At 40.0% G+C, this 144179-nt stretch overlaps 1 protein-coding gene across 1 annotated transcript; it reads left to right on the top strand.

The window, feature by feature from the left end:
- LOC109228967 (non-specific phospholipase C1) lies at positions 117397–121158 on the top strand. Its single transcript, XM_019394246.1, has 3 exons — positions 117397–118711; positions 119364–119540; positions 120650–121158. The coding sequence occupies exons 1-3, from the start codon at positions 117580–117582 to the stop codon at positions 120970–120972; spliced, it is 1632 nt and encodes a 543-aa protein (XP_019249791.1). The 5' UTR covers positions 117397–117579; the 3' UTR covers positions 120973–121158.

Below are 144179 nucleotides of genomic sequence, written 5' to 3'. Positions count from 1 at the left end.
AATAAAATTTTCATTTTCCCCCGAAATTGGAAACTAGGGCAGAATTTTGAGGAGGACCCTCAAAATTTCGAAGTAATTTCGGCCAATCGCCGCACGAGCAACAGTCAGAAGTGTCAACCCATCAAACTGGGGCAGAATTTTGAGGATGACCCTCAAAATTCTGTATCAAGAGAGGTTGTAATGTCTCGAACCGAGTCACAGTCGTCGGTTCATCTAAAAACTATTTTAATTATACATTTATGTCATACTTTTACAAAATCGTGCATGTCTATTATTGAAACTGCTTTGTTCAGTGACACTACCCCAATGATATCGATGGTATCACCAGATCAAAGCCGCACGAGTCAAGTAGAGCCAGCGGGGATACGAACTAACCGTCCCCTTTACAAAACTCACGATTTTTCTTTGGATGCAGGAACCAGGATTACGAAATCATTAAACATGATGTATGCCCACAGAGCAAAACATTGTTCAAGAATACGATTCTCCAAACCATCGCACTTACCAATCTTTGCTATCAGCATGCACCCGTAGTGTTCCGCATGTCACAATGCTCCCAGTAATCACCACACCGCAATTTGCTATCAGCTAAGAAACTCCACCGTCGTTTGTTATTTTATCACTTGCATAAGGCTACTATTCTGCCTTCCAACTTGCATAAGGCTACTATTCTGCCTTCCAAACTGCATATGGCTGCCATTCTGCCTTCCGAGGTTAAGCTCTACCTCTATCTGCATTTGTATTGCATAAGGCTACCATTCTGCCTTCCGAGGTTAAGCTCTACCTCTATTTGCATTTGCATTGCATAATGCTACTATTCTGCCTTCCAACTTGCATAAGGCTACCATTATGCCTTTCGAGGTTAAGCTCTACCTCTATCTGCATCTGCATTGCATAAGGCTACCATTCTGCCTTCCGAGGTTAAACGCTATCTCCATCCACATTGCACGGCTGAAAGATCGCCACATTGCATGGCTAAAGGATTGCCACATTGCACGGCTAAAAGATCGCCACATTGCACGACTGAAAGATCGCCACATTGCACGGCTAAAAGATCGCCACATGCTATTGCATTTCATGGGCTGAAAGATTGCCAAATTATCCAAAGGCGTCATCGTTCGGAGGCACCATCCTCATAGCCCGAGAACACCATGTCATGGCCTGAGGATCCCTTTTCAATTTCTCGCATATCATTATTCAAAGGCATCATGGTTTGGAGGCACCATTTTCATAGCCAGAGAGCATCATTTCACAGCCTGCAAATCCTTTATTATACGCCTCATGGCCTAGGACACCATGGTCTAAAGACGTCATCCTAACCGTCCAAAGACAGCATTCATGGTCCGACGGGAATTTGCATCATGTCTAAATTTACGCACATTATATGCTTGTATTATTTATTTGCAGGTAAACAAGCAAGCAACAGCCGTCCCGGCAGGAGCATTCCCGCTCCAGTGTCCGCAGCCACATCAAACCTAACTATTACCGTAAGTTTTTCACTAACCCTAACCAAAACATTGCGTCCGTTCTTGGAAAGTACATGTCGGCATACTCCGCCAACGGATCCAGAACTACATATGGCCTGATTCCTGTAAAACCGGGGATATGTAGGCAGCTCAGAAGCAAGGGTGCCGCCTATCTTCTTCAAATCGTTTCGTTCGGTCAAAATTTGGCCATCATATCTTTACCCGACAACTCTTTCATCCTTCCGGGGTAAAGAGGGGCAGCTGTTAATACCCAATTTTTCCCTATGTATATTTTGATATGCAAGGTACCTTCAAAATGGCATATGTATACACATATAAGTATATCCAATTGTTCTATTATTTTTCCTTAATTTTAAAAGATCTTTAAATTAATTTATTCCCCTATTTTATCCATAAAAATCCAATAATTATTTCTAAAATTATCAGTTTTGGTGATTCACTTGTGGAACTTTTATATTTATACTAAAATATAGCTAAGGGAATTTTGGCATATTTTTGCAAAATTATGTAGTATTTTTAGGGCTAAAATTGTATAATTGCAACATTAGCCTCTTTTAGGATTAATTACGTTTATATTCATAAAGATTTCCTGATTTTTAAATGGTTAATTATATGTCATAAATCATTTTAGTACCTTTAATTTATTTCCAGAAATCAATTTGCTATTTTTTATAATTTTAAAAGGGGAATTTGGCTATCTAAATAATAGCCCAAATTCATTTCAATCATAGCCTAAATCCTACCCCAATTTTAACCAAATTCTCGACCCAATTGAACCCATCGGACCAGACCCAAACCCAGTTTCATAAACCGCCCACTTACCCGTTTTAATCCAGGACGTTGATCATTCAGATCAACGGCCAATAGTCACCCTTGCCTTAATTAATTCCAAACGACCCCAAAACCCTATCATTTCTCACAATCCACCGCCTTAGAACCCCTTTCCTCTCAAACACCCTCTGCAACACCAGCCAAACCCTAGCCGTCGCCACCCTAATCCACCCTAATCCATGGCCTTCCGAGGTCATCTGAGACCTGTACCAGCCTTTCATGGTTTCTATATATTTGGTTCGGTGGTCTCATGACCAGACTTTGAAGGGATTTGGTCCAGTCTTTGCTCGATGACCTTTCTCCGATCATCCCTGACCTTTCTCCGGCCAGCCATGGCCATTCGAGTCAGACCTTTGACTCTCCTGGTTAGATCGTTAACACTCAAGGCCTTTCTCGTTGCTTTTGGGTTTTTCTGAAACCCTAATCTCTAAGACTTTTTCGATTTCTTTTAGATCTACCTTAGATCTATGCTTTCCATGAACTTTTTAAGTACTTCTCGAAGTTTCCTTGACCTCTCTTTCAAAATGACTCTTCACTTTCCGATTAGGGTTTTCCTTCAAGTTTTTCTTTTCAAAATCTCTTCTCTGATTTTAATGTGTCTGTGATTTTACTATGTTTTGTTCATGTTGTTCTCCTATCAGAGTTAGCATGTTGAAAACCCTAGTTACTTTGTGGTCTCATTCGAATTATGAGGCTGTTTCTTAGATAAGTGCTTGTTTGGTTAAGTTCTTGTTCGATTTATTTGTTTATCATCTTTTAAGCTCGACTACTGTTGAAAAAAAACCTATGTCTTTGGGTTTGAAACTGTTCGTTTGAATACCTGACTCCATTTGAAGTTCCTTGTTTCAGAATCTCTTTTCTTTATGTGATTCCTCTGATTCTTGGTTTTTTCTATCTTTAAACCTCGACTATGCTTGAAATCCTAACTTCTCAAAAGGTTTTTCTCATCTGCTACAGTGAGACCCTTTTCATGCTTGTGGTACTCTATTTTTTCTTCACTATTGATTATATTTGACTTGACCTACTTGATTATTATGCTTCGAATGTTTGCTATCTACTGAACCCTGTGCTACTATTGTATGTTGTTTCTTTTGCTAATAGGTTTGGCCTCGCATGTCTAGTGTTTGTTCACTCTATTTATATGCTGAGGTTCCTTCTTTGATTGATCTTCAATCGTGTGACTAATTTCAAAGCCTTTCTTTTATGAACCATGATTTTACTCGCCTGTTTAGAATTGATTGATTCCATCCCCTTTATTGGAATATTTACCTTGTTGAATCTATTTCCAAAATAAGTATATTTCTGTATTTAGACTCGATCGCTTACTTAATGTCTTTACTACTTCTTTTATGGCAATAGTCAGGCTGTCTCTAAATTGATTTCCTTCCTTATTTGAATCCGTTAAACAGTGATTCCTTAATTAAAGGGAATCACTTGTATAATTGATTCTGACTAATTGATTGTTTCCATATTTGTAATAAAATTTTACTTATTATCTCTCCGTCACTCATTTTCAAAAGGATATAAATACCCGGCACCCCTCTACTTTCAAACACACGAACACAAGGAACAAAAGACTTGAGTTCAAAACACACACTCCACTAAAACTCTCTCTCTTTTCTCTGTTACTACTTGTGTTGCTGCCTTACCTAGCCGGCTGAAAGCCAAGGCTAGGCTGTGGGAAACTTGCTTACTTTTCTTTCTGGATTTGCTTCTTTACTGGTATGTTCTAACTAATTTCTAGCATCAAAAACAACATGTTTCTTTACTACTTCCTTCACTCTTGCCTATTTCCTGCTTGTGTTTAATCAAGTTCCATTACTAAGCATGCTGTAATCTGCCTCTTTCTATTATGAATTAATGTTTTCTTATGTATGAACTCTGTCAGTCACTTATTATGACTTATGAATTCTAAACCCTTATGTCCCATATGTGTTTGGTATTCCTTGGATGGTTTGGGGCATGTCAGCATTAGACGTTGCTGTGCATGACCCAAACCTGACCCCTCCCCCCCCCCCGCGGGTCATAACCTCCCCTCTATGTGTTGTGTTCTCTGGCTATTTTATGGGCATGCCAGCACTATCTATTGTTGTACATGCCCAAACCTGATCCCTGCCTAAGGACATATGCTCCTTGCAATGTATTCCCAAACCCATGACCCCTTTGTATGAAAATACTGATTTTGTGCTTTACTACTGCTATTTTTCCATCACCCCTACCCCTCTCTATTCTCCACTCAGTTTTAAATCTCTATTAGGCACTTCCACCATATTCTTAGACTTAGGTTCTGCCCCTCTTGTGTGAGCCTTGCCTTGGGACCCATGAGCTCCCTCTGAACTTGGACACATAAGGGTTGGTCCTTCCACACTGCACTCATCTCTATCTGGTTCTGCAAACTTGTGTGCAAGCACTGCCCGGGGCCCTTTGAGACCCTTAGGGAACTCTGACACACCCAGGTCTGACAAAGGCTTCGGAAACAAAATGGCATTTTGAGGTGGTTTATTCCCTAACTCAGAGAGGAAGTCAAGAATCAAGCTTCCTCTGGTTGTAGCTTCTTATTTTACATTTTTTGATGTAATTCAGCAAGTGGTCTGTAATAATCTATAAGAAACATTTGGGGTTGGCTAGTGGAAAAGGGATGGGTAATTATGCATGTTCAACTGTTAGAAGGGTAGAAAACGTGTCTATAGGACTTACTTTAAATTCTGCACGTTCAACTTTACATTTAGATAACTTGCCTATAGGAATTGTTTTAAATTCTCCATGTTCAATTCTGCATTTAGAGAACCTGTCTATTAGGACTTGATTTAAATTTTGCATCTAGATAACATGCCTGTAAGGTTTGTCTTCGATTCTGCATGTTCATTATTGCTCTTAGACACCATGCTCTTAGGTTTTAATTGATCATAAATCAGTATCCTTCTTAGAATCATGCCTATAAGAATTTCAAGCAAATCCTGCCTGTTTCCATTTCACGTTCAACTAGTTTTTTAAAACAACTTACTCTCCTCTTATTAACACGGTTTAGCAATCATGCCTATAGGATCTCAAACCGCTCATTTTAAATTTGTCACTACTTTGCCACACTCTAAATCAGTAATAGATACCATGTTCATAAGATCTCACCCAAACACTTAGGCAAGCCTTAGGTAATAATAACAAATAGAACTGAGCCCGCTTCTGTTAACAAGTAATTGCTACAACAAGCAGGCAGGCCTGATTCGGAATTCTTATCTGAGTTACGTAATAAATTGGTCTGCTTCAACAACTTAAAACCCCCTTGCCTTAGTATTTTTAGATTCAGACCTTGATTGTTGTTTGAATCATTCTATATATGTTCCTTGTTTGAGGAGGTATACATGAGCCTTCAGTGTTTATGTGCTCCCCCCCCCCCTCCCTTTTAATGTGCAGTCCTATGTGTTTTGTATGTCGCCTTAGCTTTTTCACCTTTGAAACCTCAAAGTCAGCCTAATATCCCTTCCCTTTAGGAATAGTAGTCCTAAGTGCCTCCGGGACTAATAGGAATGGGACGGGTAATAGCATGCAATAGTGGTCGAGACCAACCCGCGCTTTAGTACCTTAACGGGGTGGGAAGGGTAGATATAGATATGATGACCGGTGCGCTAATGCCACGTGTAGCCCCTCTTTAGAGGAGTGATTGCCGGGTATTGCATTGATGTGATCCATATTATAAATTAGCCTAGGACCCCCCCCCCCCCCCCTTCCTCTTTCTTTTCCTTTAAAGAATTATGACTTCTTTTCAAAAATCAGCCTTTTTAATGATTACTCTATTTTACTTTTTCCAAACATCTGTGTACTAAAATCCCCTCTTATTTGAACCTTATCTGTTTACATGTTAATTGCACCAAATTCACAAAGAACTGTCTGGCCGGGAACCACACTAGTGGATCCTGAGGGTGCCTAACACCTTTCCCTTAGAATAATTTCAAGCCCTTACCCTATCTCTGGTTACCAAACAAACTTAAAAGTAAACCTTATAGGTGTCCTAATGCACCTTAAATCATTAAGTGGCGACTTTTCAAATGCAAAACCCAGTTCCCAAAAGGAATAAGTTGTCCTATACCCAAAATGTCATAAACCCGATTTTCCCGATGCAAAGAGGGAAAAAGGGGACGCGACAGTTCTAATAGGGGCAGAGGTGTTTCAATTAATTTTTGATGAAATGTTTTGGTTGGTAGAGGTGTTAATTTGGGCATAACTAATGCAATATTGAATATTTCTTAACTTCACAATAACCCCAAATTAGTTTAGGAAAATCATTATATACTCGTAGCTTGCTTTAGGCGCGATTAATAATAAAATTATCATGGTTACGGGTACGGTTCCCGTGACGTAGTTGTGATACATAATTTCCAAATTCGGGGGTACGTTTATGTGACCTGGCCACAACAGCCAATAATGTTAATAAATTAAACATGTTGTAGATCGTGGGTACGGTTTCCGTGACACGATTCGCAATGTGTACCAAACAAACAAGTGGACAACAATCGTAACTTGTTCCAGATTAATTCCATAAATAATTAAAAGCGGTCAAAAGTTAAAAATGCACATAGGTTTTAAATATGTAATTAATCAGATAATTAGGTTAATAATAATAGTTGAGCGACCGTGCTAAAACCACAGAACCCGGGAATGCCTAACACCTTCTCCCGGGTTAACAGAATTCCTTACCCGGATTTCTGTGTTCACGGAGCATAAATAAGAGTCAACTTTCCTCGATTCGGGATTTTAAACCGGTGACTTGGGACACCATAAATTATCCCAAGTGGCGACTCTAAACTTATATAAATAATCCCGTTTCGATTATTGTCACTTTAATTGGAAAAACTCCCCTATACCCCCACACAGGGGTATAAAAAGGAGGTGTGACAGCTCTGGCGGCTCTGCTGGGGACAAAAATCCAGAAATTCCGGTTCAGGGTTCATAATTCGAGCTTAGAATAATTTTTATAGTTGTCTTTGTTTATTATTTGATTTTTATGTGTTTAGGCCTAATGTGCTAAATGCCGCTTTTTACCGCTTTGATACTATTTGAAATGAATATAAACTTCTACGAAACCCTTCTCTTCTCATCTTCGGGAAGTGCACGCTGGCGTGACTTCTTTTCTGTTAGTGTCATACCTTAATTTAGGAAGAGGCTCAGACAAGATACAAAGCCGGATGGCCTTTTGGTTCCCGGTACGTAGCCCCCGTCCCCCCCCCCTCCCCGGCTCGAGTTGTCCGCTCGGGTACACCAAGTCTAGAACAATATACCCAGGTTTTGAATCTAGAATAACTTAGCCACATGCCGGATCCCTAGTAGAACGTTTGTTTGTATCATGTGCATTTGACTTTGGGGACTCAACACAGGGGTTGGGTCCGTCTAGGACACGTGAACCCAAAAAAATAAAAGATCATCCTATGTGCTACATGTTGCAATTTTCAAGGGTAAAAGGGGTCATTTAGCGAACCAATGAGGTTTGAGGATAAATGAGAAAAAGAGGGTGAAATGTAAGAAAATTAAAGCAAGTAGGGCCGAGTTATGTTTTTCTTTCAAATTTTTTTTAAGAAAAAGAAGAAAAAAAACATGAAAAATCCAAAAAGATTTTGCACTTTCCCATCATTTTCAAAAAAAAAAAAAGAAAAAAAAATCCAAAAAAGAGTTTACATGTTTCATCATTTTTCAAAAAAAAAAGAAGACAAAAAAAAAATATTTTCTCTAAGTTATTTGTTAATTTTTGATTCTCGCCCGTATCCAATCTGCCCGAACTACGCGAACCTGATTCTCGTCTCTCGGGGCGGGATATGTAGGCAACCCACATAGGGTCCGGTCTTCCTAGTAAGTCTTAGGTTCTCGGCTTCGCGAGGTCTTAGCCAAATCTTGCATGTCTAGCCACTTTTGGCCACATCGGTCATTTTGCAAAATAGGGCTATTTTCGCAAAGTGGTTTGTTTGATTGTGTCTGGAGAGCCTTCAATCCATAATTAGGTGTCTCTTTACTTTAAGTGTCTATCCTTGTCAAAATAGCATATCCAGCCGCTTTTGGCCACATAGGCCGTTTTGCAAGATAGGGCTATTTTCGCAAAAGTGGTTCAATTAACACATGTCTTAGAGTCCTAGGCCCACAACTAGATGTTCTGTCTGTTTAAGGTCCATTGTGTTGAATTTGCATGCTTAGCCTTTTTTGGCCACATAGGCCTTTTCTACAAGTAATTTTTCCATGTCTTAAAGGTCACTTTTGTTGCGTTTGCACTTCTAGCCACCTTTTGGCCACATAAGACATTTTACAAAAATAGCCACAATCATGTCTTGCATGTGTCCAACATGAAGGGTTATTGTCTCACATAGCGTTCTAGGTCTTTAACTTTATTTGGTCTTAATTTTCTCATATAGGTGTGGACTTTCTTACCGGAGTTTGAACATGACAGACACCCCAGGACCATCCAGTCAGGGTCGCTCATTCAGGAGTTTGCGTAAGGAGATTTTTTTAGTTATTATGTTTTGAGTCTATTGTTCTTTTTTATGTAATCTTTTACCTTCTAGTTTTGTACAGTAATGTCGAGTCTTTTAGGTGATGTTAGAGTTTGTCATAGTCTATTTAAGTTTGCCGAATCTTTTGTTATTGCATTTCCTATTTTGTATTTGAAAAATATGTTATAAATCAAAAATCCAAAAAAAAAGAAAAAATTTTGCGTTTTTATATTTCCGTTAGAAGTTTTCTTTTTTTTTTTGGGGGGTAAGAAAGATAGGCAATATTATAACATAACAAACTTACATAAGGTTAGAGTGGTGGATGCCTACAAGGCATCATTTTTACAAAAGGATCCTTAGATGATAGATTTCCCCCTACTGGGGTAGCAAAACTAGATATGAGAGCAGAAGCTACTAAAGTAGGTTGTTTAGTACATACAGTAGAATTTACATAACTAGAACTACTAGACTGCCGAGTCTTCCGGAGATGGAGTATGCCCTGATGATCTTGATGGTAATAAGACTGTGCAAAAACTGGTGGTGATTCAAAAAGTAGGCATTGCTCCTGGACATGCAATGCACCATATTTAGCGAGTGTGTCTGCTACACCGTTCTGCTCTCTATAGATAACTTGAACAGATGCTCTATCCAGCTGTTGGTGTAATGACCTGGATCTGACAATGGATTTCCTGCGTGGTGTTTGCAACTCCATGCACATCCAAAGCACTGGTCATCCACAAAATAACAATTCCACCAGAATGGCCTTTGCCAGCCACCTCAATCATCCCATCGAAGTTAAAATCATCATTTATTAACCTTTACTATTTCTTCACATAAATATTCCTAACACATACTCCAACACTATTTACTCCAAGGGCAATGTAGAAAAAAAAAATAATTAATTCATTCTTGAAATCTGGAAAAATCGAGTATAGTTAAAAGATTAACTAAAGTAAAAATATATATTATTTAATTATATTTTGATAACAATATTGTATGTTGAGACATGTATCACATATTCGTTGAATTAGTATTAAAAAAAACTCATGCCATAATATTGTTACAAATATAATCGAGGTGGAATCCGAGCAGTAATGCCGCCACCATTTGCTACAGACTACAGTTATGCTAAAGAGATTGATTGCAGATGCACATTCACAAAACGCTGTTGAAGGCCACTTTTAACCTAACAAAGTTTCATAACACCTGTATGATTATTCAGTCAATTTAACCTAAATATATGCCAATAATAGTTTATCTAGAATTTGGCCTTTATATAGTTAGTAAAGCTTTACGTCTAAAATTATGATATAACATTAGAAAATTCAAGTTAGAATGTGAAATTTTGAAATTAGCGATTAAGGCTTGCAAAAATTTCATTTTACATTTGCAGTTTGCATTACCTGTATTAATGGTGCGTCCGAGTGTTTTCCTTTGTATTCCTTTATCTTCAATTTTTTAGTTTTGTTTCTAAAATTTCTTCTTTATTTATTTTCATTTTCTTTGCTTTTGGGAATTTTACTTTTTTGTAAGCTAGATAATGGTAGTCATACGGAGAAGCCAGTATCTTTTGACCACAAAAGCCACGTGGCTATATAACCATGAAGAAATCTGAGACTGGACGGCATCATGTAATTGATTTTCTGGCTCCTTTTCGTACAAAATTTTGTTTGATCTTTTGACGGGTAAGTGGATGAAACAAGTTTTGAGTCCAATGCAGGTGAAATATGTAGATGGGGTATGAAGAGCATTTGCTTTTATCAAATGAAAGGGTCATGTTTTCTGTTTCACTTGAGGAGATGAGTCGTTTGAAGTTGAGATGTTTCTTGAAGTTAGTATTAGCAGAACTTTTGGAAATAATCACGACATACATGTGCTGAAAAACTGCATACTTCTGCAGGCTTACTTTGTGCAAATTGAAAACACGACGAACAAGTTGATAACAGTAAGAAAATGCATAGAGCATGCAGGAACTTGCTGCCAATAAAGATACATAAAGATGAAATAATGAATTCATTTGGAACTAAATTGTGATACTGGTGTTTCTTTATCCGGTTGCAGGAATATATTGATGACATAGAGTACTAAATCAATATCCAGGTTACTCATTCCTGATTTAACTTCTTTATTAATACTAAGACTTTCTCGATTTTTGGAAATAAAAATCTAAACAGTAAGTTACCTTGTTGCAGCTGGATAATCATCGAAATCAGCTCAACCAGGTATGCTGAGACTTGCACCTTCTGAAACTGTGGAATTTCAAAATTCTTCTTAACCTATTAGCATACAAATTCTAGGAATAAAAAAATCATTTGAGGTGGTTTTCCTTTATTGAATTAATATCTAGAACTCAAAATAAAAAATTGCTTTTATATTTTCTTTTAGTACATTAAGACTAAAAATTCAAAAAAAAGGAATTTTCTTATAGTACCTCTTTAAAAGTTTTCGTTAAGATATTAATTCAAAAAATCCAAAAAGATTTTCTTTTGAGGTACTTCTTTTGAAAATTAATGAAAAATGAATAAAAAAATATTCTTTTTATTTTCACTAGAACTTTAGGATATTGTACATAGAAGAAAAAAACGTACTTTATATGTTGTTTATCTTTAGAGTTTCATCCTTAGGTAATCAAAAACTGAAATCCAGAAATATTTTTTTATCTTGCTCATTTCTCGTTTTGAAATTTTTTGTTCAGGGATATCACATGAAAATTCAAAATATTTTTCTTTGGTTTATTCTTTAGATTTCCTTCCTAAAAACAAAGAATCAAAAAATAATTTTTTTTCTTCTAGTATTTTTTCCTTAATAATTTCTCATAGAGTATTTGTTTCAAATAAAAAGATATATGCTCGTTTAAGCTTGAGTTTAGAATAGGTTATAGAATATTAAGTCTATACAATTCAAAAAAAAAAAATTTGCTTCTTTTATTTATCTTTATTCATAAGAGTAGTCATTAAGGTAATAAACAAAAAATAAAAAAAAAAGAAAAAGAAAATGAGAACGTTAGTTTGTTTACATTATTCCCAATCTTCTCGAACAACGCAAAGATCTGATTCATGTGGCGTCATGATACGTAGGCAACCTACATAGGGTTCGATCGAATCATTTTTTTATTATTAAAAGAAAGAAGAAAAAAAAACGGAAAAAAGAAAAGAAAAAAACGAGGTGAAATTATGGGATGTGAGAAATGAGAGGAAAGAAAAGAGTGATAATTAGAAGGAAAAAAAAGAGAGGAAGGAAAATGAGCAAGCCAAGAAGTGCTAGGAAAGAAAGAAAAGAGAAGATTGAAATGAACAAAATTTAGATGATGCCAAGTGACCTTGTGACCCTCGAAGTCTATCTAGAACCGTTAAATCTTGCTAGGTGCATTGCATGTAATGTGATATTTTTAACTGTTAAATGCCCTAATGCTAACAGGATGACCTCATTTTGTTCCTTTTGTTATCTTCATTGAGCAGAAGGGTGGTTGGTTTGTGGTTCTTAAGTAACTCATCCATACAACACAAGGTCAAAGAGCGAGGTAGCCATGGCTAGCAAAGACTTGGACACGGGTGTTATTGATCCGTCTAAGGAGATTGTTGAGTCGGAATCTGAGTTGAAAGAAGAGGTCTTAAGGTTGAAAGGACAAATGGCCGAAATATACAAAGACTAGATTAGAAGGCATCCTCCACCATTATTTCCCACTAATTACCCTGAAAGCCTTGTCACCATTCCGCCACTGTCACAAATCCAGATTCCCACTGCTGCTGATATCTCCCCACAACCTTTTCACACTCCACCTGCCAAAACCACCTCATATCCCGCTCCTTTGATCACTAATGTTTTTGTAGCTCATCCATCAGCTACCTTTCCTCGATCCTCTAGCGAGACTGTGTGCAAAATCCCCGATGACCAACATTGTGCTCTAGAACCAACTTTCAAGGTCTCGGATCCATGCTCTCACGCTCCTTATTTTGAGCCTCCCGGTGACACTGAAAAACCTGCTGAAACGGTGGAGCAAGATGAGATATCCAGGAAGGTAAAAATCTTAGAGCAGTCTTTAAGAAACATGCAAGGGATAGGGAGCCAGGTGAGCGTGCCTTACAAAGACTTGTGCTTGTTTCCTGACATCCAACTGCCTGCTGGGTTTAAGATGCCAAAGTTTGATTTGTATGATGGGCGTGGAGATCTAGTAGCCCATCTGAAAGGTTATTACAGTAAAATGAGAAGTGTTTGCGGGAATGATGAATTGTTGATGGCAAATTTCAGTGAGAGTTTGAGTGGGGAAGCCTTGGAGTGGTTTACTCGTCAAGATGTTAGTAACTGGCATGCATGGGGTGACATGACTCAACATTTTGTCGGCACTATCTGTACAATGTAGACATTATCCCAGACCGCTCCTCCCTATCTTAGACGGAAAAGAAACCCGAGGAAAGTTTTGGGTAGTTTTGTCTCAAATGGAACGAACAAGTTGCTCGGGTCAGTTCTGCGATTGATAGAAAAGATGTTGCTGAGTCCCGCCAACGACAGGATCCAGTGGGCATTCCTGCTAAACGCTTTCAGCCTCAATACCGACCCTATGAATATCCTCGTACTCCAAATAATCCATCCCAGTGCTACTTTCCTCCACAAAATCCCCAAGGTCATACCTCACCTTCCCAGCACTCTATCCACAATGCACCGCCATATGTTCCACACCCACGCGACCTGCAATGGCCTGCACCACCTCCACAAGTATCTTACCCGCCTCCTCAAGCATGTCAACCACCTGCCCGTAAGAGGTTCCAACCGAGGCCGGAGTACAAAATGAAAAGGCGGCAGCAAAGAGAAAAGTCTTTCACTCATATTGGAGAGTCATATGCTAGTTTGTTCCAAAGGTTGAGGCAATTGGACATGTTGAAACCGATTCAGATAAAAAGGCCGAACCACAGTCTCAAAGGTGCGCATATTGCTCTAATGCCCCGTAGCACAATATAGAAAAGTGTTGGCATCTGAAAATAGCAATCCAAAAAGCTTATTGATGCAGGTGACATTATCGTGCAAAATCCAGATGCGGCGGATCCTAGCCAAAGTCCATTGCATGCTCATAATGAGACATATATGGTGGGCATGATTTGTGTCGAAAATGAATATCAAAACTCTTCTGAGCTTCTTGGAGGTCCACTTGTCGCAAAGTTTTCAATGCTATCAGTCTCAGTTCCAAAAGTTGATCTTAAGAACGAGTTGGTAAAAGGGACCCAAAAGTTATTTGCTGAGGTCAATGTGATTGAAATTGGTAAGGGTATTGATGATATTGACGTGGAACTCAATGGCTACGATGTGAAGCTCGGTAATTGGAAAGACGCTCCTTTCTTGGCTAGCCAGGGGAGTCCTGGTGGTTTATTTTGTTGTCATTTCAGTTGTTCGGGTTATCTCAGGGTTGTAATCCGGATATTGTCTTGTGACTCAAACCCTTCTATCCTCTTATATTGCCTAGTTTGTTTAGTCGTAGTACCCCTTTAAGTGTTATTTAGGCTTTCTCCAAGGTTGTAACCCCAGTGTGTTTTGTTCGTTTTGTTGTTCAAACCCTTTCACCGTCTGTCTAATGCAATTTTCTGTTTTCTATTATTTCTAGTGATTTTTGTTTAGTTCTCTTTTCCTTTTATAGTTCTTTTCCTGCTGACTCTAGAGACATGGCATGTACGCATAATTCTTAGCCTGGTCTTAAAAGTTAGTCTAATCATGAAGCAATGATACAAGTTTTGAAGATGATAGGGACACTTGAGGGAAATAAGTATAGATTTGGACATTTTGAGATCATTTGAAGCCCGAACTGTGTGAAACTGGGGCAGATAATTTGGGAAGTTTATAGGATGACAAGAATTCATTAAAGGAGAGTGCATCCCAAACAATTTGACACGAGCAGTTTTGAGTTCAAGTGCACCTCAATTTACAAGATAAAGTCAAGAGAGTTTGCTCCGAATTAACAGAGGATATCCATTGTGAAGAGGGAATCACCCAACGAGAGTTTTGTACCTGACAAGGCACTAAAAATTGGAAGGCATATCAGTGATATCAATGCCGAAGCTGTAAAAGAAATGTTATGTGTGCTCTTCCTTTTCATTTCAAGTTGCATGTGTTGTACTTGGCATTTTCAGGGATTGGGAGGCCCTCTTTCAGCTACCCAAACACTTATACCATTCGATACCTTTTGAGCCTGTACTGATTTATTTGACATCCCCTCTTTTGGAATCAAGTTATAGTCATACGAAAAAAATAAAAATAAAAAGTTCATGACCCCAAAGGTTTATTTCAGAAAGTTCATTCCAAAAGGAAAATTTTAAAAAAAGAAAAAGAAAAATAGAGATAAAGAAAAAAAAGAAGGAAAAAAAAGAGAAAAAGAAAAAAAAGAAGGAAAAAGAAAAAAAGAAAAAGGCAAATAGTAACAAAAAGTAGTCTTGTGAACTACGTTTGACCGGATTCTTGTCGCCATAAGATACGTAGGCAGCCTTACGTTTCGGTCATACCAAATAAAACATTTCATAATCCCGCGAAATCGAGAGTGGGGCAGTCTTTCTTAGTAAATCCATCAAAAAAAAGGAGAGAATCAAGTTCTCTTGTTTTAGAAATTGGGGCAAAGTTTTGAAATGGATTCCAAAAGTTGTAAATAAATTAACCCTGTTATCTTAGTTATTTTGAGCCTTTATGGTGTCCTTTCTTTCTAACCCTGTCCAAAAGCCACATTACAGTCCAAAAAAGACCTCCCAGATAATCTTTGAGAGTGCTGAGTTTAGACATGCCAAGAGTATATGATGTTTTTACCATGGTTAATGCCTTGTCATCTGCAGAATCAGAGGAAATAAGAAGAAAAGAACAAAATGAGAGAGTCTAATTGGTGAAAACCTTCACAGGCACCATAAAGCGATGGTGAGTTGAGAGAAAGAACAAAATGAGAGAGGCTTGATGGTGAAAACCCTTCGGGCACTACAAGTCGAATACGGATCGTGAATCAGATTGGATAATCGGAGAATTGAAGCCCAGTTTCACGGTTTAGGGGTATAACAAGAGTTGAACATCAGACTTGCTTGACAGATTAGGCCTCTTAATCCAAAGGCTCATGTGATGGTCATTAGAGTTGGTATCCACATCTGGTAAGTTTCTACTTTATAGTTTTCTCGTTAGGAATCATCTCTTTCCATTGTCCTTTACTCTGTTCCTTTTGTCTTGTTTACTTTCTCTTCCTAAGTCTGTTTTGTCAGAACAAGTGAGAAATGACTTCAAAATTTGCCACCAGCTTTCCAACTACACAAAACGGGATCTGGCTAGCACAACAAAGTGGCATAAGTCAGGAAAGAACAGCATGCGCACTGAGTTGGTAACAATCAACATTCTTTGGGATTCATGTGAAATACAAAGGTTCGGTATATGTCAATTCATGAACAGTTCAACAGATATAGGGTGTTGGATTTGATCGGATCAAAGGTATTTTCTGTGATAAGGTTGACAGAGAAAGTGCTTAACCAATAACAAGCAAGGTCTTCCAAGTGGAAATCAAAGTTGTCATGGCAAGTGAAGGAGCAATAGACCTCAAGGCCAAGGCCAGTGGCAAACGTCAGGAAAGAACATAAAACGCACTGATTTGGTAATGATCAACGTGCTTTGGGATTCATGTGAAATACAAAGGTTCGGTATATGTCAATTCATGAACAATGCAACAGATAGAGGGTGTTGGGTTTGAACGGATCAAAGGTATTTTCTATGATAAGGTTGACAGAGAAAGTGGTTAACCAATAACAAGCAAGATCTTCCAAGTGGAAATCAAAGTTATCATGGCAAGTGAAGGAGAAATAGACCTCAAAGTCAAGGCCACAAACCAACCACCATGTTTAAATTCACAAGTTTTCTTTGTTTGAAACAGGGACGAAAGTTGTGTCCAAATCAAAGCTTGGAAGTTGATTTTCTTCAAGTGTCGTGCCCAAATTTTGTCAGCACAAAGGCGGTTTGAGAAGGGGATAGAAAAATTTGTTCGATTTGTAGGAACCCTCCATGAGGAAAAGCATGGTTCAGGGGCAAGGAATTTTGTTTCGTTCTGCAGAGATTCTCCAGGAAGAGAGCGTGGCTCAGGTAAGTTCATACTTGGCTTCTCAGGACACTCCTGGATAATGGGATTTAATTTCAAGTTTTCAGGACCCTCCTGGATAATGGGACTTAGTTTTAAGACCTTCATAGATAACAAGATTCAGCGTATGTTCTACCTTTAGAAAATATAATGTAGTTTTAAAGTTTTCACTCTTAATATGAGATTTAATTTGAAATTTTTAGGACCCTCCTGGATAATGGGATTTAGCTTTTAAATTCTTAGAACTCTTTTAGGTAACATGATTCGATTAACACTCACAGATGTGCCCAGATACCAAACTGGGGAGGAAAAGTTTCTTTTGTTTTGTCTGTTTGGTTGTAATGGAAGGCGCCCACCAGGAGAACAAGGGAATACATTTGAAATTGAAGCAAGCAGGCGCCTACCTGGATAACAAGGGAATACATTTCAAGTTGAAGCAAGCAGGCGCCCACCTAGATAAAAAGGGAATACAGTTCAAGTTTTGGCAATCAGATGCCCACCTGGAGAACAAGGGAAAACGGTTCAAGTTTTGGCAATCAGGCACTCACGTAGAGAACAAGGGAATACAGTTAAAGTTTTTGGCAATCAGGCGCCCACCTGGAGAACGAGGGAATACAATTCAAGTTTTGGCAATCAGGCGCCCACCGAGGGAATACAGTTCAAGTTTTGGCAATCAAGTGCCCACCTGGAGAACAAGGGAATACATTTGAAGTTTTTGCAATCAGGCGCCCACCTGGAGAATAAGGGAATACAGTTAAAGTTTTGGCAATCAGGCGTCCACCTGGAGAACAAGGGAATACAGTTCAAGTTTTGGCAATCAGCCGCCCACCTGGCGAACAAGGGAATACAGTTCAAGTTGAAGCAATCAGGCACCCAATTGGAAAACAAGGAAATACAGTTCAAGTTTGGCAATCAGGAGCCCACCTGGAGAATAAGGAAATACAGTTCAAGTTTTGGCAATCAGGCGCTCACCTGGAGAATAAGGGAATACATTTCAAATTGAAGCAAGCAGGCACCCACCTGGATAACAAGGGAATACATTTCAAGTTGAAGCAAGCAGGCATCCACCTGGATAACAAGGGAATATAGTTCAAGTTTTGGCAATCAGACGCCCACTTGGAGAACAAGGGAATACAGTTCAAGTTTTTGGCAATCAGGTGCCTGATCGCAGCCAACTCCACGCTACTAATAAGTAGGAGAAGAGGGTCGCAATAGCTTTTACCCGATATGAGGGTCAGGATCGAATCCACAGAGAGCTAGAAAGGGAGTGGGGTATCTACTTAGACTAGTATCGCGTGTATGCTCTTAATTGATCTTCTTAACATTTTTGGGTTTTTCAATTATAAACTACTATTATCAAACTACTAATTTAAACTAGATTATGCTATGAATTAATTGCTAAGGTTGTATCTAATGGGGAGAAAGGCACTAGGGTCGTGACATCACCTAGGTGGTTAATTGACGGGTAGATGTTACTAAGGTTCGATTGACATAATTGGGGCTTATGTTATAACCGTTGCACAATTTTACCCACTCTCACACCTCTCGGTAGAGAGAGTGATTTTTTCCAATTGACTCTCTCGAGACCAAATGAGTAGGCAAATTAGATCAAGCAACTAGGGTTAAAGTAGGATGATTACTCTCTCGAGGTTTAACCCGTTAATTGGGACTATCATTTCTTATGAGTCCATCCCAATTCCTTGTTGGGTCAACTTTTGAGACTTAAACTCTCTCTCTCAAGAAGAGTCAAATCAATAAAGCTCAAATCAGTGTTTGCAACCACCAATACATAGATTAAAACATAAAATCAACCCAAATAGCAAACACCCATAGTCAATCTAACCCTAGATGGCAACACCCATCAATTACCCACACTAGGGTTGAGCCACAACCCTAGCTAATGGGTTTAGCTACTCATGCTTGAAGGAGAAAATGAGGAAATAGATGAAGAACAAGACATATTAATTAAATACTAAATTAACGTGCAAGAATCTATCGTTAATTTGAAGCTAAGATGCCAAAAATGGCTACAAATGGTGTTCTCACGAGCGCAGCAGCTGAAACAAAATAACTGATGACCTAAAAATGGTAAAATGTTCTATTTATACTAGGCTGGAAAGACTGGACAAAAATACCTCTGTGGGGTCAGTGCGGGCCGCATGAAATGGACCGCGGCCGCACTAGGCTATTTGACTTCAATTCTGGGCTCTCTGAACTTGGGCTCCGCGGGCCGCGTAGAATGGACCGCGGCCGCGGAGGCAGCTGGCGCGGTCCGCACAATAACGACCGCGGATTGCATGGCTTGGACTTGGCATAATTCTATCTCTCTGAATCTCTTGTCCGCAGACCGCATAAAAATGTAGTGCGGCCGCGGAGCCTTCACCACGGACCGCGCTATGTGTACCGCGACCGCATTGCCTGAAGCCTGGTTTTGCCAACTCTCTGAACCATCTAGTGCGGCCGCATTCGACTTTGTGCGGTCCGCACTAGGCATGTTTGCCCTCAGTTTACTTGGTCTTTGATACTTGAGCAGGTTTCACTCCTTTTGAGCCGATCCTTGACATTTTGTCACTTTATCGATCAAACCTGCAATCAAGCACAACTTATGAGCCTTTTGGGACTATTTTGTAACAATTTATATTCAAAGAATAGGCAAGTAGGAGCATAAAACACGTCAAAATCCCTACTTATCAGTGCCCACCTGGAGAACGAGGGAATACAGCTCAAGATTTGGCAATCAGGCGCCCACCTGGAGAACAAGGGAATACAGTTCAAGTGTTGGCAATCAGGCGCCCACCTAGAGAACAAGGGAATACAGTTCAAGTTGAAGCAATCAGGCGCCCACCAGGCGAACAAGGGAATACATTTTAAGTTGAAGCAATCAGGCGCCCACCTGGAAAACAAGGGAATATAGTTCAAGTTTTGGCAATCAGGCGCCCACCTGGAGAACAAGGGAATACATTCCAAATTGAAGTAAGCAGGCGCGCACCTAGATAACAAGGGAATACAGTTCAAGTTTTGGTAATCAGGCGCCCACCTGGATAACAAGGGAATACAGTTCAAGTTTTGGCAATCAGGCGCCCACCTGGAGAACAAGGGAATACAGTTCAAGTTTTGGCAATCAGGCGCCCACCTGGAAAACAATGGAATACATTTCAAGTTGAAGCAAGCAGGCGACCACCTTGATAACAAGGGAATACAGTTCAAGTTTTGGCAATCAGGCGCCCACCTGGAGAACGAGGGAATACAGTTCAAGTTTTGGCAATCAGGCACCCACCTGGAGAACGAGGGAACAGTCAAATTTTGGCAATCAGGCGCCCACCTGGAGAACAAGGGAATACAGGTCAAGTGGAAGCAATCAGGCGCCCACCAGGCGAACAAGGGAATACAGGTCAAGTTGAAGCAATCAAGCGCCCATCTGAAAAACAAGGGAATACGGTTCATGTTTTGGCAATTAGGCGCCCACCTGGAGAATAAGAGCATACAGTTCAAGTTTTGGCAATCAGGCACCCACCTGGAGAACAAAGGAATACAGTTCAAGTTTTGGCAATCAGGCGCCCACCTGGAGAACAAGGGAATACAGTTCAAGTTTTGGCAATCAGGCGCCCACCTGGAGAACAAGGGAATACAATTCAAGTTTTGGCAATCAGGCGTCCACCTGGAGAATAAGGGAATATATTTCAAGTTTTAGCAATCAGGCGCGCACCTGGAGAACAAGGGAATACATGTCAAGTTTTGGCAATCAGGCGTCCACCTGGAGAACAAGGGAATACATTTCAAGTTTTGGCAATCGGGCAGCCACCTGGAAAACAAGGGAATACAGTTTAAGTTTTGGCAATCAGGCGCCCACCTGGAGAACAAGGGAATTCATTTCGAGTATTGACAGGAGACGCCCACCTGGAAAACAAGGGAATCCATTTCAAAGTATTCATCATCAGGCTCCCACCTGGAAAACAAGGGAATCCATTTCAAAGTATTCAGCGTCAGCCGCCCACCTGGAAAACAAGGGAAGTCATTTCAGAATTCAATTCAAGTTAGAAGTAGCAGAAGTTCGCGACAAGAATGTGAGTCATCAGTCCGAGATAATCAACAGAAGTTAGTCACAATCCAGAATTAAAAAAAAAGCAAGAAGTGAATCCAAATGCAAAATTTGATTAAAGATGTGAGCTTCTCAAGACATGGCTAAGGTCACAAGCACTGCATGTCCGGTCTTGATCCGAAAAAGCTGAAGAAGAATGAACTAGCACTTGCAGCTAGCAAGCGTCAAGGTTCAAATCTAAAGTCTGCATGAAGAACCATTCAAGACACAAGATCAATCTTCAGAAGACTTACAGATAGGAATCTTGTAATTCATAGTTGTTGGGCTTAGTTAGTCTTTTTCATTTTTTTATTTTTATGTAATAACAGGACCGCGGACTGGAATCTCGATAGAATGGCACCTCAACCGGCTCTCCACCTTAGCATACTCCATCACCTCATTCACTTATGAACTACACGTGGCCTGATTCCTTTATAGCCAAGGATATGTAGGCAGCTCAGATACCAGGGCTCGGTCACATTCTCCTTTCTCTTAGTTTTTAGTCCCTCTAAATAAAGGTCGGGTCAAAAAACCTATCTAGTCGTTCTTTGNGGAAAAGCAGTGCAAGTGTCAGCAATCAGGTGCCCACCTGGAGAACAAGGGAAAACAATTCAAGTTTCAAGGGAAAGGAAAAGCAGTGCAAGTGTCAGCAATCAGGCGCCCACCTGGAGAACAAAGGAAAACGGTTCAAGTTTCGAAGGAAGACAGTTCAAGTTTTGGCAATCAGGCACCCACCTGGAAAACAAGGGAATTCACTTCAGAATGCAATTCAACTCAGCAACAAAAGAAGCTCGCGGCAAGAGTACGAGTCAACAGTCCGAGATGATTAACAAAAGTAATCTCAATCCAGAATAAAAAAAGAAAAAAAGGAAGGGAAGTGAATCCAAAATACAGAAGCTGAGACAAGAGGTGGATTGCTCAAGACATGACTAAAGTCACAAGCACAGTGTGTCCGGTCTTGATCCGAAGAAGAATGAACTAGCACTTGCAGCTAGCAAGCGTCAAGGTTCAAATCTAAAGTCTGCATGAAGAACCATTCAAGACACAAGATCAATCTTCAGAAGACTTACAGATAGGAATCTTGTAATTCATAGTTGTTGGGCTTAGTTAGTCTTTTTCATTTTTTTATTTTTATGTAATAACAGGACCGCGGACTGGAATCTCGATAGAATGGCACCTCAACCGGCTCTCCACCTTAGCATACTCCATCACCTCATTCACTTATGAACTACACGTGGCCTGATTCCTTTATAGCCAAGGATATGTAGGCAGCTCAGATACCAGGGCTCGGTCACATTCTCCTTTCTCTTAGTTTTTAGTCCCTCTAAATAAAGGTCGGGTCAAAAAACCTATCTAGTCGTTCTTTGTTTGAAAATACTTCGTGTTTCCAGTCAAAGAGGGGCAGCTGTAGACATGTGATTTTTGACCTTCCCCGTGTTTTTGCACATTTTAGCGTAAAATATTTAGCTTAGGGCTAATATCGTTATTTCCACTAGTTTTAACTGTTTTATTTTTATTTTATAATAAAAATGAAAATTACAAAAATATTTAATCTTGTTACTTTCAGTTTACTTACCTTTCATAAAATTTAAAAATACAAAAAATAATTTTATTTGTTACCTCAATGTGTAATTTTAGTATTTTTGCATTATAATTATTTACTTAACTAGCATGAATTAGTAATAGTTGTATTTTAATTTGTTCTTTAGAAAAGAAGAAAAAACTAAATTAATGTTAAGATGGACATGGTCTTGATTTTAAAATCAAAAGAAGGTCCAAGAGATGGCCATTCTTATACAAAAGTTGGCCCAATATTTTGCCAAGCCCAATTTCTTTCTTCTTCAACCCATAAGCCCATACCCCCTAACCTAAAGACCCCTTCATCTACACATTAAAAGAAAACCTAGGAACCTAATAGACCCCTACCTAAAATATCCTTCGTTTCTAATTTTGAAGGAGAAGACTCTTCAGCTTCTCCATCTTCCTTGAAACAAGGAACTAACCTAAAACCCTAGACAGAAAAGGAGCCAACACTACAGACCTAAGAAACCAACACCGACCTTTATCTTCCTCTAAAAAAAGCACCATAGCCATCGACCCTTTGGGAAAAACCCTTCATCTTCACCAAGAGAGGAAGCAGAGAACGGACCTAAGAGCTCCAACCGTCTCCCTCACGCCGGAAAACACCCTTACCGGATCTCCATCTCCTCCAACCTTCAGCATACAGCAGCAACCCTAGAGACATAAGAGCTCCAACAAACAGCCACTGCTGCCTCCTCAACTCACTCGAAAATGACCCCTCACTACCGATCTTTCTTCTTCAACCTGACACAGCGACGCACACAGATAATAAGAGATGACAGCTCGCTGGAAAACAAGCTGAAACGACCACCAAAACCTCGCCTAGACACTATTGATTCATCTTTCTTTTGCCAGTTAAGCATTAGGACTTTGCTTTGATTTAAACAGTCCAGCGACCTGTAATAATACGTAGTTATCTGCGCTTGAAATCGCATCGAGATCCGTCGAGTTGAAGATTGTTGTTTGGAGCTTCGGTCAGAGGTTCCCGTTCGAGGTTTCCGATGAGGTTGATGTTGAGGGCTGGTCCATTGTCCTGTCCGTTTCTGCTTGTTCAAGTTGTTAAAAGTCATTGTTTTTTGGATGAGGAAAAGTTGAAGTTCAAAGAGGCAGTATAGAGATGGTTCATTGCAGCTTTGAGTGCTTATGTTTCACTTTTTATGCGTGCCAATATGCTTCAAGAATGGTAATTATCCTGCTTGATCGTGTCTTAATTTCATTTCTGATTCATTGGTTTTTGATCTGTTTTGCTCTTCTTCAATTTTACTAGTAGTATCAAATTTTTGGCAAAATTTCAGTTGGGTTTGGAATTGGTTGTTTGATGAAATTTTTTATTTCAATTAAATGGAACATTAGCCAAGAAGTAATATATCACGTGAGTTTGAATAAGAGTTCTAATAGGGGCAGAGGTGTTTCAATTAATTTTTGATGAAATGAATTTGGTTGGTAGAGGTGTTAATTTGGGCATAACTAATGCAATATTGAATATTTCTTGGCTTCACAATAACCCCAAATTAGTTTAGGAAAATCATTATATACTCGTAGCTTGCTTTAGGTGCGATTAATAATTATATTATCATGGCTACGGGTACGGTTCCCGTGACGTAGCCGTGATACATAATTTCCAAATCCGGGGGTACATTTATGTGACCTGGCCACAACAGCTAATAATGTTAATAAATTAAACATGTTGTAGATCGTGAGTACGGTTCCCCTGATACGATTCGCAATGTGTACCAAACAAACAAGTGTGCGACATTCGTAACTTGTTCCAGCATAATTTCATAAATAATTAAAAGCGGTCAAAAGTTAAAAACTGCACATAGGTTTTAAATATGTGATTAATCAGATAATTTGGCCAACAATAATAGTTGAGCACCGTGCTAAAACCACGGAACCCGGGAATGCCTAACACCTTCTCCAGGGTTAACAGAATTCCATACCTGGATTTCTGTGTTCGCGGACCATAAATAAGAGTCAACTTTCCTCGATTCGGGATTTTAAAACGGTGACTTGGGACACCATAAATTATCCCAAGTGGCGACTTTAAACTTAAATAAATAATCCCGTTTCGATTATTGTCACTTTAATTGGAAAAACACCCCTATTCCCCCACACAGGGCTAGAAAAAGGAGGTGTGACAGGGGTTTGAACTAAAACATCGAAAATTGACTTGGGAGCTCGGGGATTGGCGATTTTTGGAGAAATTTTCACCTGGGTGTTTTGGGTAAGTAATTCTTACTCGGTTTTGATTAATTTCTACGAATCTATGCTTAAATTCATCCTTTATATTCGAATTTGGGATGAAATTTTGGAGAAAAGTTTGGAAAAGTTCTTAGGCCTAATTTTGGGGTTTTGATCAAGATTTTGATGATGGATTGGAATAGTTTTTGTATGTATGAACTCGTGAGAGTGTGAGGATTCTGAATTTGTAAATTTTACCCTATTCCAAGACGTGGGCCCGGGGACTTTTTAGGCGATTTTCTTAATTTCGCGTGTTAGCTTTGAATTAATTAGTTGAATTAGTTACTTGAAGTTATATTTACTTTACGCAATTACTCTGAATAGATTTGGGCCATTTGGAGTTGGGTACTCATGGCAAGAACGTGGTTTCGAGTTGATTGAGCTGGTTCGAGGTAAGTGGCTTGCCTAACCTTGTGTGGGAGAACTCCGCTTCGGATTGGTATTGTTGTTATAAGAAATGCCTTGTACATGAGGTGACAAGTGCGTACATGTGCTAATTGTTGGAAATCCAGTTTTTCATAAGCAACTATAATTGTGTATTTCATCCCTGTTTACACTACTTGAAGACCTACTGTTAGCTAGGAAAGCATGTCTAAATGACTCAATTGTTTTACTTGCTCAAACTGCTTTATCTGAATTCTGTGCAGCATGCTAGGTCAGAATTACCCGTTTACTTTGGTATGAAATTGGATTGAATTAAATATTATTCGTGTTGTTGCTATGTGTTTTCTTTGGGACTATGGGCGATTTCCCAGTAGATCCCTCTTGCCTATTTATTTGGGACTACGGATTGATATTCCGATAGATCCCCCTTCACAGTTATATGGAAATACGGGACTGCACCCGATAGATTCCCCCTGGTACGGGGTATTTATATTTGGGACTACGGATCGGGATTCTGGTAGATCCCCGCGCACTATGAGTTGGACTACGGGACGACACTCGAGAGATCCACTGGATATTTACATTGGGGGCTACAGGACGGCATCCTGGTAGATCCCCGGTTGCTATCTCTGTATTGAGCAGTATTCTTTCTGTGATGTTTTCTCTGTCGTAATTGTTGTCATTCTTATTATTATATTGTGTTACTTCACACTGTTTTATTTCCTTGTATATAGGTATATGACCGGTGGGGCCCTAACCTTCCTCGTCACTACTCGACCGAGGTTAGGATTTGCACTTACTGGGTACCGCTGTGGCATACTCATGCCCTTTCCTGCACATGTTTTTCGTGTACAGATCCAGGTTCTCCGACTCAGCCCTACTATACTTGAGGCGAGGCGATTCTTCAAAGAATTCGAGGTATATCTGCTGCGTCCGCAGACCGAGGATTCCCTCTCTATTCTCTCTTGTAGTTATAGCCTTTATCCATAGCTTGTGATTTCATGAGATTCTGGGTTTTGGGAGTTGTTTCAGTTGAGAGTTTATATTGTATGTGCTGAGCGGCATTTTAAACCTTTATTATGTTTTATTCCGCAGTTTTTGGCTAGTTTTTATCATTTGTTTTCTTTTCCGCAATTTGTGAGGCTTACCTAGTCGTAGAGACTAGGTGCCATCACGACAATTTACAGAGGGCAAACTGGGGTCGTGACAAGTTTGTATCAAAGCTCCAGGTTCATAGGAGTCATGAATCACAAGCCAGTTTATTAGAGTCTCACAGATCGGTACGGAGACGTCTATACTTATCTACGAGAGGCTATGTAACTGTAAGGAAAATTCCACTTCAACTGATTTCCTTGTCGTGCGAGATTTTTGATATCACAATTCTAAACTTCTGTCTTCTATTCTCTCATACATGGTGAGGACAAGTGCTACCAGAGATGATCAGGCACTCGCGCCCCATACTGGAGCCGTCAGAGGTCGGGCCGGGGTAGAGGCCAAGGATGCGCACGTGGTGCAGCCAGAGCACCCGCACGAGCTGCCACCGAGGAGCCACTAACAGCTCCCACTGGAGCCCAGGAACCTGATACGCCTACTGCTATTACTACTCCAACACTCCAGGAGACTCTTGCACAGTTCATATGTATGTACACCACTCTAGCTCAGGCAAGGTTGCTTCCCCTTGCTGCAGCCACATCCCAGGCTGGGGGAGGAGTACAGACTCCCGCCGCCCGCACTCCTAAGCAGCGAGTGCATGTTGATCAGGTCCCAGAGATTATTCCTGTACAGCCTTGAGCCCCAGATCAGCCCGAGGATAGGGCAGCGGCTTCCGAGGATGAGCAGCGGAGGCTTGAGAGGTTCAAGAAGTACAATCCTCTTGTATTCACTGGTCTAGCATCAGATGATGCTCTGGGATTTCTAAAGAAGTTCTACCGTATCCTCAGTACCATGGGTATATCAGGATCGAGCGGGGTTTCCTTCAATACCTTCCAGCTTCGAGGAGCCGCCTATGAGTTGTGGCGTGCTTATGAGTTAGACAGTTCAGATGAGGCAGCTTCCCTGACTTGGACTTAGTTTTTAGATATGTTTCTGAGAGAGTTTGTCCCTCAAGGTCTCAGGGACGCATGGTGCGCACAGTTTGAGCATTTGCACCAGGGTAATATAACTGTCTCGGAGTATGCTATCTGTTTCACTAGCTTGGCTAGACATGCACCATTGGTGGAGGCGGTGAAGAAAGATATAGTTTGGTTTGTAGCTCGGTGCCTCAATTGTCAGCAGGTGAAGTATGAGCATTAGAGACCGGGTGGGTTGCTTCAGCAGATAGAGATTCCGGAGTGGAAGTGGGAGCGGATAACCATGGACTTCGTAGTTGGGCTCCCATGGACTTTGAGAAAGTTCGATGCCATTTGGGTGATTGTAGATCGGCTGACCAAGTCCGCGCACTTCATTCATGTGTGTACTACCTATCCTTTGGAGCGGTTGGCGGAGATTTATATCCGGGAGATTGTTCGCCTACATGGTATTCCAGTTTCCATCATTTCAGACGGAGGTACTCAGTTCACATCACGATTCTGGAGGGTCGTACAACATGAGTTAGGTACTCGGGTGGAGTTGAGCACAGCATTTCACCCTAGACGGACAAACAGTCCGAGCACACTATTCAGATTATTGAGGATATGCTCCGTGCGTGTGTGATGGAGTTTGGAGGTTCTTGGGATCAGTTCCTGCTACTGGCGAGTTTGCCTGCAACAACAGCTATCAGTCCAGCATTCAAATGGCACCGTATGAGGTCTTGTATGGTAGGCGGTGTAGATCCCTGGTGGGTTGGTTTAAGCCATGAAGGCTAGATTATTGGGCACAGACTTGGTTCAGGATGCTTTGGAGAAGGTTAAGGTGATTCAGGATAGACTCCGTACAGCCCGGTCCAGATAAAAGAGTTACGCGGACCGGAAGGTTCGTGATGTTTCCTATATGGTTGGGGAGCGGGTTCTGCTGCGGGTTTCACCTATGAAGGTTGTTATGAGATTTAGGAAGAAAGGGAAGTTGAGTCCGAGGTTTATTGGTCCTTTTGAGATATTGAGACGTGTTGGGGAGGTTGCTAATGAGCTTGGCTTACCTCCCACCTTGAGAGGAGTTCATCTGGTATTTCATGTTTCGATGCTCCGGAAGTATCACGGCGATCCGTCGCACGTGTTGGATTTTAGTTCAGTCCAGTTGGACAAGGATCTATCTTATGTTGAGGAGCCAGTGGCAATATTGGACAGGCAAGTTCGGAAGCTGAGGTCAAATAACATCGCATCAGTGATGGTTCAGTGGCGGGGTCAACCGGTTGAGGAGGCGACCTAGGAGACCGAGCAGGATATGCGCAGCCGTTACCCTTATCTTTTCACCACTTCAGGTATGTCTCTATGCTCGTTCAAGGATGAACGAATGTTTCAAGAGGGGGAGGATATAACGATCCGGCCGGTTGTTTTGTGAATTTAACACCCCGATCCCCTATTAACTGCTTTCTCCGTGTTTGTTTCTGCTATTTTGATTTGCCGGGATGATTAGTTTTGAGTTTCGGAGTGTTTTGGGACACTTAGTCCCTAAAAGAGAGCTTAAGCTTTAGAATTTTGATCGTATACGGAGCAGTGTGAAGTCAGCCTCGGAATGGAATTTCGTCGGTTCCGTTAGCTCCATTGAGTGATTTCGGGCTTAGGGGCATGTTCGGAATGTGTTTTGGAGGTCCGTAACGTATTTAGGCTTGAAATGCCGAGAGTTGAATTTTTGAAGTTTCCGGTTCGATACTGAGATTTTGATATCAGGGTCGGAATGGGATTCCGGAAGTTGGAGTAGCTCTGTAGTGTTGAATGTGTCGTGGTTGAAAATTTTCATGTCATTCAGATGAGGTTTGATAGACTTTTTGATCGAAAGTGGAATTTGTGAGTTTTTGGAGTTCTTAGGCTTGAATCCGATGTTAATTTGGTGCTTTGATGTTGTTTTGAGTGTTCCGAAGGTTGGAACAAGTTTAAATGATGTTTTAGGATATGTTGGCATGTTTGGTTGAGGTCCTGAGGGCCTCGGGTGAGTTTCGGGTGGTTTAATGGATCAAATGCATGTTTGAGGAATTGTAGAAAATGCAGGAGGTCTCCAGTTCTGGTTTCCTTCTTCGCATTCACAAGTAGGGTCTCGCATTCGCGTAGAGGAGCTAGGGCTGGTGGAAGCTTAATGCTTCGCGTTCTTGGTGATGGTCCTGCGTTCAGGAAGCTGAGAGGTCATATGCCTACGTGTTCGCGAAGAGGGTCCTGCGTTCGCGTAAGAGGGAGAAAGTTGCTATCGCGTTCGCGACAGGGTCATCGCGTTCGCGATGAAGGAATTCTAGGCCAAGCGAAATTGTGCTTCGCGAACGCGATGGGCCTTCCACGTTCGCGAAGAAGGTATTACCTGGGCAGATTATAAAATTTCAAAATTGAGAGTTTAGCCTTTTTTTATCAAAACTAGAGTTTGGGAGCTCGGATTTGAGCGAGATTTTGAGGGATTTTAAGAGATATCAATTGGGTAATGATGTCTAACTCCCTTTTGCTTATAACCCATTAATCTAAACGTGAATTCATCATCTAATTTCGGGTTTGGGGTGAGAAATTGGGGGAAAATTTGGAAAAGTTCTTAGGCCTAATTTTCGAGTTTTAATTGGGAATTTGACATCGGATTTGGATAATTTTGGTATGGTTAGACTCGTGAGTGAATGGGGGTTCATAATCCGTAACTTTTACCCGATTTCGAGACGTGGGCCCGGGGGCTTTTTGGGATGATTTTCCTAATTTCGCGTATTAGCTTCGAATTAGTTAGTTGAATTAGTTACTTGAAGTTATATTTACATTATACATATACTTTGAATAGATTTGGGCCATTTGGAGTCGGATACTCGTGGTAAGAATGTGGTATTTAGTTGATTGAGTTGGTTCGAGGTAAGATGCTTGCCTAACCTTGTGTGGGAGAACTCCCCTTAGGATTTGCAATTGTTGATATACGAAATGCCTTGTACGTGAGGTGACGAGTGCGTACATGTGCTAATTTTTGAAAATCCTATTTTCCTCAAGTAACTATAACTATGATTTCTTCCCTGCTTATACTACTTGAAATTTAAGCCTACTTGTATACGCTGAAATCGGAGGATCCAATTTCTCGTCATTAAGGCACTTCGGAAGATCAGCTCAAAGGCTCGAGGCCATGGCCGAGTATCCTCCCTCGAGGGTCGTCGACACTCAACCATAAGGTAGCAATGATCACGGTAATGGTAGAAATGGGGAGTTCCCAAGGCACACGGCTTGGACTGACAGAGACTACTGGTCTACTGTAAACCCGAATCAGGGTGCCATCTAGCTTTCCCATCTCCATATCTTTGTAATTAATGCATTTTGTACTATATTGGGATTTCCCTCATATATAAAGGGGATCCTTGTCATTTTGTAAAGTCCTGTTGCTCTACATGAAATATACAAGAACATTCTCTCTGCTCTTTAACACGTTCTCTTGATATTATTGCTTCCATTTATCATCTTCTTTATTGTTCATCATTTATTGTTCGTCATTTATTGCTTATCATTGGCCATAAAGAGCCTCTGTTGATTTTACTATAACTGTTAGTCATACTTCGACCACCTTCAATAACTCGCAGCCGAGCTCTGGAATCGACCTCGAGGCCCCCAGATCGACAAGCTCGAGGCCCCAATTGTTAGCTCTCGGTTTGATTATCACCTTATCTCTAACTCTTATTTCGTTTCTAAGTCTCACACACGTAGCATCAACTGCTTAACAAATAGCATAAAAATAGATCACGTATTTTTAGAGTCCCATAATCAAATTTAATTATTATTACCATTTTTACGGTAAACAGTTTGGCGCCACCGTGGGGCTAAAAATAATAGTGATTATTTTCTTGCTGGTTCCATTACACAACGTAAGTTATCTTTGACGCTTTTTCTTGTCCAAAGATCTTTGATTTCAGGTCGAAATGTCTGATTCAGTAAACAACAATCTTGAGAACCACGAAGTGAATGGTGTGGCTGTTCCAGGTGTTGGTGAACCACCACGAAACCTTGAGAACGCACCAGGACCAATTCCGGTGGACGAAGTCTCGTGCGACGCTCAACACGTCGAAATAAGCTCCCACACTAACAGGAGCGTACACCAAGGAGACCGACAAGAAGCCCAAAAAACCCCAACCAGGAAAGAATGGGAGGTTAGCCTTCATGTTATTTTTGAAATGTTGCAGGCACAACAGTTGGCTATTGCTCTGCTGCAAAGTCGCCAGAAAACTCCCAGCACGGTAGCACCGGGGACAGCTCCCCCGGCCGAACAGGCACCGGAGAGATCGAGCAATAACGGGTCGATATCCGATTCGGTCATCATAAAGATGCTCGAGGACCTCACCAGAAGGATCGAATCTGACGAGAAAATCATAGAAGCCAACTATAAGAAGGTCGAGACTTACAACTCCAGGGTCAACCAAATTCCAGGAGCGCCCCCGACCTTGAAAGGCGTGGACTTAAAGAAGTTTGTGCAGAAGCCATTCCCATAGGAAGCGGCCCTGAAACCCATTCCAAAGAAGTTCAAAATGTCGGACCTTCCGAAATACAAGTACCTCAAACCCCAATGAGCATGTTACCGCTTACACCTGTGCAGTAAAGGGCAACGACCTGAGGGACGACGAGATCGAGTCTGTCCTGCTTAAAAGGTTCGGAGAAACACTTTCTAAAGGGGAAATAATGTGGTATCACAACTTGGCCCCAAACTCTATAGACTCATTTGCCATGCTGGCAGACTCCTTCATAAAGGCACATGCCGGGCCATCAAGGTGGCCACGAGGAATTCGACGTCTTCAAAATCAAGCAAAGGGAGAACGAGATGCTGCGAGAATTTGTATCTCGATTTCAAATGGAACGGATGGAACTATCACCGGCCTATGACGACTGGGAAGTGCAGACCTTCACTCAAAGTCTGAATGAGCGAAGCTCGGTGGCTTCAAAGCAGCTGAAAGAGTATCTGGTCGAATATCCCGCCGTGACCTGGTCGGACGTCCACAACCGATACCAATCGAAAATCAGGGTCAAAGATGACCAACTGGGAGCCTCCTCGGTCTCAGTATACCCAAGCAGGCTTCTGGCAAAGGAGCCAAAACCAAACAAAGAAAGATATCAGCCATACATCGAAGACCGAAGAAACGCCCCAAGGCGCAACCCACCTCGAAACGATCGAAGGGTAGACCGAGGACAGAATCCTCGAGGACTCATCAATAGAGTCGGGTTCGATAGGAGCGCAGGACCAACAGAGGCACCTCGTCTGTCGGAATACAACTTCAACGTCGATATATCAGACATTATCTTTGCCATCAGCAAAATCAGAGATGCCAAGTGGCCCAGGCTTGTACAATCGGATCCTTCACAAAGGAACCACAACTTAATGTGCGAATTTTACAACACGCATGTTCACAGGACCGAGGATTGCCGGCAACTCCGGGAGGAAGTGGCCCGGTTACTCGACAATGGTCACCTTCGGGAATTCCTCAGTGACCGAGCCAAAACTTAGTTTCGAGAAAGAGAGACCACCAAAAAGAACAAAGCGGACGAACCACAACATGTCATCCACACAATCTTTTTAGATAGCTGTCACTAGCCAAAACACCAAAGTCTCCACCAGTGGAGGGATTAAGAAATAAACCAACGACAAGATAGCAACCACGAGACACGCTCTCGGCTGTATCCGAATAAAGGACCGTACTGCGTCCTCCAAACGAATGTCAAGGTCCAAAAGCGCCATCGCCACTGAGGTATAACCATCTCCCTTTTTATTTCCTATTTCATGCTGACCTTTGTGCAGGCGCCCGACCGAAGCAGTCAAAATGCTAACCCAGCTCAAAGACCTTAAGGTTTTAAAGCATCCGTTGCACTCTTTTCCTTCGGCCGAGTTTTTATCCTGAAAAGGGTTTTACTGGCAAGGTTTTTAACGAGGAAACATCCACATGCTACCTAAGGAAGACTCAACAAGTATTCAAGGCTTCTTTTGCAATCAACCCCAAACACTAGGGGCATCCCCCTAGTGTCCGAATAGGAAAATGATGTATCGGGCCAAACGATTGAACCAACCGTGTCCGTATAGTCGGGCCTCGACGGCGGAAGCATGTAAACTTGTACCAAATAATCGAAGAACACCTTTTGTCAAAGCATCTCACACTCCAAAAGAAACTCAGCATTTTCGTAAAAACGATTCCTCCATCAAAAATGTCCCGAACGCTCGGGGACTGGAGTCGATAATTCAACATCTAAACGACCTCCTGGTCGGGACTCCAAACTCATAAGCCCTCAACGAGGCAACATGAAAATCACGAAATGTATCCAAGGCTGAAAGTGTCCCGAACACTCGGGGACTAGCGTCAAAATCTCAAAAATCACATGACGTCAGGGTCGAAATCGCCTAAATTGAAAGCCCTCAATGAGGCAATACCAAGTCTACAAGTAATGGCTCCCGAGCCAGAATTCGCTCGATGACTCGGGGACTGTTGCCAATCTCCATTCATTATAAAACCCGAGGTCATAAGACCCCGAGCGGGCAGACTCGGTCTCGTAAGACCTACTTAAGGCAGGAACAGTATCTGTAAGACCTCAAGCAAGGCATGAACCGCACTTGTACCAAGTGGCATTATCTGTAAGACCTCAAGCAAGGCGTGAACCATACTTGTACCAATTATCTAAAAACTATAAGACCTTAAAGGCATGAAAATGTTGTAAGACCTTACTAAAGGCATAAACCCGATCTCAAAGTTAAGGCTATATATTGAACTTGTAAGACCCCTAAAAGGCATACCCTCGTTATAGACGCCTAAACTACTTCACTCGGGGTTAAAAATGGCTCTGGCCAAACACAAATGACTACAGTCATAAGGCTGTACCAGCCAAACTAACGCGACTCGGGGATGCCCGACCGTCGCTACAAAATCACAGGCCTTCAATTACTTTGAATCTACTTCGAAAAGAATCGATTTAACAGGCTACCCTCGACATAGGCAAAAGAGCTTCAACCATGTCAGCCCCAAATCACAGGCTTTGAGATACTCAGCCTCCGAGCCAAACCTCCCGAGGTGCTCGATCATCGCCAAAAAATGATTCGTAATTGAGGTTCTTCCCGAACCGCCGAAGAGTTGGGAAAAAATTATTTCAAAAAGACCTTAACGAGGGAAAAATAAAGCCAATAAAAAGGTTGCTTCGACCCAAGGCGTAAGAGCCATTATCGTTAGCCCAGATGAAAGGTCGCTTCGACCCAAGGTGTAAGAGCCATTGTCGCCAGCCTAATGAGCCTCAGGGCCATGCATAAAAGGTCGCTTCGGCCCAAGGCATAAGAGCCATTGTCTCCAGCCCGCACAAATGCAAAACTTGAGGGTCGAATGAGCTCGAGTCAAAACCCGACCCGGAGACTGAACCCAAAATAGTTAACTAAAAAGGTCGCATCGGCCAAACGTGTAAGAGCCTACGGGCCAGCCTAATGAGCCCCAGGGTCATATCACGAATCTAAGGATTCCTACCAACTCAAAGGCCAATTGATGGCTAAATCGCGAGGTTTCCCCCTTATACATACATGTAATAAAACACAAAGCTCCATTTACAGCATACTATGAAAGTTACATACACAGAGACAGAAAAGGTAGTAAATGTCCCCCTTTAGGAACTATGGCCCGACGGCCCCGTCCTCGCCATCTTCGGCATCAGACAGAAGGAACTTGGCATCATATTCCTTCGCCTTGGCTTGCTCGATCTCTTCCGAAAGATCGAAACCCCTAGCATGAATTTCCTCGAGAGTTTCCCTCCGAGATTTGCACTTTGTATACTCTTTACTGCTGCTCGCATGACCGAGACTTCTTCTCAGCTTAACTCCAGCACTGGCAGCGCTCATCAAATAGGCCGCCGCGTTCTGACCTGCCCTAGTGCTACTCATTACAGCCTCGGCCCGGGCATTCACCACCTCGGCCTTCGCCTTCGAAAGCTCGAACTTAAGCCTGTCAAAGGCTTGCAGAAGAAAATTCAATAAGAAAAGAAGAATATGAAACCGAAATAATCCTATGCCGACTACCAAAGCTTACCATAAAGCCGAGCCGCTGAGCATCGCCAAAGGGCAAGCCAATGTCCGATGTCCTAGTGTCCCCCGAAGCACCTTTTGTATAAATAGAAGGAGGCACCCACGTGCTCCTCACCCTTTGAAGCACCCTCAGCAGAAACAGGGAATAATCTTTCGAAATCGGAGGCCTCCAAAGACGGATGATCTGTCGAATTGCCTCTTTTGAGCCGCTGAGAAGGACTCGCCCCACTGCGGGCCTCTTCACACCCCAGAGACCTTTTTTGTTTATCATCAACCCTCGACCCTAAGGTGGGCAGTCTCTTCTCCTCCCTAGAGGGCACGGCCTCATCTCAAAAAAATCTCCAATACATGCGGCAGCTAAGTTGGTACGCTAGGAAGAAAAGTACCATTTTGGGGAAATGAGCCACCAAGAACCTACCATGATGTTTTGCCTCCTATCTCCCTTTGAACAGGTCTCGCCACCTGTGCTTATCATAGGTCGAACAAGCTGCCAGCTTACGAGACCATTCGGCCAAATCAGGGACCTCGTCCGGCAACCAAGGAGTCGCTACAAAAAATGAACCATAAAAACGTCGTTATGGAGCCCGCCTCCACTCAAAGTGATAAAAATACAGGTATGACGCTTACGTGTGAAATTCCATTTCTCAGGAAAGGGAAAAAACTCTCCAGGAATGATATCGATCGTCCGAGCTCGAACGAACCGGCTCATCCATCCTAGGTCCTCGTCCTCATCACTGTTAACGGCAGGAGATCGAGTGGATCGACCCCACAAAGTAATCAAACCCTGATAACGCAGTGGCCGATATAACCTCATGAGATGACTGAGGGTAAATTCGAGCCCAGCCTTATCTGCGAAGTATCTTACCGTCTGCACTATCTTCCAAAGGGATGGGTGAGCCTGTGCCAAGGTAACCCGATATCTCCGATAGAACTCAAGCACGACTCGGTCGGGGGAAGCCGACATAAAAGTATGCGTATACACGCTCAAAAACCCCTCGACATAGGTCATGATGCTCTCCTCAGAGGAAGGTACTTGTAGTACAACACCTTCTTCCCATCCGCAGTCCTTTCTGATCATTTCGAGGTGTTCCTCCCCTACTGATGTGATGAACCTCGACGCGTGCTCCTGATGTCCCTAAATGTTGGGAGGTCTCTCTAATGTAAAGTCTCTCCTCGAGACAAAACACCTCGAGGCTTGCTCACCGAGCACCGACGGTGTACCACTGACCGGACGCGGAACAGAGGCATAACTCCCCTCTCCTTGATGAGTGGATGTCGATGTAGCAGTCATGGCTATGATAAAATAAGCAGAGGAGGGTATAGATTTGGGCAAAGACTTTGAGTTGAAACGACAGGAGAACTAGCACAAGGCACCAAGTTCTATGGAAGAAATGGTTACGTAGAATAGCAGAATCTCCACTTGAGAAGCAAGTGAACGAATATATAGGGGCAACGCAGCGGCTGCTCGCCTACCCAGTGGGCCAATTAATTCTGGCCATGTTAGCGTCACTTTTCTCTTGGGAAATGTACTAACAGGACCACCCCAGGGCCCCTTTATCAGATCACACGAATGCTGCTATCCCGCGAATATCGAGAGGTATCGAGACCTCGAGGGTTTCTCGCTATCACGGGCACAGACCCTGAAGAAGCTATCGACCTAACTTCAAGACGTGACCCGAATTTGGGGTCCCGATCGCTCCTAGTACGGGCTCCAAAGAGCTAATGTTAAAATTCAAAGGCTAACTCCGCAAGAGCGGCGAGACACAAAGAATAGAAAGACTTGGAGCAGAAAAACCCTTTTTGCATTGCCAAAAATATATTTACAAGGGGAGGCTTTATAAGGCTCATTCCCCCGAGAGTACGTACACAGAAATCAAAAAGAAAAAGAGCAAAGCGACACAAGGTCTACTCTTCATTGTTACTATCCTCTGAACCATTTCCAGGATCCTCATCTGGAGCGATTAAGAGCGCCGACTTTCTCTCTAATTCTCAAGCCTCCTCAATCTCGACAGAAAGATCGACGCCTCTGGCTCCGACCCCCTCCAAGGCTTCCCTTCTCGCTTTCTCTCTAGCACGGTTGACAGCCCGAGCCAGTTTTAGCTCGGCCTCTTTCAATATGTTATGGGCTATTTGGTTCGCCGTGGCTGCATCCTTCACGTAAGTAGAGCAATTTTTACTTCGATATCGGACTTGGCCGCAACTAGAGCAGCGATCTCCTTTCGAGCATTTTGGAGAAGAACATGGGTCAATGCGAACTCCGAGGTTGCTACCTCATTTTGTTCCCTAAGCCCAAGGATCTCCATATTCAGTTGCCCGATCTGCGAAGAGAAAGGTAAGCCATTCAGTAACAAACTATAGGAGAGAAGGGCGGATTCACGCATGGCAAAATACATGCTCGGCAAGATCGACCTTTTCCCGAAGTGCTCCCTCCAAAGCAGCCCAGAGCTCGCCCAAATCTTTCTCCTTTCGGACTCTCGCAGCCCCGAGGTAAGCCTCTCACTCTCCTTTTCACGGCATGAAAGCTCCTCATGGAGCCTGGAGAGGGCATGACCATACATCTCCTTACACTGCGGCATAACAGAAAGATTAGAAGAACGAAGATTAATACTCGAGACTAAAATAAATGCACCTAAAACAACTATCACCTGCTGTAGGAACCTCCCGCCTTGACGGCGCCGGGAGCGTCGAGATCGATATTCTCGCTAACATCGTCAAGAATGTTGCAAAGCACGCCTCCCCCGTTGAGAGGACTCCCCGCTTTGGCGGTGTTCATAGCCTGAGCGTCCCTTAGCTCCCCCGACGAAAATCGAAGGCCCGAATTAAAATCACCCAGGTCATCGATGTCCCTAAAGGGCAGCTCCTGCCCTCGAATAGCTCCTGGTCCAGACCCTTCGGGACCGGCAGCAATGGTCCCCCCAGCCTAAACTGCATCACACCCGGCCACGAGATCCAGAACCATATTAACACCCTCCACAAGGGTCTTCTCCGCACGGGAACAACCTGAGTCGGCCATTCCCGATTCGGCGGCTTTTGGTCGAGGCACCTGCGAGACTCTCGCGCCCGACCTCGGTTTCTGCTCCAAACGGCATTCGCTCTCATCATCATCTTCGTCCCCAGTGCCAAGGCTTGTCTCGAAAGCTGAAGCAGAGATCCTAATGGTTGCTCGAGGCCTGCGTGACTTAGGTTTCTTTGTCACAGGGAAATCGGCAACCTCCTTGCCCTTCCTTTTCTTGCCCTTAGTAGGCTCCGAAGGGTCTGCCTCGCCACCAGGAGGCGGTCTCATCAGCATATTCTCGCCAAGTCCTGCACGAGCGCAGTGGCCATAACTTATCAGCAAAAAAAAATATACAGGGAGAAGCTTAAGGCTAAGACGTAGGTGTCAAGGGAAACTTTACCATGATTATTGTTCATTATTTATTGTTCGTCATTTATTTCTTAGCATTGGCCATAAAGAGCCTCGGTTGATTTTATTATAACTATTAGCCATACTTCGACCACCTTCGATAGCTCGCAGCCGAGCTCCGAAATCGACCTCGAGGCCCCTGAATCGACAAGCTCGAGGCCTGGATTGTTATCCTCTCGGTTTGATTATCACCTTATCTCTAACTCTTATTTCGTTTCTAAGTCTCAGACACGTAGCATCAATTTCTTGACAACTAGCATAAAAATAGATCACGTATTTTTAGAGTTCCATAATCAAATTTAATTGTTAATACCATTTCCACGGTAAACACTACTGTTAGCTTAGGAAAATATGTCCAATTGACTTAATTGCTTTACTTGCTCAAACTGCTTATTCTGAATTATGTGCAGCATGCTAGGTTAGAAATAACTGTTTATTCTTGGTATGAAATTTGGAGAATTGAATATTCTTCGTATTGCTGCTGTGTGTTTACTTTGGGACTATGGGACAATATCCCGGGAGATCCCCCTGCATGTTTACTTTGGGACTACGGATTTGTATTCTGGTGGATCCCCCTGCACATTTATATTGGAACTACGGGACTGCACCCAGTAGATTCCCCCATTACTGGGTATTTACATTTGGGACTACGGATCGGGATTCCGGTAGATCCCCGCGCACTATGAGTGGGACTACGGGACGACACCCGGGAGATCCACTAGATATTTACATTTGGGGACTACAGGACGGTATCCTGGGAGATCCCCGGTTGTTATCTCTGTGTTGAGCTGTATTCCTTCTGTAATTATTTCATCTCTGTTGTAGTTATTGTTACTCTTATTACCTTGTGTTACTTTAATACTGCTTCTTTTTCCTTATATATTTTCGTATATGACCGGTAGGGCCCTGACCTTCCTCGCCACTACTCGATCGAGGTTAGGCTTGGCACTTACTGGGTACCGCTGTGGTGTACTCAAGCCCTTTCCTGCACATATTTTTTGTGTGCAGATCCAGGTACTTCGACTCGGCCCTACTACCCTTGAGGCGAGGCAATTCTCCAGAGACTTCAAGGTATATCTGCTGCGTCCGCAGATCGAGGAGTCCCTTTCTATTCTCTCTTGTAGTGATAGCCCTTCTATCTTTTCTTTTGATTTATACATTCCGGAGTTAGTTTTGTCGTATTCGTATCTTGTGATTCATGGGATTCCGGATTTCGGGAGTTGTTTGGTTTGAGATCTGGTATTGTATATGCCAAGCGGCATCTTAAACACTTTTATATTTATTATCTTCGGTTTTTATTAGTTTATCCGCAGTTCTTCTAGTTTTTATCTTTTGTTCCTTTTTTCGCAAATTGTTAGGCTTACCTAGTCGTAGAGACTATGTACCGTCACGATAGTTCATGGAGGAACGGGGATTGTGACATCTACTACTGTGCACACTTAGACAACATGCCTATAAGATGCAATAGCACGTGTTTTGCTAATCTAGATACCATGTTTATAGGACTTCAAATAATCAATTGGTCAAATTGCTTCGTACACTGCCCCACCTAGATGACATGTCTATAGGAATAAAGTGTTATAAAATCAAGCTTAATTGTCAATTCTTAGAAATCTTGCCTATAGGATGTTATTGCGCGCATAAGAACAGTTTATCAGATCAACATTGTTAGTAGCAGATTCTCAAAGATGTCTCATTGACCGATTATGCAACTATTAGAAACCATACCAATAGGACATTAACGTTTGCCTAAGATTCACGTTTATAAAATCAGCATTAGTAATCTAGTAACTCGTATCGCTTTATTGTCTCACCACCATATAGAAATCATGCCTATAGGACTTGCGATGTTTTAACCTGCCTATACGCTGCTTATATAATACTAGAATCCAGAATCACCTAGAAACCATGCCTATAGGACTTTAAATTTTGATTCTAAAATTATATATTGCCTGAACTGCCCCCGTGCATTTGCTGTTTATGTGTTAAGGCTAAATTGGGTCTTTAATTGTCTTTACATGAAGCTCTATCTATTTTGAATGTCCCCTAGTTTTATCATTTCGAGTAACCTAAGCAGAGTCTAGAACCACCCAAATAGTGGTCCAAAGCCTCCTGGGCCATAGCCATGTGATGGGTAGTGCACGCATAGGGTACGATTTAGAATTGAATAGTGCGTCTTTAAGTAATCAATTTAAACATAGTAATTGGGTAGCAGGAGATGATAGTTTGTGTCCGCTAAATAATATGAGCAAACCCTACCTTATGGGATTTGCAGGGTATTATTTATGTTGCACGGGGTGATCCTTTAGGATAAAACCTTAGGACCCCCTTTTCCTTTATATACTTGTTATCTAAACTTAGTCTTTTAATATAGACCAATGTAGTTGTATCCTGGTAGTCATTAAGATTTGTACCAATTCTCATGTGTTCTAATAAGACTCTTCAGCTTCTAATTTCTCTTTATTTATTTGATCACCTAGCCTAATTACATAATCCACATAGTTTAAAGTTCGGTCGGGACCCACAGTTGTGGACCTCGAAGAGTGCCTAACACCTTCTCTTTGAGATAATTTGAGACCTTACTCAATCTTTGGCGACACAGACTAGCCAAATAGATTTATTTGCAAATAGGTGCCCTAACGCACCTCAAAAATCGTTAGGTGGCGACTCTTCTCTTTTAATACCCGTGAAAAAGAGTTATCACGTGTTGAATCCTGCTTTCACGAGAAAATGGGGTGCGAAAGCATGGCGACTCCACTGGGGATACTTAGGCTCTTACCATAACGAAATTGACTTATGTGGATTTTCTTTTCTGTAAACTTCCATTTCTATTTCACCAAAAAAAATCATTACAATACATGAACTGCTTACCAGTTCCTTGACTCTGTTTGACAACTGATTTCTCAACTATAACCTATACAAGGTTTTAATTTCGGATATAGCCTATACACAAACTACAACCTCACTATAAACAAAAGGTAGTACATTTGATAGAATAAAGAACTTGTCTAAGGATACCAATTCAATGCCTCCAAATACTTCTGCCAGCTGATATATGTATTTCCTTTGATGTGTATATGGCTTGCAATTTCTCTGAATATTCTATCTGATGATGAGCTTCCGCTCTGAAATCTGATTTTGTTCTACTCTATATTTGTTTAAATTTCTTTTACATGCATATCTCTTCCCTTATTTTCCTTTATTTGTATAAATAGCTATGACATGCACATCCCTTCCCTTATTTTCCTTTATTTGTCTAAATTACTATGACATGAACATCCCCTCCCTGTTTTCCTTTATTGCTATGACATGTACGCCATCTTCATGTTTCTTTCATCTTGTCTAAGACTGCTATATCATGACTCTCCCGTCCCTATTTTCCTATTTGCTTCATTACGTTCTCATGCATTTTCATGAGTCAAACTGACTTCTCTCTTTTATCTTTCTTTTCCTTTCACTTTTTCTTTCTTATTTATTTTTATTTGCTTTGTTAAATTTCATTCTCATGTGCTTTCTTATCATACAAAATTATGTGGCTATATGTTATCGCTTTCATGAGCATACTTTCAACATCATATTCCTCTCGTGTCAATTATCAACACAGGGAGCTTGATGAGCGTTCGCGCCTTCCTGAAAATTACCCTTTTAAATCGCAAAGGCTTATTCGCGGTAGACTAGTCAATCAACGGTGCAATTGAGGGTTTCGTGCCTTTCCCTCTCAAGTTTTCCACTTGGGAGTACCAGTCTAAACCTTTCTAGAAACCTTAATCCAATTTGAAATGTACGTGCATCAAGCTAAACCTAGTACAGTTTGAAGCATTATTAAGGTAACAACCCGCTAAGATGAACCTTGTCCAATGTCCGACAGAATTTCCACAATCCCAATGGACACTACCATATTATGTGCATTACTTGGAGAAAATGTGCCAACGCATTGATCATTATTGCGTAAGTAGTAAAATCATGAGGGGGAAAAGGGCTAACCTTTGTTTGTTGCAAAAATGAAGCGTGAAATCCCAAGGATCGATATGGTCCAAAACATCCCACCTTTGCTACTTGACTGGTGGAAAGACCTATAGCCAACTAGGAGCTAAAAATAGAGAAAGCTCGAAGCTCAGCTATGGTGATGAAGAAGAATAGAGGAAGAGAGAAGAGAGAAAAGGAGAGACTGTTATAGAAAGAACTGTAATTCTTATTATATCTCCAAAATGTAATACAATCCCTATATGTAATGAATTGAGTTGTAATGAAAGATCCCCTTTAACTACTTCTCAACTAACTCTAACTAACTTGTGGCTCCTAACTAATTTCCGGAACTGACCACTAACTACACTAACTGTCACTCTTCTTTATTAAAACTATCTCACTTGTACTAATTTCATCACTAATTACAATTTGTATAACAGTACATTCCCCCCAAAAGAGATCCTTGTCCTCAAGGATCAAAGTGAGGAAATTGAATTTTAAGCGCATTGTAGTACTCCCATGTAGCATCATCAGCTGGTATACCTTTCCATTTGACAAGCTCCACAACCTTATTTCCCTTTTTCACCATTCCTTTTTACAAAACCAACTCTTATTCTGGGCATTGAGGATCAGCAATGTCGACTATTAGAGGATAAGAAATATGATTTGGAATAAGATGACACTTTTTCAACAAGGACATATGGACTGTTGGATGAATTTTGACTGTTGCCAGAAGAAAGATTGTGTAGGCTACAGAACCTATCCTCTTGGTTACTTTAAAAGCTCCATAGGACTTAGCATCTAGCTTGTGGTATGGCTGAGAAGACACGGTTGTATGCTTATAAGGCTGCACCTTCAAATACAACCAACCTCCAACTTGAAAAGATCTGCCACTCCTGTGTTTGTCAGCCTGATTCTTTATCCTTAGCTGGGATCTAGACAATTGATGCTTGAAAAGTTGAAGTTTGAATTCCCTATTAGTGAGGATGCTATCCACTTCACTTGCAGCTGATTAACAAAGGATGTATGGTAGGTGAATAGGAGGAGGCCTTCCATATAAAGCTTCAACGGGAGTGGTATGGATGGTTGAATGATAATTGGTATTGTACCAATATTCAGCCATAGGAAGACAAGCTAACCAACCAGTAGGATCTTCTGCACAAAATCATATGAGATATGTTTCAAGAAATCTATTCACCACTTCTGTTTGACCATCATATTATGGGTGGTAAGTTGAGGATATATTGACTTGTACTCCTAGTAAAGCAAAGATCTCCTGCCAAAAGTTGGTCAAGCATACTGTATCTCTGTCACTACTTATTGCTTCAGGGAAACCATGTAATTTCACAATGTTGTATAAGAAAGCCTAGGCCATTGTTTGTGCAGTATAAGGGTGTTTTAAAGCAAGGAAGTGAGCATACTTTCTCAATCTGTCTACAACTTCCATGATAACTTCATACCCTTTAACCTTTGGTAAAACATCAATAAAGTCCATGTTAATTTGGGACCAAATAGTGTTAGGTATGGGTAATGGTGATAATAGACCAGGAGAAGCTACTAGATCAGCCTTGTTCTTTTTGACACACATCACAACGTAGTACATAAGCTTTGACATGTTTTCTGAGGTCCTTCAAATAAAATAGTGTTTGCAGTCTTTTGAGAGTAGCTTCCACTCGTGAGTGACATCCATGTAAGGTGTTGTGCCAGTGGGAAATGATAGCCTGTCTAATGTATCCCTTGCCTACAACAAGTTTACCTTTCCTACTTACCTGCATATGAGACCAAGTGTACTGAGGGTGTTTTGTGGAATCTGCCTGTAACTTCTCAATTAGCTTCTTCACCTCAGGATCCTAATCCCAACTGTTAATAATGGACTGCAGCATTTCAGAAGTTTGAGGAAAGGCTACCATGGCTAATAGTTCAGCAGCAGTGATTATGGAGAGTGTATCAACCAACTTGTTTTCAGCTCCTTTCTTGTATTCTAAGATGAAATCAAATGCATGAGTTTAGTTAGCCACCTCATTTGAGTATTAGTGTGAATTTTCTGCTCCATCAAAATCTTCAAGGCTCTTTGATCAGTCCTAATAATGAATCTTTGGCCCAATAAGTATTGAGACCACTTCATTACTGCATGTCCAATAGTAAGGAGTTCTCTGTCATAGACAGACATAAGTTTTCTGTCATAGACAAACATTGTATACGGCAAAATCGGAGAGTCCAATTTCTCGTCATTAAAGCATTTCTAAAGATCATCTCGAGGCCTCGACGCTGCGAGGCTATGGTCGAGTTCCCTCCCTCAAGGTTTGTTGACGCCCGACCGAATGACAATGTTGGTTGTGGTCATGATGGGAATGGGGAGTTCCCTAAGTATGTAGCTAGTGTTGGTAGAGTCTAATGTCATCTAGTTGTCCCATCCCCCTATCTTTGTAATTAATGCTATGTCGGGATTCCCCTACTATATAAAGGGGGTCTTTGACACTTTGTAGAGGTCTGTTGCTCCAATTACTCCACACGAAATATAGAAGAACATTCTCTTTTCTCTCTAACATATTCTCTTGATATTATTGCTCTCACTTATTACATTCATACTTGTTTTTCATTTATTGCTTATCATTGGCCATAAAGAGCCTTCGTTGATTATCTTACAACTGTTAGCCCTACCCCGACTGTCCTTAATATCTCGAGTCCGAGCCCTGGAATCGACCTCGAGGCCCACTATCGATCAGCCCAAGGCCCCGAATAGCTAGCTCACTGGTTTGATTACGACTCTATTTTAGCTCGCGTTTCGTCTCTAAACTTCATACACATAGCACCATCTACTTAAACAACTAGCATAAAAATAGATCACGTATTTTTGGAGTCACATCAACAAATTCAATTGTTATTACCATTTTCACGGTAAACAGTTTGGCGCCCACCATGGGGCTAAAACTAATAGTGATTATTTTCTTGCTGGTTTCATCACATAACGCAAGTTATCTTTCACACTTTTTCTTGTCCAAGTTCTTTGGTTTCAGGTTAAAATGTCTAATCAGTAAACAACAATATTGAGAACGGAGAAAACGGTGTGGTTGTTCCAGGTGTTGGTGAGCCGCCACAAAATCTTGAGAATGCACCAGGACCGATTCTGGCGAACGGAATCTCACGCGACGCTCGACACGTTGAAATAAGCTCCCACACTAATAGGATCATACACCAAGGCGACCAACAGGAAGCCCAAAAAACCCCAGCTCGGGAAGAACGGGAAGTTAGCCTTCATGTTATTTTTGAAATGTTGCAAGCACAACAGCTGGCTGTTGCTCAGCTGCAAAGTCACCAGAAGACTCCTAGCACGGTAGCACCGGTGGCAGCTCCCCCGGCCGAACATGTACCAGAGAGGTCAAGAAATAATGGGTCGATAGCCGATCCCACCATCGTAAAAGATGTTCGAAGACCTCACCAGAAGGATCGAATCGGGCGAAAAAATGATAGAAGCCAACGATAAGAAGGTCGAGACTTACTACTCCAGGATCGACCAAATTCCAGGAATGCCCCCGATTTTGAAGGGTGTGGACTCGAAGAAAATCGTGCAGAAGTCGTTCCCACAGGAAGCGGCCCAGAAACCCATTCCAAAGAAGTTCATAATGCTGGAGCTTCTGAAATACAATGGTACCTCGGACCCCAATGAACACGTTACCACGTACACCTGTCCAGTAAAGGGCAACGACATGAAGGACGACGAGATCGAGTACGTCCTGCTGAAAAAATTTGGAGAAACACTTTCTAAAGGGGCGATGATGTGGTATCATAACTTGGCCCCAAACTCTATAGACTCGTTTGTCATATTGGCAGATTCTTTCATAAAGGCGCATGTCGGGACCATCAAGGTGGCCACGAGGAAATCCGACGTCTTCGAAATCAAGCAGAGGGACAACGAAATGTTGCGGGAATCTGTGTCCCGCTTTCAAATGGAAAGAATGGAACTACGACCGGTCTCCGATGACTGGGCGGTACCGCAATTACTCAAGGTCTGAATGAGCGAAGCTTGGTAGCTTCGAAGCAGTTGAAAGAGAACCTGGTCGAATATCCCACCGTGACTTGGTCGGACGTTCATAACTGATACCAGTCAAAAATCAGGGTTGAGGACGATCAGCTGGGGGCCTCCTCGGGCTCGGCATACCCAAGCAGGCTTTTAGCAAAGGAGCCAAAGCCAAAAAAGAAAGATATCAGCCGTACACTACAGATCGAAGGAACGCCCCAAGGCGTAACCCACCTCGAAACGAACGAAGGATAGACCAAGGACAGAATCCTAGGGGACTCATCAGTCGAGCTGGGTTTGATAGAAATGTGGGGCCGACTGAGGCACCCCGCTTATCAGAATATAACTTCAACGTAGACGTATCGGACATCATGTTCGCCATCGGCAAAATCAGGGATGCTAAATGGCCCAAGCCTATACAGTCGATCCTTCACAAAGGAACTACAACTTAGTATGCGAGTTTCACAATGCACACGAACACAGGACCGAGGATTGCCGGCAACTCCGGGAGGAAGTGGCCCGGTTACTCGACAACTGTCACCTTTGGGAATTCCTCATCGACCAAGCTAAAAATCAGTTCCGAGAAAGAGAAACAACCAAAAAGAACAAAGCAGACGAACCGCAACATGTCATCCACACGATCTTTTAGGACACGCCTTCGGCTGTATTTGAATAAGGGACTGCATCGCATCCACCAAACGAACACCAAGATCTAAAAGCGCCATCACCACTATGGTATAATCATCTGCCTTTTTCATTTTATATTTCATGATAACTTTTGTGCAGGCCCCAGACCGAAGCAGTTGAAATGCCGACCTGGCTCGAAGACCTTAGGGTTTCGAAGCGTCCGTTGCACGCTTTTCCTTCGACCGAGTTTTTATCCTGAAGAGGGTTTTTCCGGCAAGATTTTTAATGAGGCAACGTCCACGCGCTACCTAAGGAAGACTCAACAAGTATTCGATGCTTCCTTTGCAATCAACCCAAAATACTGGAGGCCATCCCCCAAGGGTCCCAATAGTAAAATGATGTATCGGGACAAACGTTCGAATGAACCGTCCCTATATAGTCTGTCCCCCGACAACGAAACAATGTATACTTATGCCAAGCAATCAAAGAATAACTTTTGTCAAAGCATCTCATACTCCAAAGGAAACTCAGCATTTTCGCCAAAACGATTCCTCCATCATAAACGTACCGAGTACTCGGAGACTGGCGTCAACAATTCGACATCCGCATGACCTCAGGGTCAGAGCTCCAAACTCATAAACCCTCAACGAGGCAGCATAAAAATTACGAAACATCTCCGAGGCCAAAAGTGCCCCGAAGACTCGGGGACTGGCATCAAAATCTCAAAAATCGCACGACCTCAGGGTCGGGATCCCCGAAATTATAAGCCCTCAATGAGGCAATACAAAGTCTACAAATAACGGCTTCCAAGACAAGGTAACCTCGATGACTCGGAGACTGTCGCCAATCGCCATTCATTAAAAAACCCGAGGCCATAAGACCCCGAGCGGGCAGACTCGGTCTCGTAAGACCTACATAAGGCAACAACAAAACTATAAGACCTCAAGCAAGGCATGGACAATACTTGTACCAAGTGTCCAAAACTGTAAGATCTCAAAGGCATGAAAAATTTGTAAGACCATACTACAGGCATAAACTCGATCCCGAAGTTTAGGCTATATATCGAACTTGTAAGACCCCTAATAAGACATACCCTCGATATAAACATCTAAACTACTTCACTCTGGACTAAAATGGCTCTGCCCAAGCACAAGTGACTACGGTCATACGGCTGTACCAGCCGAACTAACGCGACTTGGAGACGCACCGTTGCTACAAAATCATAGGCCATTACTTCGAATCTACTTCGAAAAAAACTGATTAAACAGGCTACCCTCGACATAGGCAAAAGAGCTTCAACCATGTCAGCTCCACAACATTAGCTTCGAGATACTCAGCCTCCGAGCCAAACCTCCCGAGGTGCTCGATCATCGCCATGAAACGACTTGAAATCGAGGTTCTTCTCGAACCGACGATGGGTTAGAAAAATACTACTCTGAAAATCCTTAATGAGAGGGAAATAAAGCCAATAAAAGGTTGCTTCGACCCAAGGCATAAGAGCCATTGTCACCAGCCCACACAAATCCGAAAACTTGAGGGTCGATTGAGCTCGAGCCGAAACTCGACTCGAAGACTGAACCCAAAACAGTTAACTACATATGCCTAAGGGAAAGGCGTAAGAGCCATAGTCGCCAGCCTGCATAAAAGGACGCATCAAACGAGTGCGTAAGAGCCGTCGGGCCAGCCTAATGAGCCTCAGCGCCACGCACATAAAAAATCGCTTCAATCAAAGGCGTAAGAGCCATTGCCTCCAGCCCACGCAAAACATAAAAGCTTGAGGGTCAAATGGGCTCGAGTCATAATCCAACTCAGGGACTAAACCCAAAACAGTTGAGCAAAAGCATAAGAGCTCAAACGCCAGCTTATACAAAAGGTCGCATCGACCGAGCGCGTAAGATCCCCCGGGCCAGCCTTATGAGCCGCAGGGCCGTATCACGAATCTAAAGATTCCTACTAACTCAAAGGTCGGATTGATCTGGCTAGAATATTGGCCAACAGAACCCAGAACATACAAAATCACGAGGTTCCCCCCTTAAACATACAGGTAATATAATACAAGCTCTATTTATAACAAACTGTGAAAGCTATATACACACGAACAAAGAAGGAAGTAAATGTCCCCCATGGGGACTATTGCTCGGCGGCCCTGTCCTTGCCATTTTCGGCATCGGACAGAAGGAACTTGGCATCGTACTTCTCCCCCTTGGCTTGCTCGATCTCTTTCGAGAGATTGAAGCCCCTGGCATGAATTTCCTCGAGAATTTCCCTCCGAGATTTGCATTCCGCATACCCTTTGCTACTGCTCGCGCGATCAAGGGCTCTCCTCAGCTCAGCTCTAGCAGCAGCGCTCTTCAAATAGGCCGCCGCTTTCTGATCCGCCTTGGTACTGCTCATTACGGCCTCGGCCCGGACATTCACTACCTCAGCCTTCGCCTTCGAGAGCTCGGACGCGAACCTTGCGACCATGTTCCCTCATGCAGACTCATTCGCACGAACGTTCCGAATTTGTACCTCAAGGGTAGAAACCATGGCGAGAGCACTCTCTTTGGCCATAACTTGGGTATCTACATGATCCTGCAGCTCGTTAAACTCACGTTTGGCCCGGCCAACTTTGCCCCAAAGTCGTTCTAGCTCCTCTGTCTTGATCTCCAACTGGAATATCGAAACATTAACCTCCAAAGATAAAAGGGGGAGTATGTGTCAGCATGGAATACAGGATACCTGTATTTCGAGGCGGGTCTCGTGGCCCCGACTCCAATCCACCTCGCGCCGCAGGGAAACCAGCTCGCTTTCCTTCTCCGCACAAAGAAGTTTAAGGGATTTCTCCCTATTCGAAGCTTCCCGCAATCTGGCCTCAAAGCGAAGCAGCTCGGATTTGAGCCTGTCAAAGGCCTGCTAAAGAAAATTCAATGAAAAAGGAAGAGTGCGGGACCGGAATAATCTTACGATGGTTACCAAAGCTTACCATAAAGCCGAGCCGCTGAGCTTCACCAAACGCCGAGCCAATGTTCGATGACTTATTGTCCCCCGAAGAGCCTTTGGTAGGAAAAGAAGGAGGCACCACGTGCCCCTCGCCCTTTGAAATACCCTCAGCAAAAATGGGGGATGTTCTTTCAAAAATGGAGGCCTCTGAAGCCGGACGATTGGTCGAATCGCCTCTTTTAAACCGCTCAGAAGGATTCGCCCCACTGCAAGCCCCCTCACACCCCGGGGGCCCTCTCCTTTTATCATCGACCCTCGATCCTGAGGTCGGCAATCTCTCCTATTCTCCTAGAGGGCAAGGCCTCATTTCAGAAAAATCTCCGATACCTGCGGGTAAGTTAGTACGCTGGAAAGAAAAGCACCATTTTGGGGAAACAAGCCATCAGGCGCCTACCATGATTCTTTGCTTCCCACCTCCCTTTGGAAAGGTCTCGCCACCTGCGCCTATCGTAAGTCGAGCAAGCTGCCAGCTTACGAGACAAATCTGCTAAATTAGGGACCTCGTTCGGCAACCAAGGAGTCGCTACAAAAATGAAACAAAAAAATGTCATTACGGCCTCCTCCAGTCAAGACGGTGAAAAAACAGGTGCGACACTTACGTGTGATGTTTCATTTTTCAGGAAAGGGCAGAAACTCTCCAGGAATGATATCGATCGTTCGAGCTCAAACGAATCGTTTCATCCATCCACGGTCCTCGTCCCCTCCGCTATTAACAGCAAGAGCCCGGGCGGATCGGCGCTGCAGAGCAATCAAACCTCGATAGCGCAGTGGCCGATATAACCTCACGAGATGACTGAGGGTAAACTAAATCCCGGCCTTATCGGCAAAATATCTTATCTTCTGCATTATCTTCCAATGGAATAGGTGAGCCTGCGCCAAGGTAACCCGATATCTCTAACAGAACTCAAGCACGACCCAGTCGAGGGGACCCGATGCAAAAGTATGCATGTACACGCTCAAAAATCCCTCGACATAGGTCATGATGCTCTCCTTGGAGGAAGGTACTTGTAGTACAACACCTTCTCCCCATCCGCAATCTTTTTTGATCATTTCTAGGCTTTCCTCTCCCACTGATGAGATAAACCTCAACGCATGATCCCGATGCCCTGGAACATTGGGAGGTCTACCCGACATAATATCTCTCCTCGAGGCAAGGCATCTCGAGGCCCGCTCATCAGGCACCGGCGGTGTACCACCGATTGAATGCGGGACGTAGGAAGAACTCCCCTCTCTTTGGTGGGCAGATGTCGGCGTAGTAGCCATGGCTACAATAAAATGAGAAGGGGGACATATAAATTTGAGCAAAGATTTTAAGTTGGAACAATATGAGAACTAGCACGAAGCGCCAGGTTCTATGGTTGCTCAAAATGCAGAATCTCCACTTTAGAGGCAAGTGAATGAATATATAGGGGCAAAGCAGTGGCTACTTGCCTACCCAGAGGGCCAATTAATTTTGGCCGCGTTAACATTACCCTTTTTCTTGAGAAATACACTGACAGAATCATCCACGGGCCCCTTTACCGGATTGCGCGAATGTTTCTATCCTGAGAAATTCGAGAAACATCGAAGCCTCGAGGGCTCCTCACTATCATTAGCACCGGCCCTAAAGAAGCTGTCGATCTAACTTCGGGACAGGGCCCGATTTAGGGGTCCCGGTCGCTCCGAGTACGGTTTTCAAATAAGTGACGCCAAAAGTTGAAGGTTAACTCCGCAAGAGCGGCGAGGAAAAAAGAATGAAAAGACGGAGAGAAGAAAAACCTTTTTTGCATTTCCCAAAAATATATTTACAAGGGACACCTTTACAAATCTCATTCCCCCAGGGGTACGCACAAAAGGAAAAAGAAAGAAAGCAAAGCGACACAACACCTACTCTTCATCGCCACTATCTTCTGTACCATCTCCAGCACCCTTATCTGGGGCGATCAAGAGTGCCAACTTTCTCTCCAGCTCTCGGGCCTCCTCAAGTTCAATTGACAGATCGACGCCTCTGACCTCGATCTCCTCCAAGGTTTCTCTCCTCGCCTCCGCCCTAGCGTGTTCGATGGCCCGAGCCAGTTTCTGCTTAGCCTTTATCGATATATCACGAGCTACTTGATTCGTTGTGGCAGCATCCGTCAGATAAGTTGCAACAGTTCCTTCGATCTCGAGCTTAGCCGCAGCCAGCGCAGCAATCTTCTTTCGAGCATTCTTGAGAAGGTCGTGGGTCAACGCCAACTCCGAGCTCGCTATCTCGTTCCGCTTCCTCAGTCCGAGGATCTCCACATCTATCCGCCCAATCTGTGAGTCCTTTTGCTCGACCTACAAAAGAAAAAGTAAGTCAGCTGGTGTCGAATACAGGAATGAAGTTCGGGCTCGTGCAAGGCAAAATACCTGCTCAGCGAGATCAGCTTTCTCCCGGAGCACTCCTTTCAAAGTAGCTCGAAGCTCGCCTGACTCTTTTTCCTTCTGGGCAGAATAGGCCTCTGCCTCTCGTAGTCCTGAGGCAAGCCTGTCAAGCTCCTTCTCATTGCATGAAAGCCCCTCACGGAGCCTGGAGAGGGCGTGATCATACATCTCCTTGCACTGTGGCACAACGAAAGAATTACAAGAACGAAGAGTAGCACTCTAGGCTAAAAAAATACACGAAAAAATAACTATCACCTATTGCAGAAATCTCTCCACCGCCTTGACGGCGCCAGGAATGTCGAGACCAACGTTATCGCTAACATCATCGAGGATATTGACGAGCGAGCCTCCCCCCTTGAGAGGACCCCCCTCTTTGGCGGCGTTTACATTATAAGCATCCTTTAGCTCCCCTGGCGAGAAGCGAAGGCTCAAAACAAAATCACACAAGTCATAGAAGTCCCCGATGGACAACTCCTGCCCCGCAAAGCTCCGAGTCCAGGTCCTTTGGGACCGGAAGCAACGATCCCCCTATCAGAAACTACGCCACATCCGGTCGCGGGATTGGGAACCACGTTAGCACCCTCCTCGAGGGTCTCCGCCGTATGGGACCAACCTGAGTCGGTCGTCCCCGATTCAGCGGCTTCCGGTCGAAGTACCTGCGGGGCTACCGCGGCCGACCTTGGCCTCTCCTCCAAACGGTATCCGCTCTCATCATCATTTTCATCCCCAGCACTAAGGCTTGCCTCGGAAGTTGAAGCTGAGGTCCCAATGGTAGTTCAAAGACTATGTGGCTTAGGTTTCTTCATCAAAGAGGGGTCGGCAGCCTCCTTGCCTTTCCTTTTATTACCTTTGGCAGGCTCCGAAACCTCCTTCCCGCCACTAGGAGGTGGTCTCATTAGCACATTCTCGCCAAGGCCTGCACGATCATAGCGGCCACAACTTATCATCATAAGAAGGTACAGGAAAAAACATAAGGTTAAGGTAGGCGGCAAGGAAAACTTTACCATGGCTCTCGGCCACTCACCGCGTCTTGGCCAGGTCGGTCCAAGATCGGGAAAGATATGAGAACTTGTTGTCCAAACGCTCAATCCACCCCGCATATCCGAGATCGCTTCAGGGACGATATAAGGGATGAAACGGAAGCCTCAGTGCTGGGGATGACCGAGTGTCACCTGATATTTATCGCAAAAGTCGAGGATGACCGGATCTATCTCCGGGGGAGGGGATCCAGAAGGATCGGCCGGACCCAAAGTAAAGGGATAAGTGTATACGTGGAGGAAACCGGCTTTGTAATCCATTATGTTGTCATCAGGGTCGGGAATCTCCACCTCCACTGCCTTCCTCCATCGGCAGTCCCTTTTTACCGTCCCCGCATCGGTCACAACACTGACGTACCGGGACACATGTGCGCATCGGCCCGGTGTAGAAGGGGGTTTATCGATAGTATAATCTGTCGACAGGGGGAGTGCATTGTCCCAAGGTGGGTACCACTTTTGGTTTCCCCTTAGACGTTCGAGATGAAGAAGTGGCCTCATCCCGCCGAGGAACTGTTTTGGAGGTTCTGGCCATTGCGGTGGTAAAATATTTTTTAAAAGAAAGTAAAGAAGAAAAACTACAAAAGGAGATGGGTCTGGATTCGTAAGTTTGAAGATATTGGGAAAGTAAGGATTATCAAACGGTTGGAATATTTATAGGAACCGTATGGGCAGCGGAAGGGACGAGCCAATAGCGGTTCGTGGGCTTCTCGATAGTCGCATTTTGACGGCGACCTTTGCGCGATTTTCTAGGCATGATATTTAATGCTCTGATAATCTGACATCAAGGAAATGATGCCCTCGGAATGGAGGCTCAAAATCTTTTCCTATTCACTTCGTTCTAAGAAATGCGGAGACTATCTGTATACGGCAAAATCGGAGAGTCCAATTTCTCGTCATTAAAGCATTTCTGGAGATCATCTCGAGGCCTCGAGGCTGCGAGGATATGGTCAAGTTCCCTCCCTTGAGGTTCATTGACGCCCGACCTAATGACAATGTTGGCCGGGGTTATGATGGGAATGGGGAGTACCCTGGGTATGCAGCTAGTGTTGGCAGAGTCTAGTGTCATCTAGTTGTCCCATCCCCCTATCTTTGTAATCAATGCTATGTTGGGATTCCCCTCCTATATAAAAGGGGTCTTTGACACTTTGTAGAAGTCTGTTGCTCCAATTACTCCACACGAAATTTAGAAGAACATTCTCTTTTCTCTCTAACATATTCTCTTGATATTATTGCTCTCATTTATTACATTCATACTTGTTCTTTATTTATTGCTTATCATTGGCCATAAAGAGCCTTCATTGATTATCTTACAACTGTTAGCCCTACCCCCTACTGCCCTTAATAGCTCAAGTCCGAGCCCTGGAATCGACCTCGAGGCCCCGTATCGGTCAGCCCGAGGCCCCGAATAGCTAGATCACCGGTTTGATTACAACTCTATTTTAGCTCGTGTTTCATCTCTAAACTTCATACACTTAGCACCATCTGCTTAAACAACTAACATAAAAATAGATCACGTATTTTTAGAGTCCCATCAACAAATTCAATTGTTATTACCATTTTCACGGTAAACAAACATGAGAGTTTTCTTGTGAGATAAAGCCTTGATAATAAAATCAAGGGGGTGCTGCATCAGTACTTATCCAATGCCATACGCACTAGCATCAGTCCCAACCACAAAAGTCTTAGTGATGTCAAGGTAAATCTAAAACAGGAGCTTGAGTTGATGCTTTCTTATGCTCATTAAAAGCCTCAATAGCTTCTGGTGACCATCTGAAGCCTTCTTTCTTTAGGAGATCAGTTAGTGGTCGACTGATGATGCCAAAACTTCTAATGAACCTTCTGTAATAGCCTGTTTATCCCAAGAACCCTCTCAATTGTTTAAGGATAGTAGGAATGGGCCAATTTTTTATAGCCATGATCTTCTGAGGGTCTATAGAGACACCTTCAGCAGTAATAAAATTCCCCTGTTATTCAATCCTTTGAACTCCAAAAGAACACTTGCTTCTCTTAGCAAATAATTGATGCCTTCTCATTTCTTCAAATACCAGTTATAAGTGTTGTAGATGATCTTGTATACACTTGCTGTATATCAAGATATTATCAAAGAAAACCAGAACGAACTTTCTTAAGAACTTATAGAATAACGAATTCATAAGACCTTGGAAGGTAGCCGGTGCATTAGATAAGCCAAAGGGCATAACAAGGTACTCATAATGCCCTGAATGAGTCCTAAAGCTATTTTAGGAATATCATCAATAGCCATTCTTAGATGATGATAACCTGATCTGAGATCTATCTTTGAAAAAACCACTGAACCTCCCAATTCATCCAATAGATCTTCTACAATAGTTTGATTGTTTGATCTTCTACAATAGCCTGATCGTTTAGATCCCTGTAGTCTACACACAACCTCCAAGTAACATCCTTCTTACCTACCAAAACTACAGGAGAAGCAAAAGGACTGCTACTAGGCTGAATTATGCCTTGATCCAACAATTGTTTCACCAGACCTTCAATAATATCCTTCTTTACTGCAGGATATCTGTAAGGTCTTTTTGTTTATAGGTTATGTTCCATTTTGAAGGATAATTTGGTGATCAAATATCCCTCTAGATGGTGGTAATGGAGTAGGTTCAACAAAAAAATCCTTATACTTTTCTAGCAATGTTGTCAATTCAGGATTACTGCTACAATTTCAATACTAGGCTCCAAAGAATACCACTGCATACTCCTATATTCTACACATGGAATCACCTGAATCATTGCAAGTTGAGGTTGTTTACCTGACAACTTAGCTATCTTTCCAGCATTGGCAGGCTTGATTTGATTCCAGCACCTCTGAGCACATGCTTTCTTCTCTTGTAAAAGAACTCCATAGTAAGCTTCTTGAAATTCATCTGATATCTCCAAGAATAACCAGCTATTCCATACCTAATACCACGTCATAGTTTGCCAGAGGTAATAACATGAAATTGTCTTCAAACTCGTCACCTATAGCTAAGACAATCTGCAAGTTGTATCTACCTTTATGCCACTACCATTTGCAGCAGCCACTACCTAAGAGCTGGTAGTTGTTACTGGACACCTTAGCTGTTTTACTAATTCAGAATTGATGAAGTTGTGTGTACTCCCAGTATCTATGAGAATGTGCAGAGGTTTCTTAGCATTATAGTCAGTAATTCTCAAGCATTTGAAACCCATAAATCAATTCAATGCATTAACTGAGATCTCCATATGTTCTGTTTGTTTGATCAATTCCACTATCTGTTCTGAATCCTTTGAACTCTCAGCATCTTCAGGGTACTCAGTACTTGGCAGTTCTTTAACTTCTAATGCATAAACCTGCTTAAGGTTCTTGCATTTGTGACCCGGTACATATTTCTCAGTGCGGAAATAGCACAATCTTTTGGCCCTTTTTCCATTGGCTTCTTCAACACTTAGCCTTCTTCTGTTGAATCCTCCACTAGAGTTTGGTTTTGGATCCTTCTTGGGAGAAGGTATGGCCAGTAATGGCTTGTTCTGGAATCTTTGATCCACATTCCTTTTAAAATTAGTAGTTTGAGCTAGAGATAATGATATTTTTTGCACGATCTCCTTCGACTGAGCATCTATGTAGGCTTCTTGTATCCTGGATGCCTTGAATGCTTGAGCAAGTGATCTGGGATTAGTAATTTTCATAAATTGCTCCTTTAGTCCTCCTATGAAATAGCTGATTGCATTTTCCTCTGATAAGTTCACCTTTGTAAGACTCCTTTCAAAAGTTGTCTGATATTCCGTCACATTACCAGTTTAAACAATCTTTTTCAATTCCTCCAAAGGATCATCATAATTCTCCCCAAATTTTTCAGTCAGAGCCATTACATACTCAGTCCACGTAGGTGGTTGAGTGTAACTCCTATACTTCATAAAGGCATGATGCCACTCTATAGCTTCACCTTCTAAGTATAGAGAAGCCACCATAACTCTTTCATCAGCTGGTACTCGATCGATTTGGAAAACATGTTTTGCCTTGAACAGCCATGATCTCAAATCTTTTCAAAAAAATCTAGGAGATGAAATCTGAGTACATTTGGAATACTGCCTATCATCTGTTTGATTTCCTTCCTCCTCAACGTGATCCTTCTCAGATGAATCCTTCCTGTTAGATCTAGATTTAGATCCACTAGGGCATATTGCTCCATCTGTATTCTTTTGCGTAGAGTTCAACATTTGTTCCTTCAATTCACCTACTGCCTGATCCAAGCCCTTCAAGTGAGCAACTTCACCCGCTAAAGAGCCTACTGTTGAAATCAATTGTTGCATCAATTCCCTGAGATAACCCAGTTCTGCCACTGAATTTTCAACAAATTTACCCCCCTTCGTCATTTTTTATATCTGAGAATCAATTGCTCTGATACCAATGTTATTCAAATGTAGGGATTATGAGTAATCCGAGGTTTGAACATAGTCAACTTGTAGCTAAAACAGAGAAAGCTCAAAGCTCGGCTATGGTGATGAAGAAGAATAGAGGAAGAGAGAACAGAGAAAAGGAGAGACTGTTATAGAAAGAACTGTAATTCTTATTATATCTCCAAAATGTAATTCAATCCCTACATGCAATGAATTGAGCTGTAATGAAAGATTCTTTTTAACAACTTCTCAACTACCTCAACTAACTCTAACTAACTTGTGGCTCCTAACTAACTTCCGGAACTGACAACTAACTACCCTAACTGTCACTTTCTTTATTAAAACCAGCTCACTTATATTAACTGCATCACTATTTACAATTTGTATAACAGGTACCCTTCATTCTCTCATAACTTTGTTCCTCTTGATTTCTACCCTTAGACTCCTAAATTCATCCTTATGCTAAAAGCCTTAATTACTTTTATTCCCTTATTATGATTTTGGGTAAAAATGCGTACTTTAATTTTGTTGCTATACTTTTTCTCTTTGTTTGAATGGCCTTAGTAACCAATTGGTAAATTAGAAAAACTGTATATTATGTAATTATTTGGAGGTCTCCTTGTCCGTTTATCGATTTTGCAATCACTATGGGTTTACTTTGATTGATTTTTGTCTAAACAATTGAAGAAGCAATCCTCTAAACATACAAAATATTTTTCGCTTTTCAATGTTAATGGATCACAGAGTAGAATTTAACCAAGACATTGGAGAGAGAATTTTAACTGAGCCAACTTTGTGGTAGCCAGAAATAATAAGTGTAACAACAATGACTTTTTTGGTAATCACAAGTCGGGAATTAATGCAATTTATATGTATTATTTTTTTTATATGCTTTAACTAATTTTTATTTGGCAAATCTATATGCTTTACCTAATAAATTTGCGCATAAGTTCCGCTTATCTGATTTAAGAAAAGGGCTATCTCTTCCTATCCTCTAGGAAGGCAGTTAGGCTGCATTTACGGATTCATTTATAATATGCCATCGCTTAATAATTCAAATGTGACCATTCAGTTGTATTTAATCCTTATCTTTAGTACCATGAAGGCCTAAATTTGTATTTCTAATTCCTACTCGTTTTCTCTGCTAATAGTGTGATTGTTTTTAGTTGTTCCGTTGTTAAGAATGGTAACTCCAATTGAAAAAGGCCTAAATGTGTAATTAACGCTCCACATGATATGGTGCAAAATATTTGCTTGGAATCTGTATCATTGTCTTGAATTAGGGAAAACTAATTTTCACCTAATGGGATGATAATTGCGACCTTTAAGATATTTCTCTTGCAGACCTTTTCTTTGGGTAAAACCTTTTTGAAAGATAACATTCTACATGCTTTAAAAGTTTCTGAAAAAACAAACGAGGCACTACTTACCAAGAGTTCCTTTGTCTTCGAATCTCCTTGTTTGCGTTTTATTCTCGATTGAAGTTCCTATTTTGTTCTTTGACCTATAAAATAAAGTATTTGCTCTCATCGGAGCTAAGTTTTAAACTTTTAATATAACTCCATCAGCATTTTATAACTTAACAATGACTCGACTGTTAGCACCAGAATGATGAATTGTTATTTTTCACATTTCCATGTGGGTGATTTATTTTTGTTATATTAATTACTCCATTTCCTCCCCCCTCACCCAATCTGTGCAATGACGAAGAAACTGAGAACTTGTAAAATCGGTTTAGAAACAAAGGTAAAGATGATAAAGGACATGATGGGTAGTGCCTTTTGAATATGTTCATGACCTATCAGCAAGTTGCAACTCAAATCCTTCTATTTGCTTGTGGCAAATTTAGGACCCGTTTGGCCATAGATTTTTTCAAAATACATTTGAGTTTTTTTTAGCAAATATATGTTTGGCCATAGATTTTATCTACATTTTGCCAAATTCCCAAAAGCAAAATCCAAATCCCAATGCCCAAAATATCACTATTACATTTTTTAAAAATTGCCCCAAATTTTTGTATTTTATAAAAGAGCCCACCATTTTTATTTTGTAACAATGCTACCTCGTCTTTTCGGTCATCTGATAGAGTATTATGTAGTTCATTAAAAAAAAATTGGTACCAAATTTATTTATGTTCAGGACTATGGTTTGCGGTAATATAATGAATGTTATTGATAAAGGTACTGTTGGGTATTTGTTATAGTTTTTAGAACTTGTTGGTATAAGCATTGTCATACCTCCTTTTTACCCGAGGGCAGGTATAAGGGAGTTTTTCCAATTTAAGTAACATTATTCGAAATGTGACTATTTTATTTATTTTAGAGTCGCCACTTGGGATATTTATTATGGTATCTCAAGTCACCGGTTTATTTTAAAATCCCAAATCGAGAAAATTTGACTTTATTTAAAAGTCTGCAAAACTAGAAAACTAGGTAAGGAATTCTATTAACCCGGGAGAAGGTGTTAGGCATTCCCGGGTTCCGTGATTCTAGCACGGTCGCTTAACTATTAATGATTGGCCTAATTATCTTATTTATTACATGTTTAAAACCTATTGTGCATTTTTAACTATATAACCGCTTTTAATTATTTTAACCCGCTTTTTTAGGATTTATGGAATTTATTTCTTGAACAAGTTACGATTGTCGTACACTTGTTTGTTTTGGAACACACCGCAAATCACGCTACATGAAATGCACCCGCAATTTGCGACATGTTTATTTTGTTATTGTTCAAAGTTGTTATGATTGGGTCACATGAAATGCACACCCGAATTTGGAAAATTAAGCATCGAAACTATGTCACGGGATCCGTACCCATAATCATGATGGTTTATTAATCGCGCCTAAAGCGTGCTACGGAGTTCAAATTATTCTCTAAGCTATTTTTAATCGTTCCCAGCATCTACAGCAATGTCTACTGATAAAAGGGACCAACTACTCAATGAAATTATGGCCTTACAGGGTTACAGGCCCCAAGGTGTAGATGAAATAGCCCAATTGGGCTATTTGGCGAGGACTGGCCCAGTCACGATTCTTGAATAGCTGGGCCTATCACACCTTTGTGTTTGATGTCAACAAAATTTACCCAAACATACATATTTGTCCAAAAGTTAGAATTCAATTTATTTTTTAATGTAAAATAAGAATTTTGAGTTTTGAAATTGATTACACTACATGCGATTTACAATGCAAAAAGGAAATAAGTTTACGTCATAGTTCAAAAGGTAAGCCCATAGCTGGGGGATCAAACTGTTGGGCTTAATTCCTAGGTCCGATGGCCTAGGCCCAGACTCGTTTGAGATCATTTTTCCCAACTGGGCTCATTTGCGAGTCTGGCCCAATCTGAATCGCATAAGCAGAAGCTTAATTTTAACATCTGGCCCATAGCCTTAACTATTGTGACATTACAAATTACACTAATAAAGAAGCATTACTATAACAAATAATGTAAAGGCAATTTGACAATCAGAAAAAAAATTACATTGGAGTACTTAATACATGAATTACTACAACAATAACTAATCTATTACATCAAAGTTCCACTTTTAAAAGGTAAAGATGTCAACTAATTCTATTACAATCTTTCTGGAATGGACAGCCTAGTGAACACTCACTCCTTTTGGATATAATTAATCCATCAAGCTTAGTTCACCACATGAAGCCATCAATTTCAGCATAATAGTCACAGCCAAATTCCAGCTTTTGGCTTTCGAAATATGCTGATTTGGCCAACTAGTGACCAAATCCACAAGTTATAGCCCATAGGCAACATGACCTCAAGCAAAACACTATGTTATTATCGTGTGAGCAGAAGAAGAAAGAAAAACAACTTCAGCAATCAATGTTCAGAATCAGTATAAAATTTCAACTAAAAATTTCAAACTTGGCCATTTTTTAAGAGGGAATTACAAGTATCAGTATACCAAATAAGGTGTTCATACTAGTTCATTTCCACCCTTAAACTCACATAGCAACAAATTAATTAGGTCTATAACAATGTAATCAACCACTACATGAAATGACACTTATTCATCACATATAATTGTATCTTTGTTGATATTATAACATTCCAAATAGGCAGTACATCATGAGAGGTAAAACCAGTACCTTAACAACAGCAAAAACCAGTACTAAACAGGTGAAATGTTGGCTGAAACTTTAAATAGAGAGCAACAACCAAAACCAAACAGGAGCAATAAGAAACCAACCCAGAAACTAAAGAACTAGTACTTAGACTTCAAAAATCAGGACCCTAGAGAAAATCATCCTAAAGTTCCAATCAGAAAAACCAATGTTCTTAGCCAAAAGAATGTTTCAGAAATTCTTTCTTTTGCATTCAGAACTTTTTAGGTGAAGATATGCTAGTGAAATCTGTCCAGAATGAGGGAGTAACTATTCCTTTTATAGGGTATACCAAAATAGCATCAAAAAGGCATATTCTACCCTAAATTCCCTAAGTGTCAGATAGTACATCATATTTTGATAGTTGTATGTCCTTTTCCAGCCCAACTCCAGCATTTTTCATGCTGGAAATAGGGACAGTTGTACAATGCTAGAACCTTCTGATTTTTACTCAATGTAAAATCCAAGTTTACCCCTTCAATTACTGATTATTTAAGCTATACCCTACATTCTGATCCTATTTTGATTTTAGAAATCCCCTTAGGACCTTCTAGAGCCAACTAGGTGATTCTACATTAGGGTTCCTGAACTTGTTTCAATTGTCCTTTTTAAATCTGAAATGAGTTCTAGGCTTAAGGGTATCTAGGGTTTAATCTAAACAAATTAATCATAATTAGTAGCTTAACAGGTTCCCCTAACAAGAGCACTGCATTTAAAACTTATATCCAAGACAAGTAACCCGATAAAACAGAATGACAATGCAAAGGAAACCTAGAAATCAACCTAATTAGTTTGTAAATTAAACAAATTAATTAGCTAATCATTCTAACAACTAATCAGAAATAGACTAAGCAATTCATTAATTAACTTTTGGAATTTGAGTAAAACTAACTCTAATCCACTTAAACTAAACACTGAATAAAAACAAGCAAACATAAGAAAGAAACAACCATAAAAGAATAAATGGATAAAAACAGAACAGTTATGCAATTTGTCAAAAACCTAAAAGTTAACCCTAATCAACCTAAATTTATGCAATCGAATTAAGCTTCAGGTAGTTATAACATTCACCATGCTTCAATTAACACAAAAGAACGAATAGAAACAAACAAAAATCAAACAGACAAGAAAAGACCTAATATTTACCTAAATCATGCAGGCTAAATAAGAAAATAAACATGTGAGAAAACAGAAGATAAAATAAACAGAAAAGGAAAAGAGATCAGCTAAACTCGTTTTGGAATGGACCAGTCAAGACATCGGCCAATTTTAATGGGGAAAAAATGAACTTGGACGACTATTAATCAACTGTTCTTAACAAGAACAGTTGATTAATGGAGGTCTTGGTTTCAAACGACCCAAAACTGACCGAAAATCAGAAAGGGAAAATTTAGGGTTTTGGGGATCTTAGATCTAAGATTTGAGAGGTTCTGGGCTTCTTTGAAATGAGCTATGGTGATATATGAAAAGAGGAAGAGGAGAGATTATGGGGTGTTAATTTGGTGGGGTTTAAAAGTGGTCCGCCGCTGTGAGGCGATTTCCGGTCGGCGAACCATGGCGGAGATGGCGGAGTATATTAGGGAGGCCAGGGTTACATTTTGAGAGAGATGGGAGAGAAGAACGGAGGCTGGTCTCTAGGGTTTAGGGGCGGCGTTCGGACAGTCTTATACTTAGTGAGGGGCAGTTGCGAGTCGTTGGATCAACGGGATCCAGCAGCTGGGATTAGAGGGAGACAAAACGGCACCGTTTTGGGTAAGTGGGGTTTGGACTGGGTGGATTTGTATTTGGGCTTGGAGTTTGGACGGGGTAAAAGGGAATTGGGCCACCAGATTTGGTCTCTGAGTGGCCCAAATTCGAAAAACAACCTCTTTTTCTTTTATTGCTTTTTCTTTCTTTTCTTTTCTTTTTCTTTAATTAAAAAAAATCTAACCTTATTAATTAAATCCTAATTTTAACCCTAAATTATCCTAAATTATAAAATTATGCTAATCATCTATTTGTACTATCTACCAATTAATTAATCTTAAATTAAGAAAGAGGGAATTACTAATCCAAAATTAAAACTAACAATGTAGAAAATGAACGACATTTTTTTTTATTTAATAAAGAAATTAACTAACCAATTAATCCTAAAATATGAACACAAAAATCTAATATGTAATGTATGATATTTTGATAATTTTGGGGCATTTTTCATGATTTTCACAAAATTAAACGTGCACAAAAATGCAAATAATTAATAAAAATCCTACAAAATCCTATAAAATTGAAAACAACTTAGAAAAATCTATTTTCTTTAATTTTGTAGGAGTAATTCTAATATGGCAGAAATCACATGCTCACAGCTGCCCCTCATTGCTCGGAAACACGAAGAGCTTTCGGGCAATGACAAAATGAGCAATTATGAGCAATTTTTGCCCGTCTGGATCCCTCCCTGGGAAGCATTTTTTGGAAAAAGTCTGACCGAACCTTGCTATAAGGTTGCCTACATATCCTTGGCTATAAAGGAATCAGGTTAGTGTAGTTCTGGAAGTTTTGGTAGATGGGACTACCAAATAGCTGTGATTTCACTGCTATTGTTGCTGTTTCTGCTTGCTAAGCTCCTTATTACACCAAAGTCGAAAAACTAAACTAACTAAGCCTATCGGCTATGAGTTACAAGATTCCTATCTATAAACCTTCCGAAGCTTGATCTTGAGTCTTGAGTGGTTCTTCATGCATACTCTGATCTCAATCTTGATGCTTGTTAGCTGCAGGTGCTAGTTGATTCTTCTTCAGCTTTCGAATCAAAAATGGGACTTGCAAGGCTTGTGACCTCAATCATGTCTTGAGCAGTCCACATCTTTTTTCGCCTATGCACTTTGGGTTTACTTCTTTTCTTTTGTTCTTTTTCTTTTATTTTGGATCGAGACTTCTTCTTATGGTCATCTCAAACCTCGTGCCTTACGGTAAAAACCTGTTCAGGTACCAAAACAAACAAACAAACGAAATTTTTCTGCCCTAGTTTTCACTAGGAAAATTTCGTGATTTATTGTAACAAAAATCAAAACTACTTCTTTATTGAAAGCAAAAAATCAGGATTGTGTATCCTTGGCAAAAAGAGATTAAGGAGTGGAGACCCTATATCTAAAACAAGATCAGCTAGGGGTTGGAGACCTTAGGTTGGAATAATTACCAGGTTATGCCGGCATCAACTAGGGAGTGGGACCCTATGTTGGAAAAGTCATCGGGTTATGCCGGCATCAACTAGGGAGTGGGACCCTATGTTAGAAAAGTCATCGGGTTATGCCGCCATCAACTAGGGAGTGGGACCCTATGTTGGAAAAGTCACCAGGTTATGCCGGCATCAACTAGGGAGTGGGACCCTATGTTGGAAAAGTCATCGGGTTATGCCGGCATCAACTAGGGAGTGGGACCCTATGTTGGAAAAAGTCATCAGGTTATGCCGGCATCAACTAGGGAGCGGGACCTAAGTTGGAAAAGTCATCGGGTTATGCCGGAATCAACTAGGGAGTGAGACCCTAAGTTGAAAAAGTCATCGGTTTATGCCGGCATCAACTAAGGAGTGGGATCCTAAGTTGGAAAAGTCATCGGGTTATGCCGGCATCAACTAGAGGAGCGGGACCCTAAGTTGGAAAAGACGCAGCTAGGGATTGGAGACCCTATACTACCATGATTTTGAATTTTCTTCTTTCCTTTATTTTGATTTCACTTTTAATTTTATTTAGGAGAATGAATAAAGAGTTTGGAGGGGATTTTCCTATTTGGGTTAACTTTTGCTGCAGAACCATTTTGGTCTCTGCGTACTTTGCTTTTATCGCTACTGCTTCTTGCAAGGTTATTTTGGATTGCACCTGTTTTCCCCTATTTTTCAAATAAAGAACAATTTGTCAGTTTGAAACGGTGGTTATTTTTGTGGCCTTGATTGTTTCAATCACTTGATCTTGTCCCAACTCTTTCAATAAAAATCCACATTGCTCGCTGGCTCTCTGGAAATTGGTTTCATTTTTGAACCCGGGGATCTTGAATTTTCCCAAATTCCACATGATGATTAACCCGTGTGGGGGCTTGGCTTTTTTCCATCTTGTTTTGCCTTTATGGGCACCTGACTTTGATTTCCTTTCTTTTCAAGAGTTTTTGATTCTAGAGCATCGGCCATCATGGCCAGTCGAGGTCGACTTGATGCACCTGCTGAGGCTGGGTGCTTTCTTGAATATTAGCTTTTTGTCAAACAAAACCCTGTAAAACCAATCTTGCCATCTTTTCTTTGTATTAATTTTGGAGGAGAATTAGACCGAAAGGGATTCAAAGAAATGTAAACAACTGACAGGATAATGAATTTAAACTAGAAGTGTCTCTTTCGGGGAAAGGAAACAAGGACTTATCTGGAGTGCATGCAGACTTCAATAGACATGACATGCTTCTTGTACTAGATACCCGATCTGTGCAAACCATCCAACTCTCATAAACCCATCATGAACCATACCTCAAAACCAAGAAACCTTGCCAGGACTCTATTAGTACCGATGGTTGTAAGGGATCCTTTTTTTCAATCAGTGGCGCCCTTTGCGGATTTTCACCAACTGACCTCTCTCATTTCTCTTCTCACCGTCGTCTTATAGTGCTCTTTGGGAGTTTTCACTAACAAGACTCTCTTATTTTCAATTTCTCTGCTTACCATCGCCCTATGGTGCCCGTGTGGGTTTTAACCAATAAGACTCTCTCATTTTATTTCTCTCATTTGATTGTATCAGATCCAATTAACCATATCTTTCAATTTTGAACATCTTCACCGATTGATCGGAAGGACTTGAACAGGACTTGTGGTAAAAAGAATTTGGATTGAATTACAACTTTGGAACCTTTCAGGAAAAAACCATTGTCGGATCGTTGTAACTTCTGTCCTAGTTTCAACTTTGGGGAAACGTGGATTTTTGTTTTTGTGTGACTGAACCCCAAAGAGAGACTGCCTACGTATCCTTTCGGAATCAAGTCGAACGTAGTTCAAGGAACTTGTTGTTTTTTTTATTGATTTTTTTTTCTTTTTTTTTATTTTTCTTTTTTTTAACAACACTTTCAGGTTACAAAGAGGGTAATCAAAGAAAAGTAACTGGCTCAATGGGTTTGCAAAGGGTTAATAGTATTTGGGTAGCGAGAATGAAAGCCTTCGTCATCCCAATCAGAGAGTATTAATACCGTAAAAGGGTTAAACGTAGTACCTTTTGACCGCGTCCGCATTCACAGCTGTTTCGGGGTCATTCCCTTCAATGTCTCCCAAGTACAACGCCCATTTTGGCAACAATTTTCTTATAATGTACGGACCCTTCCAGTTTGGAGCGAACTTTCCTTTTGCTTCCTCATGATGCGGGAGAATACGCCTCAGAATATGTTGCTCCACTTCAAAATTTCTAGGCCACACTTTCTTGTTGTAGGCACGGGCCATTCTTTGTTGAAATAACTACCCGTCGCAAACTGCGGCCATCCGTTTTTCATCAATCATGGTTAACTGTTCTAGACGGGTCTTGACCCATTTATTGTCCTCAATCTCAGCTTCAACGATGATTCAAAGAGATGGAATTTCAACATCTGCGGGTATTACAACTTCAGTGCCATAAACCAATAGATAGGGTGTTGCCCCAACTGATCTGCGCACGGTTGTGCGATATCCCAACAATGCAAAAGGCAACTTTTCATGCAATTGTCTAGAACATTGAATCATTTTCCTGAGGATCTTCTTGATATTTTTTTTCGCTGCATCAACAGCACCATTAGCTTTGGGCCGATAAGGGGTATAATTCCGATGCGTGATCTTAAACTGTTTGCATACCTCCCTCATCAAATGACTGTTCAAATTTGCAACATTGTCCGTAATGATAGTCTTAGGAATACCAAAATGATATATAATGTTGGAATGTACAAAGTCCACCACCGCTTTCTTGGTGACGGCTTTGAAAGTGACTGCTTCAACCCACTTTGTTAAATAATCAATGGAAACTATGATGAATCTGTGTCCATTTGAAGCTTTCGACTCGATTGGCCCAATGACATCCATACCCCAAGCAACGAACGGCCGCGGTGCTGACATAGGATGCAATTCTGATGGCGGTGCATGAATCAGGTCACCGTGTACCTAACACTGATGACACTTCCGGACAAAACTGAAGCAATCCTTTTCCATGGTCATCCAATAATAACCCACCCGAAGGATTTTCTTGGCAAGGACATATCCATTCATGTGGGGCCAACATACTCCTGAATGCACTTCGTTCATGATCTTTCCAGCTTCTTGGGCATCTATGCACCTTAAAAGATTCAAATCTGGAGTTCTTTTGTACAAGACCTCTCCGCTCAAGAAGAAACTGCTGGCGAGCCTTCTAATGGTCCTCTTTTGATCTCCACTGGCTTGCTCGGGATATTCCTTTGTTTTCAAGAATCATTTGATATCATGATACCATGGCTGAGTATGTGGTTCAATTTCAACCGTATTGCAATAACCATGTCTTTCTCGGGGCTGGATCTCCAACGGGGCGATATGGACATTACCCGGATATGGCAACATTGCCGCCAAGGTAGCTAACGCATCAGCTAACTCATTGTGGAATCGAGGGATGTACCTGAATTCAAGAGACTTGAACCATTTGCTAAGATCTTCCACATGTTGCATGTATGGGATAAGCTTGATGTCCTGAGTTTCCCATTCACCTTGAGCTTGCCAAATAATCAAGTCAGAATCTCCCATGATTAACAATTCTTCAACATCCATGTCAACTGCCATATTCATACCCATAATGCAGGCTTCATACTCAGCGGTATTGTTCGTACAGAAGAAACGAAGCCGGGCTGTGGCCAGATAGTGCTGACCAGTGGGTGAAATAAAAAATGCCCCAATTCCAACACCTTTTGCATTTACCGCTCCGGCAAAGAACATTTTCCAGGCCTTGGTAACTTCTGAAGTTACCTCAACTGAATTTACTTCCTCGTCCGTGAAGTAAGTACTCAAGGGCTGATATCCATCATCAACCGGATTCTCAGCTAGGTGATCCACCAGGGCTTGAGCTTTTATCGTCGTGCGGGTGACATAGATAATGTCAAACTCAGTGAGCAGGATTTGCCATTTTGCTAGCCTTCCTGTGGGCATCGGTTTTTGGAATATGTACTTCAAAGGATCCAATCTGGTTATGAGATAGGTGGTATAAGCCAACAAGTAATGCCTAAGCTTCTGACCGACCCAAGTTAGGGCGCAGCAAGTTCTTTCCAACAAAGTGTACTTGGCTTCATAACTAGTGAACTTCTTGCTCAAATAGTATATGGCTTGTTCTTTCTTCCCAGTCACATCATGTTGCCCGAGAACACATCCAAAAGAATTCTCTAACACTGTCAAGTACAAGAACAAAGGCCTTCCAAGCTCGGGTGGGACCAACACTGGAGGATTCGACAGATATTCTTTGATTTTTTCGAAAGCTTCTTGACATTCATCTGTCCATCTAATCGCCGCATCTTTCTTCAATAGTTTAAATATGGGATCGTAGGTGGTAGTCAGCTGTGCAATGAATCTGCTGATGTAATTCAACCTTCCCAATAGACTCATAACCTCTTTCTTGGTTCGCGGAGGTGGCAAATCCCGAATAGACTTTATCTTTGTTAGATCTAACTCGAAATTCACACTTAGCTGGATTCAACTTCAAGTCATACTTACGCAGGCGTTCAAAGAACTTTCTCAAACCTCTCACATGGTCATCCTGCATTCTGGATTTAATGATCACATCATCCACATACACCTCAATTTCCTGGTGCATGATGTCATGAAAGATGGCGGTCATAGCTCTCTTGTAAGTCGCCTCGGCGTTCTTTAAACCAAATGACATGACCCTATAACAGTAAGTGCCCCAAGGTGTGGTGAAAGCCGTCTTTTATGCGTCTTCTTCATCCATTATAACCTGGTGATACCCAGCATAGCAATCCACAAAAGACTGTATCTCATGTTTGGCACAATTGTCAACAAGAATGTGGATGTTTGGTAATGGGAAGTTGTCCTTCGGACTTGCTTTGTTCAAAACCCGATAATCAACATACACTCGGGTTTTACCATCTTTCTTTGGCACTGGGACCACATTAGCCAACGATGTGGTGTATCGGACCACTTGGATCACACCCGCTTTAAACTGTTTGGTGACTTCTTCTTTGATCTTATCACTGATGTCTGTTTTAAACTTTCTCTGCTTTTGTTGGACAGGTGGATAACCGGGATAAGTTGGAAATTTTTGCACCACTAAATTAACACTCAGTCCTGGCATATCATCATAGGACCAGGCAAACACGTCTTTGAATTCGAACAAAATTTGGACCAATGCATCTCTAGTTCTTTCATCAGCGTGAATGCTTATCATGGTTTCCTGGACCTCTTCCGGACTACCCAAATTAACTGGCTCGGTTTCATTTAAGTTTGGCTTAGGCTTATTCTTAAATTGTTCCAGATCTCGGTTTATTTCCCTAAAAGCCTCAGCTTCATCATATTGTGGTTCTTGATTCATTATTTCACAGTTAGACAGCGTATTAAGATCTGGGCATGAAGTCCGCAAGCATGTCATGTTATTTAAGTCTGCATTATCAGAACTGAAAAGAGAGATAAGGAAAAAAACAAAAATCAGAAAGAATAAAGAAAGAGGATCATAGACGATGAAGTATTGATTTCATTTCATTGAATTTGAAGATAGGAGGGTTTACATCGGAATTTAAAAGACAATAAACTAAAAACATTCGAGTTACACCCTGAAATAACTCGGAATGCAGAAAAGATGGCAAGACTGAACTACCGGGATTCCCGCCTGACTGGAATGGATTAGCCTTCCAATTTTGAATCTTGGCATTTGGCCCCATATATTGCACCTCAACAGTGCTTGAGCCTTCACCCGGCTGGACCATGTGAACCTCATACGACATTTGCCTCATTGCCCCACAAATGTCCTCAATTTCTTTGGTCGTGAAGGCCTTCTCTTCATCTTCTGTGTATCTTGGCTTAACAAACATTCTGGAGAGATGCGGGACCGGTTGAGGAAGGACCCACCCATTGTTCTTACGTTCATCAGCCCATTTTACGTCGGCTTCTGTAGCATAGAAACCTACGCCAAAGAATTTCTCAATGCAGTCAGAGTGATGGGCTCTGTGATGCCTTGCAAAGATACCCCGAGCCCTTTCCCGGGCTTGTACCCATGTTTGATCATTTCACTGGCGATCATGATCGATGCGTTTGATAGGCAGGGTTGAGGACACGGGGTTCCTACCTCACACCGGTCCGCGACCACGATCTCAAAATCTTGGTAGACTATGTGCTCACTACCCTCCCTAGCCTCCAAACATGGGACTAACGGGTCCCTGTAGATTGACTGCTCATCCTCTTCGTGGACCACTATTTCTTGGTTCTCATGATCAAACTTAACCATTTGGTATAGAGTAGAAGGTACAGCTCCTGCAGCATGGATCCAGGGTCTTCCTAAGAGAAAGTTGTAGGAGGTGTCCATGTCCAAAACCTGAAATGTTACTTCAAAATCCACAGGGCCAATGGTTAGGACCAAATCAATCTCCCCTATTGTATCCCTCTTGATGCCGTCGAAAGCACGTACACAAACATTGTTGGGTCTAATCCTTTCAGTCCCAATTTCCATCCTCTATAAGGTTGAAAGAGGGCAGATGTCAACCCCCGATCCGCCGTCCAACATAACTCTTTCCACATAGTATCCTTCACATTTGACGGTCAAATGAAGAGCTTTGTTGTGGGCAGCCCCTTTTGGAGGCAAGTCATTTCGGCTGAATGAGACCCGGTTGACTTCAAAAAATCATTCCGCTATCCTTTCCAATTGTTAAATAGTGGTCTCGACCGGCACATATGCCTCATTAAGCGTCTTTAATAGCACTTTCTGATGCTCATTTGAGCTTATCAACAGGGACAAAAGTGAGACCTGAGAGGGGGACTTCCTGAATTGATCAATCACAATGTAGTCCGAGGTTTTCATCTTTCGGAAGAATTCCTCGGCTTCTTCAACACTGACTGGCTTTTTAAGCGGAAAACGCTTCTACTTGGTCTTGTTCAATTCTTCCAAGCTTAGGTACTTCCCAGGTTGACTCGTTTCATTCACTTCCCCCATGATTTCTTTTCCCTTGTACGTCACCACCGCTTTATTATAGTTCCAAGGGACGGCAGTGAGGTCTTTCATGGGATTCTGTGGTGCGCAACTGATAACCACGGGCTCAGTCAGCCTAGGTGAAATCACCGGCCCCCGCGCCACATAAGTCCCCTTTGGTACGTACATCTTTGGTACCTTCAGTGTAACCTTGTTTTGCTCAAACCTTTTGGGAGGACTTAACACGAACTGTTCCTTTCTGGGGGGGCCCTAGAAACATAGAGAACGGCATCTTTAGGAGGTGCTACCCCTGTCTTGGTTTCCACAGCTTTTTCTATGCTTTGCGGATTGGAGTTGATCTTTTTCTCATTCTTGGCTTGCTTTGATACCGCTTTGGGTTTCTTTTCTACGTCGGCGATAGCAATGATAGCCTTCAAAGCTGGGTCAAATTCTTTGTCCTCACAGATCATCCCAATGACTGGCCCGTTGTTGTGAGCCGGCAATGGATTATTAGTTACATTGGGGACTTCCTCATCCCTCAACACTACCCGCTTTTGTTCTATCAGATTTTCGACCGCCCTCTTAAAAGTCCAACAATCTTTAGTGTCGTGCCCTTCCGCCCCTAACTGAAAAGCACATCTAGTACCTGGCCGGTAGGAGGGTGACTTTGGTTTTTGCCTGTTTGGAGATACGGGTTGTAACAAGCCCATTTGGACCAAATTTGGGAAGAGGCTGGAATATGATTCACCAATGGGTGTGAAGTTAGTTTTTCTGGATGGTTCACGGGGACGAGCGTTATATGGAAAATTATTCTGTGGTGGACGTGGATTATATGGGGCTTGGTGAGGAGGGTTGTTTCTGGGAGGTGGAGCTCGGTTCTGATTGTAATGTTATTGTGGCCGAGTGTATGGCTGGGCGTTCATTACAGCATAAGGATGAGGAGTCATGGCATATGCCGCATCTTGGTGAGGGTAGTAATGTGGCGGGGTGCCGGAAGGGGAATCAAAGTAACCTCGGGATTGACAAGGATTTCTCAAACTTGAAGCCATTATTGATCCATCTTCTTTATTTTTCCAGTTTGCTATGCCCCCCGACCCACTCTGGATAGCTTGGGAAGTGGCTCTGATAGCTGATTGGCTCATGATGCAACCCGTTTTTAACCCATTTTCCACCATTTCTCCAATTTTGATGGCCTCTGCAAACGGCTTGCCTATGGCAGACGTCATGTTTTGAAAATAATCGGCTCTTGGGCTTGTAAGAAGACACTGACCATCTCGGCCTCATCCATTGGGGGTTTTACCCTGGCCGCTTGTTCACGCCATTTGATAGTGTATTCTCGGAAGCTTTCTGAAGATTTCTTTTTGAGATTGGACAAAGAGTTTCTGTCTGGAGCTATGTCCACATTATATTAGAACTATCTGACAAAGTCTCGGGACAAGTCATCCCAGATGTGCCAGTGGGAGATGTCTTGGTCCATATACCATTCTGATGCAATTTCGGTTAAGCTCTCCCCGAAGTAAGCCATCAAAAGTTCTTCCTTTTCGCCTGCTCCTCTTAACTGATTGCAGTATCTTTTCAAATGGGCAATCGGGTCTCCATGCCCGTCATACTTTTCGAATTTTGGCATCTTAAAACTGATGGGCAGATGAACATGAGGAAACATGCATAGGAAATGCTCTTCTGTCCACTCATGCCTTGTATATTCTTGAGAGTTTGTTTGATGCTTTTAATTTTTCGAGTTATCTCTTCTTGCTCGGGGTTCTTCACAGTTCTCTCTTGTTCCATGGTAGACTCATACCGAGGGTGCTGAGGGTAGGAGTTTGGGGTGACATGAGCCGTGTCCAGTTGAAATTGTGGCACTTGGAAAGTAAAGGCTGATGGCTCGAAACCTGGCTGGGCACTGTTGGTTGTGCCGTAGTAGAGGTCGGTGGTGCGGTGAATATTGTAGAAGATACTCCCGAAAATAGTGCCTCTCGGCGAACCTCAGAAGGCGTACCTGTGAGATGAGTTGACATAGTGGGGTATCCAAATGGGGTGAACGGGTTGGTTATAGGGACGTTGGAGGTTCCACTTGTCCTGGGAATCAGTTCGGGAAATCTAGGGATTGCACTGGGCAGTCTCTGCCGTTAGACCAAGCGTCCCATATCTCCAACATGCGGAGACACAGTATTCTATTTTCTTCAGCAGTTGTTGACTCCGATGTCGGGATAACCGATCCCGGGTTGTCCTCTGAGGGGTTAATGATTGGTAGATGACTCTCTGATGCCATTTCAACACTCCCTTTGGATCTCGTGAAGTAAGGGTGTGAAGCCAGGTTACCACAAAACCAATCACCTATAAACAGAACCTATTCTCAAATAGTATACACAAAAAACCAGTTAGTTTGAGACATTTAACACATAGGGGATCGCACGTTGGGGAATGCAATGCACCTAAACAGTTAACCATTTTTCTACATGTTTTTGCAACGGCTGCGTGCCTCATCCCTGCTTTTCTTCCAAATCCTAAATCTTTTCTTTCTTTGCGCTTTCTTTTCTATCACTCATGCCTTTCTTTAATCACTATTGATTTTCTCACTTGGTTCCTGTCGCTTCCCTTTTATTTTTGTTCTCTTGTTTTGCCACTCTTTCTTTCCTCTCTTTTCATTTTATGGTTATGATCAAATCCTATGGGGATTGCCTACGTATCATGATGTCGCATAAATCATACCATTGCGTAGTTCAGGGGATAAATAAATAAAAATAAAAAAAAGATAATATTTGGGGTTTTCAATATTTCATAAACCCTCTTTGTTGTTTTCTATTACAAGGACTCTGACCTACATACTTAGGCAAAAACAGAAAAATAGAACAGACCTAAAGAAAACTAACAGACTTGAAAAGAAATATGAAATACAAACTCAGAACCAATAGAAAAGTCAGGAATACATGATAGCCTCCAACACTACTCCAAGGGCCCGCGGGACATCAGTCGGTCTCAACGTGGGCCTGCGTGCAATACCCTGTTGGAGATGGTCTAGGTCGCTCATCACCTGACGAACAAAAGTCATCACTGCAGTGAAGAACATGGACCTAGTAATACCCTCGCACTCATTGCACTTCATCACAGTATAATCAGCAATTCCTTTAATCCTCTCCCTGATGACGCCCTTCTCTTGGAGCAGACGTCCAATTTGTTGAGATCTGGCCTCCAAAACTTGTGTATCCGTACGATTTTGCTCTTGCAATTGTTGAAGGTCCTCCTCTAGTTGCGACATCAATGCATATCAGTGCTCTCTTTCTGCTTTGAAGTTCTTTTCTTGCTTGGCCATTTAACTCTCAAGGATGTTGATCTTTCTTTTCAGACTCGTGATTCATTTGTCGTACTTTTCCTTCAACCACTGAACGAACCTTGCTCGTTCTTCTGCATTCCTGGCCAACTGTGACCGAGCCTTTTCTAATTCACCCTCAGCCTTTTCCAAGTCAGCCCCATAATCACACACTTTTCGTTTAAGGCTATGGATGAGTTTTTCATCCTTTTCACTTCTGGCCGGGTTCTCAGCTGCTATTTTCATCTTCTGGATCTGGGCTCGGAGGGCTTCATTTTCTTGGGCCAACCTCATCTTTTCAACTTTATCCGTAGCGGCTTGCAGTCCACTATCAAATTTAAGGTCTCTAATTTGCCCTTCTAACTTGCTTATGGTGGCCCTATATTCATTTTCTTTGGTCAACCAAGCCCATTGTTCTTGCGATGCTTCAACAAATTCTTAGATGTGAGGCCTTTTGGTTGGCCTTTCAGGTTCGACCCTTGCTGAGACTTTCTTTCTATACCAAGCAAGATAACCAAGCGAGACCTCGCCCCTGGACAAGTCACGTACTCGGGTGTTTGCCGTCAAATATTGGCACTCATTCCAAATATGGCGAACCAGTTCTTCATGAAATTGGCCATCAGAGCGGATTTCAACTGCATGAACACTAAGATCTACGTCTTGAGGAACTACCTGGCATTTTCCCAATTGTCTCAAAACCCGGTATGGTGCATAAGGCTGGATGCTTCGAAGACCCATTAGGAGGAAGTAGGGACCGGTGGCAGGCATGTACACAATATCTTCGACGGGAAGCCAACCCAGTATCCACTCTATCTGACCTGCAGTTATGGAACGAAGGCGGGATATCCAATCTCCGACCCCTTCTGGCATTTTGAACATAGAGACCCTTGTACCAAACAACTCGATGCAGTTTTTCCCTGTAGACCCGTAGTTCATGTATCGAGGACGATGACAAAGGTACTCAATCATCTACATTTGTAGTAATTGCACCCCTCAAAAAAATCTACTCCGGCTTTGCAAGCTGTGAGAGCTCAGAATATATCAGATACTATCATAGGTGCGAGGGTGTTCTTGCCGACCCCAACCACCCGTAAATCAATATCCCCGTCCTTTCTAGGAAACACTAGAAGACCTAAGAATCCCACCATGAAAGCGAAGACCTAAGAATGCCACCATGAAAGCGAAGCATCTATGCTCTTCCCACTTTGATCGGTTCCCTTTACTACAGATACCACTTTTCGGGTCTTCAAATCCTCTTACATGCCCGTACCGCTGGTATATGAAGTGTAGAGTAGAAATTTCACCTGCCCAATCTGCATACTGGACCTGCCTGCTTATTTTTAGTAAGTCCAGGAACTTGTGGGGAGTGACGGCTCTTGGAGAGACCAGGTATTTATGTCTTAAACCCTCTGTACTCCCAGCATAACCCGCTATCTCCTCCAAGGTAGGTGTATGTTCGAAGTCCGAGAAATGCAGAACGTTGTGAGCTGGGTCCCAAAATGTCACCAATGCTTTTATTATGTCACCCCTAGGCTTAATCTTCAATAATCCGGTGAGTGCCCCCAGGTAATGGTTGATCGTGTCTCGTCCTTGTTCACCCAAATCTTCCCACCACATGTGAAGTGCCAACGGAATCTTAGTCATAACCTTCATCGGTAAATTTTAACTCGTGCTCAGTCTGCACATTTAGATTAGGGTGATTGGTTTGAAACAAAGTGATTTTTATTTAAAAGCTGATAAAAAGGTTCATTTTGCAAAAAATTCAAATAAATCAAGGCTACTTTTGCAAATACGGCCCTTTAGCACTTCAAAAGGGAAGATTTTAGGGTTGTGTTTGCTAGGTGGCAGAATATTGAAAAAGAAACTGTCGGTGGCTATTCTTGCAAGAACAGCCTTCCGGCGTCCCGTTAGGACACTTGGCTATTTAGAGAAAAACAGCATCACCCACTTATTTATGGAAAAAACGACGACACTTCATATTTTGGTTATTTTTGCAAAAGCCGGGCTCAACCCGATGAGGGTTGCCTACGTATCCCACATTCGGTGAGAATCAAACCCGCGTAGTTTGGTCATTTTTGATGCAACAAGAAAAATACGAAGCATTTTGGAATGACCTTCTCCCTTTTTCTTTTCTCTTTTTTTTCAAAATTTCGACAGAGTTTCCGGATGTTTTGAACACTATTTTTGGGAAATGGATAAATTTCTCTCTCCTACCTCAATCTCGGTTTTGCTTTGATTTTCCTCCCTAATCTAAGAGCCGATCAACACGCAAGCCGAAATAAATAAATGCACAAATAGCCTGTAAAAATGTATTTGGATAGTCTTTTAATTTTGGGTACACCTGTCCTAGACGGACCCAACCCCTGTGTTGAGTCCCCAAAGTCAAATACACATGATGCAAATAAGCGTTCCTACTAGGGATCCGGCATGAGGCTGTGTTATTCTAGGTTTAAAACCTAGGTGTATTATTCTAGACCTGGCTTACCTGAGCGGACAACTCGAGCCGAGGGGGGCAGCGTACCGATAACCAAAAGATCATCCGGCTTTGCAACTTGTCCGAACCTCGTTCTAAATTAGAATATGACACTAACAGAAAAGAAGTCACGCCAGCGTGCACTTCCCAGAAGATTAGAAGAGAAGGGTTTCGCAGCAGTTTATATACAGTCTAAACAATATCAAAGCGGTAAAAAGCGACATTTAGCACGTTAGGACCAAGCATGTAATAAAAATCAGATAATAAATAAAAGCCAAGTAATAGTTATTCTAAGCTCGAATTCTTGAACCCTGAACCAGAAGTTCTGGGTTCTGATCCCCAGCAGAGTCACCAGAGCTGTCACACCTCCTTTTTACCCGAGGGCGGATATAAGGGAGTTTTTCCAATTTAAGTGACATTATTCGCAATGGGATTATTTTATTTATTTCAGAGTCGCCACTTGGGATATTATTTATGGTGTCCCATGTCACCGATTTATTTTAAAATCCCAAATCGAGGAAATTTGACTTTATTTAAAAGTCTGCGAAACCAGAAATCTAGGTAAGGAATTATGTTAACCCTGGAGAAGGTGTTAGGCATTCCCGGGTTCCGTGGTTCTAGCGCGGTCGCTTAACTATTAATGATTGGCCTAATTATCTGATTTATTACATGTTTAAAACCTATTGTGCATTTTTAACTTCATAACTGCTTTTAATAATTTTAACTCGCTTTTTACGGATTTGTGGAATTTATTTCTTGAACAAGTTATGATTGTCGTACACTTGTTTGTTTTGGAACACACCGCAAATCACGCTACATGAAATGCACCCGCAATTTGCGACATATTTATTTTATTATTGTTCAATATGATCGGGTCACATGAAATGCACACCCGAATTTGGGAAATTAAGCATCATAACTATGTCACAGGAACCGTACCCATAATCACGATGGTTTATTAATCGCGCCTAAAGCATGCTACGGTGTTCAGATTACTTCCTAAGCTATTTTTTATCGTTCCCAGCATGTACAACAATGTCTAGTGATAAAAGGGACCAACTACTTAATGAAAGTATGGCCTTAAAGGGTTACAGGCCCCAAGGTGTAGATGAAACAGCCCAATTGGGCTATTTGGCGAAGACTGGCCCAGTCACGATTCTTGAATAGCTGGGCCTATCACACCTTTGTGTTTGATGTCAACAAAAATTACCGAAACATACATATTTGTCCAAAAGTTAGAATTCAATTCATTTTTTAATGTAAAATCAGAATTTCGAGTTTTGAAATTGATTACACTACATGCGATTTACAATACAAAAAGGAAATAAGTCTATGTCATAGTTCAAAAGGTAAGCCCATAGCTGGGGGTCAAGCTATTGGGCTTAATGCCTAGGCACAATGGCTTAGGCCCAGACTCGTTTGAGATCATTTTTCCCAACTGGGTTCATTTGCGAGTCTGGCCCAATCTAAATCGCAGAAGCAGAAGTTTAATTTTAACATCTGGCCCATAGCCTTAACTATTGTGACATTACAAATTACACTAATAAAGAAGCATTACTATAACAAATAATGTAAAGGCAATTTGACAATCAAAAAAAATTATATTGGAGTACTTAATACATGAATTATCACAACGATAACTAATCTATTACATCAAAGTTCCATTTTAAAAGGTAAAGATGTCAACTAATTCTATTACAATCTTTCTGGCATGGACAGCCTAGTGAACACTCACTCCTCTTGGATATAATTAATCCATCAAGCTTAGTTCACCGCATGAAGCCATCAATTTCAGCATAATAGCAACAGCCAAATTCCAGCTTTTGGCTTTCGAAATATGTTAATTTGCCAACTAGTGACCAAATCAACAAGTTATAGCTCATACGCAACATGACCTCAAGCGAAACACTATGTTATTATCATGTGAGCAGAAGAAGAAAGAAAAACAACTTCAACAATCAATGTTCAGAATCAGTATAAAATTTCAACTAAAAATTTCAAACGTGGCCATTTTTTAAGAGGAAATTACAAGTATCAGTATACCAAACAAGGTGTTCATACTAGTTCATTTCCACCCCTAAACTCACATAGCAACAAATTAATTAGGTCTATAACAATGTAATCAACCACTACAAGAAATTACACTTAGTCATCACATATAATTGTATCTTTGTTGATATTATAACATTCCAAATAAGCAGTATATCAAGAGAGGTAAAATCAGTACCTTAACAACAGCAATAACCAGTAGTAAATAGGTGAAACGCTGGCTGAAACTTTAAAGAAGGAGCAGCAACCAAAACCAAACAGTAGCAATAAGAAACCAACCTAGAAACCAAAGAACCAGCACTTAGACTTCAAAAATCAGGACCCTAGAGAAAATCAGCCTAGAGTTCCAATCAGAAAAACCAATGTTCTTAACCAAAAGAAAGTTTCAGAAATTCTTTCTTTTGCATTCAGAACTTTTTAGGTGAAGATATGCTAGTGAAATCTGTCCAGAATGAGGGAGTAACTATTCCTTTTATAGGGTATACCAAAACAGCATCAAAAAGGAATATTCTACCATAAATTCCCTGAGTGTGAGATAGTACATCATATTTTGATAGTTGTATGTCCTTTTCCAGCCCAATTCCAGCATTTTTCATGCTGGAAATAGGGACAGTTGTACAATGCTAGAACCTTCTTATTTTTACTCAATGTAAAATCCAATTTACCCCTTCAATTACTGATTATTTAAGTTATACCCTATATTCTGATCCTATTTTGATTTTAGAAATCCCCTTAGGACCTTCTATAGCCAACTAGGTGATTCTACATTAGGGTTCCTGAACTTGTTTCAATTGTCCTTTTTAATTATGAAATGAGTTCTAGGCTTAAGGGTATCTAGGGTTTAATCTAAACAAATTAATCATAATTAGTAGCTTAACAGGTTCCCCTAACAAGAACACTGTATTTAAAACTTATATCCAAGACAAGTAACCCGATAAAACAGAATGACAATGCAAAGGAAACCTAGAAATCAACCTAATTAGTTTGTAAATTAAACAAATTAATCAGCTAATCTTTCTAACAGCTAATCAGAAATATACTAAGCAATTCATTAATTAACTTTTGGAATTTGTGTAAAACTAACTCTAATCCACTTAAACTAAACACTAAATAAAAACAAGCAAACATAAGAAAGAAACAACCATAAAAGAAAAAATGGATAAAAATAGAACGGTTATGCAATTGTCAAAAACCTAAAAGTTAACCCTAATCAACCTAAATTTATGCAATCGAATTAAGCTTCAGGTAGTTATAACATTCAGCATGCTTCAATTAACACAAACGAACGGATACAAACAGACAAAAATCAAACAGACAAGAAAAGACCTAACATTTACCTAAATCATGCAGGCTAAATAAGAAAATAAACATGAAAGAAAACAGAAGATAAAATAAACAGAAAAGGAAAAGAGATAACCTAAAGCTCGTTTTGGAATGGACCAGTCAAGACATCGGCCAATTTTAACGGGGGAAAATAGAGGGAGACTAAACGGCACCGTTTTGGGTAAGTGGGGTTTGGACTGGATGGATTTGTATTTGGGCTTGAAATTTGGACGGGGTAAAAGGGAATTGGGCCACCAGATTTGGTCTCTGGGTGGCCCAAATTCGAAAAACAACCTCTTTTTATTTTATTGCTTTTTCTTTCTTTTCTTTTCTTTTTCTTTAATTAAACAAAATCTAACCTAATTAATTAAGTCCTAATTTTAACCCTAAATTATAAAATTAAGCTAATCATCTATTTGTACTATCTACCAATTAATTAATCTTAAATTAAGAAAGAGGGAATTACTAATCCAAAATTAAAACTAACAATGTAGAAAATGAACAACATTTTTTGTGATTTTTATCTAAAGTAATCAACTAACCAATTAATCCTAAAATATGAACACAAAAATCTAATATGCAATGCATGATATTTTGACATTTTTGGTGCATTTTTCATGATCTTAAAAAAATTAAATGTGCACAGAAATGCAAACAATTAATTGAAATCCTACAAAATCCTATAAAATTGAAAACAACTTAGAATATTTATTTTCTTTAATTTTGTAGGAGCAGTTCTACTATGGCAAAAATCACATGCTTACAAGCATGTTTTTTTTTTTTTTTAAAAAAAAGTGAATATGTTTTGAAAACTTATGTCCAAACACATTTTTATCTTCAAATCAAACTTCACCCAAATCAAAATTGTCAAAATAAATTTGGTAATCTATGGCTAATCGCTAGCTTCTTCTGACGTAGCTAGGAAACTTCTCTAGTATAAAATGTATTGCACTAATAGCTGCACCCATACCACCAAGATTTAATCTTGGCAGAAATATACTATAAAAACAATTTCAACAAGTTTAATTAAACCCTACAGCATTTTTGGTTTGGCATGATGATCCTCCATCTCTTAATCCTCGAATTTTACTCTTCAAGCTTCATTAGAAAAGGAATATTGGCAACTATAAAGTGATTATTTTACTATTACAAACATGGGATAATCATGATTGTACTGATAAAAGCCTAATACCAAAATCCTCTAGCATTTCCTTAATGAAATGAGTTTAGGCTAGGATGAAAAAATATTTGTGCTTCTCACTATGTCTTTGTTCTCTCACTCTTTCAGAGTTTTATTCTCAGCAGACAATATAATTTAAAATTTTATTACTTCAAATACATGATTTGCTAAGCTAAGATAGACGATAGAGGAGCGAAGTGGATCGTCCTCCAAATAGAGTACAATGGTAATTCATAATAAAACAGAGGTAGAAGAAAGAAGGAGCTAAGCTTTGCTTATAGAGTATGTAAATATAGAGCAAACATAGTGAGTGAGAGCTCTAATGAGATAGTGTAAAGTAAGTGTTCTATTTTCAGATCAGCAGGTATGGCAGAGATCAAAAGGGAGTATGTTAGCCAAATAGTGGCTTTCATCTTTAATTCCATGAAGTTCCATTTTTTTCACACAGGAAAAACTGTTTCCTAGATTGTTATGAAATCTTGAAACCTATACAAAAACCTTCATTCAATGTGTAACAATCATTCGACTGCACAACAACGCTCTTCTTACTCATATGCATTTGTTTAAAAATGCTTCCAGAATAGTTGTTTTCAACTGATCATTATGCTTCCTCTCTTTCCGTTTGATTCACTGCAAGTCTGCAACTCATGGATAACGCATGCTACGATCCAAAAATCCACAAAAGGCCGTGATGGCGCCGGACACCATTGTCAGGCAAGCCAACACTAACTAATTAATTTAGTTCTCATTTAACATCATAGAAAATCATAATTTTCTTTGAATCAATAGTGAAAGATAGACTTTACAGAGTAAATAATAATATTTTTAACAAATTCAATACTGAACAACCCGTAATCACCCCAAGACCCGGTGTCACAAGTGCAAGAGCATCAACTAGGAAAAATAAAATAAAATACAGCATATGTCCAGAATACAAATTGGACAAGAAAAAAATACAAATACTGTGAAGGAGACTCTGCTGGCTGTGGATCGTAACATAAGATACAGCTCACCTAAGTCCCAGTATCAACCACGCCGTTGCGCCCACAAAGCCACTAGACATACATGTGCCTGTACAACAAAATGTACAGCAAGCATAGTATGAGTACGAAAACAACGCGTACCAAGTAAGTATCCAGTCTAACCTCGAAAAAGTAGTGATGAGGGGTCGACTCCAATACTTACTATGGGCTATAAATAAAATGCCAATGATATGATTTAAACATGAGTTATATAAAACTACTGTAAGCTCATTATTTTGAAGTAAATAAACAATCCTTTTATAACTAAGAAGTCTCCAAATTTATTTCTCATCAATTAACAATTTATTCCAGGCCAATGAGGCAATATCATTTATTATAAATTCCAAGCAAATCAATTCAATCATGAGCAAGTCATGCCGAGGTCGTACCGCCCGATCCAACATATAAATATAAATTGTGCACTGCCGAGAGTCGAACGGCGTGAACCATAGATGCATCTATTTAATCTGCCGAGGCGAATAACTCGCTCCAATGAGAGTAGTGGAAATTTACCCCGCTCGCGAAATATAATTGCGACGCGGTTACACATAGATTTCTTAAGTTATTATAATATTCCTCAATTCTTTTCGAAAATACGAAGTTCAAATGAAACCTTTAAAATCTTAAATTCTTCAATTTCAATTCTTTTCAAGACAATTATTACGCAACCTCGATCTTGCTTCTTCTCAAGGCAAACAATAATCATAAATCAAATAGCAATAACAACAAGACATGATGTAAACCTAACATTACCCGGACATAGGCATAGCTAGTAGCTACGTACGGACTCTCATTACCTCGTGCGTACGTAGCCCCCACAAATAGAAGCACATATTCATTTAGTTCACCTATGGGGTTAATTCCCTCTTACAAGGTTAGAAAGGAGACTTATCTCGCTCCGAAGTACCAAAGCTGGCTCCCAAGCCTTTCGAACAATTTAAACCGATGCCCAACGCTCCAAAACTAGTCAATAAATGTGCAAACCCATAAAATATACTCTAATACTCACAACAATTCGATTTAAACAAATTCCCAACTCCGCTCAAAAAGTTGATAAAATCACCCTCAGGCCCATGTGCCCGGATTCCAAAAAATTTCGAAGATAAACTTTACCCATAACCTCACGATCTCAAATATATAATTTATTCTCAATTTCATGCCCAAATTTGTGGTCATAAATCCAAAATATCAAATTTTAGGTTTTTCTTCAAAATCCCAAATTTCTACAAATTTTCATGCTTGAATCCATAATAAAACCATGTATTTAACCTACAAGAGGTGGGATTAACTTACCTTGACATAGATGATGAACAACCCCCACTTGAAGCTCTCCAAAAATCGTCCAACCAAGAGAGAATGGAAGAAAATGGGTCAAATCCCCATTTTAAAGAAACCTCACTGCCCAGCCCGTCTTTCACACCTGCGGATCCCTCAGCGCAGATGCGCACCCGCACCTGCGGATAACTTCCGCACTTGCGTCCCCCAGGCTTCCTCTATCATTCTCGCACCTGCGACACCTTACCGCATCTGCGACCTCGCAGTTGCGGACAACCCTTCGCACCTGCGGTCATTGCCCTGCTTCGCCCAAACCGCACCCGCGATCATTTCCTCGCTTCTGCGGTCATGCACCTGCGGTCAAACTTGTGCAGGTGGGATTACACCAGAACTGGTGCACTCCCATTCCTGAAGTCCAAAACTTGCTCTGTTAACAGTCCGGGACCTACCCGAGGCCCCCAGAACCTTAACAAAATATACCAACATATCCCAAAACACATTACGAACTTAGTCGATCCTTCAAATCACATCAAACAACGCAAAAATCATGAATCGCACTCCAGCTCAACCTTAATGAACTTTAGAACTTCAAACTTGTACATTTGATGCTGAAACCTATCAAATCACGTCTGATTGACCTCAAATTTTGCAGACCAATCATATTCAATATTACGGACCTACTCCAACTTTTGGAATCGAAATCCGACCCCGATATTAAAATTCCACTTATGGTCAAACTTCTCAAAAACCTTCAATTTCTAACTTTCGCCAAAAGACTCCAAAATGACCTACTGACCTCCAAATTCACTTCCGGACACGCTCCCAATACCAGAATCACCATACAGAGCTATTCTCAGACTCAGAATCCGAAACGGACATCGATAACATTGAAATGCACTTCAACCCAAATTTATTAAATTCTTCCAAAATGCTAACTTCCACAATAGGCGCCGAAAGGCTCCTGGGTCATCCAAAACCTTATACGGACATACGCCCAAGTCCAAAATCATCATACGAACCTGTTGGAACCTTCAAATCCTGATTCTGAGGTCATTTACTCAAAAATCCAACCTTAGTCAATTCTTCCATTTTTAAGCTTCCGAAATGAGAATTTTCTCTCCAAATCAACTCCGAACTTCCCGAAATTGAATTTCGGCCACGCGTCCAAGTCATAGTACCTGAGGTGAAGCTGCACATGGCCTCAAACTGCTAAACAACGTGCTAGAGCTCAAAATGACCGGTCGGGTCATTACATTCTCTCCCACTTAAACATAGGTTCGTCCTCGAACGTACTGAGAACTTCGCTGGAGTTGTCTGAAATCACTGCTTAACACCTCGTGTACCTACCCGTGCTACCACAACTCAGTTGAGCACATTTGCTCGAGCAAACCTGAAGATTCCCTTTTGTTTAGTCAAATTAGCCTTAGAGCCCAATTCCAACATCCATAATTCTCTACTAGGCCTGTTTCCATCATACGAACACCGTATCAATCACTACACGATGCAACAATACATGATTGCATACCTTTGTTGAATCTATACCATGCACCGCATAATTCACATGACCATAATAACATCCTCTGATAACGATAGCCAAAATTTCACGAATCGGATGCTCACAACACACCTCATGACTCATATAAGTCCTGTTCCAACATTTGCAATATTGCCATGACGGAAGAGATGTGTAGAAACTCATAACCAACTGCCGAGTCAACAAATCATTGAGTTCCTCCTCTTGACAAGAACCATTACCTCATTCTGGACTAAAAATCGATAGTTACTCTTTAATGTCCCTTATATAAATCCTATCGCACTGATCCCAGATCCAATAATCTCGTCTCACCCAGTATAAGCTGCCTAGGCAATAAGCCACCTCAGACACTGCTAAAAATCTCATATAATGGCGCAATGTGCCAACAAGCTACAAACTCAAATATAATACATAAGGAAAACAAACTCTAGAAAGGACTACTTAAGCCACATAACTAATTGAAACAACCGAAAAGGTGTTATGAACCTTCCTCAGAAAATGAGAAGCAAAACACACAATAATAGATATAGGAAACTGTTACTTAATATCACACTGTTGCGGCATGCAACCCGATCCACATATAATACCGTTACGGCGTGCAACCCGATCTAACCATGACACCCGTGGCGGCGTGCCACCCGATCCAAACAGTGTACCCGTGGCGGCGTGCCACCCAATCCACACATAATAATCTATAAAAGAATTACTTACCGAGCTAAAATGCTCATACCCACGAAATACCCGAATATCAACCACAAGCACGCGAAGTGCCTAATGCAATTCCTGGGGAGACCGATAGCGCCATACACTACAAAACTCAAGCACGACTAAGGTGCGATATCTGATATGCATCTCGAGAGCCATCCTACTCACATAACACCAACGCTACGGGGAACCTCAACACATATGCAATTTATCAAGCCGTTTCACAACCCACACGGCACAATATAGTATTACATGAAATAGCTGACGACAGAAGTAACATCCGAGGCCCGAATACTTCTCTGTAAACAACGTAAGCTGAAATGAACACATCCGACCTGATATAGAGCCCACATTCGCATTTAGATCCATCCACGGGTCTCAAGCCGATTCTAATCGTACCGCACTGGGCTTATAATCTTTCAAGGATCCTCCATAACCCCTGACACATAAGAACCGCCGTCGAATCCTGAACAAGCTTTCACAGCCCACAACCAAATGAATCGAGCGCCCTTCAGGCATAAATTCTCACATTAACGATAGTACCACAATCCCCATACTTGGTTTCAATCTTTAGTCAATTAAGTGACTACCTGTCACACTTATACAATCTTCCCGTGGAACACGCTCCCACGACCTTCCGCACCTGGTCACAAGTCTGCACCTCTATACCACCGGCCACACAAATGCCTATCCATCTGAATCCCTTCTTGCTCCTCCAAGCTCATGATATTCTCGCCAACACCAAATGGCAACCTTGATCCTACTCCCAATTCCCATGCCGCTCACCATACCTAACATGCCAATATGCGACAGTATAAAATAAATTCATCATAACTCCTAAATAACCAATAGAATAAGCATTCCATCACATAGAAACCTTTTACTTAGCTTATTTCAAGAGAACTATAGCAACACGTGACTGGATTCTCATAACCGTAGAAAATACCAACCTCAAGTAGTTGTCTAAACCACCATAACTCTCCCGGGATCCATCAACACAAATAACAGGCCATACTACCCGAATGCCTCCAAAAAAAATCAATTACGGCGGCCGTCAAGCCTCGCACGTACCGCCACAAATCACATGCATGGTTTAACACGCTAAAGAAACTGATCATTGCCACCATCGTGCCCATTCAATCATTGCTAACTGATCCGACATCTTCTAATTTACTTTAGACTTGCTTTAGGAATAATGATAGTTTCATTCAACTTATAACAAACCCAAATACGCATGTCACACCTTCTTTTTACTACCCCCGGAAGGGTATAAGGGAGTTTTTTCCAATTAAAGTGACAATCGAAACGGGATTATTTATTAGATTCAGAGTCGCCACTTGGGATAATTTATGGTGTCCCAAGTCACCGGTTTAGAATCCCGAATCAAGGAAAGATTTGACTCTGTTTATGTCTGCGAACACAAAAATCCGGGTAAGGAATTCTGTTAACCCGGGAGAAGGTGTTAGGCACTCCCGAGTTCCGTGGTTTTAGCACGGTCGCTTTGATCATACTTGGCTTATTAAAATTGCTTAATTACTCATTTCAGAACCTATGTGCATTTGCCTCTTTTAATTAAAAATCATCTTGAAACGGGTCACGCGTACGTGTACCCATTTGTTTGGTGCGTCAAAAATCATGTCACGCGAACGTGTCCACAATTAATAACGCTTTATTAATATTAAGAAAGTTTGGCCGAAGTTGCGTGAATGCATACTCCGGTTTTGTTTTTAGAAATCGTAATCATGTCACGCGAACGTGTACACGACCATGATGATTCAAGTAATTTATATTAAGACAAGAACGCGAATTTAATCCCAATTCTACTTTACTTCATCTAAAGTCCAAGTCCAATTTTTCAAGTGAATCACATTAAGGAAATTCATTTAACTGAAGAAGGCAATTCTTTCTCATTTTTGTATTAGAAAGTAAAGCTTCGATTCACAGCTTAAGGGATATAGGAAGTTTTCATTTTTCCATTCACTACAGCACAATAATGATGTATGCCATGTTTGGTAAACATAAATCTCATAAGCTATCTAATTATGGTTTTGACACACTTCGTACCTGTTAATCTGTTGAGAACATTATTCATCAATTAGGAAAGTCTCACAAGCTAAGAACAAAAGATGCTACCCGGTACTGCCACAAGTCTCAACAGCCAAATCATTATGATACCTCAAAATCTCAACGAGCTTTCCTTCTTATTAACGAGAGTTTAATTACAGCGAACGGTTGAAATCTGACTGAGAATGTAACAGCAGCAAGAGATGGATCCGTGGACCACAAAACAACCTCGAACGACCTCGACGGATTGAATCCTCACCGGAAAACCAAATAATCGACGGGGTCCGAATTAACACCGGAAGGCTCAACCCAAACAAGAATTCAAAACCACATTTCAATCAAAGTCCATCCTTGAACACAACCCAGAATTAAAAATAAAGAACAAAACAAAAAATATGTATTTTTTTTTGTATTTTTTCGGCTTTCAAAGAACAAAGGAAGATTTGCAAAATGCGTTCCTCAAGCCTCGCTATTATTCTCTTGATTTCTGTCCCGTTTTGGTCTTTGTACGTGATGGCGTGCGTGCGTGTTCCGACGAGCTTTGGTTGGAGAAGGTGGTGGTGTCGCCGGTTTTCAGCCACTCGCCGGTGAGCAGTAGCGGAACGAAGGGGTGAGGCGTGGGGTCTTCTGGTTCGCCGCTTGGTGGTGAAGGGTGAGTTCGTTTTTGGGGGTTTTTGGAGTGAGGGAGATGGATCTGGCAGCGGTTTGTTGTGGTGCTGAAGATGGTCGAAGGCTGAAATGGGGTGGGTGTGAAGGAGACGAGTTACAGGGGGGTTGGGGTCTTCAAGGTCAGAAAACGACGCTCGGTGTATCTCTAGCGTGTATTTTCAGCTACCCTAGCTTTAGGCGTAGGTCTCAATTCTGTAGGTCTAGGTCTAGGGTTATTTTTAGGTTTAAGGGTATTGGCTTAAGAAATGGACTTGGGAATTATGGGCTAGGTCCAAAAATTAGGCCTAAAAATTGGTTGCTCGAGCACAAGTTTTATTCTTTTCCCGCGAACGAGACTAAAAATACGATCTCATTTATTAATTAATCCTACTTATGCAAAATAACTATTAAAATAAGACTAGCCATTAAAACAAAACTATTTTTGGTATTTTTCAAGATTAAAAATGACTACAAAATATTAATGAAACTATTTTTTTGTAATTTTTATTTTCTTGTAATAAAATAAAGTAAAAGAATCAAAATTAGTTGAAATAACGATATTAGGCCTAAATAAAATATTTACATGCTAAAATATAATAAATCTTGGGGAGGGTCAAAAATCACATGTCTACAACGCACTCATCCCGAGTGACTTTATTTCACGATTCCACGCTGTCTCAAAACCCACGAACCATCTCATACCCTCCTTGTGTTCATATTCGCATCTTCAACCGGTACACCCATTCTGATAACTCCTCTATGAATCCGAAGTTAGTTTCTCTCGTTCCTCCAATGATACACCGCAGACCGAAGATAACACAAGACACTTCAAGCCCCTTTTTTTCTAATAATCCGCTGCAAAAGCTCGATACTTAACCATACTACGACTCGAAATCTATAGGCACCATACTTTGAATTTGAACCCACTAGAACCGTTGAGAGTCACCCACTCTGACTTGTTCCTAAATATGATTAAACCCTAAGGCTCTGCTAGCACATGAACACCCTCTCAAAGGAACACCTGGCTGAATCACTCTCCTTGTAAAATTGCTACACGAAGCATAAATCCTGAGTCTTCCCAAAGCCAGAACATGAATTGATAAGGACAATTATAGCACACATTCCTCAAATCATTTGCTCAAATCACCATTGTTGTTCTCTTTCCTTAGTCGTAATAACCCACCAATATGCCGATAACCAGAAACTTCACAAGTAGACAACCATGCAATCCAATTGTAGGTGGTGGGCTCTCCCACTTAGCTTGACGCTACCATTGCATAAATCTAGAACCCGCCAAGATTCTTTATCCCCCATTGACATGATCTTGCACAATCAACCTGCCAAATTCCTCGAAATCCTTATGTTCATTTCATGAACACTCTGAATCACTAGCCACGTTTACATATTCAACCTCTTACCGGATAGCCAATAGAATTCTTCGTAGAAGCTCCGTCAACACCACACGACCGCTAACCTGCTCATAAGAGATAACCCACCTGTGAAATTTCATGCCGACATCTTCCGACGACGCTGCACTGAGTACCCTTACTATGAAATTCTTAAAAATCATGAGCCCGTGCTCATTCACCAGTCGTACAAGTCCGTTCACTCCTCATAGACATCAACTAAGGATGCAACAATACATTCCAATCCAAGGTCGTGTTGTATTCTTCTTCCTGTCAAGCGACTCATTCCCGTCGTATCCAATCTCCCCCGTATAATGGCCAATATTCCAAATTATGTCCATAGACCTAGTCACTGTCCACCGTAAATCCCAAATCCCTCTAAGCTTTTCTCAAGGCGTGTAATCATCCTACCACAGAACCCATATACTACTCTGCCACTCTCCCACTTTGTTCAAACTCACTCCTTTAAGCAACTACTCGACTCCCGTTTCTCACACTTAGCCTTCTAGAAGTTTATACACCGCAGGACACCCCCCACATGTCCTTCCTCATCTTTCGCTGTCCAATTGGTGCCTTAAGTCAAAATTCATCTCTGTAGCACTTGGAGTAATAGATCTCTACCAACTTCAAACCCCTTCGAAGATCATCTTTCGCCATCAACACCAGGAACGCCGATTCAATCCGGAACCACTGCACACCGCGATCTCTGATAGCCGCTTCTCCTGCACTATTTCACACGTCCTTGCCTCGAGGGAGATTTGACGAAGACCATAACACTAGCGAACTTAACACATTCGATCAAGGGAGACAACACCATGTTATTGATGGAAATTCCACCACGCTCAAAAATACCAAGTTTTGTTAATCCACCAACCCAAACCTGAACATTTATAGTCTGGTTGCCTTTCCTCCGCTGGAAATAAAATACTGAATCTCTGAATCATGTACTGAGTAAACCTCCTTTCAAGTTATTCACTGCTTCGACACATAGACAAGTACCCTACCATTACGCAATACTGTTCGATAGCAACACACAAATTGTCATAACAATCAATGCCAAATCGCAAGGCCTTAGTTAGTACTGATACTGAGCTGAAATGACAGAACGGCCTTCCGCAAGGCGACAACAATAGCCCAATCAATTACGCAGGGAGAAACTTCCTGCACCAAATCTCTAGTACCATTACAATTCCTCAATTCTCGATTCATAACAAGCGCTTCACGTCGCATAAGATTGAATAGGAAAGAAACAAAGACATAAGCCTCAAAGGAAATCAAATCGCACGATGAGGAATCACGAAGGGAAGTGCTCCTAACAGCCCTGTAGCCTCTTGAAGATAAGTACAGACGTCTACGTACCGATCCGCAAGACTTTACCAGACTCGCTCATCACTCGTGAGACCTAAGTGAACCTAGTGCTCTGATACCATGTTGTCACGACCCAAAAATCCACTAAAGGTCGTGATGGCGCCGGACACCATTGTCAGGTAAGCCAACACTAACTAGTTATCTCATTTAACATTTTAGAAAATCATAATTTCCTTTGAATAAATAGTGAAAGATAGACTTTATAGAGTATATAATAATGTTTTTAATAATTTCAATACTGAACAACCCGTAATCACCTCAAAACCCGGTGTCACAAGTGCATGAGCATCAACTAAGAAAAATAAAATAAAATACAGCATCTGTCCGGAATACAAATTGGACAGGAAAGAAAATACAAATACTCTGAAGGAGACTCTGTTGGCTGCGGATCGTAACATAATATGTAGCTCACCTAAGTCCCCGTATCAACCACGCCGCTGCACCCACAAGGCCACTAGACATACATGTGCATGTACAATAAAATGTACAACAAGTGTAGTATGAGTACAAAAATAACGTGTGCCCAGTAAGTATCCAGTCTAACCTCGAAGAAGTAGTGATGGGGGGTCGACTCCGACACTTACTATGGGCTATAAATAAAATGCCAATGATATGATTTAAACATGAGTTATATAAAACAACTGTAAGCTCATTATTTTGAAGTAAGTAAACAATCCTTTTATAATTAAGAAATCTCCAAATTTATTTCTCATCATTTAATAATATATTCTAGGCTAATGAGGCAATATCATTTATTATAAATTCCCAGCACATCAATTCGATCATGCGCAAGTCATGCCGAGGTCGTACGGCCCGATCCAATATATAAATATAAATTGTGCACTGCTGAGGGTCGAACGGCATGAACCAACATATAAATATAATCTGTGCACTGCCGAGGGTCGAACGACATGAACCATAGATGCATCTATTTAACCTGCCGAGGCGAACGGCCTGCTCTCATAAGAGTAATGGAAATTTACCCCGCTCGCAAAATATAATTGCGACGCCGTTACACATAGATTTCTTAAGTTATTATAAAATTCCTCAATTCTTTTCGAAAATACGAAGTTCAAATGAAACCTTTAAAATCTTAAATTCTTCAATTTCAATTCTTTTCAAGACAATTGTTACACAATCTCGATCTTGCTTCTTCTCAAGGCAAACAATAATCATAAATCAAATAGCAATAACAACAAGACATGATGTAAGCCTAACACTACCCGGACATAGGCATAGCTAGTAGCTACGTACGGACTCTCGTCACCTCGTGCGTGCGTAGCCACACAAATAGAAGCACATATTGATTTAGTTCACCTATGGGGTTAATTCCCTCTTACAAGGTTAGAAAGAGACTTACCTCGCTCCGAAGTTCCATAGCCGGCTCCTAAGCCTTTCCAATAATTTAAACCGATGCCCAACACTCCAAAACTATTCAATAAATGTGCAAATCCATAAAAATATACTTTAATACTCACAATAATTCGATTTAAACAAATTCCCAACTCCGCTCGAAAAGTTGATAAAATCACCCTCGGGCCCACGTGCCCGGATTTCGAAAATTTTCGAAGATAAACTTTATCCAAAACCTCACGAACTCAAATACATAATTTATTCTCAATTCCATTCCCAAATTCGTGGTCAAAAATTCAAAATACCAAATTCTAGGTTTTTCTTTAAAATCTCAAATTTCTACCAATTTTCATGCTTGAATGCACAATAAAACTATGTATTAACTTAGAATAGGTGGGATTAACTTACCTTGTCATAGATGATGAAAAACCCCACTTGAAACTCTCCAAAGATCGTCCAACCAAGAGAGAACGGACGAAAATGGGCCAAATCCCCGTTTTAAAGAAACCTCACTGCCCAGCTCGTCTTTCGCACCTGCGGATCCTTCAGCGCAGATGTGCACCCGCACCTGCGGATAACTTCCGCACCTGCGTCCCCTAGGTTTCCTCTCTCATTCTCGGACCTACGACACCTTACTGCATCTGCGACCTCGCAGGTGCGGACGACCCTTCGCACCTGCGGTCATTGCCTTGCTTCGCCCAAACCGCACCTGCGACCAATTCCTCATTTCTACGGTCACGCACCTGCGGTCCAACTTGTACAGGTGCGATAACACCGGAACTGGTGCACTTCAGCCATTCCCTATGTCCAAAACTTGCTCAGTTTAACCATCCGAGACCTAACCGATGCCGCCAGAACCTTAACCAAATATACCAACATGCCCCAAAACACATTACGAACTTAGTCGAGCCTTCAAATCACATCAAACAAAGCTAAAACCATGAATCGCACTCCAATTCAAGCTTAATGAACTTTAGAACTTCAAACTTCTACATTCAATGTCGAAACCTATCAAATCACATCCGATGGACCTCAAATTTTGCACAAAAGTCATATTCAACATTACGGACCTACTCCAACTTTCGAAATCGTAATTCAACCTCGATATCAAAAGTCCACTTCGGGTCAAACTTCTCAAAAACCTTCAATTTCTAACTTTCGCCAAACGACTCCAAAAATGACCTACGGACCTCTAAATTCACTTCCGGACGCGCTTCCAATACCAGAATCACCATACGAAGCTATTCTCAGACTCGAAATCCCAAACGGGCATCGATAATATTGAAATGTACTTCAACCCAAATTTATGAAATTCTTCCAAAATGCTAACTTCCCCAATAGGCGCCGAAACGCTCCTGGGTCATCCAAAACCCGATTCGGACATACGCCCAAGTCCAAAGTCATCATACGAACCTGTTGGAACCTCCAAATCCCGATTCCGAGGTCGTTTACTCAAAAACCCAACCTTAGTCAATTCTTCCATTTTAAAGCTTCCAAAATGAGAATTTTCTCTCCAAATCAACTCCAAGCTTCCCGAATTTAATTCCGACCACGCGTACAAGTCATAATACTTGAGGTGAAGCTCCTCATGGAGTCAAACTGTTGAACGACGTGCTAGAGCTCAAAATGACCGATCGGGTCGTTACAACATAGATGACCGAAAGATAGCACCGTTGGTCTGTGTTTTCTCATTTGATATGTATTGTGATGATTTATGCAGGTTCATTTGACATGCAACTATTTTTCGTTCAATTGGGAACTACCAGTGACAATCTGTCAATGACAGTTCTTTTCCATCTTCAAGTAAGAGAAAAATAAAATTCTACAATTTAAAACTACCATTGTGGAGGTGCATATCAGAGAGCACGTGCTAGACAAGTTCAAAATTTATTTACAAAAGCCACTACTCAGGACACCAGATAAAACCACATGGTATATTTGTCATCTTAGCTTACATGCAAAAACAGACTGTCTTCGACTTGGCACAATCTTCAACATCAGCTACCATTGGCGAGGGAAGTAAAAGAAAGGTATAATCCATCACTTCTGAAGAAGCAGATCGCAGTCCATCGACACAAGATGCAAACCCAAGCAAGAGATCAAACGTACAATCAGCAAGTCCTCTGCAAAAATAATGAATGTTATTGTATCATACTTGATAGCCCTTACTTTTTTTCTTTAACAACTTTTAACTGTTATGTCGAGGAAGAGGTAAACCCGAAAATAAAGAAGATAAAGAACACCAAATTTTAACGTGAAAAACCCTTCAAATCGAAGGTAAAAATTACGGGACCACAAAGATCCAAAAAGCTCCACTATAACAATAAGGGGGTTACAAAAGTTCTCCAAATTAGCTAAACAACAAGTGCCAAACACGGAGCAACAATAGCAACAAGAGCAACAATAAATGAATTGAAGAATGAGAAGAAGTCACAAAACTGGAGCTATTGTTCAGGGCTCGAAATCAGATGCTACGAGGCTCTAAATCCGATCTCCACTGTTCAAATTAACCAAGATGTTACAAACACTCAATCAAAATTTTAACCCGATCCAACGGTTAACGAATCAGGAAACGGGATTTGAAGTTAGCTGATCAGAATAAAATCTACAGCAAAACGAATACTTTTCTTCTCTCTTCTCTCTTGATGAAAGCTCTCTCAAAAACCACTCTTATGTGCTTAAGTCTTTCAAAGACTTTTACTAATGAGCATGTAATGATTCTTCAAGGTTTTCCTATTTATAGATCATGAGTGGTGCTTTCTCTTAAAGCCAAAACCCACTCAAAATAGGAATAAACACCGAATCCAATTATGAATAGGAATGGAAACCAAAAAAGAATAGGATTAGGCCATTGGACCTTTGTCTGGACAACATGGGCATGTGCCAAACAAACTCCCTCTCCAGTCAAGGGGCCAAATGTGTCTTCAAGTAGAGGAACTATTGAAAAGCTTCATGCCTGCCAATTTTCTACAAAATGCATGCTTATCTGCAACCTTAGCGACGAAGTCCTCAGGCTGCTCCATATAAATTTCCTCCTCAGGCTGCTCTGATACCACTTGTTAGGATCGAAAAAAACCAAGTGTCATGTGAAAGCTAGTAAAGCAAACCTTGAACGACGATAAGTCAGATAATAAAAGAGAAATATAGCAAAAGAGATATAAATATTAACGTGGTTCGGACAATTGACCTACGTCTACAGGCGGAGATGAGCAATCCACTATATAAAAAGAGAGTACAAATATTGAGAGAACAACCTCATGAAGAGGCAAAAATAAGTGACACACTAACACTTATCCCGTAAAGTTCTCCCCTAACAAGACTCTCAAACCCCCATATGACTACATTGTGGATGCTACTGAATGAGAATGACGGATCTTCAATTTATAGAACTCCAAAACCTTTCCTATAAGAAAAGGGACTAATCAAATATGGAAGTTTTACAATTTCCTACAAGAAGGAAAACTCAATTATGGTAAATATGTTGTCCTTTCCTTCAAGAGATAGGAAAACCAAATATAGTAAGAAAATCAGGACAAATACCCAACAATTCTCCCATTTGGCCTGAATTTTCTGTCAAAATAAACTTGATCCACCTTCTTCACATAGCCTTCAACAGGCCGCATCTCCAAATCTCCACCATAAAGTTTGTCTCAACGTGCGTAGTACTCCGGTCAAATTTCTCAGACAAAAATCACGATTATCATCAAATATGTTGCGGCTAGAACTGAACCCGCAAAGATGAACCTGTCTTGAACCTTGCTCTGATACCACTTGTTGCGAAAGATTGTGGGTTAACTAGCACACAATCACACACAAAGCAAATAGAGTAGAAAAATTAACACAAGGATTTAACGAGGTACGGCTATGCCTAATCCTCAGGATAAAAGCAAAGAGAATTTCCAATATGAATGAGAAGAAAAGCACAATACAATCTATAAAATCCTCAACTATAACCTTTATATACAGGTCCCAAATAGTCCCAAACCTATAAGAGAAAGGTTTCCCAATTTGACAAGGACTATAGTTTTTTCTTTCTCAAATCTATTAGGACAATTGGTTTCCATAAACCTATAGGGATTATGTGTTTCCTAAAAATACAATGAAATAACTTGATAGCCCATACTTTTTTCTTTAACAGCTTTTAACTAAGTTACTTTGCGTTTAAGAACAAAATTAGAGAACATGCACCTAATAAACAACCACATACGCAAACAATAAGTTCATATATAATAAAAGTTTTGCTGGGTAACAAATGAACAACAATTAATGTTTAAAATTTTCAAAACTATTACCTTTTCTGAACAATTTCAAAATTTTGGAACAATTCAAAATAAAATCTATGTCCAATCTGTTTCCAATTCTTAGTTCAAATTACATATTCTCAACTACTCTTTTACACTAACTCTCAATTTGTTGTTCATACAGATGCTTCATCAGACTTGGAGTGCAACAAAGGTCGCCTCAATGTTTTTAATAGCCTACAATAGTTGTAATACTTGCATTCAAAGCAGAATTTGGTGGTGGTGTTTACTGCAATACAATCTTCCACATTTTATGTAAATAATTATGCAGATTTTCATGAACTGTTTACTGCGGTATAATGTTTCACATTATATATAAATAGCCATGCAAACCGACTCTTTGAGTATTCTGGTAAATCCAGGTAGCTCCCTTTATAAATGCATTTATGTTTTCATCAAACCTCGAAAACTCAAAAGCATTTGATCATAACTCTAATCCAACAGTGAAAACATAGCCCCATACCTATACAAAATAATATGCAAGCTTAGCTTAGTACAAACAGAGTTACTCTAAAAAGAAATATTTACTATCAAAACCTAAAATGAAAAAACATATCCACTCAATGTTACCCTTACGCTGATAAGGTAACATAATATATAACAACAAGGTATAACATTGTTCACGTTGGGCCAGGGCTTTACTCGGGCTAACCCTACTAGTAAATATAGAAATAAGAGCTTATGAACCCTTATTCAGAGAAAAAATATGTAAAGTCCCGAAATTTTATTTTTAGTAAAAAAAAGTTATTATAAGCTTAGGAGAATGATTAAAGAGATCTTGATATATGTGGGGGCCCATACAAGGGTAACATGATCGTTAGGATACTTGAGCATGAATGGATAAGGGCATAACTTGGAATGGTTAGGAAAAGATGGAGGAGGAGATCCTAGCAGACCTGTGTAGCCTACGCAAGCTGCGTAGGCAAAAACAGCATGCTGAGTAACGGGAGGCTTATGTTGTGTAGGCTATGCAAGACTCCGTAGCAAACCTGCGTAGGCTACGCAGCCCAGCTGCGCAGGCTACGCAATTTGCCTATGCAGTTTATTTTCTATAAGTATGAGGAGGTCGGGGAGAGAGAAAGAGGTGCAAGATTTTGGAGCCTTGGAATTATAGAGAGAGAAAGGGCCAACCCCTACACTTAATGCACTTCAAGGTATGATTTTTTGTCAAATTTATGATGTTATAACATCATTGGATGCTAGAACTAACACATATATAGATTCAATCCATAGGATTTCAATTAAATCTTGAAGAATCACCAAGAACACTAAAGAAGAGATTTTCTAGGGTTTGCTTTAAAAAGTAATTTCCTCTACTCCAATCTCGTTTATGAGGTATATATGAGTGTATTTATGGTATTCATGATATTGGGAGGTGATTGAGTGTGAGTATTTATGAAATCCTTGTTGGGTATTTATGTTGGTGGTTGGGAAGATAATAAATAGTAAATTGAGGTATTACATTGAGATTGTTGAGTTGTTTAAAACCCCAATAGACTATTAAGTACTACATACGAGATTGTTAAGCATGGGTGGACACATATGGTAGGAGATATGAACCCTAAGTATTAATAGTCAAGAGATAAGGTCTAAATGGATCTTGTTGGGTATTGCTGGATAACTCTTGACTCATGTGAGATATAATTGTGTAGATTGAGATTGGTTGAAGACCTTGGATACTTGTGGTGGATTTTTGGGAGTGTGTCAAGGTATGTTGAAACCTACTACTTCATGGAGTTTCTCTCCAAACTCGCATATCATAAATTAGTTTGGAACTTGATTCAAATTGTGGATCCTAGCTTGTGGGGGCGAGCGAGTTGGGATTTCACCATTCTTTGATTTTAAATGTTTAAGTGCCATTGACGTGTTTATTGAAAGTGTAATGTTTTGAAATGTATTTATATGTTAGAGTGGAACTTGTTGAACTAAAAGATAAATTCTAATTTTGTTAATTTCTTTTAACATAGAAATGGGAAATGTTTTGTTCAAATTGTTGGATCGGTTATGAACACCGTGATTTGATTTAAAGGAGATTTCTTTGAGGATTTTAAGCTATGAATTGATTTTAGAGAAGTCAAATATTTTGGGAGTTACTAGTTGAGATCACCGAGATTGGTTCGAATCTTGAATTTGTTACCATGGAACTACACGTACCGGTGTAGGGATACATTCCGAGGTTAAGCCAAGATTTGTGGGATAGTCTCCAAATTTGTGGGCAATGATCATTACTAAATGTAATAAGGTTAAGTTGACTCGTACGGTGCTACGGGATGCCGCCCAGACAACTAGGGTCAAATACTTGTGGCTAGGCCGATCACTTAGTATTATTTTTATTATGTCGGTATCGGTATAGTGCTCCCGTTAAAGGTAAAAAACTCACATGATTTTGTTTGAACTTTAAATGCTAAAGGAAGCGACTTTGAAATATGTTTTACACAATTATTTCATTTCCTTGTTTAAATTATTATTTGGTATAAATGCCTCCTTGTTATATCAATGTGTTGCATATCTCTTGACCTCTTTTCTTATCTTGTCCCACTTCTTGGAGGAGCAGTTCATGATTCATACTAGGCATGTGTAGCTTAGGCCCTTTGGCCAAATTTCCATTTCTGTTTTCAGGTACCGGTCCTAAGCAGTGTGAGCCCCGTGGATAGGATAGTCCACATTTCCATTTGGTACTTTTGGTGAGGCTCCACTCTTGCTATCGTGGAGTAGTATTTACTTTATATTTTTGGGTCACCGAGGCCTGTCTTGGTCGACTATTTTCATTCCGTGTCTTAGAGATTCCATAGAAATTAGTAGTTTATTCTGTTGGGTTGTAAGCTATGGTAACTCATATGGCATGCATGAATGAACAGTTATCATTATGTTCTTTTTTTAATGAAAAGGTTGTTTTAAATAGTTATATTTCATGCATGGATTTTATTATTTAAAATGTTTATGTTTCAAAAGGCTTCCGCATGCACATAAGAGTAGGTTAGTACATGGGTTTGGTTCGCTTGGGTCAGGTAGTATGCCGAGTGCCGATCACGTGGGTCTTGGGTTGTGACAAACTTGGTATCAAGGCACTAGGTTCTAATTCGAGTCCTAGGGCATCTATGGACTCGTGTCTAGTAGAGTTCTCTTTATCTGTGTGTTGTGCACCACACTTATATCGGGAAGGCTACATGGACATTATAGAAATGTTTCGTTTTTCTCCTTATCTAGATCGTGCAATAAAGCTTGAATCTAAGATGTTGCTTAACTCGTGCGTTATCTCGATTGGCAGAAACATGGTGCACACACGCGGTAGCAACATGAATAGAGAAGCTTCTCATGTGCCCGACGCAACTTCGGGAGGGACCCTTGCTAGACCTAGGGGCCGACCTCCTAAGGCTGCAAAGGCGCGAACTATGCCAGCTCCTCTAGCTCCTCGAATAGTGGAGGAGCATGAGGAAGAAGTTGATGAGACACCTGCCCCATCTCCAGTGCCAAACCGCTTAGATGAGACCCTTCTCAGCATAAGGAAGGCCATGGATACTTTTGTAGAGCTCATGGCTATGCAGATCCAACAAAACCTACAGATGGGTATTCAAGCTCTCCAACAGAGAGGCATGAGAGCACCAGTGATTAAGCACATGGCACAATTGGCCATGAAGTTTGTAAGGCTTGGATCAACGACATTTGCGGGAACAGATCCTTTTGCCGACCCACAAGACTTTCTTGAGGAGACGGAGAAGGCCACTACCTTGCTAGGAGTGAAAGATCATCGAGTTGTTAGGTTAGCAGCCTACCAGTTGAAAGATGTGGCTGACCTCTGGTTCAAAGGGGTGGAGAAAAGTGGACCGGATGATGCATCTCCAATGACTTGGGAAGAATTCACCAAAATGTTCATCAAGAAGTGGTTACCACCGGGAGTTAGGGCTGCTCTTGCAGTATCATTTGAGAACTTAAAGCAAGATAATATGTCCGTTTCAAAGTACAACAATAAGTTTGAGAAGTTATCTTGCTATGCTCCCCACCTCATCCCCACTGATGATGACAAGATTGATCGTTTTGCTCGTGGGTTGATTCCGAGTATTCGAAAAGATGCGGCTAGTGGAAGGAGGAACACTACTTATGCTGACTTCGTGGACTTAGCTATGGATCTTGAAAGGATTCATCAAGAGGAAAAAGTCAATAGGCAACAGAACAAGAAGGCCCGTACCTATGGTACTTTCGGTGCAGTGCCTAGTTCAGGAAAAAGTCAGGACAACAGTGGGCCATCAGGTCCACCACAGTCTATAATACAGACCGATTTTAGTGGCCGACCAATGGCACATAGTTAGGGACATGGAGGTCAGACTAGACCAGCTCAGAGTGACCGCAAGACCACTCAACAGGTTCAGAGTAGTGTGGGCTCACGTCCCAGATATTCTGACTCTCAGCCAGTGATTCGAGGACCATGCTATGGTGTGGTCAGATAGGCCACATGAAGAGGTTCTGCCCTAATGGGAAACAAGGATCGAGGGCCCAACCAACAACTTCCATGGCTACTACTTCAGCTACACTACCCATGCATCGGGGAAATGGGACCCAAGGCGGGCATAATGCAGGAAAGGCACATCAGATAGCTGCTACTTCTTTGGGGACTCAACCCTGCTTCTATGCTATGCCCACTCGTCCTACTACAGAGGCTTCGGATGCTGTTGTAACAGGTATACTCACTGTTTGCACACTTGATGCTTATGATCTTATGGATCATGGATCCACGTTTTCCTATGTTACCCCATACTTTGCTTTGGATTTCGGGATAGAGCCAGAACAATTACTTGAACCATTTTCTGTGTCTACTCTGGTTGGAGATTTTGTTATTGTTTCTTGGGTCTATAGGGGTTGTGTAATTATAATACAAGATCGAGAGACCACAACAAATCTTATTGAGCTAGAATTGGTTGACTTTGACATAATCATGTGGATGGATTGGTTATTCAAGTGTTATGCTACCCTTGATTGTTGTGCTAAAGTAGTCAAGTTTGAATTCCCCAATGGCCAGTTCATGAATGGAAGGGCAATATTATTGAACCTCGAGGTAAGTTTATTTCTTATCTTAAGGCGAAGAAGATGATTTTCAAGGGATGCCTTTACCACTTAGTCAGAGTCACAGACATGGGTGCTGAGGTACCAAATCTTCAATCTGTACCAGTTGTTTGTGAGTTTTTGGAAGTGTTTCCTAATGAAATTCCGGGTATTCCGCCAGATCGTGTTATTGATTTTGGTATAGATGTGGCACCGGATACACAATTGACATCTATTCCCCCGTACCGAATGGCTCCGGCAGAGTTGAAAGAATTGAAGGACTTGCTTGATAAAGGGTTCATTAGACTGAGTGTCTCGCCATAGGGTGCACCCGTTTTGTTTGTGAAAAAGAAAGACGGATATTTAAGAATATGTATTAACTGCCGACAGCTTAACAAGATAATAATCAAGAATAGGTATCCATTGCCTCGGATAGATGATTTGTTTGACCAGTTACAAATGGACAAGTATTTCTCAAAGATTGACTTAAGGTCAAGGTACCATCAGTTGAAGATCCGAGCAAAAAACATTCCCAAAACAATTTTTCGTACACGCTACGGGCATTATGGATTTTTGGTGATGTGATTTGGGTTGACTAATGCCCCTGCAACCTTCATGGATTTGATGAATCAAGTTTTTAAACCATTTCTTGACAAATTCATAATAGAATTTATTGATGACATTTTAGTCTACTCGCGGAGTCAAGGGGAGCATACCAATCATTTGAGAATAGTGTTGCAAACGCTATTGGAGCACGAGTTGTATGCAAAATTTTCTAAGTACGAGTTTTGGCTTGAATCAATGTCATTCTTGGGTCATGTGGTATCAAGTGAGGGTATCAAGGTTGATCCGCAAAAGATCGAAGCGGTTAAGTGTTGGCCTAGACCAACAACACCAACGGAGATTCGAAGCATCTTGGGGTTAACCGGTTACTATCGAAGGCTTGCTGAAGGTTTTTCTACTCTTGCGTCTCCTTTGACCAAACTAACACAGAAAGCTACAAATTTTCAGTGGTCGGATTCTTGTGAAAGGAGTTTCCAAGAATTGAAAGTGAGACTGACTACAGCACTGGTGTTGACCTTACCTACGAGCTTAGAGGTCTTTACGGTGTATTGTGATGCCTCAAGAGTTGGGTTGGGGTGTGTGTTGATGCAACAAGGTAAAGTGGTTGCCTATGCTTCAAGGCAGTTGAAAAACCATGAAAGGAACTATCCTACTCATGACTTAGAACTTGCTGCAGTGGTATTTGCATTAAAAATATGGCGCCATTATCTGTACGGTGTCCTGTGATGTGTATACCGATCTCAGGAGTTTGCAGTATATTTTCAAGAAATGAGAACTGAACTTGAGGCAAAGAAGATGACTTGAACTTCTCAAGGACTATGAATCGATATTTTGTACCATCCAGGGAAGGCGAATGTGGTGGTGGATGCTCTTGGTAGAAAGTCAACAAGTAACTTGGCTTGTCTAGTGGTACGTGATCAGCCTATGATGAGAGAGATCCATAGCTTGGTGAACTTGGGTATACGAATTGTCGATGATGGTAGAGGGGAAGTAACCATACAAAATGGGGCCCAGTCGTCCATGATCGAACAAGTAAAGTCCCATCAATATGAAGATCTACATTTGGTGGAGTTGAAAGAATGGGTCGACCGGCAAAAAGTCACAGTATTCATGGTAGATGCAATCGATGGTAGTCTGAGATATCAAAGTCGGCTATGTGTTCTCAATGTGGATGATCTTAGAAGAGTAATCATGACTGAACCACACAATTCAAGGTACTCCGTACATCTGGGGTCTACGAAGATGTTTCAGGATTTAATAGAGGTCTATTGGTGGAATAATATGAAGAGAGATATAACCGAGTTCGTGTCCATGTGCATAAATTGCCAACAGGTAAAGGATGAACACCAAAGACCCGGTGGGCTAGCCCAGAATATTGAAATTCCGCAATAGAAGTGGGAGATGATCAATATGGACTTCGTTGTTGGGTTGCCTCGATCTCTTCGTAAGTGTGATTCTATTTGGGTAATTGTGGATCAATTGACAAAGTTGGCACACTTCCTTCCAGTCAAGACTATAGATATCGCAGAGCAGTATGCACACCTTTACATCAGAGAAATTGTTAGACTACATGGTACTCCTGTTTCTATCATTTCAGATAGAGGTGCTCAATTCACGGCAAACTTTTGGCAATCGTTTCAGAGGGGTTTGGGTACGCAAGTAAACCTTAGCACGGCTTTCCACCCCCAAATCAGACGGGCAGGCAGAAAAGACCATTCAAACACTTGAGGATATGCTACGAGCTTGTGTGATCGTCTTCAAAGGAAATTGGGATAATCATTTACCGCTCATTGAATTTTCTTATAACAATAGCTATGAAGCGAGCATACAAATGGCACCGTTTGAAGCTTTGTATGGGCGGCGATGTAGGTCTCCTATTGGTTGGTTCCAAGTTGGTGAAGCCTAATTATTAGGTCCCGACATGGTGCACCAAGCCATGGAAAAGGTGAAGGTGATTAAAGAGAGACTCAAAACGGCTCAAAGTGTCCATAAGTCTTATTCGGATGTTCGACGGCGAGAGATGACTTAAAGATAGTGACTTTGTTTTCTTGAAATTGTCACCAATGAAAGGTGTGATGCGTTTTGGCAAGAAGGGAAATTGAACCAAAGGTTCATTGGGCCTTACAAGATTTTGAATAAAATAAGAGAGGTAGCTTATGAATTGGAACTACCACAAGAGTTATCTTCTATGCACCCAGCCTTCCATGTATCGATGTTGCGAGAGTGTTTGCGGGATCCCTCGCATATTATTTCTCCACAAACCATTGAGATAAATGAGGGACTAACATATGAGGAGAAACCTATTGCCATACTTGATAGACAAGTCCGAAAGTTGAGGACAAAAGAGATAGCATAAGTTAAGGAGCTATGGCGGAGTCAAGATGTTGAAGAAGCAACATCGGAAGCGTAGGAAGACATGAAGAAAAGATATCCTTATTTATTTCAAGAAAATGAAGCTTAGGCTTGCATTGTAATAACTTCGAGGCTTACATTGTAATAACTTCTTTTGGTGATGTGTATTAAACCTTTGTTGATATATAGAGGTGTATTTTGTCGAATGTGAGTCGTATGGACCGCTTTTCTTTATACATATCGTATTCTTGTGGTTGGATGAAAGAGAGAAATCTTGGGATAATCCTATTTGCAAAGGAATATCTGCCGAATTTATTTTTGAGAATTTGGAGAGTTAGTCAAAGGAGGAAACCATGGGAGGCAAATTGAAGATAAGGTTAGGAGAGTTAAGATTGAAATCTTGTTCTTAACTACAACTTCAATTTGACATTCGAGGATAAATATTTTTAAGTGGGGGAGATTGTAAAGCCCTGAAATTTTATTTTTAGTAAAATCAAGCTTATTATAAGCTTAGGAGAATGATTAATGAGATCTTGATATATGTGGGGGCCCATACAAGGGTAAGAAGATCATTACGATACTTGAGCATGAATGGATAAAGGCATAACTTGGAATGGTTGGGAAAAGATGGAGGAGGAGATCCTAGCAGACCTGCATAGCCTCCGTGCGTAGCCTACGCAGGCTGCGTAGGCAAAAACAGCATGCTGAGTTAGGGGAGGCTTATGTTGCGTAGGCTATGCAAGCCTGCGTAGGCTTCGCAGACCAGCTGTGTAGGCTACGCAATTTGCCTACGCAGTTCATTTTCTATAAGTAGGAGGAGGTCGGGGAGAGAGAAAGACGTGCAAGATTTTGGAGCCTTAGAATTCTAGAGAGAGAAAAGGCCAATCCCTACACTTAATACACTTCAAGGTATGATTTTTTGGAAAATTTATGATGTTATAACATCATTGGATGCTATAACTAACGCATATATACATATATATATATATATATATATATATATATATATTCAATCCGTAGGATTTCACTTGAATCTTGAAGAATCACCAAGAACACTAAAGAAGAGATTTTCTAGAATTTGCTTCAAAAAGTAATTTCCTCTACTCCAAACTCATTTATGAGGTATATATGAGTGTATTTGTGGTATTTATAATATTGGGAGGTGATTGAGTGTGAGTATTTATGAAATCCTTGTTGGATATTTATGTTGGTAGTTGGGAAGACAATGAATAGTAAATTGAGGTATTACATGGAGATTGTTGAGTTGTTTATAAACCCAATAGACTATTAAGTACTATATACGAGATTGTTAAGCACGTGTGAACACATATGGTAGGAGATATGAACCCTACGTACCTATAGTCAAGAGCTAAGATCTAAATGGGTCTTGTTGGGTATCGTTGGATAACTCTTGACTCATGTGGAATATAATTGTGCAGATTGAGATTGGTTGAAGACCTTGGATACTTGTGGTGGATTATTTGGAGCGTATCAAGGTATGTTGAAACCTACTACTTCATGGAGTTTCTCTCCAAACTCGCATATCATAAATTAGTTTGGAACTTGATTCAAATTGTGGATCCTAGCTTGTGGGGACGAGCGGGTTGGGATTTCACCATTCTTTGATTTTAAATGTTTAAGTGCCATTGACGTGTTTATTGAAAGTGTACTGTTTTGAAATGTATTTATATGTTAGAGTGGCACTTGTTGATTTAAAAGATAAATTCTAATTTTGTTAATTTCTTTTAACATAGATATGGAAAATATTTTGTTCGATTTTTGTTCAAATGGTTGGATCGGTTATGAACACCGTGATTTAATTTAAAGGAGATTTCTTTGAGGCTTTTAAGCTATGAATCGATTTTAGAAAAGTAAAATATTTTGGGGGTTACTAGTGGAGATCACCGAGATTGGTTCGAATCTTGAATTCATTACCATGGAACTACACGTACTAGTGTAGAACACATTCCGAGGTTAAGCCAAGGTTTGTGGGATAAAGTCCCCAAATTTTTGGGCAATGATCATTACTAAATGTGATGAGGTTAAGCCGACTCGTACGATACTACGGGAAGCCGCCCAGACAAGTAGGGTCAAATACTTGTGGTTAGGCCAATCACCTAGTATTGTTTCTATTATATTGGTGTCGGTATAGTGCTCCCATTGAAGGTAAAAACCTCACATGATTTTGGTTGAACTTTAAATGTTAAAGGAAGTGACTTTGAAATATGTTTTACACAATTATTTCATTTCCTTGTTTAAATTATGATTTGGTATAAATGCCTCCTTGTTATATCATTGCTTTGCATATCTCTTGACCTCTTTTCTTATCTTGTCCCAATTCTTGGGGAAACGGTTCATGATTCATACGGGGCATGTGGAGCTTAGGCCCTTTGGCCAAATTTTCCTTTCTGTTTTCAGGTACCGGTCCTAAGCAGTGTGAGCCCCGTGGATAGGACAGCTCACCATTTCCATTTGGTACTTTTGGTGAGGCTCCACTCTTACTGTCTTGGAGTAGTATTCACTTTATACTTTTGAGTCTTTGAGGCCTGTCTCGGTCGACTATTTTCATTTCGTGCTGTATATACTGTGAGTGAACTACAATTTATACCTTAGCAGTATCGCGATGGTTTGCATATCAGGGTCTTTTAGTTACTTTCCTCAACACTTTTGGTCATCGTTGTTGAAGTGCCATTTTTTTGGTTGAGTTCAACAAAATAATTATGAAGGTGAATTTTGTACTTTTTTCTTAAATAGCCAAAGTACTTCAATCAGATTCACAAGTAGTAAAATATTATTCTATATTTCTTTTTTACAGGTTACTTATAAATGAGTGAAGATACTGTTAGTTAATACCATGCCTTAGTATGAGTCATGGAGAAATAGTTTAAATGCCAATTCAAGTGGTTGGTTAATTATGTACTATTAGGTTTGTGTACCGAATATTTTATAAAACCATCAAACTTGCCTTTCTATTAATTATTCTTTTTACTGCTTTGATAGGAGTTACGCCCAAGTTGCCGATACACTATTACTTCTTGAACAGGTTCAAATACATTCTATTTTTTGTGTACCTCAACTCAAACACTGTCATTCCTCTTGCCTTAATTGTTTATCTACATATTCTAGATTTGTCAGGTCCACTATACCCCTTGTCTCAATGGCGGATGAAACCTTATATAACCGGGTAATGTGCACTCTTAAAGTTTAAATTCATGTTTCGGCCCTGCCTTATTTAAGGCTAATCTTGCTCGCACACATGTCAAGATGGTTGGTGATACTAATTCAAGTGCCTATTCAATGGGTATGCTTTGATCCTGCTGTTCCTACCTGGGAATTTCTTTTGTGACTGATTCTTTCTCAAATTACATATACCTATGGCTTGGAATATTAAATCATAACATGCTCCACTGCCAAGAAAATCGTGATGGTCGATGAAGTGCACGATAAATATCGTCAAAGTCAAAAGTACAGAAGAAACAACAAGTACTCCAGATCAAAATTATGAAAAGATTTTTACGTAGCAATTTTGAAAGCAATTATTGGCAATTTTAATTTTACAGAATATTTGAATCAGTGATTGGCTTCAGGATATGAGGCAACAGTCAAATGAAAGCAGTTGAGGCATGAAAAGCTGCTGCAACACCAGCTACATCACCAAAATTGATCAAACCTCTATAGTCACGGTAACTTTGAATTACTTCAGTCACTTCCAAGTCAGATGATACTTCTGAAAGCCTCCCTGAAGCAACTTTGCAATGCAAACAACAAACAGAGAAATCAAAAAATAAATTAGATTAAATTCAATGCAATCATGGAGAGTTTATCAATTCAAACAGTAATTTGACCGATGAATACAAAGAATGACATGTACCTGCCAACAATCTATATCTATATCTATATCTATAGTATTATAAAAGTGGGAACCCCTAAACTTAAAAGTCATATTACCAATATAACCTTCCTAAAAATATTAACTATCTCACTTATTAAAAAAACGAATGCCTACAAATAGCAACGTTTCGTACTCCTTTAGTAACAGACACACCCATTCAAATCTTTCTTTTTTGAAGTTAAGACTTTTTTCTTCAACTAAGTTAGATTAATACTTTATTTTTAACGCTACCATGTCCTTCCATTTACTTTTAAAATTGTCGCCGAAAATAAAGTTTTCTTACAATTTTGATTTCACTGGACAAAGCAAGTGAATTACACTAAGTTGATTGGAAAACACGTGCATTGAATATTTGCCCCAATAAACATACTCTATTTCAAGGTAAAAGGATGAAGAAATTCACGTTGATTTTGACTTTTAAGTTGCACTCAGAGGTTCGTGGCATTCCACTGACTTTAAGGTATGGCTCTTGCAATTATGGCTATGGTTATACTACGCAGTGTTACAGAAACAATAGCAAATAAGAAACTTTTCAAAGTTTTCAATAACTAATTAGCAGGTATGATCGATCCAAAATCCTTAAGTCATTCCCTTAATTATATGTGTATAAGGATGAGTCGATTGATAACGGAACACTCAATAAGTCTGTGTTTCATCTACATTATTTTTTTATTTTATATATACAAGTCATATTTATTGTTTGTACAATAAATAACGTTGGATCTGGTTGGAGAATATTTTACTTAATTTTGCTAAGAGGATAATTGAAATTGCATCAAGAGTTTGGCATGTTTCTCCTACATTTACTATCACATTAATTAAAAGAATCTTATATAATAATTACTAATGTCGGCCTTAAGAAAAGTAGGGTCAACTGAGTTATATATGGGTTTAAACTAAAAGTTGGGGATTGAAATTTTGAACAACTTACATGATTTGTAACAAATTAATTATTCATTTTAGTGTTACATGTATAGCTACAGTCACTTGACAGTCAAGATTAAGAATATTTAGTTTAATCTTTCTCTTGGTACATGAAGCATTTAATTAAATCATTAAACTTAAGTTAGACTAACATTGTAGGATAACTATTGAAAAAATAAAAAGTTTACGTTTACACTCAAGTTTACCTCGGGCTTTGAAGTATTGTAGTGCAACAATGTCTATATTTTCTTAAATAAATTGAAGTCGGCTACTTAAAATATTTTTGTAAAGCATTTTAATTTATGTGGATGTACAACTAATTTTTGTTTATCACACTTTCATGAGCAAGAACTCACTGTGAAATGGCAAATTTGGTTTTTATATTTAGATATTGGGCCATTGGTTGAGAACAAACGTTTTACGGTAGTTTTAGCATGTCTCTGAATTAACATATCAGTGGAAAGAGGTTTCTTTGTTCAATAATTTTTTATGTGTCTGGTAGACTTGTTCTTTTATTTGTTAGCACAATTTTAAATTTTTTTGTTTTGCACCAAATTAATATTTGTCTGAGCACTATTATTGCTTCTCTTCTTTTTTAATTTTTTGTTCCTTTAGTACATATCACTCAATTGTTTGAAAAACTACCCCTAACGGATGGTCTGTTTATTACATGATAACTAATTAACTACATTGAAATAAGAATAGTACTGGCCTTTTTGCTATGAAGGCAGTTTTATATTTTTGCCATAGCTTAAAACGAATGATCTAATTCTTTCATGTACCTTTCAAAAGATGACTGTGTACTTTTAACATTTTGATAAGTTAAAGATTTTCGGTGTATTATAATGCTATTTAATATTTGTAATTCATCGGAATTTGGTTTTGACATATTTTATTTATATTAATTATAACGTTGTCAACTTTCAAGTGTCCAATTTTGCTGATTTGGGCAAGTTTTGTCTTTCGTATGGAGAAAAATATTTTGACGTACATTTTTTCGAGAAATATTTTTATCTTCAAAAACCAAGTTAATATTATAATCAATAAGGTAGTATATTCAAACGGAAAATATATTTGGACAAACTAAGAATGGCCCAAATGTCCAGAATGGGGGTATTATCGCACGGCTTTTGAGGGCATAATGGATATTTTAGCATTTTCGTTTTCCAGATATACCCTTTAGCATATTTGTTTTTTAATTTAATTTTTTCCCTCCAATTCTCTCTCATTAGTTTAATTGTCTTACCTTCCCCATACTTCTTTCACATTTACACATGCATGCTACACTACTTTTCATAAAGCAATTTATACTCATATACATATACTATACCAATTAAACGAAATAAACTAAAATATACGCATAGTATACTAAAAAAATATGATTAAACTACTGTATTTTAGTTTATTACTGTATCACTAAAATAATATTGTATTACTTTCTAACTCTAACACTTAAATATATAGTGCTTCAACTAAGAAGCCACTACAACAAATGTGATTTTCAACCACCAAAATATTAGCTACAATAGAAAATTTGTCACTAATTATCCATTTTTTGCGACTAAAATTATATTTCGTACTTAAATACACGAGGCACATACTTTTAGTGACAAAACATAAATTTTATAGCAAAATTTTGTCTACTAAAGTTTCCCACAAAAAAATGAATTGGCGCCAAATATTAATTAATATTAGCCACAAAATTAATATTATTGGTGATAAATTAGTTTCGTCACTAAATGTTGTAGACAATTGGTGACAAATAATTGTTCGTCTTAAAATTAGTTATATTTTCGCTACGAAATAGTTTCCTCACTAAGAGTTTTATATTTTTTGCAACCTTAGTTTTTGTCACTAATAGCATAAACAAATTAGTGACGAGCGGTGTATCATCTCTATTTTACCTATGAAATTATTAGGTAGCATAAAAAGTTCATCACTGTCATTATCTTTTTGGAACAAAAATTAGAGTCGTACTTAAATGCACACGCACATACATTTAGTGAAGAAACAAAAATTTCGTAGCGATAGTTTTATCTACTCAAGTTTTCCACCAAAAAAATGGATTGTCGCTAGTTATTTAGTAACATTAGTCACAATATCTAAAGTTACTGGTGACAAACTAGTTTCATCTCTAATATTGTAGGCAACTAGTGAAAATTATTATTTGTCTAAAATTAGTTATATTTTAGGCTTTAGCGGTGAAAAAGCTTGGTGACTAAGAGGGTGTTTGGCTAAGCTTATAAGCTGGTCCCTATGCAACTGTTACACTTCCCATTAGCCATATCCGCTCCTCCATGCGGACATTACACATCCTAGCAGCCCCTTCCACTCCTCCATACATCTATTACACTTCCCAATAGACCCTTCCACTCCTTTATGCAACCATTACACTTCCCAGTAGTCAATTTCACTCCTCTATGCACCATTACACTCCTCTATGCAACCATTACTCTCCTCCATGACTACAATTAATTATAGAAGCTTGTCTTTATCCATCCGCCTATACAGATTTTGGATTTTTTTTTAACTCCTGTCATATAGTGGCAGTGCACTTCACATATTTTGGATTTTTTAAAATTTTTTTTTTACACTTCTTCCATATAGTGACAGTGCACTTCATAGGTTTTATCTCATAGTCTTAACCTTCATCTTGGTGGTTGAATTCTAATTAATAACGGATCGGTCTCCAAAATTTTGTAGTGGTAAATACAATTTTTGATTTTTCGTGTTGATTTTTCCACTTCTCTATGAGCAAAGTAATGTCGATTTTTAAACTTTAAAAAAAATCTTCCTAGTTTTGTTCTTGGTTGTAAAATGATAGAAAAGAATAGGGGGACTTCTGCACTAAATATATTGTTAATGATTTCTCAATTTTAATTAGCTATTTTTAAACCAATAATCTTCTTAAAATAAATAAATATAACAATAATAAATGGAAAAAACACAGACAATATTATAAGGAACAATCATATTAATTCATTACTTTGATCCACTTGAAGTTAATAAATATAACTAAAGAGAAGAAATTATCAAGCTAAACATAAGTTTATCCTAGCACTTCAACAGAGAAGATCACAGCCCCTGATGTAGCCTGAACTAGTTCCAAGAGAAGAACACTCCCTTTTTTCAGATTATTGTCGACAATAAATTATTTCCACCATTAACGAGTCTTCTCCGAACACCACTTGTGGAAGTCACAGCCCATTCCTTCCCATTATATCGAAGCATTGTTTTGACCGAAATAGGAGGAAGATAGCCAAAGATACTCTTTAGAAGAAACTGCAAGAACATAATGTAAAGATAAGGTTCATGGTTCATTGCTAGCTGGGATAATCAACAGTTATCAAATCATGAAAATATTATAAAAAAAATTACCACATAATCACGCTTGATGTACGAACTGGGCACGTCCATCCGAAACCATGGATAGAATTCATCTTCAATCCATCCTCTAGCATTCATGTTTAGAGTATCTATTTTGTTTAAAGAGTTGGAAATGTTGTTCTTGTGTTTAAGAGATATATAAAGACTCAAAACTTTCTATTTCCCTCCAATCATATTTTTACTTTTCCCTTGTTTCCCTCCGAAAATTGTATTTGACATTTTAGTCCAAAAATGTCATCTTGTTTTCCCTCTTAATAAAGTTGTAAAATTTAATCATGATTTTCCTTTTATTATGATTAAGATATTTGGTGAAGATTATTACAATTAAGATTAACCAATAAAAATATGTCGAATTATATATTTGCTATTATATAAACAAGGTCATACTAGTGAATAGACTTATATGGTTGCTATAGGCAGATATGTATGAAATTAATATAAACGGTTATTATATAAACGATCGATATTACTAAGAATCACAACGATATAATTAGCATAGGTTATATGACTACAACCATATTAGCGAATGGACTTATATGGTTGCTATATGCCGATATGTATGAAATTAATATAAACGTCTATTATATAAACGGTTGATACTAATAAGAATCACAACGATATAATTAGCATAGGTTATATGACCACAACCATATTAGGGAATGGACTTATTTGGTTGCTATAGGCCGATATGTATGAAATTAATATAAACGGCTATTATATAATCAGTCGATATTACTAAGAATCACAATGATATAATTAACATAGGTTATATAACTACAACCATATTAGTGAATGGACTTATATGGTTGCCATATGCCATATATATATATATATATATATATATATATATGAAATTAATATAAACGGTTATTATAAACGGTAGATATTACTAAGAATCACAACGATATAATTACCATAGGTTATATGACTTCAACATATTAGTCAGTGGACTTATATGGTTGCTATAGGCCGATACGAATGACCTTAATGAATGAAATTAATATAACCGGCTATTATACAAGCGGTCGATATTACTATGAATCACAACGATATAATTAGCGTATGTTATATGACTACAACCATATTAGCCAATGGACTTATATGGTAGCTATAGGTCGATACGAATGACCTTATTATAAACGGCTATTATATAAACGGCTATTTGACAACTACTTCATCAACGGGCTATATCATTTTTGTATTTTTTTTTACTTTTCTCTTCAAAGAATATGCATTATTCTTTGAATATTCGTAAAAATATTTTCCAAGTATTCTTCAATGTACTTTTGTATCTTAAAAATATTCGTAAAAATTTTTATGTTTCTTTTTTTAGCTTTCTGTTCAAAGAATATGCATTATTTTTTGAATATTCGTAAAAATATGTTACAAACATTATTCTTCAATGTATTTTTTATTTTCCATGTTTAATGGCTCCAAACTAGTTTCTAGGTTAGCATTCATGTTTAGGTTACCGGGAAGGGTGGTGAATTATGCGTTTAATGAAGGCTTTCTTAACATAAGTGTATGGTATAAGTTTGTATACCGTATAAAAAATAATATTATGTATAGATACTAGACTTTTGATCTTCCCATCGTATAAATTGTATTTTAAAAAAATACGTAATAGTATAGGTATACATATACGAAGGCTTTTGATCTTACTATCTGTATAAATTTTATTTAAAAATAAAATAAATACGTAATAGCATAGGTATATATATGAAGTTGGTTGATCTTCCCATGAGAGAATGATGATTTATGGGACCAATGTTTTGGGATAATCAATATTTATTAACTAATTTTGGAGGGAAATATTTTGGAGGGTAAAATGGCCATTAAGCCAAATGTGAAATGAAGGGCTTTAGTGGTATTTCACCAGTGTGGTCATTTTTGGGTCATGCTGAGTTTGGCCGAATAGCAGCATTCTAATTCAAATACTTACTTATAATATCAATTTTTAATTTGTTATCTGGCTTTCCTTTTTTAATGAAATTTTGTGCTTTCATTGGTATTTCTTGGAAAAGAGAGTAGTTCTCAACATTTAAAAACTTTAATGTTTTCGATGTGAAAGATTTATTTTAATTTATTAAATATTTATTTATTCTTGATTAAATAATTTGGTTATTCTCTTCTTTGACGTGTCCTATCTTGAGTGACTTTCATTAGCAAAAAAATATCTTGATAAATCTTTATGTGAGAAATATTTTATCTTAGAAAATAAGTTAATGCTATAGTAAATGTGCAAGTCAGAAACAACTTATACTTTATCAAATTTTAATATGTTCTCCAAGTTCTTATTTGAAAAGAGTGCTCTTCTTATTAATTGATGTTAGATAAGAGAGAGTCGAAAATTTATAAAAATTATGATTACCAATAAATTTCTGTTGATTGTTTATGGTGCACTGATTTCGAACTTGACATAATTAAGAACTTCAAGTGTGAAGTTATTTTGTTAATTATCTAGAAAGGATCAATTTTTTTTTTATTATATTGTGTTTAGACTTAGTATAAGTACTCCATGTATCTAATTATATTTTGATTGTTCATATTTATAACCTTAGACAATATCCAATTATCTTGGCATCGATAAAAAAATTATGATATTCAAATATTCTTGTTTTAATAATATTGACATTATTTATTTCATGTTTTGACATGACTTCGACATACACGTGCGTTCGAGAAACTAGTTTTTTAGAAACAACTCAAACAAATTTATCTACTTGTTTTATGGTTTAATTTTTTTGAATGTTGTCCTTAAATTTTATCTGCAATATACATCTTTTATTATTATCTCTCCACTCTTTTTTTCTTTTGAGCTAATTCGCGCATCGTTGGAAAAAGAAAAAAGAAAAAACAAAAACAAAAGAGTACTGCCAAATTTCAGAACGGATATAACTTGGCTAAGACAAAAGTAGTACTGTGTCCCACAAAATTTTTTGTAAACCCACTGTCAAATGAGGAGTACCAAATAATTCTCACAGGATATGCCATTTTCCATCAAAATTACTACATATTATATAATATGTTTTTGACAATTCCACTTTACTTTTCTTGCAGAAGCGGCACATATCCATTATTCATTATCATCCTTACCTGCCGTCGCCGGGATGGAAATGCGTCATCGGAAAATGCTTTTCCCGGCGACCCGCTTCACTTTTTTCTTCTTAGTTTACCTCCTTTTATCCCCTTCCCTTTCCTCTTCCTTCCCCTTTCACAAGCGCAAGCATCACAAAATCGATGGACCCATCAAGACCCTTGTCGTTCTGGTCATGGAAAACCGCTCCTTTGATCACATCCTAGGTTGGCTTCACAAGACCCGACCGGATATCGACGGCCTGAACGGCTCCGAGTTTAACCGGGTCAATGCCTCCGACCCTTCTTCCCCGAAAATCTTTGTCTCCGATGATGCTGTCTTCGTTGACTCCGACCCGGGTCACTCCATTCAAGCTATTCGAGAGCAGATATTCGGGTCCAATGATTCCTCCGCTAACCCGGCTCCCATGAACGGGTTCGTGCAGCAGGCTCTCAATATGGGCGTCCCTTATATGGAGAAAACCGTGATGAGCGGGTTTAAACCGGAGTTGTTACCGGTGTACAGAGAGTTAGCGAATGAGTTCGGGGTGTTTGACCGGTGGTTCGCGTCGGTTCCGGCTTCAACTCAGCCGAACCGGTTTTATGTTCACTCGGCAACTTCTCACGGAGCTTCCAGCAATGTCCGCAAAGATTTAATCCACGGGTTCCCTCAAAAGACCATCTTCGATTCTTTAGACGAAAATGGCCTCTCTTTTGGAATTTATTACCAAAACATCCCAGCTACGTTTTTTTTCAAGTCACTGAGAAAACTCAAACACATTTTTAAGTTTCATGATTATGCATTGAAGTTCAAACTCCATGCTAAACTTGGGAAACTACCAAATTACGTGGTGATTGAACAGAGATACTTTGATATTAAACTTGACCCGGCTAATGATGACCATCCATCACACGATGTAGCACTTGGACAGAAATTTGTGAAGGAGGTTTATGAGACTCTGAGGGCGAGTCCACAGTGGAAAGAAATGGCACTGTTGATTACATATGATGAACATGGCGGGTTCTTTGATCATGTACCGACTCCGGTATCTGGGGTGCCTAATCCTGATGGGATTATAGGGCCTCCTCCATATTACTTCAGATTTGATCGCTTGGGTGTGCGTGTTCCTGCTTTCTTGATTTCCCCATGGATTGACAAAGGCACTGGTGAGTCGCTTTACATTGACTAATTACTTGTATTTCATTTCATTATCATTTAACTGTTTAAGGTACTTTGTGGTTGATATTTACTACTTAGCATTTGATAAGGAGAAATATATGCGGTAAAGCTGGTGATAGGAATAGAATTCAGTGGGGTTGTTGCGTTTTTAGGATTCTTTGAGATGAAAATTTGTAAATTAACTAGGAAATCTTTCTAGTTGTGGTATTGCTATATGTCTGTGTTGAAGCTTATGAGTTATAACCATGTTGAACACAAAAGAGGTGCCATTACAAGTTTACAAGAATATCTTGCGCTAATATTTGGTTTTGGTAGTTCAAAGAGTTTTTATTGCGCTAGACTTGAGCAACTTTAAGCCTGTTAGAGCGGCTGTGTGTATAATATACCTCAGGTTCTACTACTTGGCTTACTAAAACAAGAAATATTTCTGCAAGGCCATTAAAGTGAAATAATCTCCTGTTGAAATTTAATCGATGGTACATTAGATGCTAACGTCAAGTAACCTATGTGCTTGCAGAGGAAAAAAGGTAATATATTGTTCTTCTATGATAAGAAACTGGCGCATATATAATTTGCTTTTTTTGGTGAAGATGGATCAGAATTATGTTTAACCTTACCTTATCGATATGTTTGATGCAGTGATCCATGAAGCAAATGGTCCAACCCCATCTTCACAATTTGAGCACTCTTCCATACCAGCAACTGTGAAAAAACTTTTTAATCTGAAGTCGAGTTTCTTAACCAAACGAGACGCATGGGCTGGGAGCTTTGAGAACTATTTCCGCCTGCGTAAGACTCCCCGTGATGATTGTCCAGGTACAACTTCATCAAACCATGAACAATTATTTAGCGTATTTCCCAATTACTACATGCTTAATACTGAAAATTTCATGTTCATACAGACTGACTAATAGTCACTTAGACTGGAAAGTAAAGAGTTCAACTGAATATATATGGTTGTTTTTTAGATGTTGAATTCTTTAGGAAACACTATACAGTAAAAATATCTCTGCTAAAATTCTTCAAAAGCACATATGGTAAAGACTCTATTACTAAAAGTTTATTCGTACTTTTAACGCGTTATGACTACTATTACTAGTAAAAGCTGCTTTTTTCCTCAAACGTGTTATGATGCTAAGCAAACACAATTTTTTTTTTCTGGATAAGCTGCTTTAGACTTCCTTATGGAACACTATGGGCTCCCGCATGAACTCATTTTCCCGACTTCAAGAGGGTGTTCTTTTAAGCTTTTTCCCACTTTAGCTACTGCAGGAGTTGTAGTTCTCTTTCATCATTTAAATCAATGGGGTGTTTTCCATCTCAGGTATTGGTGAAAGCTGCAGTTATCCTTTATTTTGGTGTGTGATCTGATAAAACTGATTTGATCTTTTATAGCTTTTAGAATGTCGGAGGAAGAAGAATGGGGTGCTGTATCTTTGATAATTTGTGAAAATTGCTTCAATGTGGCTTTGAGTTCTTGATAGAACAGATGGGATCTCTGATATAATCATCAGTTTGGATGAATTGAGTGGATCTATGATTTAAACTTGTGTGGAGTTGCGTGAATAAAAACTTAATTGATGGTTAGTAAATTTGTTTGATTATTTTAGGTTCACGCACTCCTGCACATGCAAGCCTAATTCTGTTTGCTAGGCCAAGTACATAGGGAAATATGTATAGTGATGACAGGCGGTTTGAAACTCGAAATGAGGCTCATGCCTGCTCTAATACTATGTTTTAATATGTGAACCTTCATTGACAAACTTTAACGGTTACAAGGGGAATTTTCGTTATTTATTATATGTTTGCAATAACTTAATACACATTTTTCTTAGGAGTCTCCTAATTCTTTAAATAAAACAAGAGTCATATCACCCATTTACCTGTCTAATCATAATCATTTGATCCGTATGATGTCTGAGCAGAGAAACTTCCGGAGGTGAAGACAAATCTAAGACCATGGGGACCAAGAGAAGATGTAAAACTCTCTGAATTTCAAATAGAAATGATCCAGCTTGCTTCACAGCTTAATGGTGATCATGTGCTCAAAAGCTACCCTGATATTGGACGGAACATGAATGTTGGTGAAGCTAATCGATACGTAGAGGATGCAGTCAATAGGTTCTTGGAAGCTGGTAGGGCTGCTCTAAGAGCTGGAGCAAATCAGTCTGCCATTGTTACGATGAAACCAGCCCTAACTAGCCGAGCATCAGAGGGAGGATTCAACAAGTACCTGGAAGCCTACTAATTTGGTTTATGGGTCTTGTAAGTACTGCCCGATTATATATGTATATACATTATGTTGTATGTGATCCACGTTCCTGCATAACGAACAACACTTGCCATCAATTGTCCTTCCAATGATAAATACATTATATTATAGTCTTTAGGAGCAATGCTCGTTAAAAAAATTAGGAAAGCTTCTTCTTCTCAAGTGTTGGACCGATTATTGTAATCACTTTTAGGGGTCGTTTGGTATGAGGTATAACAAGGTATAAGGGTGGTATAAAAATTTAATACCACCTTAATACTCTGTTTGGTTAGTAAACCAGGTATAAGTTATCCCGGTGTTAATTTTAACACTGGGATAACTTATACCTTATAAAAAGGTGGGGTAACTAACACCGGTATAACTTATACCTTCTTCTTAGAAATTATGCAGTTGTCATTCTTAATACAACATACCAAACAATGAATAAACAACAATCCCAGCATAACTAATCCCAGCATAACTTATCCCAATATAACTTATACCGGTATAAATCATATTCCAACCAAACCACCCCTTAGTAAACTCATTTTAGCCACATATATGTTCCCATGAATGCCCATCTTTTGTGCCTTCTTCGTTTTCTTTTCTTTTCTTACCAAAATAATTGCTGTTCGTTCCAAAGTTCCTCCCATACAGTTTAGCTTGCGAACTGCAGTAGAACTAATGTTTTTTTTTTTTCCTATAATGTTATACTACAACAACAGCCTAGCAGAATCTCACAAGTGGAGTCTGGGGAGGATAGAGTCTGCGCAGACCTTACCCCTGCCCCGGGGAGTAGAGAGGCTGGGGAGTGTAGAGTGTACGCAGACCTTCCTATAATGCTATAAATAAAAAAAATTACTTTTAGAAGATTTGTGTAACCGCTCCTTGTCTTTTTGAGTCGAGGATCTCCCGGAAACAACCTCTTTATTCCGGGGTAGGGGTTAGGTCTTGCCACCTACTTTTTCCGATAGGAATAGGGAGTTTTTTTAGATTAAAGTGACATTAATCGAAATGAGATTATTTATTTAATTTCAGAGTCCCACTTGGTATATTTATTATGGTGTCCCAAGTCACCTGTTTATTTTAAATCCCAAATCGAGGAAATTTGACTCCGTTTAAAGTTTGCGAAACCAGAAGACCGAGTAAGGAATTCTGTTAACCTAGGAGAAGGTGTTAGGCACTCCAGAGTTTCGTGATTTTAGCACGGTCGCTTTAATCACACCTGGCTTTATTAAATTATTTAGTTACGTGTTTTAGAACCTATGTACCTTTTACCTTTTACCGCTTTTAACTATGACGTTTTATGGATTTAATATTTGAAATGGATTACATGAGTGTAAATCCGTTTATTTGGGGCGCTTAAATCATGTCACGCGTATGTGTACACAATTAATCACGCTTTATTAATTATGAAGATTATTTCGGCCAAAGTCGCGCGAACGCATACTTTGATTTATTTTGGGAATCGTAATTATGCTACACGAACGTATACATAATCACGATACTAGATTAAATGCGCGCCTAAAGCATTTCTACGAAATATTCATTTTTAAAATTGCAATCATGTCACGCGAACGTGTACATAATCACGATAAATTAGTTATTAAAAAAAACATGCCTAAAGCATACTTGCAGTCTTAATAGCTTATCCTAATCAAATTTTGAGATTTGTTGCGAAATATGGTACAGTGGGTAAGGTGTATATGCAACTACATAGCCAATCTCGTAATTCAATGGAGTTCTATGTTGAGCTTTGACTATGGTTGATCAAATTGAATTAATGTATCCTACTCAGTTAATTGGGATCTAGATTATATTTCCACACCGTTTTCTCAAAATAAAGTGCAGACATGAATGGTGTTTTTTAGAAAGAAATTAGCTTGACGTATTACAAGCTCTCAAATGGGCCTGTAGTTGAGCCCCAATGAATAAATGGCTCAAAGTCATGAACTATCAACATGCCAGACAAACCAGGCGATTCTTTGATAAAAAAAAATAAAAGACATTGTTCAAAATATGCAAACAAACGTTTTTGCTGAATAAACAAGCACATTTTGAATTACAATTTACAAATATACATTATACTGAAGAACCTTTAGCATCAAATTTCCATATCTATTCGTCAATAACAATGAACTATAAACTCATCAATTACAAGCCCATGGTTAAACCCAAGTGAATGAGACTCAAACTGTAAAAATGAGAAACAAATTTTGATTCAAACTATTACATTAGGATAGCTACCATAAGGACTACAATTAGAATTTCAAACAGTTGTCATTCAAAATCTGCAATTTTTGTTCTTCCATGCCTATCGAAAACCGGAACTCCATTTTAACTTTGAAATATATGGATCTGACCATGTTAAAGGTCAGATTCACAAGACCACAGCCATGCACACACGACAACCTGTATTACCACACAAATTCAACTAGCAAATTCAAGACACTATAGATAGGACTAAACCAAAACTAACATAGATAGTTTAAACTAAAGATAAGAACTGCTACATTTAACATAAAAAAAACACACAATTATAATCTACCATGGCATGATAAGTATCAGATCAAAAGGGGAATTATATGCTCAAGAAAACTCAGATATTGTTACATTTGTGAGAATAAATCATTCATAACAAAGAGCAAAAATACATTAACATAAAATTACTAGCATTCCTTCTTAAACCAAATTTGAAAATATTCAAGTACAGGGGTGAAATGTGTGCCTAGCTGCTTAGGAATTGCTCAAAAATTGCAAAATAAAGGCAGAGTAAAGTTCAGCAAAATAAATATAGCATATCCAAGCAAGGAATAGCAACAGACATCTCCCTAGCAACTTGATTCAATCCTTTGAATACCCCAGGGTTAACCAGCAAATCAGCAAAGAAAATAACTTTTGAAAACTTTTTCTTTGAAATTTTTTGCAAGTGCAGTGTGTACTTGTGAGGGGATGTGTGCAGATAGGAATGGGAGTAAAATGAAAATTGAAGAGTGAGTTCTGTGTAAAATCAATGTGTAAAACCAGTCTCAAAATGAAGAAAAGAGTGAATTTCCAGAGTGTTTTTCCGTATGTGTAGTCAGTCTGAATGATGGGAATGTGAGGCCTCTTATATAGGCAAAGTGAGAGGGAATAATTCTAGGGAATGCAGTCCCTATAGGAAAGAAGCATCATTTCTAACAGAAAATGGACAGATGTTGGGACAACTGTCTTATCCAGATATTCCCTATATGTGTTAGCCCTTTTATCTTCTGATTCTAACCTTTTTTACCCCAAATTTTGACATAATTCAGTTGTTTTGTTACATTTCAATCCTTCTAGAAGTTTACTACACAAATATCTCAAACTCCTGATTTTCTGATTTCTTTTGGCCCCTTTTGGTGTTTCAATATCTACAAACAACTACCACAAAACTTGGATTTAAACCAAAACCATCCACAACAAATAATATTCAAACTTTGGCCTGTTTAGGTGATTAAACTAATTCAAACCTACAATTAGCTAATCAAGATTATTTTGACCTAATTGAAACTGCGTGCTATGCATCTAAAACATTGGCCTACATAGAATCAATGAATTTGAAATCTTAATTAACTTAGAACATGCTAAACATTCGAAAAAGAAAATATACTAACAATCACATATTGATGCAACCTTTAGACAATTATCAATTGACAATCTAACCAAATCGAAACTATACTAAACATGTTGTTGATTGAACTAAACCTAATCTATAACATGTAACATAAAACATCAAGCAATTAGGTCAGATAAGTAGTAATTAATGAAGTGGAAAGGAGGGTTACCAATAATGAACAAAGCTGCCCGGGAAAAGAGATATCTGGCTATAGCCGACATTGCTACATGAGCATTAACCAGTATTGAAGGCATGGCCAATGCTATACGCAGCGATGCCTGCCATACGTCGGCCTATGAAAACAGTGTCATGGGCTTCTATGGTGGTGACCGGATTCTGGTGGTTTGTAAAGGATCCAAAATTGACTCTAATTGATAATTCCCAATAAGAGTGTTTGATTAATGTTGTTATGAACCTCAGGTAGGCTAGAATTCGGGAACTCAAAATGGGGGGAATTTAGGTTGTTTTGACTTCTTAGATCTGAAATTGGAGAATACTGGTGGAAATTTTGGGGAAATTGGTGATGGATTAGGGTTGAGGGGAAGATGGGGAGTGTGTGGTGTAATTTTGGGGTGGTTTGGAGTGGCGCCGCCGCTGTAGGGAGATTTCCGGTGGCGGCTGTGGGTGGAGGTTCAGAGAGAAGAGAGATGAGAGGTGGAGGGGGAAATGAGAGGTGGTTTCTAGGGTTTGGGAAGGGGTCTGTTTGGACAGATTTAAGGGGAAGGGGGCTTCAGTTGCGAGCCGTTGGATCAAGAATGATCAACAGCTGGGATTAGGCGTTACTAAAATGGCGCCGTTTTGGCGCCTGAAGACTGGACCGGATTGGGTGGGTGTCGGACCTGGGCGAGATATGGGGCGAATTTGGGCCATTGAATTTGTCTTTGGCCCAAATTTAAACAAAACCCATCATACTCCTTAATTCTTTTTCTTTGTTCTTTCTTGATTTAAAAATAAAACATCCTAAACATACTAACTAAAATCCTAAATTAATCTATTTTGTAAAATTATCCTTAACTTATTTTCACTAATTTAAACGCTAATTAACTTAAAACTAAAGCTTTTGCAATTTAAAACTAAAAGCTAATTAATCTATTTTCACTAATCCTAAATTACTTACATTGATTTTTGTTTTATAATGCACCTAATTAATGTAATTAAATCCTAAATGCACATAGGATTTAAAATGCTTTGGATTGAAGAATTAAATATTTTGGGTATTTTTCATGACTTTAAATTATCAAACGTGCACAAAAATGCAACTAAATGTAAACAATTAACAAAATAATTCCTAGAAACTCTATAAAAAATTAAAAACAATTAGGAAAAACTTATTTATTGATTTTTGTAGGACTATTTTCGGTGAGGCAAAAATTACGTGCTCACAGCCGCCCCTCTTTGCTCGCGAACATGAAGAGTTTTCGTGCAAAGATAAAGTGAGCAATTACGAGCAATTTTTGGCCGTTAGACACTCCATGGGAAACGTTTTGAAAAGGTTTGACCGAACCTTGCTTCGAAGGTTGCCTACATATCCTTAGCTATAAAGGAATCATGTCAGTGTAGTTCTGGAAGTTATGGTAGCTGGGACTACCGTGATTTCACTGCTGTCGCTGCTGTTACTGCTTGATGAACTCCTTATTACACCAAAATCAAAAATGAAAGAGACTAAACTAGCCTATTAGCTATGAGTTACAAGATTCCCATCTATAAGTCTTCTAAAGCTTGATCTTGAGTCTTGGCTGGTTCCCCACGCAGACTCTGATATGAATCTTGATGCTTGTTAGTTGCAGGTGCTAGTTCATTCTTCTTTAGCTTTTCAGATCAAGGCGAGATATGCAAATCTTGTGACTTCAGTCATGGCTTGAGCAGTCCACATCTTTTCTTCGCTTCTGCACTTTGGATTCACTTCTTTTCTTTTCTTTTCTTTAGTTTGGATTGAGATGTCTTTTTTTGGTCATCTCAAACCCTATACGTCGAGGTAAAAACCTGTTCTGACACCAAAACAAACGAACGAACGAAATTTTTCGCCCCAATTTTCACTGGGAAAGTGAATTGTTTGTAACAATACTCTATACTATTTCATTATTGAAAGCAATAAAAATCGGAATTGGTGTACCCTGAAAAAAATAGAGACTAGGGAGTGGAGACCCTATGTCTAAAAATCATCAACTAGGGAGTGATGACCCTATGTTGGAAAAGCGACTAAGGAGTAGAGACCCTATGTCTAATATAAATATCATCTCGGGGGTGGAGACCCTATGTTGGAAAAGAGACTAGGGAATGGAGACCCTATGTCTAAAAATCATCAACTAGGAAGTGGAGACCCTATGTTGAAAAAGCGACTAGGGAGTGGAGACCCTATGTTTAAAAATCATAGACTAGGGAATGGAGACCCTATGTTGGAAAAGAGACTAGAGAGTGGTGACCCTATGTCTAAAAATCATCAACTAGGGAGTGGAGAGCCTATGTCTAAAATAAAGACCAACTAGGGATTGGAGACTGGAAAATACAGCTAGGGATTGGAGACCCTATACTACCATGATTTTGAATTTTCTTTCTTTTCATTTCATTTTTTCTTTTTTTTTATTAAGAAAATGAGTAAAATGCAGGAAAGAATTTCGATAATACTTTCCTTTTTTGGAGTGATTATTGTTGTAGAGCTATTTTAGTGTCTGCGCGGTTTTTTTTTGCACCTGCTTCTTGCTAGGTTGCTTTGGATTACACCTGTTTCCTGTTTTTTAAACAAAAAACAATTTGTCAGTTTGAAACACTGGTTGGTTTTGTGGCCTTGAACGTTCAGTCACTTGATCTCGGCCCGTTCAGCTGCAACTGATTGTTTCCTAAATACCTATTGCATTTCTAACCTTGGAGAACCTCTGGCTTTTCAGACTTTGCCGTGATGGTCTGTCACGTGGGACTTAATCTTTTCAAGTTTATTTTGCATTTGTGGGCATTTGGCTTTGAATTTCCTCTTTTAACAGTTTTTTGATTTTGAAGCATCGACCATCATGGTCAGTCGGAGTCGACTTGATGCCCCTGCCGAGGTTGAATGCCTTTTCTTCATATAGGCTTGTATTAAGTGAGAACCCTGTAAATCAGTCTTGCCATCCCTTCTTTTTCTTAGTTTCGGGGCAGAGTTAGACCGAAAGAGATTCAAAGAAAAACAAACAATGGAACGAACAAATGAATTTGGACGAGAGGTATCCCTTTCAGGGAAAATAAGGAAGGACTTATCTGGAGTGCGTGCAGACTTCAATGAACATGAAATGCCTTTTGGAATAGATGCATGATCTGCGTAAATCGTCCGACTCTCAGAAATTCATCTCAACTTTGCCTTGTAACCGAGAAACCTTGCCAGGACTTTGTCGATGTCGATGGTTGTGAGGATCCTCTTTTCGATCAATGGCGCCCTTTGTGGGTTTTCACCAGCTGACCTCTCTCATTTCTCTTCTCACTGTCGCCTTATAGTGCTCTTTGCGAGTTTTCACTAACAAGACTCTCTCATTTTCAATTTCTCTGCTTCCATCACCTTATGGTGCCCATGAGGCTTTTCACCGATAAGACTCTCTCATTTTATTTCTCTCATTTGGTGGCAACAGATCCAAGTAACTGTATCCTCCCATTTAAAACATTCTCACCGATTGATCAAAAGGACTTGAAAAGGATTTGGGTAAAAGGGATTTGGATCGAGTTACAACTTTGGAACCTTTCAGGCGAAACCATCGCCAAACCATTATAACGTATGCCCCAGTTTTGGGGGAATTTGGATTTTTGTTTTGGTGTGAATGAACCCCAGAGAGAGGATGCCTACGTATCCTTTTGGAATCAAGTCGAACATAGTTCAAGAAACTTTTGTTTTTTGATTTCTTTTATTTTCTTTCTTTTCATCATTTTTTCATTTTTTTAACATAGTTTTCAGGTTCCAAAGAGGGTAATCAAAGAAAAAGGGAACTAGCTCAAAGGGTTTGCAAGGGTTGGTAGTGTTTGGGTAGCGGGAATGAAAGCCTTTGTCATCCCAATCAGAGAACATTAAAATTGCATAAAAGGGTCAAACATAATACCTTTTGACCGCATCTGCATTGACAGCCGTTTCAGGATCATTTCCTTCGATGTCTCCCAAATTCAGCGCTCTTTTCGGCAACGGTTTTCTTATAATCTACGGACCTTTCCATTTTGGAGCAAATTTTCCTTTTGTCTCCTTATGATACGGGAGAATATGCCTTAGAACGAGTTTCCCCACTTCAAAGTTTCTAGGCCGCACCTTCTTGTTGTAGGCACATGCCATTCTTTGTTAGTACAACTGCCCGTGGCAAACTGCGGCCATCAACTTTTCATCAATCATAGTTAATTGTTCCAACCGGGTCTTGACCCATTCATCATCCTCGATCTCAGTTTCAACAATGATTCGGAAAGAGGGAATCTCAACTTCTGCAGGTATTATGGTTTCAGTGCCATAAACCAATAATTAGGGCGTGACCCCAACTGACGTGCGCACGGTTGTGCGATATCCCAATAATGCAAAAGCAGCTTTTCATGCCACTGTATAGAACTTTGAATCATTTTCCTGGGGACCTTCTTGATATTCTTGTTTGCAGCTTCAACATTGCCATTAGCTTTGGGCCGATAAGGGTAGAGTTACGATGCGTAATCTTAAATTGTTTGCATACTTCCCTCATCAAGTGGCTGTTCAGATTTGCAGCATTGTTTGTAATGATAGTTTTAGGAATACCAAAATGACAAATATTGTCGGAATGCACGAAGTCCACCACCGCTTTCTTAGTGATGGCTTTGAAAGTGACTGCTTCAACCCACTTTATGAAATAATCAATGGCAACCAAGATGAATCTATGCCCACTTGAAGCTTTTAGCTCGATTGGCCCAATGACATCCATACCCTAAGAAACGAATGGCCAAGGTGCCGACATAGGATGCAACTCTGAAGGCGGTGCATGAATTAGGTCACCGTGTATCTGACACTGATGGCATTTCCGGACAAAACTGAAGCAATCCTTTTCCATGGTCATCCAGTAATAACCTACCCGAAGGATTTTCATTACAAGGACATATCCATTCATGTGAGGCCTACATACTCCTGAATGCACTTCGTTCATGATCTTTTCAGCTTCCCGGGCATCTACACACCTCAAAAGATTCAAATCTGGAGTTCTTTTGTACAATACTTCTCCACTCAAGAAGAAACTGTTAGCAAGCCTTCTGATAGTTCTCCTTTGATCTCCACTGGCCTGTTCGGGATACTCCTTTGTTTTCAAAAACCTTTTGATATCATGATACCATGGCTGGACATCTGGTTCTATTTCAAGTGCATTATAATAACCATGTCTTTCTAGAATTTGGATCTCCAGCGGGTCAATATGGACATTGTCTGGATACGGCAGTATTGAGGCCAAAATAGCTAATGCATCAGCTAAATCGTTGTGGAATTGAGGGATATACCTAAACTCGACGGACTTGAACCGTTTGCTAAGATCTTTCACATGTTCCCTTTATGGAATAAGCTTGATATCTCGGGTTTCCCGTTAACCTTGGGCTTGCCGAATGATCAAATCATAATCTCCTGTGGTCAATAATTCTTCCACATCCAGATCAACTGCCATGTTCATGCCTATGATGCAAGCTTTATACTCGGCAGTGTTGTTCGTACAGACGAACCGAAGCCAGGTTGTGGCCGGATAGTGCTGACCAGTGGGCGAAATCAAAATTGCTCGAATCCCAACACCTTTTGCATTTACAGCTCCATCAAAGAACATTTTCCAAGCATTGGTGTCTTCTGGAATTATTTCAACTGAATTTACTTCCTCGTCCAAAAAGTATGCACTTAGGGGTTGGTATTCATCATCAACCGGGTTCTCATCTAAATGATCCTCCAAGGCTTGAGCTTTCATGTCGTGCGGGTGACATAGATAATGTCGAACTCAGTGAGCACGATTTGCCATTTTTCTAACCTTCCCGTGGGCATTGGTTTTTGGAATATGTACTTCAGAGGATCCATTCTGGTTATGAGATATGTGGTTTAGGCTAAAAGATAATGTCTCAGCTTCTGGGTGACCCAAGTTAGGGCGCAACAAGTTTTTTCTAGCAAAGTGTATTTGGCTTCATAACTAGTGAACTTATTACTCAGGCAGCATATGGTTTGCTCTCTCTTCCCGGTCACATCGTGTTGCCCCAGGACACAACCGAAGGAATTTTCCATGACCGTCAGATACAAGAACAAAGGTCTTCCTGGTTAGGGTGGAACCAAAACTGGCGGATTTGATAGATATTCTTTGATTTTATCAAAAGCCTCTTGGTATTCATCTGTCCATTTGATCGCCGCATCTTTGTTCAACAACTTAAATATGGGCTCACAAGTGGTAGTGAGCTGCGCAATGAATCTACTGATGTAATTCAACCTTCCTAGCAGACTCATGACCTCTTTCTTGGTTCTCGGAGGTGAAAAATCCCAAATACACTTTACCTTTGTTGGATCTAACTCGATACCCCTCTGGCTGACTATAAACCCTAGAAGTTTTCCAGATGGAACTCTAAATGCACATTTAGCTGGGTTCAATTTCATGTCATACCTGTGCAGACGCTCAAAGAATTTTCTCAAATCCAGCATATGGTCTTCCTGCGTTCTAGATTTAATGATCAGATCATCCACATACACCTCAATTTCCTGGTGCATCATGTCATGGAAAATGGCAGTCATGGCTCTTATGTGTGTTGCCCCGGCATTTTTCAGACCAGATGGCATGACCCTGTAACAGTAAGTGCCCCAAGGTATGGTGAAAGCCGTCTTTCTGCGTCTTCTTCATCCATCAGAACAGGGTGATACCCAGCATAACAATCCACGAAAGGCCATATCTTATGTTTAGCAAAGTTGTCGACAAGGATGTGGATGTTTGGCAATGGAAAGTTGGCCTTGGGGCTTTCTTTGATTAAATCCCGATAATCAAGACACACTCGGGTTTTCCTGTCTTTCTTTGGCACTGGGACCACATTACCCAACCATATGGTGCATCAGACCACTCGGATCACACCAGCTTTTAACTATTTGGTGACTCCTTTGATCTTATCACTGATGTCCGTCTTAAACATTCTCTGCTTTTGTTAGACAGTTGGATAACCGGGATAAGTTGGCAATTTATGCACTACCAAATAAATACGCAGTCCTGGCTTATCATCATAGGACCATGCAAACACGTCTTTGAATTCAAACAAAAGTTGGAACAATGCATCTCTAGTTCTTTCATCGACGTGAATGCTTGTCATGGTTTCGCGGATCTCTTCTACTACCCAAATTACTGGCTCGGTTTCATTTAAGTTTGGCTTAGGCTTATTCTCAAATTGTTTCAACTCTCGATTTATTTCCCTAAAAGCCTCATCCTCATCATATTCTTGTTCTGGATTCATTACTTCACAATTAGATAGCGTTTTAGGATCTGGGCATGAAGTCCGCAAGCATGTCATGTTATTTAAGTCTGCATTATTAGAACTGAAGAGAAGAAGATAAGAAAAATAGCAAAATTAGAATAAAGAAAAAGGGAGACATTCATTGACGATGAAATATTGATTCCATTTCATTGAATTGAAGATAGGAGGGTTTACATCGAAATCAAAAGACAATAAAATAAAAACATTCGAGTTACACCCTGAAATAACTTGTAATGTAGAAAATATGGAAAGACTGGACTACCGGAATTCCCACCTGATGGGGAATGGGGTAGCCTTCCAATTCTGAAGCTTGGCATTTGGTCCCATGTACACCACCTCAGCATTGCTTGTGCCTTCCCCTGGTTGGACCATGTGGGACTCGTACAACATTTGTTTCATGGCTTCACAAATGTCATCAATCTCTTCGGCTGTGAAGGCCTCTTTTTCTTCTTCTCCTTCTTCTACGTAGTTGGGTTTAACAAATAACTTGGCGAGATGCGGAACGGGCTGGGGCAGGACCCATTCATTTTTCTTGCGCTCATCAGCCCATTCTATGTCGGCATTTGTAGCTTGGAAACCTACGCCGAAAACTCTCATTGGCGGTCGAAGTTATGGGCTCTGTGATGCATTGTGGAGATACTCCGGGCCTCTTTCCGGGCTTGTACCCATGTTTAATAATTTCACTGGTGACCATGATCGATGCATTAGATTAGCAAGGTTGAGGGAATGTGGCTCCTTCTTCGCACTGGTCGGTGACCAAAATTTTGAAGGCTTGATAGACAATGTACTCACTTCCTTCTCTAGCTTCGAGACACGGGACTGAAGTGTACCTATAAATGGATAGTTCATCCTCCCCATGTACAACAATTTCTTTGTTTTCATGTTCTTGACCATTTGGTAGAGAGTGGAGGGCACAACTCCTGCGGTATGAATCCATGGTCTTCTTAGGAGGAAATCCATGTCCAACACCTGGAAAGTCACTTCGAAATCCACGGGGAAAATGGTCAAGATCAAATCAATTTTCCCTATTGCGTCTCGCTTGACACCATCAAAAGAGTGCACACAGAAATTGTTTGGTCCAATTCTTTCTGTTCCAATTTCCATCCTCTGGAGCGTTGAGAGAGGGCAAATGTCGACTCCGGACCCACCATCTAGCATGACTCTCTTCACATAATAACCTTCGCATTTGACAGTCAAGTGAAGGGCTTTGTTGTGGGCGGCTCCCTCTGGGGGCAAATCATCGCGGCTGAAAGAAATCCTATTGACTTTGAAGAACTGTTCAGCCATTCTTTCCAATTATTCAATTGAAGTTTCAACCAGGACATATGCCTCGTTCATTGTTTTCAAGAGTACTTTTTGATGTTCATTTGAGCTCAACAACAAAGATAAAAGCGAAACCTGAGAAGGAGTCTTCCGGAGTTGGTCAACTATGACATATTCCGAAGTTTTCATTTTTCAAAAGAACTCTTCTACTTCTTCAGCGCTCACAGGCTTCTTGGGTGGAAACCGTTTCTCGTTGTTCAGCTTTGATTTCTTTAACTCTTATGGGTTGTGGTACTTCCCAGGTTGGTTCATTTCGTTCACCTCCAATAATCTCTTTCCCCTTGTAAGCAACTACTGTTTTGTTATAACTCCAGGGGACTGCTGTGGGGTCACTCATAGGGCTTTATGGTGCACGACTGATAACAATGGGCTCAGTCAGCCTTGGTGGAATTACCAGTCCTCGCGCCACATAAATCCCTTTTGGCACATACAACTTTGGCACATTCAACGTAACTTTCCTTTGCTCAAATCTTTTGGGAGTGTTTAACATGAGTTGCTCTTTCCTTGGGGCCCTAGGAGCATAGAGAATTGTGTCTTTAGTAGGTGCTGCCCCAGTTTTTGTTTCCATAGATTTTTCTACAACTTGAGGAATTGGAGTGATTTTCTTCTCATTTCTGACTTGTTTCGCCACCGCTTTAAGTCTTGCCTCTGAATCGTCAATGGTGATGATAGCTTTCAAGGCTGGATCAAACTCTTTATCATCACAAATCATTCCAACGACTGGCCCGTTGTTGTGAACCAGTAATGGATTGTTAGTCACATTGGGGATTTCCTCGTCCCTTAGGACCACTAGTTTTTGTTCTATCGAATACTCAACTGTCAAGAGTCCAACAATCCTCCGTATCATGACCCTTTGCCCAGAATGATAGGCACACCTGGTACCGGGCCAGTATGATGGAGATTTCAGATTTTGCCGATTTAGAGGCATATGTTGCAATAGACCCATCTGGATTAATTTTGGAAACAGGCTAGAATAGGACTCACCAATAAGGGTGAAGTCGTTTCTTTTGGGAGGCGCACGGGGGCGTGTATTATGTTGGTAGTTGTTTTGTGGTGGACAGGGGTTATATGGAGCTTGGTGAGGATGGTTATTTCTAGGAGGTGGAGCTCGGTTTTGGTTGTAGTGTTGTTGTGGCCGTGTATAGGGTTGGGCATTCATCACCCATAGGGAGGCGGTGCCACAGCATATGCTGCATCTTGATAGGGGTAGTATTGTTGTGGGGTTCTAGAAGGCAGGTAAGAATGATCATGGGATCGAAGGGAGCCTCTCAAACTTGAAGCCATCATGGCTCCTTCTTCCCTCTTCTTTCGATTTGCTAAACCTCCCGAGCCATTCTGGATGGCTTGGGAAGTGGCTCTTAAAGCAAATTAACTTATGATCCTGCCAGTTTTCAAGTCATTTTCTACCATTTCTCCGATTTTTATGGCCTCCGTGAACGGTTTGCCCGTGGCAGACATCATATTCTGGAAGTAATCAGCCTCTTAGGCTGCAAGAAAACATTGACCATTTCTGTCTCATCCATTGGTGGTTTCACTCTGGCTGCTTGCTCATGCCACTTAATAGCGTTTTCACGAAAACTTTCCGTGGTTTTCTTCTTGAAATTGGTCAGGGAATTCCTAGCTGGAGCTATATCAACATTATAATGAAATTTCCTAATGAAATCTCGGGCCAAGTCATCCCATATATGCCAATGGGAGATGTCCTGGTCCATGTACAATTTTGACGCAATTCTCGTCAAGCTGTCCCCGAAATAGGCCATCAAAAGTAGTTCTTCTTTTCCACCCGCCCCTCTCAGCTGATTGCAATATCTTTTCAGATGAGCGATCGGGTCTCCATGCCCATTGTATTTTTCGAATTTTGGGATTCTAAAGCTAGCGGTCAAATGAACATGTGGAAACATGCACAGATCAGAGTACGAAACACTCTTTTGGCCACTTAGGCCTTGCATGTTCTTAAAACTTTGTTCGAGACATTTCATCTTTTGAGCCATTTCTTCTTGCTCGGGGTTTCTCAAGGTTTATTCTTGTTCCACGGGAGACTCATACTGCGAGTGCTGAGGATAAGAGTTTGGGGTAACATGAGCGGTGTCTGGCTGAAATTGTGGGATTTGAAAAGTGAAAGCTGACGGCTCAAAGCATGGCCTGGGCACTGTTGGCTGTGCCGTAGTAGAGACTGGTGGTGCGGTGAATACTGTAGAAGATACTCCTGAAAATGGAGCCGGGGGCGAACCTCAGAAGACATACCAGTGAAATTAGTTGATATAGTGGGGTAACCAAACGGGATGAATGGGTTGGTTACGGGAATGTGGACGTTGGAGGTTCCGCTTGTCCTGAGAAGGAGTTCAGAAAATTCGGGGATTGTACTGGGTGGTTCTTTTCCATTAGACCAAGCGTCCCACATCTCTAACATATGACAACACAACCTTCTGTTTTCTTCAGTAGCTGCTGATTCTGACTGTGGGATAACCGATACTGGGCTATCCTCAGGCTTAATAATTGGTAGATGACTTTTGGAAGCCATAGGAATACTGCCTTTGGATCTTGTAAAGTAAGGATGGGAAGCCAGATTACCACAAAACCAACCACCTGAAACAGGAAGTGTCTAATTGCATACATAACAAGCCGGCTAGTTTGAGAAATTTAACAGATAGGGAATCGCATATTGGGGATGCAATACACCTGAAGAGTTAAACGATTCTAAATGTTTTTGCAACAGCTGTGTGTTTCATCTCGGCTTTGCACTTTTCTCAGATTTCAAATCCAGATTCTTTTCTTTCTCTTTTGTTGTTTTTCGCTCTTTTATTTCCGCACTCTTTTCTTTCTTTTCCACTCAATTTTCCCTTTTCTTTCTCTCTCGTTTTTACTCCTTTTCGGAATATTTTTCACTCAGATTGTCTATAGCTATGATCGAATCCATTAGGGTTTGCCTACGTGCGACACCGCATGAATCAGATCGTTACGTAGTTTAGGGAATAAATGTAGAATAAAGAAAAGAAATTTTTTGGGTTTTTCAATATTTCATTAAATAAAAATCTTTTTTTGGGGTTTTCTATTACAAAGAATTGAAAATTCTAACGATAAAAAGAACATACAGACTTAAAACAGAAGAAAAATCAGACTCGGTAGCGATAAACAGACTCAAAAAGGTGAAATACGGACTCAAAGACAAAAATCAGGAATACATAAGAGTCTCCAATGCTACTCCAGGGGCCTGCGGGACATCAGTCGGTCTCGATATGGGCCTGCGTGCAATCTCTTCTTGAAGGTACTCTAAATGATCCATCATCTGACGGATAAAGGTCATCACAAAAGCAAAGAACATGGACCTAGTCATATCTTCACATTTATGGCACTTCATTGCAACATAATCAACGATCTCTTTAATTCTCATTCTAATGACGCCCTTTTCTTAGAGCAGGCATCCAATTTGCTGAGACCGGGCCTCTAACACCTGCGGGGCCGTACGGTTTTGCTCTTGCAATTGCTGCATGTTTTCTCCAATCGGGACATCAATGTATAGCAATGCTCTCTTTCCGATTTGAAATTCTTTTTTGCTGGAAAATTTCATTTTCAAGAGTAGTCAACTTCTTCTTTAGAAACGCTACTTCTCTGTCATACTTCAGCATTCTTTGCCAATTTTGCCCGAGCTTTTGCCAATTGATCCTTGGCCTTCGCCAGGTCAAACCCATAATCATGCAACTTTAACCTTAAACTGCTTATGAGTTTTTCATCCTTCTCGCTCCTCACAGGCTTTTCAGCAGCTATCCTCATGTCCCGGAGTTGGGCTTGGAGCACCTCGTTCTCTTGGGTTAACCTTCTCCTTTAACTTTCAGCTTCCTGCGCCTATAAGACATTATCAAATGCGAGGTTTATCAACATGTCTTCTAAGGCGTGAATGGTGGCTTGATATTTCTTCTCCTTTTCTCCCCAGGCCAACCTTTCACGGATTTTATCATCAAAAGCCTGAATATGAGGTCTTTTGGCGGACCTTTCAGCCTCGGGCTCTGGCTCGTCATTAGCACAAGACCTTCTCTCAAATAATATGGCATAATCTGGATCCACTTCTCCTCTCACAGGATCTGCTACCTAGGTGTCATCTTTCAGATATCGGCAACCATTCCAATCTTGTTGGACTAAAGCCTCAGGTAGTGGAGCTTCTGAGTGCAGCTCAATGACTTAGGTACTCAAATCTAAATCTTCGGGCACCACTTGATATCTTCCCAACTGTCTTAATCGCTGCGGTGCGTACGGTTAGACACTTCTTAAACCAATCAACATCAAATAGCTTTTTGTATCTGTCATGTGTATGACTTCCCTTACCGGGGGCCATCCCAAAGTCCATTCAATCTGGCTTGCCTTTAGAGTTCGTAGATGGAAGATCCAGGCTTCAATAACTTCTGGAGAATTGTAATATCTCACCCTCTCCTCATAACTCCCGATGAAGTTGTTTTTGCTCGGGCCATAACTCATGAATATGGGGTGATGGCGGAGATGCTCGATCAACCACATTTGCAAAACAATATTATAACCTTCAAAAAATTGAGCCCCTGACTTACACAATGTTAATGCTCGATAGATGTCCGCCAATATTAGTGGAGCAAGTGTATGATCTTCTTTGGCAGTGAGGACTTGCACAATTCTGACCATGCGGATATCTATTGTCCCTTATGAATTTGGGAAGACCATAATTCCCAGAAACGCCACTATGAAAGCAAAGCGACGTTGAATTTGCCAGGTATTCTTATTTTGCTTGTTGTTTAAACCTTTTTCATGTGTTTCAAACCCAGTTGAGTGCTCAAACATGGAGTATAGGAAGTAAAAGGAACATAATCCTTTGCTTATAGTCTTCCGCATCTGCTTACTGATGTCAAAAAGATCAAAGGCCTTGGGAATGTAAGTTGCTGTTTCTCAAGTCCCGACCAAAACTAGCATATCTGGCTATTTCTTCCATGGTGGGAGTAAGCTCAAAATCTGAGAAGTGGAAGACCTTGTGGACGGGATCCTTGAAAGTTACTAAGGCCTTGATCAGAACATCCTGCGGTTTAACATTCATAATATCTATGATAGCTCCCAAATATACCCAATCCTGACCATCTTTATCTAAGTCATACCACCACATTTGAAGCTCCAGTGGAGCCTGCTCTACGACCGTTAATGGCAAATTCTGGACAGTGTTCATTTTGTACCTGTGGATGGTTAGAGTTAGGGCCGACTCCAGTGGACTCTTTTTGCAAAACAAGTTTTTAATTTTCTAAAAACAAATCAAAAGAGGGTGGCTACTTATGCAATATTAGCAACATGTGGCTATTTTGGCAACAATGGTCCCTTAACCATTTCAAGTAAAGCTTGAGGCCGGAGAAAGGCACTTTATGGAAAAACTGATGTCCCATTGATAGACATGTTCGGTCTTTGCGAGAATAGCCCTTCGACAATTAAAGATGTTCTAAGGTTATTCCGGCAAAAACGGATCAAGACGCAACCGAAGCTGGGCCATCTTATTCCTTTGACCAAAGCACTGGACATATTTTTTTTTTGTTATTTTTGCAAAAATGAGGCCGAACCCTATGTAGGTTGCCTACGTATCTCACATCCGGTGAGAATCAGACTTGCGTAGTTCGGTCAGTTTTGACATAACCGTGGAAAACATGATATTGACTCATTTTGAAATGACTCTTCTCTTTTATTTTTCACTTTTCATCATTTTTCTTTTTTTGAAAAATTTTGGCAGAGTTTCAGGATATTTGAAATACCGGGGTTCTTAGAATCGAGCTTAATTTCTCTCCTCCCTCACTCTTGGTTTTTCTCTTGATTTTCTTTTCCTAGCCGATCAACATGCAAGCCGAAGCAAATAAATGTATAAATAGCACGTAAAATGCATCAGGATGGTCCTTTATTCTGGGTACACCTGTCCTAGACGGACCCAACCCCTGCGTTGAGTTTCCAAAGTCAAATGCACATGATGCAAATAAACGTTCCTACTAGGGATCTGGCATGAGGCTATGTTATTCTAGGTTTAAACTTGAGGTTCTGTCCTAGACATGGCCTACCCAAGCGGACAGCTCGAGCCGAGGTGGGGGCAATGTACTGGGAGCACGAAAGTCTACTCGGCCTAGTTGCTGACCCAACCTCGTTCTACATGGTATGACTTCTAATAGAAAAGTGGGCCACGCGTACGTGTGCACCATATTTTTAGAAGACTCAAAAGGGAGGCGTAACAAGACAGTTTAATACAGTTCAAATAATATCAAAGCGGTAAATGAGTGACAATTAGCACATTAGGCCCACAAACACAATAATATCATCAAACAATAAAGCCAAGTATTGATCACATTAAAAAGCTTGAATTCTGAACCCTGAACCAGAGATTCTGAGTTCGATTCCCCAACAGAGTCGCCAGAGCTGTCACACCTGCTTTTTTTGATAGGAAGCGAGAGTTTTTCCAATTAAAGTGTCATAATTCGAAATAGGGTTATTTATTTAATTTCCAAATCGCCACTTGGGATATTTATTATGGTGGCCCAAGTCACCGGTGAATTTTAACTCCCAAATCGAGGAAATTTGACTCCGTCTAAATAGCGAAACTAGAAGACCGAGTAAGGAATTCTGTTAACCTGGGAGAAGGTGTTAGGCACTCCCGAGTTCCGTGGTTTTAGCATGGTCACTTTAATCACACCTGTCTTAATTAAATTATTTAATTACGTATTTTAGAACATATGTACCTTTTACCTTTTAACGCTTTTAATTATGGCGTTTTATGGATTTAATATTTGAAACGGATTACATGAGTGTAAATCCATTTTATTTGGGGCGCTTAAATCATGTCACGTGTACGTATACACAATTAATCATGCTTTATTAATTATGAAGATTGTTTGAGCCAAAGTCGCGCGAACGGGTACTTTGATTTATTTTGGGAATCGTAATTATGTTACGCAAACGTATACATAATCACGATGATAGATTAAATGCTCGCCTAAAGCATTTCTACGAATGTTTATTTTTAAAATCGCAATCATGTCACACGAACGTGTACATAATCACGATAAATTAGTTACTAAAAACCACTTGTCTAAAGCATACTAGCAGTCTTAGTAGCTTATCCTAGTCAAATTTTGAGATTTGTTGCGAAATATGGTAAAGTGGGTAAGGTGTATATGCAAATACATAGCCAATCTCGTAATTCAGTAGAGTTCTACGTTGAGCTTTGACTATGATTGATCAAATTGAATTAATGTATCCTACTCAATTAATTGGGATCTAGACTATATTTCCACACCGTTTTCTCAAAATAAAGAGAAGGCATGAATGGTTTTTTTTAGAAAGAAATTAGCTTGACGTATTACAAGCTCTCAAATGGGCCTGTAGTTAAGCCCCAATAAATAAATGGCTCAAAGTCATGAACTATCAGCATGCCAAACAAGCCAGGCTATTCATTGATTAAAAAATAAAAAACATTATTCAAAATATGCAAACAAACGATTTTGCTGAATAAACATGGAGATTTCGAATTACAATTTACAAATATACATTATACAGAAGAACCAATTTAGCATCATATTTCTATATCTATTCGGCAGTAACAATGGACTATAAACTCATTAATTACAAGCTCATGGTTAAACCCAAGTGAATAAGACTCAAATCGTAACAATGATAAATAAATTTTGATTCAAACTATTACATTAGGAGGGCTACCATAATGACTACAATTAGAATTTCAAACAGTTTTCATTCAGAATTTGCAATTTATGTTCTTCCATGCTTATCAAAAACCAGAACTCCATTTTAACTTTGAAATCTATGGATCTGACCATGTTAAAGGTCAGATTCACAAGACCACAGCATGCACACATAACAACCTGTATAACTACACATATTCAACTAAACCAAAACTAACATACATAGTTTAAACTAAAGATAAAAACTGCTACATTTAACATAAAAAAAATATAATTATACTCTACCATGGCATGACAAGTATCGGATCAAAAGGGGAATTACATGGTTAAGGAAACTCAGATATTGTTGCATTCGTGAGAATAAATCATTCATAACAAAGAGCAAACAACCTTAACATGAAATTACTAGCATTCCTTCTTAAACCAAATTTGAAAATAATCAAGTACAGGATGAAATGTGTACCTAGCTGCTTAGGAGTTGCTCAAAAATTGCCAAATAAAGGCAGAGTAGAGTTCAACAAAAATTAATACAGCAGACCCAAGCAAAGAACAGCAACAAACAACTCCTTAGCAACTTGATTCAATCCTTTGAATACCCCATGGTTAACCACCAAATTAGCAAAGAAAATAACTTTTGAAAACCTTTACTTTGATTTTTTTTGCAAGAGCAATGTGTTCTTGTGAGCGGATGTGTGCAGATAGGAATGAGAGTAAAATGGAAAATTGAAGAGTGAATTCTGTGTAAAATCAGTGTGTAAAGCCAGTCTCAAAATGAAGAAAAGAGTGAATTTACAGAGTGTTTTTCCATGTGTGTAGTCTGTCTGAGTGTAGGGAATGTGAGGCCTCTAATATAGGCAAAGTGTGAGAGAATAATTCTAGGGAATGCAGTCCCTAAAATTTAGGAAAGAAGCATCTTTTCAAGCAGAAAATGGACACCTGTTGGACATCTGTCTTATCCAGATATTCCCCATATGTTTTAGCACTTTTATCTTCTGATTTTAATCCTTTTTACCCCAAATTTTTACCTAATTCAGTTGTTTTATTATATTTCAATCCTTTCTAGAAGTTTCCTACACAATTATCTCAAATTCCTGATTTTCTTATTTCTTTTGGCCCCTTTTGGTGTTTCAATATCTTCAAACAGCTACCACAAAACTTGGATTTAAACCAAAACTACCCACAACAAACAATATTCAAACTTTGGCCTGTTTAGGTGATTAAACGAATTCAAACCTACAATTAGCTAATCAAGATTACCTTGACCTAATTGAAACTGTGTGCTATGCATCTAAAACATTGGCCTATATAGGATCAATGAATTTTAAATCTTATCTAACCTAGAACATGTTAAACATTCGGAAAAGAAAACGTACTAACAATCACATATTGATGCAACCTTCAGACAATTATCAAATGACAATCTAACCAAATCGAAAATAAACTAAACATGATGTTGATTGAACTAAACCTATCTATACCATGTAACAGAAAACATCAAGCAATTAAGATAGATAATAAGTAATTAAAGAAGTTAAAAGGAGGGTTACCAATAATGAACAAAACTGCCCAGGAAAAGAGATATCCGGCTATAGCCAGCATTGCTACATGAGCATTAACCAGTATTGAAGGCATGGCCAATGCTATACGCAACGATGTCTGCCATACGCCGGCCTAAGAAAACAGTGACATAGGCTTCTATGGTGGTGACCGGATTCTGGTGGTTTGAAAAGGATCCAAAATTGACTCCAATTGATAACTCCCAATAAGAGTGTGATTAATTTTGGTATGAACCTCAGGTAGGCTGGAATTTGGGGAAACTCGAAATGGGGGGAATTTAGATTTTTGTGACTTCTTAGATATGAAATTGGAGAATATTGGTGAGAATTTTGGGGAAATTGGTGATGGATTAGGGTTGAGGGGAAGATGGGGAGTGTGTGGTGTAATTTTGGGGTGATTTGGAGTGGCGCCGTTGCCATAGGGTGATTTCTGGCGGCGGCTGTGGGTGGAAGTTCAGAGAGAAGAGAGATGAGAGGTTGAGGGGGAAATGAGGGGTCGTTTCTAGGGTTTGGGGAGGAGTCTATTTGGCTAGATTTAAGGGAGAGAGGGCTTCGGTTGCGAGCCGTTGGATCAAGAATGATCAACGGCTGGGGTTGGGCGTTACTAAAACGACACCGTTTTGGCGCTTGAGGACTTGATCGGATTGGGTGGGTGTTGGACCTGGGGAGATATTGGGCGAATTTGGGCCATTGAATTTGTCTTTGGCCCAAATTTAAACAAAACCCATCATACTCCTTAATTCTTTTTCTTTGTTCTTTCTTCTTTTCTTTTTCTTTTGATTTAAAAATTAAAAATTCTAAACATACTAAATAAATCCTAAATTATATTCTAAATTAATCTATTTTGTAAAATTATCCTTAACTTATTTTCACTAATTTAAATGCTAATTAACTTAAAACTAAAGCTTTTGCAATATAAAACTAAAAGCTGTTTAATCTATTTTCACTAATCCTAAATTACTTACTTTAATTTTTGTTTAATAAAGCACCTAATTAATGTAATTAAATCCTAAATGCACATATGATCTAAAATGCTATGCAATGAAGAATTAAATATTGTTGCTATTTTTCATGACATTAAAATATTAAACGTGCTGCAGCTAAATGCAAACAATTAACAAAAAAATTCCTAAATTTTTTATAAAAAATTAAAAATAATTAGGAAAAACTTATTTATTGATTTTTGTAGGAGTATTTTCGGTGATGCAAAAATTACGTGTTCACAGGTCTACGTACAATCTACCCTCCCTAGACCCCACTTGTGAAATTCTACTAGGTTGTTGTTGTTGTTATTGTTATGTAAGCACTCCATCGTTCATCTTGTATAGCCTTCATACAGTCTAATTTAGAAAATTAATTGCTAACTAGAATTATAATGTCTTTTGAAATAGTAATTAAATTTTGTATGACCTTGTATGCTTTAATCGCCTCTCTTTTCTAATTAATGGCAAATCTTATAAAGCTAAATTTTGTGGCCCTTGATATTACGGGCAAAATTATCATTCTTTGGTGTTGGATGTTGAGATCCAGCTTGATGATATGGGTCTTGAAGACACCGTAAAAGAAAATAATAAAGCA

This window comes from Nicotiana attenuata, chromosome 7 (genome assembly GCF_001879085.1).
Source record: "Nicotiana attenuata strain UT chromosome 7, NIATTr2, whole genome shotgun sequence".
NCBI classification, from domain to species: Eukaryota; Viridiplantae; Streptophyta; class Magnoliopsida; order Solanales; family Solanaceae; genus Nicotiana; species Nicotiana attenuata.
Note: the sequence above shows the minus strand (reverse complement) of the source record. Positions and strands in the feature narration are given on the sequence as shown.

Coding starts and splice junctions, on each gene's coding strand:
- LOC109228967 (XM_019394246.1), top strand. CDS start 117,580: ATGGAAATGCGTCATCGGAAAATGCTTTTCCCGGCGACCCGCTTCACT. Junction 118,712..119,363: donor ATGGATTGACAAAGGCACTG/GTGAGTCGCTTT, acceptor TGTTTGATGCAG/TGATCCATGAAGCAAATGGT. Junction 119,541..120,649: donor TCCCCGTGATGATTGTCCAG/GTACAACTTCAT, acceptor ATGTCTGAGCAG/AGAAACTTCCGGAGGTGAAG.